Source organism: Cornus florida, unplaced genomic scaffold (genome assembly GCF_030987335.1).
Source record: "Cornus florida cultivar Cherokee Brave unplaced genomic scaffold, ASM3098733v1 CherokeeBrave_3.0.0_Hap2_Chr08, whole genome shotgun sequence".
In the NCBI taxonomy this organism is placed as follows: domain Eukaryota; kingdom Viridiplantae; phylum Streptophyta; class Magnoliopsida; order Cornales; family Cornaceae; genus Cornus; species Cornus florida.
Genome location: NW_026775578.1, coordinates 18,593,986 through 18,736,569, shown reverse-complemented (window position 1 = coordinate 18,736,569; position 142,584 = coordinate 18,593,986). Strand labels below are relative to the sequence as shown.

Below are 142,584 nucleotides of genomic sequence, written 5' to 3'. Positions count from 1 at the left end.
TGCATCTTGCAATATCTACAAAATAACCCCCTCCACAATAGACCTTTGTCATTTTCACACCTTTGGAGTTTGTACTTCGTCGCAGGTACTTTTCTTTTTCTGTTTTCTTTTCTCTCTTTTTATTTATTTTTTATTTTTTAAAATGACCCATGAGGAGTGTTCGGTTGCAAATCTTAAATTCTAGACATTTGATTTGAAGTTTAAATAACGTTTGTGATTTGCAATAATTACACGATTGATTTTTTGTCAACAAATAAGCAGAAATTTAGCCAAATTCTAGGCTCAAGTTATGCCAATTTCTTTAAATTTATTAAATTCTTTTTGCTACTTCTCTATTTATTTTGACGTAAAATGATATTAGCACCTTTTTTTGTGTTATACTAAATTTTTTTGTTGTCTCTTTTAAATTTTAATGACTAAAATATGCCTGATATTTGATTTTATCTTTAATACTCATAGAACACTAATATATTATTTCACTTTTTTCACAGTGTGTTACAACTTACAAGGAGTGTAACCTGTTCATATTTTTTTCTACGTTCTAAATAAAGGCAAATGGTTCTAGTCTCATTGGGGGTAAATTCGCTTGTGTGAATATTTTTATCTTTTTGACAAAATAAAAAGAAATATATATATATATATACACACACACAGTTGTGATTAAATACCAATTTTTGTTTAGTTCTTTTTGTTGTTATTAGAAAAAGTTGTCTACTACTTTTAGGATTCGCAATCAACGTACTAAAAACACTCATGCAAGTTGGCAAGAGTTTAGAAATAGTTTATCATTTTTAATTCAAAATATTATAGACCCACAGCAGGACCGGTACTAGAAGTGTGATAAAAAGGCCAAAATAATAATAATAATAATAATAACTATTTATTACCGTCCACATAAATGAGATGAGAAAAGTGTTACAAGAGAGCTCTAATTACGGAAAAATTGGTATAAATGGGTTGCGTGTTGGTTATATTTAATAATTTAAATTTTTAGGTTAAATCGGGAACCATTTGGCACATTACAATTTATATCAGAGTCAAAACTCAATTCTTAATCTGGTGTCATGTCAAGCACCTGATCAGAAGCATCCAAATATCGATTTTATATGTGAGTCAGTATTTTTTTAATTTTCCTTTTATATGTGAAGTTATTATCTTACACATAGCAATCCTTTATTTATTTATTTATTTATATATTTATTTGCTCTCCCTCTCTCTTTTTTCCAAACTACTAACAAAGATTATAAATGTAGGGGTAAGGTGCAAAAAAACTCCCTATGCTTGAATTTGAAAATAACTCTCTTAAACTATATTTTGTGCATAATATCTCCTAAACTATCACATTTTGTTACAAAATATTTCAATACCTAGACTATATTTCATTAAATGACCATAATGCCATTTCTAATTTAATTACACTTAATCTATTTTCTTATTGAAATAAATTATGAAAAAAATCATACTAATTTGATGAGATATTCCCCATTAAATTTGTAAATTTATCTTTAAAATTTTAAATTAATTTTTTAAATAAAAATATAAAGTAAAACTTTTTAAACATTTTAATTTTATTTCTTAAATTTTTTTTTTGAATATATTGCATGAAAAATAAGGTATTTTTATTTAAGTAATTTATTAATTTCTCATCACTATTTTTTTAATGAAAAATAAGGTATTTATCTACTATAGAAAAGGTATAATAAGTTTTATTATTAATAATAAAATTTTAATAATAAGTTAATTATTTTAGAAATTTTAGTTATAAATCTATTTCCTTTTCATTTTTATGATAAATTGATACTAATAATAAAATTAAGGCAAATAGTATAATTAATAGATAAGAGAAAATTTAATATAAATAATTTAATGAGAAATGACAAATTTAATGAGAAAGAATAAAATAATATTTTGTGATGAGTTTATTCGTAATTGCAACAAATCAATAATTCAGGACAATTTTGAGTTCGAAGATTATCTTTGCAAAAAGGCAATATTTCAAGTTTTTTTTTTTTTTTAACCCTAAATATCTAGGCACATGGGCAACTCAAATGTTTCAATACAGCATAAGTGACCCAGAGTTTCTAGAAATCTCCCTCCACGATGGCTATGTAACTAAATATACAAAAGAGTAGGAGTTTTCATGCAAATAATCCTTAAAGGGAGAGATCCAGAGGTAACATGGGGGTTATAAATTATTGCAGACCGTCCAATAGCTCCACTACACCCATCCAAATCAATCAATAGGGTGGAACATATATAGACAAGAAGTTTGAGGCCACGAGGTTGGGCCCCACTAACGGCTATGTGTTTCCGATTCCTTTGGATTTCATCGCTGTATTCTGGATTCACAAAATTCCATTAAACCACCAAAACATCAACATGAATTGGGCCCACGGCCCACCTCCACCCACTTCCACATACTCTCATCATCCATCACTCTGTACTTTAATTCTTCAACTAGTTTGAAGTAAATTCAATTTTATTTATGTACTAATAATGGAGTATATAATTAGTTAATGACATGGTATTATGAATGTTTAGTGCAAATCTAACCATTTTAGTTTCACTAATTTCCAAATTAAGATGTTGCCTTTAAATCGCGTTTAGTTCAGGTATGTAACCAATGGACTGTTAACACGTTAGCGAGTCTGTTGTCCTATCACTAGCAATTTCCATTTATTTATAATTCAAACTTATACAAATCTTAATTCGAAATAACTCTTCAAATTTACACAAGTCTTAATTTGAAGTAGCAAGAATTAAAAGTTATAAAACACATTTAGTTCAACTAGTGAGAGAATTGAGGGGGAAAAAAAGTACCATGGTTAACTTTAACACTTTAAAATAGTGCTCTTGAATTAAACTGAAACAACATTTCATTAAGATGCACCGGAGAGTTTAGGTCAGAGTCTTGTACCGGAGTAAGGATGAATTCAAAAACTGTCAATGGAATAGAATAATATTTTTTTTGAGTGTACTAATACTAGTAAATTTTTTTTTTTTTTTTTTTTTTTTTTTGACTCAATTAAAAAACACATTACATTTGTATACTTATTTAATGGATTAATCGTCTCCATTACTTTTTTTCTTACAAGAGGGCGCGGTGTTGACACAATATTGAGTTGTTATATGGTGAAAATAGAAGTCACGAGTTGAAAATGAATGTGATTTAAACTGTAGACATCCGATTGCCCGTAATGGTCAGAATTTTGTGTGTGCTGGTATACAAAGTTATGTTGTCATCTCACTTTAAATAAATTCTTTAAAAAATTGGTATTCAACTGTCGTATAAGTTATTTTGCTTTCACGATTATCAATATGTAAAAGTTAAGCACAGTCGACCACTGTCACGATTATGCAATCTCAACCATAACATTGTGATAACACAATTGTGGTCCCTATGGTCGATATTATTGTGACAGTTTGCAACAAGGTACGCTGATTTCTAAAGAAGGAAACAAAATAAAAAAAAAATTATTTATACATAAAAAAAACACTTACCACAATTTCTAAAGAAGGTAAGCTGATTTTTCTTTTTCTTTTTTTCCCGCAACAAATTGTACTTTCTATTACACTTTATTTATGCATAAAAAATAAAAATAATAATAATAAAAAAGCTTAGCACAATGGTCCATGAATTTTGGATTATTAATTTTGTACCTCTCTTCAAACCTAATATTACAAATTTATAAGGATTAATCGCAGCTTGTATTATCCATGCTCCATCTCAATTTTAGTTGGACCAAGTAATAATAACTAGGGGTGTCAAAATGGGTCATAACCCATTAACCCGTTCATATTTACTCGCTTTTTAATAGTTATGGGTGAATTATATTTAAGATGGATCAAAAATAGGTTAGGTAATTTTTAACCACTTAATTTGAGGATCAAGATGCGTTGAATATCACTTAATTTGAGAGTCAAGATAGGTTGAATATGGTTATTCAACCCACATTTCACCCATCACATAATAAACACACAACACACATCTATTCTATATGGCACTCAACTCATTTCTCTCTCTCTAAAATTCTCTCTCTCTAAAATTCTCTCTCTCATGAAGACTGCAAGTTGGGCTAGCCCAACCCAACCTCAACCCGAAATCGGGTTTGGTTGGGCCAACCTGAATTCTACCCAAAACGAGTTATGTCCATAACCCAGTCCGAATATTTTGGGCAAGTCTCAAGGGTCAATTTTTTTTATTTTTTTTTCAAATATATATTTTTTAAAATATCAATATTTTGGACGGGTCGGTCGGGTTTTACGAGTCAAAAAAAAAAAATTCCCCCAAATATGCAAATTACATTTTCCTTTTTTCATGTTTGTAAACATCGAAATTTTTAAGAAAATTTTATTTTTAAAACATCAATATTTTGGGTGGATTGTGCGAGTCAAATTATTATTATTATTATTTTTAACACATATTACATTTTCCTTTTCCATGTTTATAAACATCAAATTTTTTAAGAAAATTTTATTTTTTAAACTTTAATATTTTGGACGGGTTGGTCAGGTTTCACGAGTCAAATTTATATATATTTTTTCAAATATGTAAATTACATTTTCCTTTTCCATGTTTATAAAGATCAAAATTATTAAGAAAAATTTATTTTTGAAACATCAATATTTTGGGCGGGTTGTGTGGGTTTCACAAGTCAAATTTTTTTTTTTTTTTTTTTTAATACACATTACATTTTTCTTTTCCATGTTTGTAAATATCAAATTTTTAAGAAAAAATTATTTTTTAAACTTCAATATTTTGGGCAGGTCGGTCGGGTTTCAAGGGTCCTTTTTTTTTACTACAAATATGCAAATTACATTTTCTTTTTTCATGTTTGTAAACATTAAAATTTAAAATTTCTTTTTTTTTTTTTAAACATCAATATTTGGGACAGGTCGGTCGGGTTTCACGAGTTAATTTTTTTTTTTTACAAATATACAAATTATATTTTCCTTTTCCATGTTTGTAAATATCAAAATTTTTAAGAAAATTTTATTTTTTAAACATCAATATTTTGGGCAAGTCGATCGGGTTTCACGGGTCAATTTTTTATTTTTTATTATTGTTTTTTTTCAAATATGCAAAATACAATTTCTTTTTCCATATTTGTAAACATCAAAATTTTTAAGAAAAATTTATTTTGAAAACATCAATATTTTGGGCAGGTCGTGCGGGTTTCACATGTCATTTTTTTTTTTTTTTTATTACAAATATACAAATTCCATTTTCCTTTTCCATGTTTGTAAACATCAAAATTTTTAAGAAAATTTTATTTTTTAAACATCAATATTTTGGACAGGTCGGTCGGATTTCACAGGTCAAATTTTTTTTTTAAAACATCAATATGGGTCTTAACGGGTTGACCCTATACATTTTTAAAATATAATTTTTAAAAAATAATTAAATAATAATAATAATTAATAGATCCACTGGTCATAACGAGTTGACCCTATACAATTTTGACCCGTCCATTTTTAACCCATTCTGAGCGGATTGAATATGGATCTTGACCCATATTTGATCCGCCCATTTTTAGCCCACCACAAACCCAGCCCAACCCGCCCATTTGCCACCCCTAATAATAACACTACTCAACTTAGAAAATTGTTCAATAAATACTATATATTTAGAATTATTCACATTCCATTACAGGAATATCAACAATTTGTGATAAAATAAAATAAAAAAAAAATTTCTTACATGAATGATTTTATAGTTCCAACAATATCAGTCAAATTTGATTTCTTTAGCAAAAGTAGAAAGAATATTTCTTGTACTTTTTTTTTTTAGTTTTTTTTTTTTTGGTTGGGAAAATATGTTATTTCTTTTTCTTCATCAAGTGAAAAGAAACATAAGCACAGTTTGTTTTTGAGGTAAAGATTAGCAATATGGACACAAATGCAGAAGATGAGATACAATATTAGAGAACAAAGGAAGTCATAAGAAGACAGTTTTTCTTTGTAACAGGGATGAGAAAAGAAACAAAGCTGAGAATTGAAACTGAAAACAAAGTGTTTTATGATACATGGATAAAAAGATAAAGAGAGAGTATACTGTCTTTTGTCTTAGAAGTACTCCTCAGTCCTTCCCTTGAACCCAATTTGCCCAAAAGTAAGGCAGAGGAATAGCCCCACGTGCCATGTAACCAGCCACAACCTGTACATCCACATATCCAAGTCACCCACTTAAAGGAAATATATATATATATATAGATATGAAAATTTCATTTCGTGGTAAGAGGACACTACCAAGTTACCAACTATTAATAGGGTATATGTGAGTCTCATTGTGAGATGCCACTACACATATTCATGTGAGTAATCTAGTTATTGGGACATATATGAGTCTATATATAGAGAGAGAGTATACAGTATACGTACGTTAAATATGATACACTATGGCAAGTGAAATATGCTTTGGATCAAGAGCATTGTCAAATGATTGCACCCAAAAATCAAGAACTATAGATGATTATTCCATGTTTAAAGTGTAAGCTCAAATTTCCCAAATTGGGGATTCCCAATATGAATTTGAATTCCCACCTAAATGGAGTTGCCTCAAATTTTGAATATGGCCAAAAAAAATACTCTCTGTCCAAAAAAAAAAAAAATGTTATGCTTTTTTTTTTTTTTTTTTGTCCCAAAATACTTGTCACTTTCTTTTTTCGATCAATATATTTTACATATTTCTATATATATCTTTAAAGTTTAAAATTTCAAACTTAAATATTCAAAACTTAGAACGACAAATTAATAACTTTTCAAAAAAACAAGACATGTCCTACATATTCCCTTAAAAATTCTTACTGAGACAGAGGGAGTAGTAAGTAAAAAAACTGTGATGAAAAATTATATTATTCGGATAAGGAATGGCTGATTATGTGTGGACCGATAGTGGCGAACCTCACACTTACTGTCACACAAGCGGTGTTGGTTTTTTTCGCAATGAAAATTATTATTCTAACTTCTAACTATCATATGCATTGATCTCCTTGGCGTTAATCTGTAATTTGCAAGTGATCATGGGCATCACACTACAGGGAACATGCATCTACATGGTAGAGTTACTTATAAGTTGAAACTTGTCGGGCCAAATTACTTGAAAAATGATTCTTAAACCTAAGAGTCTAATTCAGAATGTATTTTTGACTGACATTATTGGTTTGAATTTCCGTTCTAAATAGCATTGGCCTATCATGCGATTCATGCGTGTTTATATAATATATTTGAAGCATTAAGCACACTGAGTGCCAAAAAAACAAAAACTAATTAAACAGACAAATGGGCGGGCTTTATGAGTCTGGGTCGCAATGGCCCAATTTACTACAATCCATTATATTACATGCAAAACTGTGTGGGCCTAACAGGCCAGAGATGCGCACATTAATAAAATTAATTAAGCCCAATCATTGTCAATTTTTTTTTTCAAACAATCATCGTCAATTAACCCATTGTAATGGCACTTGCTCTCCAAATAAGGGGCTAACAATATATATATACTATTGTGGTGATTGTGTGTGTTTATATATATATATGTATATTTATATATGTTTGGCTAAATGTACTCACCAAAACGGAGAAGTGAGTGCAGGACCGGTGGGGAAGTGTGAGAGCTCCTCTCCAATGCTCTGAAAGAAGAGACCAGTCAAACTGTTGCCGTTAATTGCCGGTATGCTTGATGGGGCAAGCCACCCGATTAACCCGAACCCGATCACATTCAGATCTCTCCTTAGCCAATCGCTTTGAAAGTTTCCACTTCACAACCAAAACAAAAAATAGGAAATGAGGCCCATCCACCATCATGATTAAATGCTAAGATTGGTATGTGTATAACTGTATATATAATTACCACGTAAATTTTCCTCCTGAAGCTTGAGCTTGTTTTAGAGGGTTTCTCGCGGTTAACGGAGATTTCAGAAAGCCTGTAATTAGACAATTTACAGAGAGAGAACAACTTCATTATTAAATTATTCTACATATATATATATATATATATATGGTAATGTTGATGTGGTAGTACCTGAAGTGAGGCCTGTTGGCTTTGTTGAGGAGACGCGAGAAGGGGATGAGAGGGAGGAAGTGCCCAAGCCTACAATGGTTGATGTGGTAGCAAAGCTTGTTGCCATTTTCGATTTCTAGGTGGTTTGAGCCAAAGCTTAGACTTAAGAGTGATTGGTTGCTGAGAAAATATTGGCAATTCAATTTCTTGGTGGTGGTTTGAGTTTGTTGCATTGGATTTTTGGAGCATATGGCGATGATTGGTGGGATTGTGTGACTCATAGATTGCGTGGATGGGTTGTTCTTCAATGGTTTCATGCCACGTGGACTTCTATGGATAAAATTGTATTTGCTTCGGATATGCTTCAACAAATTTAAGTAATGGGTAAAGGGCCCACTAAAAATGTTTACAAGCCCAGCTCTTGTAGCCACATTTATTTTTGGCACAAACAGCTTCATCAATTGGTCTGAATCAGAAATATCTTGATGTATACACACTTGATAACATAAAAATTAGAACCATTTGCAATCAATGTGACAATCAGGTTAATTTGGCGAGACTCTCACTGTCGCATAACATTACTTCTGCATGTAGAGATGTTTTCGATTTTGAACTCGGGACCTTTATATCATAGTATGATGATTAGGGAACTCCAGACCTCCTCTAAAACGGTTAAAGTGACTCCAATCATAGCTATTGGTTATATTTGGGTGCAAAGAATGAATCAACATCATATTTGTTTGATAGACTTCTCTTCATTTTCCATACTCATTTATGTGAGATAGTCTGCTAATGGTACTGCAACCGATTGGCAACTAGAAACCCAATACAATAAATGGGCTTTGGGGTTTAGATTCAATCTTCAAGTCTAGCCCACATACACTTGATCTAATCCAACACCACCGTTCCATCCGCTTGTTAGTCATTAGTATCACGATACACAACATCATTCAAGTCGGGAGTATGGTTCAAAAACGAGAGTTCAAAAACTTACCTCTCGAATTTCTGTCAATGCCGCTATGCCCCTGAGGACGTTAGTCTACCATTCATTAATTGCAGTGCCATTGTCATAATCAAGTTATAACTTGAAATGTTAATCAGTTTTATACTTAGGACGCAGTTTCATAAAATTTAAATATTTTATTTTTTTGGTTGGACACGATTGGGACACTAAGGACACTATCATGACATGGGGTGGTTTTGCAATTTTTTTGTTAAAAGATCAGAATTCTATGCATTTTAAAATATATTATGAATTAATAGAAAAAATTTATAAAATTAGTGCTTTCAGTTGTGATGACTTATCGGTTTCTTTTATTTACGGAGTATTTATTTATTTATTTATCATATCGCTTTATTCATATTGTATTATATACCTATATTCTATGTCCATATCCATACATCCTTGTTCCATATTAATCCATGAATTTAGTCATCCTAAACTTGGCCAACAAGCCATATCCTGTTCAACTCAGATTGTACGTTTTTCTCAAAGTACCTGAAAAATTAGTCAATTGTGATTGCTTTCACTCAGAATTTGGAGAATTAGTCAATTGTAATTGCTATCACTCATAATTTGGAGAACGTTTTTCTTATAAAGAGGAGAATCAACAATCATGAGCTCCCACTTTTCAACCCCAAAATCCTTGAACCCAATCCTGAAATCAGTTGATAAATTAATAAAAGTAGGAATTACATTTCCAAATGCACCATAATAACACATTCAGCCTTAATAAAAATAAAAAAAAGAAAAAAAAAATGGAAGTAACAAAAATGTGAGAGAGAGAGAGAAGAGAAAATTCCGAGCTAGCTTAATTGCAACCGGTAGCAAGTCTAACAATTTATTTTCTCGCATAAAAATTAAGGGAAGGTATTTGGTGCACTCGTGCACCAAGCTCATCGGAATCATATGTGTTGTGCACGCATAGGCACATGCTGTGCACATACGACGACTCGAATGAACCGATGCCCTATGCACCCGGCACAATGAATATTTATTCTAAAAATCAAACCCTTCAAATTACAATCAGTATCATTACATATTTGACAAAAAATCTGTTATATCTAACCAACAGTCCGATTTTTTTCCGATTACTCACAAAATATGTGTGGGCCCCACAATAATCGCATGCAGGTCCCCGTGACTGTGAGTAGTCGGGCATTGCATTGCGAATTCATAAATATCCTAAAATAAACAATATTGGAAATGGCATGAAATTACTCAACATTTTTGTCTGGTGAGAGCAGCATACCTAATAAAGGAATCTCATTATTAGACATTGAATAATTATCTGACCCAATGCCATTAACTTCACGTTGATCATAAGAATTATATTATGCTACCAAATCATTGAGGGTGAGACATGTTTAATTGTAAAGAAAAATGCAAGTTGTCTCAATAAACATTTACTCCTACCACACTATTGTACAAGAACCCACATTATAATATATATAAATTAATATGATTTACCAACAAGATCATTTGATTTTCAAGTTATTTCAATTAATAAACATTTAATTATATACACATGGTCGCTATATAATTTAAAATGGTCTTATGCATGACTTTTCGAACCATTTGACTGTTTTAAATTAGTATAAATCTCTTCGTATCTAGTATTAATTGATCTAGTTTAGATTCTATTAGACTCAAATACCGGTCTGAATGTCTAATATGACCTCCGAGGCTTATATCCAACTATTTGGTAGATCAGTGTGTCTTAAAACCCCGATATGGTGCTTAACGTGGCACTTTGTGATTGGCTATAGCATAATATTCCCTGTAGAGAGTCATAACATATTACTAGTAGTAGTAATATTAGGACAATTAAAAGCAACTTTGAAACAGCTCATGCAAGTGAGGCCAGGTCAATAAATTTAAAGCCAAATTTGTTGACCAGACCGTCCCAGCCGGCTTTTTCCAACTTCTCCTTCAAATAAGTGTGTACATTACAAATTTAAAAGAGTCAACGCCTGCCCCAACCATATATATATATATATATATATATATATTTGTAATCTTCCTTTCTATGTATCAGGAGACAAAAAATAATAATAATAAATAATAAAAATAATTCTATGTGTGTATCTATATATGTATAGCATGTGTTGAAATGAGTTAAGTTATATTATTTGGATATCACTTTCACGCTTCGAGCCTATTTTTGCTCTCACATTTTGCACGTACTTGCAGTTAAATTCTCATACTCATACTTTCGAATTCACTCTCTGTCATATCCCGAATTTTTTTTAGTCCTTTAGTTATTATTGTGAATTGATTTAATGGTTATTTGAGCTTAAATTTACTTATTTAATTGATTTAAAATTTTAAATGAAAGAAAAGAAATGAGGACTATGTGACACGCATTTTATTAAGTAATGCAGTGTGTGTGTACCTAAGGTAATTGGATGTGTGTTTATGAGGAGGTAATGTACAGTATATGTGTTATTATATTATTTTGATGATTAAAGCTTTCTCCCGAAGCTTTAGAGGTAGTATACTGTTAAGAACATATGTATATAATTATATATGCATGTAAAGAATGAAGTGGTAATAAGTTGGGGTGACACATGGCACACACAAGTTAATTGATAATCTCCATTTTCAGGAGACTAGATTTTTACAACTCATGTGATTACATGTACGCTCTCCGAGACTAAAAGTTCTGTGCTTTAATAAAACTCTTGAGGTGGTGGCTGCAATACATAGTTGCTGGTATATATTAGATATAATTGCAATTATTATGCTAATGGATGAGGATGAGTGTCAAGTGGCTGGCAGCACAAGAATGGACCGAACATAGACACGTATTTGTGTAGAAAATATATTTCGATATGTATAAGATTAAAGTTACCTTTACAGCTTGTTGGAACCGCCTTCGAAAACACTATTGTTTTGTTGGAAACACAACAAAATATACCACAAACAGTGCAATACAGTCAGAGTCGGAAGAGAGAACAAAAATAAGAAGAAAGGGAATAGAAAAGAAAAGGATTTTTCTCACTAAATTGTTGTTGAACTCAAATACAGGTGAGGGGTTTTATATTTTTATTCTATGTTGAAATTAAGTTTATTACTTAACTTGTAGTAATAGGTTATACAATTACCTGTTCTAGTTTGTATATCATCTATTTTATATTTTTTTTAATTTATTCAAAGGCTGTTTTGTGTAAAGTGATACCATGGTTATGGTTATTTCTTTGGAGTTTTCAAGCTGGAAATTTATATGAAGGTATGTGATTAGAATTTAGCCAAAAGTGTGTATAAAGTTTGAGAATTTTAATTGAGGTGATGATTGTGATTTAATTCTCTTTAAGAAATAAATATAACTTGATTATAATATTGTATAGGCAAGGAGAAGGAGATGGAAGGTACAACCATACGGAAGGACAATTAAATAATTTGAAAAGTAATCAAGGTGAGTGTACTCACTAGAAATTTATACTTGGATGAGTATGTTGAAGTATCGAAGATATTTATTTGATGTGGAATTGCTTATATATATTATATAAGGTCCATACTCTGACCTGGAAGGAGAGTAATATATTACAAAAGGTCCATACTCTGACCTAGAAGGAGAATACTACATTAAATAAGGTCCATACTCTGGCAAAAAAAGAGAGTACTATATTTAAATAAGGTCCATACCCTAGCCAAGAAGGAAAGTACTATATTTTAATGTCTGTAATATGTTAATGAAGTTTAATTGAAGTTATCAAATAATAATTGTTTATATTATTCTGATGTAGTAGTGTTGCATTCACTGGGCTTTAAGCTCACTCCTTCATATTTATATTTTTAGGTACAAGGTGGGGTCGCTACTGCCAGGTCTAGAATTTTGTGTGGGAATGGGAAAAAGAACAATGGAACGTCTGTTGTTTAAGATGTAAATATTGTAGTAGAATTTTAATAGTGTAACTTGTTGTTAACGTTTTAGTTTGTCAGAATTTGCATAACAGGCCTATACTTTGTTTTCAATTGTAAACTGTTAAGTAGGTACTCTGATGTATGATGATGTCATGTTAAATGAGGTTAATGTAAATGGTTAGATACATTTCAATTTATTCAATTTATTAAATAGTATAAATTGGGTTGGGGTGTGACACTCTCCCTCCGTCTGACTTAGCAAATGAGTCCAAATTCTCATGTATATACACACATGTTATATGTGTGTGAATGATAATATTCCCTATAATGGCTTTTTGAATAAGGCCCCAGAAGGTGCACGTCTGCTTGTGCATTTGTATGTTTCTATAGGTTACTTTTATGGCCGGACAGGATTTGATAATAAAAAAACAAAAACAAAGAATTAGTTATTTATTTATTTATTTTTAACTAAACAAAGAATTAGTTGAAAGAGCCAAATTAGTTAGTTGAAATTTAGCCCAAAACCGACTTATTTAGTCGCTTACACAAGATTGTACACAAAATTAAGTCAATCATATGAGCTTATGGATCAAAAGAAAAAAAGGAAAAGATTTTATGTTTGCATTACATTTTTTTTTTTTTTTTTTTTTAAGAAATGTTTGCATCACATAGAATGCAATAAACATCAAATTTATACCTTAAAAAAAAAAAAAAATCAAAGTCCATAAAGGTGGCATAGAAAGTTATCTTCTATGCGATTGAGACTTTCGGAAGTTAGAACGTTGAAGCATACATGCATACCAATTGCTACTGAAAAGTCAAGATTGAGCATTAAGATGGGCATGAACAATAATTTCATTAAATCAAGATTAGTAAATAATGTGGTAATTAATTAATTACACTCTCAATTATTACATTGTAAATCTCACCTTCCTCTATTTAATTATAAACATCCATCTTTTCCTTCATACTCTCAATCTATGAAACGATTTATAGATAATATATATATATGAATGTAATAATTAAATTATAGAAACTAAAAAACTAACTGTATTTTCTCATCTAAAGAGAATTAGTGCCCAGAAAGCTAGGAAAATGGTGACCCCAGTGGCTATGCACACCATGTCCAATGTCTTCTCTCTCCTCTGCTTTCTCTCCCTTCTCTCTCTCTTCAACTCCAAGTACTTCTCATACCTCTCTTTCCCTTCCCATCCCTTTCCCTTCTTTCTTCTCCCATTTCCCATGGCCTCCTGCAAAATTACCAAACACTCCTTCCCACTCAGTGTTTTCCCATCCATGTCCTCCACTGTCAGGCTCACCTCCTTCACGTGCAATTCCCCTCCCTCCTTCCCTCCGCACGTGACCACTATCGCGCACTGCACAAACTCCGACGACGTGCAACTCCGATCTGCGGCCATGATCGTCGCGTACCGCGCCTCTATATCACCCGTCAGCCAGTGCCGTTGCACCGAAACAGGCCTCAAGCTCGAAACATTTGCCGCCCGTTTTCGGGTCGGGTCGATTACGACCCAGCTGATAGTCAAGTTTTTCTCCATGTTCGACCGGCACGTGTCCTCTCCGCCTTCGAGTTTCACCGGAGTCGGCACCGACTCTTTCGGGTCGAGCAGGTCGAACCGGAACGGCGAGCACATGAACCACCCGCTCAGGGTCTCGCTCTCCTGCAGCTTCGAGAATATGAGCTTGTCCTGGTAATGAATATCAACGGCTGAGATGAGTTGGGATGTGGGTACCGGATGTTCGGTATTTGGCTGTGATGAACGGCGGTGGTCGAGGGTGGGGAAGGAGTCGGAGAAGAAGGAGCGGTGACCGGCGGGGAAGGTAGAGATGAGGCGGTGGACAAGTGGGTCGTTGGTGGAAGGCCACGTCTGGTTGCAGATGTCCGTCCAGAGTTTCTGTTCGGTGGAGAGCGCGTGCAGCGTGGACGATGCGCAGCCGGTGGAGGCCAGAGTCGGGCCGTCGAGTCTGGTCAAGATATGGGTTTGAAGGATGTCGAAATGGACGGCGGAGATCGAAGTGTCTCTGCCTTGATCAACGGTAGAAGCCATTAATTTCTCTTGCTCTGCTTTTCTTCTTTTTTTTTTTGGTTACTGAGTTTGGCGGTCTTTTTTTCTATCTCAAAGCACTTTGAGCTATGCGAGGTGGGTGAGTGGGTAGTGACAGAGGGAGAGGTCTTTGGAAGGTGTTTTATAGGGGGCTTTGTGCAATTCATAGTCAAGAGTGGCATGTACTGTAATATCGCGTACTCTGTGTATATATTAGTATCGTGGAAGGTTCAATGTGTGAATATATAAATGTCCGCGTGTGTGTATACCCTGTATATTTATGCATCTATGAGAACAGATTCTCGCGCGTATATATATATATATATATATTATATCCACTTGTTGTATTTTGACCAGTTTGAGACTACAACACCATTTACTTGGAAATTGATCCATTACTTCAAAAAAACAAAAAATTGTATTCGCAGAACATCAGTCATATTTGATTAACCACGACTGATTTTGCGAACTTCATGTTTCCGCCAAGACAGTGTGTAATTTCACTTCTTTTAATTTAAAGTTCAAAGTTCAATTTCACTTAAATTCAAGTTAATAATGTATGTTATTTGTATTTTCAAGTAAAAAATTTAGGTTTAAGGGTGTGTTTGGTAGGGTTGATTTGGAGGAATAGGAAGAGAAAAAAAAAAAGAGAGGATAATGTGAGGGTCTATTTGGGTAGGTTAAGTGGAGAAATAGGGAGGGATAGGGAGAGAAAGGGAGGGATATCCTTTCCTATGGCTTGTTGGCTTTCTCTGTCAATTTGAGAAGATAAGGAGAGAAAGAATAGTGGAATAAGTTATATATTGCTAATACCAAAAATATCCTATAAAAATTAACCTACTGATATGTAATTCCATTTATGTACCTTTAACTGTACCCTCATTTCTATCACTCTCTGTTGTTCAACACCATTTATGTAGTTTTAAGAATTCATAATTTTGTCTCAAAAGTGTACTCCATTAGCCGTACATAGGATGGGAAATGTGGAAGAGGTGAAATAAACAGCAAAACGTATATTAATATTCAGACCATTCTTCACATATATATATATATATAGTGTTCATTTGCCAATTTTTAGGTTCAGTTAACCACTAAACACCTCCCAGAAATTCTCAAGGTAGGGTTGACTAGCGAAACAGCATTGGCCTGATGGTTAACTGATTCCTGGATGATAGAATTTCATCACTGGTAAGTGACAACTAAAAAAACTGTTATCGAATGAATTGCAAAAATTTTCCTTTTGCATAAGCATATTATGCATTCTTAACGAGGATGTCTGGCTAGAAAAAAAAATGTTAATATTGCACCATTTGGTAGTTTCTTAGGGTGATGTGTAAGACAGAAATTTGGTTACTATCATTTCATTTCATTTCTTTTCTTTCCTATATCTTATCCAAATAAGAATAACTATCATTTCTTTTCTTTTTTTCTCTCCTATCTATCCAAACACAAATAGAAATTATTATTATCCTTTCTTTTCTTTTCTTTTCTCTCTCCTAACTAATACTATCCTTTCTTTTCTTTTCTCTCCTATTTATCCAAACGCACCCTAAGTATACTAAGAGAAGTCGGTAGTAATATTAAGGAGTTGGGAAGATTCAGTATAATAAAACCAGACTTGTGGCAAAATTTTTATTTTCCCATTTTAAATATGTGAAATCTTTAACCAAACTTATCAAAAGAAAAATAAAAAAAAAGTGTGATATCACCAGCTTGTATTATTTTATTGAAAACAAAGAAAAAGAAAAAGAAAAAAGAGTGTTATCATGAACCAGCTTGTCTTATTTTATTCTAAAATATTTTAAGTTGGTTTTTATAAAGTACAATAATTAAATATGGGTAAGAATGTAAGATAACTTATATGATTGATTATTTATTATTTTTATGCTGAAAATATATTAATTTGAAAGAAACGTACTTATGACAAAAAATTATATATATATACACCACAAACATGCTCACACACACACACACACATATATAAATATATAGGGGCAGAGCGAAATGGAAATTCGGGTTTTCCATTTTGGCTTTAAAAATCTACCTGAAGGCTAAACCCATCGGAGAGGTGTCTACTTAAATGCAGAATTCGTTTAATGCAAGCAATGCTGCTTCCAACTTCCAACTCTGGAAAATGATATAACCTAATTAATTTAACCAAAATACAAACTATGGATAATGATATATCCTCTAACTCCTCCTAACCACTCCTTTGAACTGAGTCGGCCAACCTAATTTAGTTTGTAACAAATATATATATATATAACTAATGCAAATATTAAAGACAATTTATTTGGATTTTAATATGATTGTATTATCTTGATAACACAATATTTAATTTTAAACTCATTTATCAAGGAAACTCTATAAGCCAAAGTAAAACTATGTTCATTTGATTTTCTTGGGCTAACCTTTTTTATATTAAATAAAAATAATAATAGTTCTTGTACTTCCATATTATTATATATATATATATATAAGCTGTTCCTTTTCAAATAAATATCAATTTAGTATTTGATTTTATACAATATTTCAAAAGTGTTAGTTAGTGATGATATTGCTAAACATCTTTGTCTAACACAGTTTCTTGTCCCAATGAAATGTGTGCCTATAGTCACTCTTTGCATCTCGATCTCTTGTTTCGTATCCTATCCCATCCAACCAGATATTAATGATAAGGAGGCATGACTTAAAAATTGAAGAATACTTTGAATTTGATCATAGTATTGAATAAATTACGTAATTTGAATCGTTACAATTCCCAGTATCATTACTAATTATCAATTCGATCAGTTAAGCGAGAGACGAAATCAGGATATAAATTAAGTGGGGCAAAAATGAATTTTGGAGGGGCAATAGTGTATTTTTTTATAATAATTTTAAGGGAAGCAAATGTAATATTTCGTAAGTATATTACTGAAAATGAACAAATTATAAGAGCATATTATTAAAAAAAATTATCCCCATTGACTTGAATGTAGCTTCGTCCCTAAGTTCAATATGTTCATAAAAACACAATCTCTTAGACTGATTGAGAGGTGATCTTTGTAGCTTTTGTGAGAGTAACTAGGCTTCAGGCATAGCAATGGTTGGTAAGTTTGATAAATATAATTGTAATATAATTAATTTCCTGGTTTAATGAAGCTTTTTTATTATTATTATCTCTACGTCATTGTTATATTTAATAGATGAACCACATTGATTGAATATTATGCTCTCAACAATGGCCCATGGGACTAGGGAGTTGTGTGACTTGTCCCTAGCGGTGGTCTGAGGTCCATTCTGGAAATAAGGCTGTGACATATATTTATATATATACACACACAAATACATAATACATTTATAAAGTACACACACTGAATATTATGTTTTTCACTTTTCAACAATGGCCAATGGTACTTATGCTTTTATAGGTGGTCTGAACCCTAAGCTTTCATTTAAAAAAAGATACTGGGTGTGTTCGTAATATCGTACTCTGAATTTATTTAAATCGTATATGCATAATACGTTTTTGCACATACACATACATAATACATATGAATTGAATAAGTCACAATGCACCTAATATTTATTCCCCATTCAGAAAATAATACTATAAGGCTGCGACATACTCTATATATAATGTATGTATGTATATATAAATATATAGTACGTACATGCACTGACTAAAGCTGAATTCACAGAAGTCAAAATTGGCTAACAAGAAATGCGTAGGCTATACATCATCTGTATTATCTTAATTATTTGAGTGATCTTATCCAAAATATTCAACGTCTTTGGAAGAAAGGTTACATCATCTATAATGCAAGTCATTAACAGAGCTCATTTATGGTGACCATATCAAGTTTTTTTGGGTTTTTTTTTTTTTTTTTTTTTGGATAGAAGGTGACCCTGTCATTTTTGCCCTCGTTTTCAATTCTTTTCTTTCATCCATTATATATATATATATATATCTCATATTTTTTAGGATAGTATTGATTTTTTCAAGGAGAAGACTAAAATGTCGTCTCATTTTCATGGCCATTACTGTGGTATGTCATTAATTAATTAATTAATTAATTCTTCATCTTAATTTGTCTCCAATCAATGAACCAGTTTTAGGTAGATTTAAGGAAAAGTGTAGCCGACCATGTAAAAACTAGCTAGCCTAGTAACAAGTTACAAACTACTCTGTCAACTAATACATTCAACAGCCGTTTCTTAATGCTTGGCCACATGGGTCATGGTCATTTGCTAAATACAAGGTTTTTCCATTAATTACATGGTAATGGTGGTGCCATAAGTCAATGTAATTATAATTAGAAAGTCGTTTTAATCGAAACCAGGATAAAGGACATTCAAGAATGAAAGATGTATAATTTATAATAATTTTTTGATTGTGTCCTAAATTTATTGATGTTATTGAATAATTAATTAGATCAACGATAAATTAGAGAAGTTTTATATATTTTTAAATTTAATTATGCATTCATAAGAGTGTGGGTGTTGACTTAATGGAGGAGTATTTTGTAGTACCTTAATCTTGCAATATATTAGTTGCCTTTAACAAAAAAAAAAAAACAGAAACTGAAAATCTAAGGTTGGGTCCCACTGCATTGGGGCCCACTTATATCACTCTTGTAATAATTAAGTTAGTAAATTGTGAAGAATTATTCAAATTGTCTCAAACTTTGGTAGCATCTCAGTTGGCTTTATTTTGTGTCTAACCTCCCTAATGATTTATTTATTTCACGATAACATGGTACAGAAAATTTTTATATTAAAAAAAAAAAGAAAAAAAGAAAAAAAAGAAGAGTAAAATAAAAAGAAGAAGAGTATGAGAAATGAATTCATTTTACCAAATTGGAACTCCAACAATACACCTCTAATGATTAGTCCTAGTGGGCAAAAATATCTAATTGTCAATAGTTTTGTGATTTGTTTTCAACAGCTTAGTTATGGAGAAAAAGGAATCAAATCCAAGCTTATTCGTTTTCTATAGGTGTAGTTGCATAGATAAAAATATCGTCATTTTCAAACCATCATCATTAAAAAATGAAAACAATTTGAAAATTATTGGTGTTATTGGTTCAATTTTTTTTTTTTAAAACTAAAAATAAAAAAATTGGACAACTACCGGCTTGTTGACAGATATCTGAATTTTGAAAACTAAGTTTAAAAAAATAAAAATAAAAATCTGGTTTTTTAGACAACTATCTTTTATAAATTTCTAAAAATGATTTTTTATATTTTGAATTCTTGAGAACTTTATTTTCAGTTACTACAGGCCGACAATTTTTAAGAACTTAAACAACATAAAACTGTTTTCAGATAAATATACAGGAAATAGTTTTCGAAAACTTAACCAAACATAATTTGTGTATAGTGTTATTATTTTAAATTTTCTAAAAACAGAAAATTATTTTTGAGTGACAAACTAAGCATAATATTTCCAACATTATAAAAATAAAAAAATAATATATATATATATATATATATATATATATATATATAAATTAAAACAACAAAAAAAAAAAAACAGAAATAAAAAAATTACCAAATATGCTAATTCCTTCTTTATGTTATAAGGAACACTAACTTCCAACGATTAGTAAGAGCATAAATTATGTTTAGCAGGCATGAAATTTTAATTTTTAAATTAAAATTAGTAGAATTAGAATCAAGTAACTCAAAAAAATTGAACTATTTTTTTTTTTCAATTTTACCCATTCATATTCCAAAACTCTAATTTCCTGCTGTCAAACACAGCATTACCATTCTCGAATAAACTGAAATTACACCATGTTGCTATTTTTCAGTTCCAAGTGTTCCTTTTCCCTAATCATTCAAAGTAGGCATGCTTGACTTGGCCTCCATTTATTCTCCATGGCCCATCAATATTTTATATAATATGACTTAAGAAATCCACCATTGACCTCTGATGGAAATTTAAACAGCTCTAAATTTTGAAATAAAGTTTGTACAAAAATATACATAAGCTATCATTAAGTCAAGTCATTGTACATAATAATATAAAAAAAAAAAAAAAAGGCATACATGTATAATCAATCATGTATTGATTTGTGATAGTTGACTGTAGAATTTTAAAATGTTTGAATCCAATTGGTGAATAGGTGTGGTGAAAATGAACGGAGTCCCACCACCATCTATTAATCAGTACAACTTTGAATTGATTAAAGTTGGTCAATATAAAAAATTCAAAAAGTGAATCCAGTAGCATTAATCGATATCTCACTTTCTCCTTCACGTTTGTTTGATCTCTCTAATTTTCAACATCTAACATATTTATTTCTTACCGAAATTTGACTTTTTTTTTTTTGGTATTCTAGGTTCATGGAGAAGATGTAATATCATGAAAAAGAAAGGAAAGTGAATTTGAGAATGATTTCTTTTATGTTACCATTTTTTCTTTCCGAAAAATATATACATATACATGGTATATAAATTAACCCTTTTTTATTTTTTAATTAAGAAAATGAATTGGAGAATGACAACATACTAGTATTTTCTGATCTTCCGTTGACTAAAATCCCAACATATTTCAATTGGTTTGGTGATTATCATTAAATTTAGTATTTTGAATGAAATTGTCCTTCAATCAAATTTGGGATTTTGAATGAGACCAAATGGTTATTTTTTCAAAAATTCAGAGTACAAAGATTGACCATATGGTTATTTTTTCAAAAATTCATAATACAAAGATTAATGTTCTATATATATATATATCAAAAATGAAGAATATATAATATTAGCTACGGTTTTACGGGTATGATGCATCAGGTCTCCTTTTGTAAATGAGCTCCTAGCTTTATACAGACTATCATCTCTAATGAACGATTAGAATGCACTATAATGAATGGTTAAGGTATATTCTCTTGAATACCTTCTTTTTTTTCTTTTTTTTTTATTAGATATTGGAAACTCAATTCTATACTCTTCTAAAATGTTTGTTTGTTTGTTTGTTTTTTTTTGCTTTACATACTATTACAATCCTTGTGAATCTTTCATCTGCAATTCTCTATAAATGCCTAAAATATGCTCGAACACATTCTTTACACATGTCAAGTAGACGTAGAATCTATTTAGGACTGGCACCTCCTTTGACAAGATGATACATCCTACTCTCATTAGGCCATCCACAGTAGCCTCTTGCTCTTTAAATTAACCACATCAACTTTTTTAAGAGGCATATTAGTTTTTCTAAGAGCCACGTAAGCAGGGACGGATTTACAGCCAAGGGTGTGGGGGCAATTGTCCCCACTAAATTTTTAATTTTTTACTATTTTACCTTTATAATTTAATCATTTTCAGTAATATACCTATGAAATATTACATTTGCCCCCACTAAAATTATGAAAAAAATATACTATTTCCCCCCAAAATTCATTTTTGCTCCTACTTACCTTATATCCTAGATCCGTCCCTGCACGTAGGTAGCTTTTATATATATATATATATATATTACCAACAACTATATTTATAACGGCTATATTTTTCATCCTATATAAAAATAATACATCATCACTACATTCATTTAAAAATAATACATTACATTATGGAATAAAATAACAAAAAAGAAAAATACATGCAATATCCATTATCATGGATTAAAAAATATATATATACAATATACAAGCTTGGATTAAGTAAATAAATAAGCTATGACAACCTTTGTCGCATAGATTCCAATATCTCCCTTTGTTGCATACGAACCCACTTTTGCCCTGGTGTTGGCATCAATTTTGGATCTATTATCATCATCTCCTTCTCTTTTTTGCAATAATTTATCCTGAATCTTCAGTTGTTTAGCTTTTCTTTCTCTGATTTTCTTGCCTCTTGCATCATTTTCGCATTCACAAGATTATATGAGTTCGTCTCAATACGGAATTTGAGATCATTAAAATTGTTAGTGAAATCCACACCGAATTTGAACTTGACCCTTTATCTTAGCACTGTTTCGCCACTTTTCTTCCGGGTGGTTGTTCAAGTGATTGACATTCCTCGACACCAGGTGAATCATTTTCGTCGATGTTTTGTGAAGATTCAACTGAAGTTGAAGTTGGTGGCATAGCTGTATGACTACATATAGTAGATGGTGTACCTGCATCATTGTCGAATGCGCTCTCTCTTCTGCTGTTGTTTTGGGTTGTTATTTCCTTTTTGTTCCACACAATGTAAATGCCATTTACTGATATTCTTCACAATATTTCAGCAGCTATCGAGAGTAAATTATTTGCGATATTATGCCTTAAAAAGATCTTTAGATGTTAGCATCTACTCAAAAATATAAAATTAAAGTAATTAGTTGTCGAATATTTAAAATATTTATGAGTTAAATTTAATCCAGTAAATAACTAACCTTATCTTCATTGATGTAGCCACAAGGGTGATTCTTATTGATTATAGCCATGCGTGCAGAAAATTTGGTCATCATTTTCCATATAATGATTCCTATTGATTGTAGCCATTCATCAGACCATTCGGAACTCTAGAAGATAGACGACCAAGTTAAAGCATATAATTTTCCTGCACTCGGAACCATTGCCTTACCTTACTTTAGTCTGCATCCATAATTGCATCACCGATGATGGCCAACCAAGCCTTGCATAGAGCCTCACTTTCATCCTCCCTATTCCAATTAAGCTGTTTATCAATTGATTGCCTTGAGGAAGGTTGGGCACTACTTGATTGTTGCATCTCAAGAACATAATATTAGGAAGGGATTTGGGATTCAGGTACACTACTCTCATGAGTATTACCAGGTTACGACTGTGAAAACAAATCGATATTATTTTCGTCAAATGAAAAAAATTCATTGGTCAGTTGGGAGTTGTAGTAAAATGGTGATCTAGGATCCATGGAATTGGAAGAATATATAAATAAAAGTTAAAATTGACAAAGAAATAAATAAAAGAAGCTTGGAGGAGAAGAGAATATAAATGTGTTGGATGTTGTTTGGATGATGATAGGAATGAAAGGGTATTTATAGAGTTGATTTTTTTAAAAAAAATATAGTCGTTAAGGCATTGTTTGTGTCAGCCAAATAGTGTCTTAATGGCTAGTTTGGCAAGTTTAAATAAAGGGGGGGAAAAGGGAAAATTTTGTTTTTTAGGTTTAAAAAAAAAAAAAGATTTTTAAAATTTTTGTAGGCCAATAGGCCCAATACTCCTTAGGCACTATTTGGGTCACCCAAACAGTGCCTAAGGACAATATTATTTATTTATTTTATTTAAAAAAAAAACATTCATATACCCAAAAAATGAGAAAAATGGATTTTTGGTGCAACTGGTTAGCTAAACTGGACCTTAGGACCGTTGCCCCCTTTTGTTTTTTTTACAAAAAAAGCAGTTGAACGAAAGTGTTTTAATTTTTTTTTTTTATTCCCCTCTTAAAACGACGTCATTTTGAGAAAGATTTTTGAAAAAAAAAAATTTGCGATCGCAGGCAGGTAAGCAGGCTCGTGAGCGCCTATGGGCCCGCTCACATTAAACGAGTCTATTATGGCCTATTTAGGCCATTTACTCGTTGGGCTCCCGCGAGCCCATTGCGGATGCTCTTACTGATCAAGTGTGTTGTGTGATCAGGGACGAGCCTAGAAAAGTATGTGAGAGGAGGCAACTTTTAACAAATATATATATATGTATATATTGTAGGAGACAATAATGAAGTTTTTCTCTAATTTCAGTGGGGCAAACTCAAATTTTTTTAGTATATAATTTTCAAAAAGTAAAATTAGTGAATAAAATAGCAAAAAGAAAAAAAATCAGTGCCACTAAGCCATCATAGATTCGTGCCCAATGTTACACACTCGATTCAATGAATGTGGGAGTGAGTTCATGGTAACTTTGTGAGATTCGTGTCCAATGTTACACACTTGATTCAATGAATGTGGGAGTGAGCTCGTGGTAACTTTGTGAAAGCACCTAGCCGATGAATGCAGAACACGATAAATGATTTTTAAAAATAAGTTTATTTGATAAAATTTTAGGATACCGCTTAACATAATAAGTACCGTTTAAAATAGGCCAAAATTTTAAGTGTGAGGAATGTTACTTATCGCTTATCGTAGAAAATGGTAAGTGGTTGGGTTTAAAAAATAACTTTTTAATGACTACTCTACCCTTATATAATCGCGTTATCTCTTTTAGAGTTTCTTTGTGCTATTTCTCTAGGGCCTCTCTACAATTTCTTTAGACTTCTCTCTATGATTTCTCTCTGCGTCTGAAAATAATATATATTTCGTTGGTTGTAATTTATTATTATTATTTTGTTACTTTTACATGATAAAACAAATTCGTGACCAACAGACCTGTGGTCTAGCGGTACAAGGCTCCTATTTTCCAAAGGGAGGTCAAGGGTTTGAACCTCAGTAGAGGCAGTGTGTGTGAGTCCCAACTAGGAAAAAAAAAAAAAAAAATCGTGAAAAATACAATTTTACCTACAATATTTTAAACACAACAGATAGCCTTTTGGTTATATTTAAATTGATTCATATGTATTTGGTTGCTTGTTGTTGTTAACGAAAATTAATTACATACAACAAATTTCAAAAAAAAAAAAAAAAAAAAAACATAATACTACCTAATATATTTTAAACACGAATATAGCCTTTTGGTTACCATTCATATTGATTCACTATTAAAAATAATTATTTATATAATAGATTTTTATTCAATTTCACGTACTTTTTTTAATATTTTTAACACCATTTTTTATACCCTACATAAATATTATGTAATTATTTATATAATACAATTCTATTCTCAGAGAAGAAATGTCTTTCACGTACTATTTTAACACTCTTTTCAATACCCTATAACAAAAGAAGAGCTATTTAACCATGCACATGTCAAGCTAAAGAATGTGATTGAACGAGCATTTGGAGTATTAAATGTCTGTTTCCTAATCTTGAAAAAGATGGCACCTTATACATTTGAAATGCAGAGGAATATTTTTATTGCTTGTGCAGCTATTCACAATTACCTTCGAAAACTATGGTCACGGATAACCTTTTTGAACAGTATGAGACTGAGAATTTGCGATTTGAGACTCCACCTATTACTATTGAAAATTTGACATCCTCTGAAATTCACACCACAAAAAGACAATCCGATCAAATTTTTAATGTTAATTTGCGTAACCAAATTGCAAATGACTTGTTTAGTTCTCGAATTTAAAATTTTATATGTTTAGTTTAATGTAACATTTTTTAGATATTCACATTTTTAATGAGTACTACTTGAATAATGTTAATTATTTAAGTTTGAATTTATATTTTTTTATGATTAGATTTTACATTAATATTCATTGTTGAATTGATATATTTCATTGAGTGAATGTGGTTGTTTTATTAATATTTTTGTGTTATAAATATAAAACTGTTATGAGTATCAGATATTGAGGGCAAAAATGTAATATGTATAACTTTTAAACTTCAGATTTTGTATATAACAAACAATCTTAATGAATTCAGCGCTTAAAATTAAAACGTTATCAAACAGATTTTTAAATTAATACATTCAACGCTTGAAGTTTCAGCACTTAAAATTCAGTACTTGAATTTTTCAATGCTTAATTTTCAATTTTATCAAACAGAACCTAAAACACTTTTATTTACATTTAATTTAGCTAAACCTTACATGTAGCCTTTTGTTTCTTGATGGGTTAGAAGAGTAAAGGAGCGACAATGGGCAGAGGTGGGAGAATATATATATATATATATATATATATATATATATATATATTGTAGCATCTTTCAAATTCATACTGTGCTCAATAGTTCTTTGATTAGAAGTGTTGTTTGATAATTCAATTCAGTGTTAATTCTGAATAGATTAAACGCTTATCTAATTAAGTGATTTGATAGCGTAATTTAAATATTACTGAAAATAGTAAGCGTCACTTAAAATGAGATTAAATTTTAAGTGACAGAAATATCACTTATTACTCAATATGAATGCTAAAATTTTAAAAAGATATAAAAAATAATTATTTTTTAATTATCACTTAAAAGCTTCAACACTTATAATTTAATACTTAAAATTTTCAGTACTTAATTTTTAATTTTACGAAGCACCACCTTGGCCCAATTTAACTTTAACGGAACAAACTCAATGCTATAGCATGATATGATTACCATAGAAATAGAGATAAAGATTGAGTATTTGATGTTTTTAGGATGGTCCGTACGAATATATCCATTTTATATTTTACTTGCGCTATGATACAACTTTTCTTAAATATCTAATACGAAAATTGTTTTCCTCTCAAATGATACTAGCCTAGGATTCTTCTTCTCGTCACCAATGTTGCACTGACATATTTTCGTTTTGAATTTAAAATTTTTATGATTATTTTTTTCTTTTCTTATATTTTGAAGTCAAAATGAAGAGGTGTCATTCGATGGTGAAAAGGAGAATCATACTTGAAGTATATAAATATTCTTCTTTTCTTGTGGGAATCAAGATTGATGAGGCAGTAATCGAGCATATTAAAAAGTCCAAGAAGAAAAAGAATTTTACTTATAATATGCAACATACCCTTTCTATTTTCCTTTATTTTTTTGTTTTTTTCAGCCTTTCTTTTTTCTTTTTCTTTTTTTCTTGTTAGAAGGTAATATGCTACATACTTTTCTTGTTAAAGCCATAGTGATGTAGTTACAACTTACAAGATCTCGACCAACTCGTAAACTCAATTGAGGGTGAGCAATAATGAATTTTTTCAATAATTTTAGTAGGACAATGGTAATATTTTATAAGTGTAAATATTAAAATGACAAAAATAGTATAGCATAACAATGAAAACAAAATTTCAGAAAGGGCAATTGCCCACCGAGTATACCATGGGGTCCGTCCTTGTTGACTTTAAACAAATCAATCTCCAACTATTCATCAGTGGTTTGGTTGAGCCCTCCACGACAAGGATCATACATTCTAATTATTAACATTAGATTGAAACATTTTTTTAGATTTGTAAAAAGTCAATTAAATCTTTTATAAATCCCTCAATGCAACAATTAATAAATTACGAATGTAACTTACTCCGTAAAAGATTATAACTGTTGAAAGCAGGAATTTGCAATTTTTTTAATGTTTTTTTGGGAAATTGCAATTATTTAAATGTGGAGACAACAACCGACCAAAAATAATAGAACAAAAATTAAAATCACTAAACACGATTTTTGTTTTGTTAAATCACTAACACGTTACTCAGATTACGTTGACATATGGGCCATGTGTGTGATAATGGCATGGCCTAATGGACCATTCCGTGTAGTTGCAGGTTTGCTTTCACACTATTGTCGAGGTCATGCTCAAATAATTGAAGTGAACAAATCCCAAAAACCAATCAAGAAATGTAATAGAAAAATAAAGAGAACAAGTTCCAAAATTGATTACATTTGATATCGGTATTATCATATAGTATATGTAAACAATGTTGGTACATTCAACGGAGTTATTGGCCTCTCTGATCAAGAACTCCTCAAAATTGGGAGGGTATGACATCCATGCATGAGGAAGGGGACACTGATAAAGACGGTATCTTCATGGCTTTACATCATCAACCCAGAATTTCTGAACCCAAGGAACAATGGGAGCGGTGTCATATGAATTTGTGAAGTCACAGAATTGGGAATGGTAATGTTCTCGAGATTCGCGAGCCACCCAATTATTTCATAACTTTGAGATCATAATGCAACCACCTTGTCAGAAAGTCATCCTTCCGTAGTATTAATGAGATTATATGATCTTTTACCCTCCTGATCCAAAATTATCCAAAATTAGCTTTTGGTTTGAATCTTCATATAACTAATACAGAATAGTAGAAAGCGTTAAAGCTTGCCCTTGAAAAATATGCAATAAAAAAATAAAAAATTTACAAAATTAGGGATTAAAAAATACAAGATATGTTAGTACCGTTTTTTTTTAAAAAAAATTTTATTTTCCATTCTTGTTTTTCATTTCCTTTCTGATAAATCATAGTAATGAATAAATTTTTGCATCAAATAGAAAAATTTCAAGAACCAACAGTCAGAAGTTCGAACCTCAATGGAGGCAGTGTGTGTGAATCCTAACTAGGAAAAAAAATAAATTCAAGACCATATTTTTTTGGTTTAAAAAATATTTTTAAGTTGGGGGTCACAGTGCAGCGGATTTTACTCAAATGCAATATTCAAAATTCCAGTGGAAATTCTATATGCATCTCTTTTTCTTTTTAATAAATTCATTTTCTGAACGAATTCTTCTAACAAATAAATAGGAAATTTTTATACCCCTTGAAAAAGTTTCAATTCTCTGCCAGAACTTCAAAATGATTTTATTAATGCATAACAAAAATACACTCTAAATATGCACAACAATCCACCATCTAGATACTGAAATATAAGAACAATTTAACCAAACCAGTCACAGTAGAAAAAAGATTCATCCCTTTCTAGTCAACAGTATAAATCAAAATTTCCTCTTCTTTTGTTTGCCATAAGTTTTTTTTTAAAGCAATTGAATCCTTGGAAAAAGAAGAGTTCAGATGGGGGCTTCTGCACTCCTTGAATGAAAATCAACTTGCACTCTCAGTCTGCATTTTCCGGTCGAAGGATAACGAACAAAACCACAGACTGCCCTGCCCCATCCATACAAACACTCTACTACCATTATATGGGTTTCAATCACAGCGAGAATTTGAGGTGTCTCACTGAAGCAGCCTAATCAAGAAGGCAAGCTATGCGAAAAGGTCCCAAAACAACAGTTACCAACCTTCAACTTAAAATGTGCCAAAGAGGCCCAGCCATACACACAGCAATCAATTGCCTCCAACGAGAATAATTTACTAATCATCCCATGTTGATGGTCCACCTAATCCAACTTCAGCAGCTGGAGACAGCAACTGGAGAGCAGAATGACCCTTGCCCCGGCTTTTGATTTTCTTTCTCTTTACAGGGAAGGTCACTAAGCCATCAACCATATTGACATCCTGAATAGCTTTATCATCTGTCTTGTTTGCGCCACTTCTTTGGACATTTTCAGTGGTATCAGCAGCAAAAAGATCCGTAAACGGAGTTTCTCCATCGTCAATGACATTAGCTTCATATTGTTGCACCTTTTTTGATTTCCTTTTTATTTTATTGTCATTCGTAACACTAACCTCCTTAGGATCCGAAGCTTTATCTTTCGGGAGGACATTTGTTTTCTGCTTCTTGCGCTTCAATTCCTTCATATCAGAATCTGTAACTGGAGTTTCTTCCTCATCAATATCATTGGCTTCCTTTTGTGGCACCTCCTTCACCTTCTTCTTTAATTCCTTCTCAGTAATGGCACTTTTGCCCTTGTGGTCAGGATCTTTTCCCTCAAAGAGTTCCTTTCTTTTCTGTTTCTTATGCTTCAATTCCTTCTTGTCAAGATCCATATTAAGTGAAGAATCATCGACTCTATCACCTTTCTCATTCTTCATGTTTTGATTTATCGGTCTGGCATTGAAAATCTGTAAGTTCGGCACCATTTTTTTTATCTGTAGGAACATTGTTTCCAGAATGATCATTTAAGAGTGCAAAAGCTCGAATTGAAAAATAGAAATCAGATGAAAATATGTGAAAAGAACTATCACCTTCTTGGCTAACTTATCTTTTTCGGCAACAGGATTCCCTTGCAGATTTAGATTTTTCAGGTTAACTAATGAAGAAATCACCTACCAGCAAACAATCAAGAGACACAAAAACAAACATTTTCAAACAACCATAGGCAAAAATGAGTATAGATAAAAAATTATTGCAAAAAAATGGCTAACCTTCAGATCTGACCAACTTGTGATCAAATTATTTCCCAAGTCCAAATTCTGAACTTTTGTATTACGAGCCAATTCAGCAGGGAGAGTCTAAGATATTAAAAGAAAGAGAGGAAAGAATAGTTTAGTGAGCAAAATAACTCTAGAAAGAAATAGAACTTTATACATTTATTTTTTTGGTGTGTGTGTGCGCACGCGCAGATTTGAACAACCGAAAAACACCATAAAGTGAAGAGCGAAAGCAGAAGCTAATAAATTATTCAGCTCATTTGCATTTGGATAGTGCTTGGCCTATAAAGAATGAAGATACACGTAGAACACATACCTTGATATCATTATGGGCAAGTCGGAGCTCTTTCAACTCAACACAGGACTTGAGTGAAGAGTCAATGGATTGAAGTTGACAGTTAGAAAGAGATAACTGGAATCACGAGAAATTTTAAGAATCCTAACATTTTCAGTAAATTGCTGCTGTTGATAGTCATTTAGCAAACAAATGCTTACCTTTGTGATTGATTTCATCTTAGCCAGAGACTCACCAATTTCACGGATTGGATTTCTAGAAAGAACTGTAGAGCAACAACAGAAGCCAAAAGTCACATTTGAAACTCAAATTATTATATGGCTAAAAAACCATGCTCACAAAAGTGTAAAAATTCATTACCAAATCAAAATCATGAACAACATTTTATTCACAAGAAGACATATAGATGCTAAAAACTTGACATGCTTTCATTGTATGGTTTCAAGTACACCTACCTAATAACCATATGATTATCACACAATGTAAATTCTCGAAACATTTCAGAAACGCGTCAGGCAAACATTACTGTTTCGAGGTAGCACTGACAAAAAATAAGAGCACTTGAGAAAGAGAATTGTTCAAAACTATCAGCGAGTTAAAAACAACTCAAACTATCGTGATAAAAATTAGTTCCATATTTATACTTTTGCCAGAGTTGTCCCAGACAACACATCAAATATTCCTCCAGGGGTGCATACGACATGCATATATATCATGTTGATGTCCAATTGGTCTGAGGATTTAGGACCAGCGACTTGAAATGAAGCTGGATCTTGCACTATAAATTTAATGATGGCAGATATAGTGTATGCTATTGTTTACAAGTAAATTATTAGGAGCCTCTGCAATTTGATGATTTATTTTAAGTTTTTCAATTAAATATGAGAAAGGGAAGGGGGGGGGGGGGGGGGGGGGGGTGGAGGAAAGAAAAAAAAACTTAAATCAAAATTCAACAGTTTAGATGAATGCCTGCTTGATTCGAAAAGAACTTGTTAAGACTTTTTTGAAGAAACAAATAATAGATCGCTATAACAGCATGTAACAGAAATATCTGCAACTGAATATATCCAACAGTTCATTTACATATACTATACTACAGATTGTCAAAAAGTTGATCAATGGTGGCTGTTGTAAAGAATTTGATAGGGAAGTCCAATGGAAGCAACGAGATTAAATAATATATTGCACAACACAGAGCATTGGACAAGAACATCATCCGCACATGATATGAGAAACTGAGAACTGGGAACTCATACCGAGAGTGTTTAATTCTTTCATATTATCAAGCCTGCAAATGGAAACAATCTCATTGTCTGCAGCAGGGAAGGAGGGATCAATTCAGTTAGTTAAATTATGAAAAACTCGGAAGGCAATACAGTTGGTTAGATTATGAACCTTACCATTCAAAATCAGAGCACGCAGGTTCACAAGCGACCTGACCTCTTCCATTGATCTAAGCTTATTTTTTCCAGCATTCAGTACCTGGTATGCAGAGGTTGAACAAAGCGAAATTTGGAAAACCAATCTAGTTTCAACAATTTAAGAATTAAATCATTAAAATAAGCAGTCTGGCTCAATCAAGCACGGTCCACCAACATTGCAAACGTTCTAAAAGATTAAAACTGCCTTAACAAGAAATACTATCAAAATCGACAGCAGCCAGTCATTATATTTAAACATGTTGTAAGGCATTCCTGATAAGAATCGATGGGATTGATAAGAATTAAGATTGTAATTTTCTTATATATGTGGGGATTATTCAATTAATTGAACTTAGGTTCAAAAGCAACCTGACCTCTTCCATTGATCTAAGCTTATTTTTTCCAGCATTCAGTACCTGGTATGCAGAGGTTGAACAAAGCGAAATTTGGAAAACCAATCTAGTTTCAACAATTTAAGAATTAAATCATTAAAATAAGCAGTCTGGCTCAATCAAGCACGGTCCACCAACATTGCAAATGTTCTAAAAGATTAAAACTGCCTTAACAAGAAATACTATCAAAATCGACATCAGCCAGTCATTATATTTAAACATGTTGTAAGGCATTCCTGATAAGAATCGAAGGGATTGATAAGAATTAAGATTGTAATTTTCTTATATATGTGGGGATTATTCAATTAATTGAACTTAGTCTTGTTTACTTAGTGTAGGTATTATATTAGGCGACGGGTCCATCCACCCGATGCCATGATACCTATCAAATAAATTCACTAAATCATCCACTGTCCTTATGTTTGCAGCAGGACATATCAAATGTAAAACAAAAGGAGACAAACCCGAATCCACTGATCCTTAATTTACCATAAATTAAAATCTGAACTCCAAATGAACCTGTATGTCTGGTAATACAAAGAAAATGATGCTCAGTGCTAAAATGAAAATAAAAATGATCGACTTATATTGGTAAAAAATTCACTGACATCCAAAACATGTCAAAACCCAGCAAAATTTGTGGAGAGTACATATATTTGTGGTGTGTATCACTCAAGGCTAGTCATCTCTTCAGCTTCAACAGCCTAGGCAAGCTGAAAGGGAAATGTAGAAACTGTGTGATTAACTTACAGTGAGTTTAGTAAGTCCTTCGACTCCTTTCAAGCTTTGAAGCTTGTTCTGCACAACTGATACCCACTTCAAATTGACACATGACCTCAGACCCTGAGTTAACAATTAAGAAACCAAAATTAAACCTCAAATTAATCGATTTCAGAAACTGACATTTCACTGTTCAATTGCAAAAGCATTAGACTACCTCGAGTGAAGATAAATTGTTGAAGCGCAGGTCGAGTCTCTCTAAGTTCTTGAATTCGCTCAAGCATGAAACCTAATAAGATTAAATTGATTGAATCCATGAGAGCACAATGATGAAGATTCGAAGTTTTAATAGAACAAATAGTAGGGTATTAGAGATGGATATAGAACAAATTGAGAGCGTACATCAGAAAGAGCTTTGTGGTTGAGTGCAAGAGCTGTAATGGCGTCTGGGTCGGTAGTCTTATTGTCCTGCAATATCTGCTTGGAGCTCAACACAGTCATTGTGTCCAGACCTCTCTGTTGCTCTGCAAAACCCTAATGAGTTGTTGCAACAGTTAAATGATGTACACGAGTGGAAATGAATTTTTTGTTTTTTCCCCTTCCTTATAGGTAGAGAGGAAATCTTTTTCTATTTTTTTTTTTTTTTTTTTTGTCTTTTAAAAATATAACATACGAGTATAGTATAAATTGTATAATATGGTAAAAAAAATAATAATAAACTATATTTTTATATATATATAATTAATTTTTTATCAATTTATAATATTATGATTTTAAAAATATATATTTCAAAATTATGAAAACATGTATGGGTTCATTGAGTTGTATGTCTGTCAACGCCAGCATTTCAAAAAATTTCTTTAAACACACATCTGGTACATTATAAATGTGACTATAATTCATAAATAGATTTTAGAAAATGAAAAAGAGTATAGAACCGTTCTGCTTAATTTTTTGAGTGAAAAATTATTTGATTTAAGAGGTTAGTTTGGTATTTTGAAATAAGTGTTTAGAGATTATTTTAGACTTAAATAATTATTTTTAATGCATACAGAGTATATAATAGTTTTGCTTAATTTAGTTAAAGTAATTTTTTTATTTTTCTAATTAATGCTCACACACAAACATGATATTTTTTTGAAACAGAGAGAATAATTATTACCATAAATCTATTGATTTTTTATTCCTTATGTCAATTTATATATATTATAGTTAAATAAACTATTTATATCAAATTTAGTATATAAAATATTTATATACATATAATTGGCTTAAAGAGTCAAATATCCGCTGTAGCCACTTTATTACCAAAAGTGAATGGTTTCAGCTCCCATATGGGAGTCCCGGCAGCGGAACGGCTTTTTTTGTCAAATTTTTGAGTGTGTGTACGAAAACCATTGTATGGCGTGACAAAGGAAGATATTTTCCATTCCTCTCCTTTTATTTTCCCAAACAACAGACGCTTATCTGAGGTGAGAAATTGAGATTGGGAAATGGATCATCGTCTATCCGGAATTGGATGTTGTACTACTTCAACGACTTGTACCAATTTTCCATTCACTTCAAATCACTCAACCCTTCCCCCAAGAAGAAGAATTTCTCCCATGCGTCGTAGTTCTTCGTCCCTTCCCGTGAAAACTCCAACAATTGTCTCCGTCTTAAGAAGTCCTCGTCCAGGTGAGTCCCAGACATTTTCCAAGAGTTTGTTTGGTTTCTAACAAACCCAGAAAAAATAAAATTATTTGAACTCTTCCATTGGCAGTTTAATCGATGTGGGTTCCAATTAAAAAAAAAATTGTGAAAGTGAAATTTTTGGGTGAGCATGGTGGCCAATTGGGGGGTTTTAGGGGATGTTTTTGTGATGGAATGGCTTCGAATTTGAGAGTTAATTAAACAAAAGATACTGAGAGTTTCATAAAAAAAAAATGGAGAAATGATTTAAATATGCAATTCAAATTTAGGTAGTTTCAATGGTAAAAATTGTGGCATTTCATTATGCTATTAGGTTTCATTGATTCTATTTGTTTGTGGAAAAAATGGGTTAAATAGGCAATTTAAATGCAGGTAGTTTCAATAGTAAAAACTGTGGTATTTTAAAATGTTGGTAGGTTTCATTGATGCTATTTGTTTGTGCACCTCTGTGGGAAATTTCGAGTGGATTGCTTGATTTTCAATGCGGTAATTATAATACAATGGAGCAACCTTACTATTTCAACGTGGTAAGTGATTGAGTATAATACAGTGTTTGTAGCGATTGGTGAGTGTCTACTAACAATAGCACTGAATGTTCATCAATGTTGGTACACTTGGTAGAGGAACCAGCTGATAGAATTTCTCCACTCTAGAGCACTTAATGTAGCAATAATCTACTTACAAAAGTTGGTAACTCTTTTGTAGTAATAGTCAAATTTGTTAGAGGAATAAATTTCTCAAGAGATGTCTCCTTTCTACAAGTGGCATGAGCTGTTTGATTCATTTTGAAGATATCAAGAGACTCTGAATACAGAGAATCTAGGAATGAAGAATATGTCTAGAATACTTGAAACGCAGTTGGTATCTGCAGGAATTATTGAAATGCATCAGCATAAAAAGAATTGGACATTTTACAAAAAAAAAAATCTTGCTATTCATCATCACTATCATTGTTGTTGAATTTGTGGAAAATTTAAAAATTCTGCACTTTTGTTAGGTTACTCTTAAAATACCCAGTTGGCTAATTGGTAATCGAAGTCTTGTTGGAAATGCCAGGATCTAATTCTTAAACGGATGAAATTCCATCACAGTTACGATTATCCAACAAATAAGCGTTTAGTGTATAACTTTTGCAGATTTACTTAAAAGTTGAAGCAGAAGAGTTAAAGTTGAAGCTGATGTTCTTCTATTCTTCTTCTTTGTCTCCAGTAAGTGAACTAGCAGAAGATGATGTTCTGCAAACATTTTTCGAGGAGAGAGAGCAGAATGGCGATATCATAGCAAAAGTTTCTGATATACTTTGGTTGCGTGATGCCATTAAATTTGTTGATGCAGAGACTGACATAGTGGCTGACACTACTCAACTACCAGAGGAGGTATGACTATTTCCAATTAATATAGATCACCCTTTTCCCTTCTTTCATCTTTTCTTTTAGCTAACATGATTTGAAGCAGAATGAATTTAATATAGAAATTCAAATTAGTGATATGAACATTATGCATTTGATTTGTAGTTTTGGAATGAATGATTAGGATTCCATTCCCGTCCCCCTTCCCCCAACAACAACCGGGAAAAAAAAAAGGATTTCCTTTCTTTGGAATAATTGTTCGAAATTAAATTTTGAAATCTAATGCGAGTTGCTTTTGGTTCCCTGAATCCCAACTTTGTGGATTTCACTTATATTAGCAATTCATGACGCCAATACTATAGAAATCACCACCTTACCACTATATCTAAGTATTCAGATGCACATCTGGAGTGTTGCAGAGAAGGATCTGACGGATTTCCATTTCTCTATTAGCAGCTAAAATAAATTATACAGTGTCATTTCCATCCGTTAAATAACTGTTATTTACTAATATCAGAGTACTTTCCAGCTATCATAGCACATACAATTGTTAACTTCTAAACAGACACACATGCATGACCATATATGTGCAACATTAATTTATTAATCAGGCACACAAATTAATTTTGAATTCCTTAAGGAATACCCTAATAATTTGACAATTTACACATGGCAATCCAAAGAATTTGATAAAACCTAATGTCCAAAATATGATTGTAAATTGAAATTTCAGACACTTGATCTGCTAGAAGAAACACATCAGCTATGGAATTTATCGTCTGCTCTGTTGGTGATTGTCATTAGAATTCCTTCTTCTTCTTCTTCTTCTTCTCTCTCTGACTTCTTGGGAAAACTAGAATTTCTAATTTAATAGCTCTCTCTTTTCACTGCAAAACTCGAATTCCTAATTTAAAAGCTGCTGTTCTGATATAGTTTTTGGGAGTGATCCCATATATCTTTTGGTGCTTGGGGACTTCAAACTTTTGGCATTAATCCTCTGTAACACTGTGAGATGAAACAGTAAAGCATGATTTTTCATATGGATGTTGGAACAGGGCTTATACATGTATATTCTTATGCAAGTCCTTGTGTGTGTGTGTTATTTGAACTTTAAATTCAACTCGAAAAAAGCCTTTTTCCAACTATTGGGGTTGGTTATACGAATTCTATTTCGTCATTCCACTCTATCTTAGACTGTAGTCTTAGTCAGACCACATGCTATGCTATCATATTATTCCTAATTATCTATATTCATGTTAGCCTTTCCCTTCCCCTAATTCTTCTATATTAAACAGATTTTACACATTTAAATACGCAATATGCTATACAATAGAATAACACATGATGCTCTTATTCATTGAAACATTCCCAGTATAATTGAAATTAAATGGAACATGGTGAAAAAAAAGAGGATTCCATCTTTCTTTTCTTCTTTCATCCCATGCAAGGGTCTTGTTGTTTGATTTTGTACATGTGTCAGACATATTTTGTATCTATACCCATTACAGGGTATGTTGAGGGGGATAGGACAGTCCATGTAACACAACTTGGAACCTTTGACCAGTTTCATACTTTTGTTCATTATCCTTGCGCAGTTGTTTGATACTTGAAACAGATGCCACCTTATGACAAAACAACTGATGTAGATAATTTGCCATTTGAGACTCAAGAGGTACATATGTATCTTGTGATGTTACAAATAGGGAGTCACTCTTATGTGATTTAAATACTGACAGGATAACAGTTTTAGACATCTAAGAGCTTGAAAGAAATTCAATCCTATGATATGTGTGTATTCTATTGCAAAGAACGCTTCTTCAACCTCATAAGAGAGAACCATATTTTTAATCATGTGCTTTGGAAGCTTAACGGTGCATTATTAGTGGAAATTGGAGGAATATAAGTTATACAACTAGAAAAACAGTAGAGAGAACTCACAATATTTGCAAGGTTTGGCCATAAAGGCCTGTGTCCATGATAGGAAGCCAATATTGTTATATTTCACAAGTTAATACAAAAGAGAGAACCATATTAATAGACACATCTACCACTGGAGATAGAGATAAAATTGCCTAAGCTTATATCTGATATGCAGTCATCGTACATAATATGACAATGTTCTTAATTCTATGGTTTTTTCAGACGTATAAAGCTAAAGGTAACAGGAATTAATCAATCAATCAGCAAATAGGATATTGAATTGAAGGAGGATCCCTAATGACTACCTGAAAATGTGCACTGAGTTATTTTCAAAACGTTTAGTAGCAGCTTTTTTATTTGCTATAGTTTCTATGTGGTCCTTGATAGATTCACATTTTAAGCGCCAAAATAGATGCTGGCACCATCTTCACTCTTCAGTGTTGAATTGCTTAACAACGCAAACTATTATCACAGAATAATAATAGTTTCAGTTTGTGCAGTTATTGTGAGGACTTCTGTCAGTCTCTTACTCTCTTCTTGAGATCTTGTTTGTTGTACTTCTTATTTTCTGTGACTATAAAAGACTGAAGATAATTTTAAAGCTTTATATTCATTATTTCTAATGGCCTATTAATGCAATCAGCTATGAAAGAGAGAATAAAATCTATAAGGATGGGAAACAGAGAGCTAGATCAAGCTAGAGAATAGGTTAAACACCCACAACTCAATCCCAAAGAAAGGGAGAGGTATAAAGGTGTTGTGGCGGGCTGAATATATTGATAATACCAAAAAGCTATTGAATACAACTTGGAACAATCCTTTTATAAGCCACAAGGGATGTCCTAGCAAAGATTCAATCGTAACCCTTGTATAAATAATCTAAGAGCCACCATTCTGTCCAGCAGAATAAAAGACACAAAAAAAAAAGAAGACAAAAAAGCCCTTAAATGGTCAAATGACTCACTTAAAAGGCATGACTTACAAAATAGAAGCAGAATGTCAAAAATATTATAACTAGAGCTTATGGTAAGCATTAAACTGGAAATAAAGACAGATTTACAACTTAATTTAATGACTCAAAACCCATAAACAATCACACAATCTGATCAAATCATCAGCTGCCCCTATTAATGCAATCTCAGTCTAGTCTTCTTAGGACAACTCTTTGAAGAAAGTCTTCTTCCGCTTGCTCTGCATCACCTATAGCCTTAGTCAACTAGATGATGCTTTCTGTTTTTCTTAGCCTTTACTCTCGTTACTGATAATCAATTAATTCATATTTCTACTTCTTCTTCTTCTTCTTCTTCTTTTATTTTTTTAATTCCCTTAAAATTTGTAGGCCTTGGGTGAAGAAATTGAGGGTGGGTTTTTGAAGCTGACAAGAACCCTAGAATGGGTAGCAGGTGATAACTCTGCACCAGTCAATAAGAAGATGACTGCTAAGGTATATGTTTGGTTAGTCATCCTAATTCCTTTTTTTTTTTAATATTATTGGTGCTCGGAGTTATATGCCACTCATGCCACTCTTAATTTGTTTATCTTTGGAAATAATAAGAATGAAGCTCTTAGAGAAAATAAACTTTTAACATGAATTTTACTTATTAATGCTTGTAATGACAGGAATTGAAGAATGAAAGTGAGAAAAGGAAGAGACTGAACCTTCTCAGATATGAAGCTGTATAGTATTTGTCTTAAACTCTTATTTACTTTATTATAACCGTCAGTCAGTTACTTTTCATTTGTTATAATTTCTCTTACAACATATGAAATATTAATGTCTTTGCTGAAAATTAAAATTTTTGTTGTCATGTACACAACTGAAATTTTGATTTTTTCATGGAAATTTTTGCTTTTAGATTGCCAGCAGATATTATTTTCTGAAAATTTGCTTTCTCGCATCAGCATTAATATTCTTGTTGAGTAATTTTGCTTTGGCATGATAAAAAAGAATGAAAAGGGTCCCAGAGAAAATAGAACCTTGTATTTTCAGCATATAGTATGTCATGAGAATGCGTCTTTGAGGATCAGTGATTCTGATTATCATGGCGTAGAACTTCTTTGAAGATCTTTGATTTCCTCATCTTTTTATTATTTGATACAGGAGCACAAGTGAAAAAAGAACGAACAAACATTAAGAAAAAAGTGGATTGTGTTGGGAGATGGATTCACTGAGACAATGACAGTGTTCATGGTGGAACAACTGGCATGAGTCTGTATCAGAGATAACTGGGTAACTTAAAGGGTTTAGAATATGAATAGTGGATTGTTCGTATCTCCATGTTTTTTTTTCCCTTTGGGGTTTTCCATGTAAAATTTATTGTTTATTATCCTCATCTTCTCTCTTGCTTTGTTTATCTACATGATTATTGGTTGGCTTGAATGGTTGATGGGTGTTATATGAGAACAGCATTTCTTATAATTTCTGCAAGTCAATTTAGACCTATTCACATCCCTCTAGGTCCTACTTAGGTTCAGAACTGAGAATATATCTTCTCCACTCTGAACAGTCGCACATCTTTTTCAATAAACACGTCAGTATCAAGGACATTTCTTGCCCGTTAAACGAAGCTGAAATAGAAGTGATTTTAGTATTTATCTCTTGCAAATTTATTTCTGCCTCAAAGAAACCGGTACTGAAGTATTGCAGTTATTGACGAAGATGCTCATTATTTATCCTTCTTTCTGTAGCTTAAGAGGGAACTGCTGCTTTTAACTGTGGGCATCGGAACTGCATGTAGTGGATACTGTTTGGTGGTTTTGTCATTCCAGGTAATACTACACAGCTATATCGCTTGTCATTTACGTTTTGTTACAGATCTTTCTCTTTTGGTACCAATTATTTTCTTAGCTTATGTATATATTTTTTATGCTTTACCTGCTTCCCTATGACACCAAGGAAAATAGATTATTTTTAACTTTTCATTTTAAAAATTTTCATTGCAAAGGGGAATAAGGACAAATAAAGGAGTATATATTCCTCCAAAAATCATGAAAAGAGAAGGCCGGAAGAAAATATAAGCAACAAAACCAAAGCAAACAACCTTAATCAGGGACATCCCCGAGGAAATAAAGGAATTTCTTAACTGAGTATTTGAAATTCCCAAATAATTTTTATATTCCAAAATTTGTCTTCTTTCCAGCCATCATCTCTGCAATTAAAAGGTGCAAGATTTCTTTGATTTCATAAAAATAAATTATTTATTCTTCTTAATCAGAAGATATTTTTATAAGAAAACTGAGTTAATGTGCTTACAAGTAACTAACGTACTTACTTATAAACTGCATAGGCTGCTATCAGTTACGCGGCAGGAGTTCTTTGCAGGTTAGTTCAAATATAACTTTCCTCATTGCTGAAGTTCCTTTATTGTTATAGTGCTTCTTAATATATCAAGGTTAGCATATACAAGATGGAAATGGTAAGTTTTTTTTATCGGTTGAAATATTGATGACTTAGATTAGTCATTATTAATTTTGATTATTTGCTTAGTATAATCTTGGGTACTTTATTAACTAAACTTGGTTGTTATCTTGTGTAGCAAAGAAAAAATGCATTGTTGCTTGTTCACATTTTAAGAAAATTTATGTTCTTGAAGTTGTAAAATATTTCCAAGTTCGTGTTTGATTCTTATGCTGATATTCAAGCTCTTGTCATTTTTCTTGTGCAGTTGCTTGTATCTTCAGCTCTTATTCAGACATGCAGACAATATTTCCCAGGAAATGGTTCCGCGGATTTTCATGCAAAAGAAGTCAAAAAAGTACTTGCAGAAAATTTTAACTTCATTTTTTGTATTTTAATACATAAACATCATTTCCTCCCTCCTTATGAAAACTGACCTGTGCCTTGCCTTTCTTTTTTTTTTTCCTCTTTTCAAATAAGAATTGGTATAAGAAGTGAGGACCTGAGGGATTTCTTTGAGAGAGTGGTTAAGGGCAGTGGTATTGCTCTGTCATCCCCAAGGATTTTGTTCCCTGCTGTGATATATGGAATTTGGGGGTTGTCTCTCACCAACGATTCGTTTGATTTTCAGGTGGTGCCTTAATTTTGTGGTGCTTAAAATTCCTATCTTGAAACTGCAGTATTTTTGGGCTATTCCTAAAAATAGATCAAAGCTTGAAAGATGACTTTCTGTTTTAATATATTTATATGTTACTCTTTCTTGTTCTTCACAGCTTGTGCCAGCTATGGTTGGGTTGTTTGCATATAAAGCTGCTGCTCTAGTTCAAGTTTACAGGGACAACGAAGATTTGCAGTTAGTTTTCCCAGGCAGTGAAGAAGGGGGCGATTGAAGCGCATTGTTAGATAAGACGTCTTCCCTTTTTTGTGCCCCTTCAAAGCAAGAGCTGGATGCATCCACAAATCTGCAGTTTGCAGGTCCGATATTTTTTACCTTCTTCTCTTTATGATGTTCTAAATCGAATTAGCGGGAAGTCAGTCGTCTTTTCTTTTTAAGAATATACTAAGAACTCATAAACCAGAAGAAAAAGATTTTGTAGTCATCTTATTTTTTGAAGTGCACTCAATCTTCTCCTGACCAAATCCGAACCAAATATTTTTTGAAAAATCCCAATGAGATGAAGGAAATGACAGCTCCGAAGCCACAACAGCCTACGAATTATCATATATAGAATAAGCTAAATAGTTGCCTGTGGCCGTATGTCTCCTTTCACTTTTACAGGCAAGAGGATTGAGTCTCCTCCCCATTGTGGGAGGTTATATTTGCCCCCCAAAAAAAAAAAAAAGTTCTCTGAAATGAAATTTCTTGTCTTGATTCTTCTTTTTGCAGGAATGGAGGAGAGAACAAAACTAAGATAAAAGTCAAATTTTGAAGGCATTGGATAAGGAGATCAAATTCAAGGCCATAATTTATTGCTCCGACGATCTTTTTTTAAAGCGCAATCAAGTCTATCTTCCTTGATCACACTGACATTGCCCCGTGTATAATATAGATGAATAAAAGCCCTTCACTATCTACCGAGGATTTTTTTTTTTTTTTTCTTAGTTGGTACTCTCGCACATAGTGCCTCCACTTAAAGCTCGAAACATTGACCTCCCTTTGAAGAGTAGGGATCTGATACCACTAGGCCATTGACCTGTTGGTTTCACTGTCTACAAGTTTGCTACATGAATTATAAGAGAAAGATGTACTTAATTCAATTCACAAGCAGTTTATTTGGCTTCAACTAGGTGACTTGTATGTTAAAAACTGACCAAACAGAAGTAACTCTGTTAATTTTTGTGGTTCAAACATTGATTTCAGAAATCCTCCACCAGCAAAACCCTATCATCCAGATAAATTTTGAAGGAAAAAAAAATTGTCAAAATCTTATCTCAGATTATAATGTCTTACAAAACACAAAAATGTATGATTCACAGTATCTGCCAGAATTAGATCCTCCGACTCATGACAATCAACTGGACTGCCAAATATATATAGTTCAAAATCCGTACACGACAGCTGACAAAATTGAAGATGAGGTACTCGGGAAAGTCGTTGGAACATCATGGATTGGAAGCATATCCTCCATACACAAACTCCACTAAGAACCACCAAATACCTGCAAAGGGCATATGGTATAGCTTGAATTAACATATCCAAAACCCAGATATAAGATGAGGTGATGCCTAAAAACAGAAAACACTCACTCCAGCAAGAATGTCTTTAGAAAGTCGACGTTTTCTTTCTCCAGCATTATCTGCAACTGGTTGTGTCTGTCGGAATTGGCGAATCACCTTTGGTGCCTGCTGGCCACTGGGGATCTCAGAAGTTGCTCCGGACTCTTCTTGCACTTTTCTCTTCTGGAGAATCAAAGAAAAGCAGATCATGTCGAATTTAAATTTGCTACTGGGAGAAACAATGCTTGTTATATGCCCCCAAAAAATCATCGAATACTTTCCGGATTGACACAAATTTTTGGTCTTATAATCATGAGCAGTAAACAAATCAATCAAAACATATTTGACTTCAAATTATGAAAGTAATACATCCAGAATGGTTATGAATGAAAAGTAAAAACCCCAAAGTTTGAGAAAGCCCTGATGATGCATTTTAACTATGGATTCATTATTACAAACATATGGCATGGCAGTGCTGTGCAGCAGTGCAGGTGAGGTAAAGTATTTTTTATTATTAAGAAAAAAAATAGATACGTAATTACATACTTTTTATACCATGAAGAATCTTTTTGTTTTTCTATTCTGGAAACAAGTTTGGATAAAAATATTTGCTAAAATATAATTACACAAGGACCATTCACACGTGTGTGCATATACACACCCCTTTCATTTTACTATGTGCACACATTTGTATGTGTTTTCAATTCTGTGATACTTTATGTTCAGTTCTTGAATCGTTTTTAAGTGACCTGGTTTTACAAGATTTGCAATTTCTTTTCCCATTTTAGTTATACAAAACATAAATGCACTAAAGCCACTAAGATTTATTAAATTTCAATCATGATCCTGATTAGTGCTTGGGAATATAATTGTCATATACCTGTCAATAATTTTAGTTGTATACCTGTCAATAATTTTCAATTCACAATTGATAGAGTTTTCCTGACAGCATTTAAGTTGGTTTTTAGCAGTTCAACCCAACCAAGCAGCTACATGAAATCTTACTAATCAAAGAACCATGTCAATCGAAATAGTGCAAACTTACTATGGTCAAATGCATTAGACGATGAATTAATATAAATTTAGGGATGATTACAATTGAAAGCCGGTTGTTTCCAATGAACAGCCAACCCATATTATCCAGAAAATATAGTCCGTACCTTCTTTAATCGTTCTTCTATAGAACTCAAAGCGAGGGACATATCAACTTTAGAGAGGTAGAAATCTCGCTCCCTCTTAGCAGCAGAAATTTCTAATGCTAGTTTCTGCTCTCGAACGGCATTCTTGTATGCTACAATATTACAAAAATCTCAATTAGGTAATGGGGCTGCTTACACACAAGATCATATAACATCACACAATTTGAAGAGTTTCATACCAATCTCTCCGGTAAGATCATCCCATTTGAATTTACTCAAGTACTTGATATTCCAAAGATCATAATAGAATGATGATCTCTTCCTCCCACCTAAAGATAAATTAAACATGAAATCGGAACTTCAATTACATAACTTACTGGCTACAATGAGAAAAAAGGAAGGCAGTTCAAGTTGTACAAGCTGATTGTTAGAAGGTGCATAAAAGAAAATGCAAATGACTGAATCATTTGACTTGAGTTATGAAGCATATGTAAGAACATGATATGGCCTCAGCGTTAAATTCGTTAATATACAATAGTCAGAACAAACTTCAAATCCACAAGCCATTAGACTGTTTGCCACTAGGATGTGTGGTATGAAGCACATAAAATAATTCAATGACATACAAAAAATCATACTCAATGTACCGAATCAATTTGGTCCACTGTCACAGGCCACTTATGCCATTTCTTCTTCTTTTTTCATAATTGCCACTTATGCCGTTTCAATAATTAAAGAGCAGAATGTTTAAATCATTCTCTGAGATGAAGGCATGAAATTCGGGGCAACAATATGCTAACACGGTTATGATAAAAAATAATAAATAAATAACTTTACAAGATAAAAGACAAAGGTTTGACAAAACATTCCGATAAAATATACATACCGATTTGTTCACCATTTAACATCTTAGCAACTCTCTTTGCAACATTCTTTTTGGTAAATTCTACCCACCTACATACACACCAAAAGCAGTCATATAATTACAGTAATAGCATGTAATGAATTAACATAATATTAAAGAAAATTTAAAGAAACTATGTATTCGACCTTTGGTTATAAAAAGTTGACAGACAATCTTTACTATGAGTAAATGAAACCTGTTATGAGTCCTGCAATACTTAATAAATAGAAGTTGTTCCAAGACATAAAGCATTCAGAATACTTGGTAATTACACATACCCTTCTGAAAATTGTTGACCTCGAAATCCACCAGCCCGTTTACGATGTACTTGAGCTGCAGGATCTGTGATGTAAATCAATAGAAGGCCATTAATTGACCCAAAAAAAGAGGGGGGAAAAAAGCATAATACACTTCGAGTCAAACACAAAAACAAGTGATTGCACAGAAAACATTGATCAATTGGTCTCCTGCAAAGAAGTGAATAGAGATAATTTGGACCAAAAAGAACAGAAGAAAAATCGCATAGGAAAACAAAAATGAAAAAGAACAGAACAGCAAAACAACTAAATAACCTTCAGGTGTAAGATAAATTCTTTGTATTTCTCCATACTGAGAGAGAATCTGACGAAGCTTTAAAGGATCCATGTGTGGGGGAATCCGACTCAAGTAGCAAACTCCACGCTTGTCAGCTTTTGCAGATTCCTCTAACAATCGCTTCTTCCTTTTATTTTGTCGACTTTCTACCCTTTCATCATTTGATTTTGGATTCCTTTCCTCTGGACTATTTTCTCTGGTTGTTTCTTGTTCTTCCTCAGCCATTCTGAATTCTACCCAATGAGAAGTGAGAACAGCACATATAAAACCAAAAAATAAGGTCATATTTAATCAATTCTTACATATTGGTATATCCTATCTCACACACAAAATGACATGCTTCAGACCCAATAACTCAGAACCACAATGCCCACATTAAAACACCAATGTATGTTCTACAGTACAAGTATGATAGGCAATTTGAGCTCATTTTGCTTTATAGAATGACTGAATGAACACCAATCAGCCAAAAAAAAAAACAGTAATTAGCAAACCCACACGTGATTATGCGTGAAGAGAAGCAAAAAACAATTCAACCACAGAATTAACAATTTCCGAAAGCAGTAAACCCTAAACAAGTGCACTTAATTAAAGAGGACAAAAAAAGGGAAAAGTGAAGGGAGGTACCTGCAGATGTGAAAACCCTAAGCAGAGAACTCAGACTTCGAATGCAAAGAACGCAAAGGAAAAGAGAGAGGCAGAGATCAGACGGTGTTAGATGCGGCTCAAAGGCACTCTTTTGTCCGTATATTTAATTAACGAGTTGAAAAGGCAGTGCAAGTTGTGTCGTAGGAATGAACCTCTAAGTATTCAGCGGCGGTGGCGGTATACCCTTTCGTTTTTTTCCTTGCGGCGAACCCTTCGCTGCTCTGGATATCTCAATCTCGGAGGACACTGTTTAGCAATGTTCATTCAATGCACCTCCCCTTCTTTCCTAAAAATTACATTAACCTCCCCTATATTAGAATCTTTTCACCAACTACGTCAACAAATGATGCATTTTACACATTTACCAAAATATATATATACGTAGTGTATATTTCCCCTTTTAACACATTTAATTTTTTTTTTTTTTTTTTGGGGAAGTTGTATTTATCATAAACTAAAATGTTTTGTACAATTAAAATAATTATTGCACCAAATAATTGCAGTGAATTTTCGATGTGAGTATAACTAATGTTTTTAAATTTTTTGAAAATATAAATTTATTTTTATAGTGAAAAATCAAGTGGTATCCCCTTTTCATTTTAAATTCTGATTAAACGTAGACATATTTATATAAATAAATAGAATCACTATATGTGTTTAGTATTTATTTAATACAAATAATGTAATTAATAAAACAATGTTACAATACAAAAATGAAATTTCTAAATTGTTTGTCTGTAAAATTCATTGTGTGGCGGATATGAATGGAAAATTTATTACAAGATCCATGAGAAGTTCATAAAAGGAAGATCTATGTTTTGATCAAAAATCAACAGTTAATTAACAAATAACCAAGCCTGTTTGGTTCACCAAACTCAAATAAATATATATATACACACACACATTGTATGTTTGAATGGACTTCCTTGTTGATTACTAAAATTAGGACATCTCATGTCACATATTTTGTTGAATACAAAAATCCTTTGACATCTTTTTTATTGATTGAAACCAAAAATAGCAAATCTAGCATTTTTTTTTTTTTCTATTTTATTGATGTAAGTATAATTCATCTTTAATATATATTAACTGTTTTATGCTGATGTTAACAAGGAAAATTTATAAAAAAAATTCACACTAAAAAATCAGTTTCATTTATTTAGTACATGAAACATAGTATCAGTACTAAAAGTTAGACAGTGGCACAAATTTTTTTGTTTTTCTAATTGATACTCACGCAATCAAAGAATTGTTTGCATAAAAATTTTTTTTTTTAAAAGAAAAAATTACAAACATCTACATGTTTATCTCTTTTATTAGCATAAATAAATACATGTACTATGTTGTATTTCCAAGAGAGGGGTTTATAATTTATCCATTTATATACACAATAATACAATGGTTTTAAAGTTTAATCTTCATAAGAACAGTAATGATTGATTGTTTGTTTTTGATTTAAGATGGCAACCGCACTAGAGAGAATCCCTACTTCATTAGTTCCACTGTGATCCCCTGACATAACAAACACCCACACTCCACAACTCAAGACACATTCTTTACTATTACTATTTCAGATCAATCAAACCTACGGCTAAAAAAACCCTAGAGATCAAAGTCAGTCTCCCTCTGTCCGTCAATGGCGACTCCGAGGAAAGCTTGCGGGCGCGATGTTTTCGAGTCAGTGTACTCCATGATCGCACTGGTCTTCATGCTAGTCGCCTGCGTAGAGGTCCTCGACGCCGCCGCCGTCGTCGACGTCTATCGCCTCATTCAGTACGATCTCGCCGGCGTCCCGTTCGGATCTCGCTTCGCCTCTCTCAATCACCACGCCGGCTCTTCGCTCTTCGCCCCTGGCACAGATCTCTCACGCACAGTTGTCATACTTCCTGTTCGTGAACTGAACCTCACTTTCATTAGAGGTATAATTCTCCCTATCCCATCAATATTACTTAGCTTTCTGTTCGTTTGTGTGAACAGTAGTACCTAATCCGTGTTTACTGGGATATAGTGGTGGTTCAAATTCATTGTACGTGGATTGATTTAATATGTTGTTCATTTGAATTAGATTCCAAATTTTTTTTTTTTTTGAGCTTCAAGTATGTGCAACTGTTAATTAGACCCTAGTTACCGTAGTTTGACACTCTTAGTATGCAAGGGTAATAGAAATTAATCATAATTCATCAATATGATATAGCAAAGATAAAAATTGTCAATAGCTTATTGGATTAAAGATATTCAAGCTATGTTTGGTAGCATGGAACTTAAAAACAATATTTTCTCCATTTCCAATTCCAAGTCACCAATTCCATGATACCAAACATAACATTGTAGTTTGAACTAATTTTTCTCCAATTCCAATTCCAATTATGAGGCACCAATTACATGTTATCAAACATAGCATGGTACCAAGGCACCAATTCCATGCTACCAAATGTAGCATCATAGTTTGAACTGATTTTTCTCCAATTCCAATTCCAATTCCAAAGCACCAACTTCATGCTACTGAACATAGCATCATAGAAATAGTTAACTTTTTGCATTTGTATACCTCTCACTTAAGCTGACAAGTCTCAGAATGTACAATGTGCCTTCCCCTTTCCTCCCGTCCTATAGAATTCAGGAAAAAGAAAAACAATGATTTGAAACTTTTACTACTGTCAGGATTTTCAAACGATGTGGAGCGCTTGTACTGTTTGATTTTTTTTTCCTTTTCCTTTTATTTTTTCTTTGGATTTCTTTATTAATATGGTATGAAAATGGATTTTAAGCAACTCTACTATTTTGAGACCTAATTGGCTTGTAGGCTTGTAGCACCATTATCTGTTCAGCCGATTTTTAAGATTTTTCTTTTTTTATTATCTGATCAGGATTGTTATCTTTTTGGCAACCGTATGGCAGAATACATTGGACAAAGACGGCCGTTAGGTGGTTTATTACTATTGCTGCCTCGGATGTTTAGCTCCGAAAACAGAGCCAATATGGATGGAGGTGATCAAGGACTTGGAAAAGAACTTATAAGGAACATATTGGTGGAATTGGAACGGTTACTTATACATGCCAACATCCCTGTGAGTGAAACAATCATTCTATTGCTTCTCTTTGTTTTGGTAATTATTGTTCCTGTTGTTTAAATCTCACTTAAAGTCTTCATTATTTGTTATCCTCTGCCCCTCATCCCACCGGCAAGAATAGACACCCAACTCACGTATCCTCTTCAGATGCTGTTCTTGCTCAACTGTGCTTCAATGGCTTTACAACGTGTCATATTTCATATATCAAATTTCCCATGGCTTAAGATTCTGCATTTGCTTTCTTTCCAGCTAACTGTCTAATGTTTGTAGCTTTACTTTTCCGCCTTCGTGTGTAAATGGAGTCTACTCAACCACCATTACCTATTTTAAGTTCGTATTCCAAATCAGTATATTTGTAATAATATTTCTGTATTTTTTTATGCGTTTTAGACTTGTAATTTGTTCTAGTTCTATTATCTGAAATTATTTGTTTATGCATATTGTTCAAGTCTTTTCCCCTCAATTTGTTAAATTTACGAATTCTTGGTCTGATTCTATAATCTGATGATATTATATAGGATCCTTATCTTTACAACCTTGATTTTTGCTGAATTAGTGTTTGGTGAAGTCCCCTCATCTTAATCCTTGCTGTCTCTTTAAAGGTTGCAGTTGATAGGCGATCTTTACAACTTGGTCGTGGACTTAGGAGATCCATGGAGAGTAGGTTGGCGTGGGATATTCTGTTTCATAGGCCTCTTTTGGATTGAAAGGTTGATAAAATTAGTGTACCCTTTGAGATATTGTATAATTAGGCTTTCAGTAAGGTGACAAGGATGAATTTCAGGTGGATGGTATCAAGGTGGGTTATTTGAGGTGAGAGCATACTACAAGTGCTCAATGGCGGGTTTTTTTGGTAGGGGGTTTCCTTGGGGGCTATTTGGCACGCAAAGACTCATTTGATAGTTGTGTTCTTTGGGTGGATGGTAGTTATCAGGAAGGTCTTGATCTTGGATAATTTATTGAAGGAACACAAGACTATTGTTAGGTGTGCTAGACGGATGAAGAATCAGTTTAGCCATTTTTATTGCATTTTCAGATGGTGAGATATTCGAGGGCTTTGCTTTTAGCCCTCTTTGGAGTTCAATGGGACATTCCTAGCTCGGTGGAGCGATGCTTACTGGTTGGGATGTCACGGCCCATCTCGTTGTGTAGATATTGTCCATTTTGCACTCTTTCCTTGGTCATGGTTTTCAAAACGTGTCTATGCAGTTAAGAGGCATCTTTCCGTGGTCATAGTTTCCAATGTCCTTGCTGGCCAGACCTTCATGGGCTTGTGCACACTCCCCTCATTTCAGGCTTGGGATTGGCTTTGATACCATTTGTCACAACCTGGCCCGCTATGTAGATATTGGCCGCTTTACACACTTTCAATACTCCCGGTTTTCAAAACGCATCTACACAGATAGGAGACATCCGCACATATAGGTGCCAACAAATTCTCTCCCCAGGTGACATGGGATGTCACATGGGAGGTGGTAGAGTGTAAAGAAGACCTAGAGAGATTTGATATGTAGCACCTCTTTGTCGTAGGTAAAGCATATGGTATGAGAGAAATAAGAGGGCTTTTGAAGGAGTGGAGTACCCTGTCTGGTTTCTATAGCATATTGCTCTGAGCTCTTTATATTTTTTATCATAAGGAGCTTCTTGGTCATTAATTCTTTTGTAGATCTTTTTGAAGAGATGAGAGTACAGTTTTTTTTTTTACTTTTTATATAGCCTAGTTATTGTGTGTGCATATTTCTGCCCCGTTTTTGTGCTTTTTAATGAAATTTCACTTATTAAAAAAGAGGAATTTTTTTTGGCTTTAAGTAATTTATGAAATACTAAATATTGATTTTCATAGTATATTTAAAGAAATTTGTTGCAAAATTTGTCAGCTGCAAATTTGGAATATTTGCTTTTTTACTTCCAAATGTTATCAGGAAAGAACTGGAATTGGCAACTGTAAATGCCATTCCTTGTGTAAGTCTGATTTCTTGTCATGTCCTACTAATTGATGGTTTAATGTGGAAATCAGAAATTGAAATTGTTGCACTTTACTTTTTATTTGCTTACTCTTTTTTTTCCCCTTATGTGATGTTATCAAAGTAGTTATTTTGATGAAGTTCTATCTTTTTACAGTATCCAGTGTATTTTGCTTTCGAGGATGACAATATTAAAGCTGTCTTAGCTGATGTCAAGATAAATGATGCTACTGGTCAGCCTGCTACTGCAACAACTGGAGGGTTAGTTGATAAATTTTGAATTAGCATTTCAAGTCATCTGAAATCATACATATCTGGATGTATCATAGATTACTAGTGTATTTATTATGATCAGATAAATTTGGTTCTATTGTTTGAATGTTGTGTCAACATGACTTCAAACTTGTTTGTCCAGAAATGTTTCGTGAATTTATTTTTATCAAACTTAATTTACTATTGGAGTTGGAAATTTCTTGTGTTATGTTATCACAGTAATGGTTTTAGTGAAAATAATAATTGACATCGTACTTGTTTATATATATATATATATATATATATATATAATAAGTATTTTTGCAACCGATTTGTCCGATTATTGGCTTTGATACATTTAGGGAGGGAGAGATGATGCCTTTCTTTTACATTTTTCTTAAAAAGAGGGATTTGTATAGTAAAATGAAAGACGAGGCAAAGGGAATATAGCCTAAATTATCAGTTGTTACTTTCAAAATTTAATAGGTCGAAGAAGCTTCTCGTTATACTCTATGTAGTTTTAATATTGAACATATCCTAAATAATCTGTCATCTCTGTTTATCCTCTTTATGGGACCTTGTAGCTCTATCCCAAGTGTGGACAATTATTTTGTATATTATTTAAACTCCCACCTTTTATAAATTGGATTTATTTATAAGGGTGATGAAATACTTGTCTTCTTATGAGGGATTATTTCTGTCCCAAATGTTTTTGGCACTCTATCGATTTAAATCTAGAATAAAATGTTAGTTCAAACAATTTACTATATCTTTTTCGTTTTTTTTACCTCGCTTTCGTATTTTTCTAGGTGACATAGACAATGATAAACACAAACAATGCATTAGAAATCAACACAAACAAGAAATGAGCATAATTGTGGCCTTCACATGCTCAAGATTATGCACTTTGATATAATGATTCCTGTGCCATCTTTTGTTCTTTTTCCTTTCCTTTTTTATAAAAGGAATAGTGCCAAAGGGAGCTTAACTGCAGGTACACTCAGCCACCTGGGCCTGCCCGTGCACAGGGGGTGCTCACACTGAAACGTCACTACCATCTCTTTTTAAAACTGGAGAATTAAAGGACTAAAATTTCATAAATTTTAAAATTTAAGCAAATTCAAAAATCTTACATGACTCTTATACTTTTGTTAACCAAGCTTAAATTTTAGTCTTGAACTCACTCCCATAGTTGACCGGATGATATTGAATGTGCCAATATTTACCAATATTCAAGCTGAGTCGAGTTGAGCGTCAAGAACAGCTCAGTTTATGTGTGATCCTTCTTACAAAGGCCTTTTTGGGTATTAATTATTTGTCTTACATTTGGAAAATTGCTCAATTGTATACTATATGCACTTCTTTCTTCTTCTTCCGATTTTTTCCCACATCCTCGCTGGTGGCAAACGGCAATGATGCTGCACAAGTGGTTAACAGAATCACACCTCCTTCTGAGTGTGCTGCATTGTGTTTCCATGTTATAAATCTGTTGAGATTTCGCTGTGCTATTGTTAAGGTCTTTTGTGCTTTGCTTGAAAAAAGAGAGGGAAGATTTGTAATATTTTAAGTGTCCAAGTGGGACCATAGGTTCTTGAATTTGTAGCTGTCTGTGTAGTTTGAGAATAATGCAAATTAGAAGAAAATGTTACTGGAGTAAATATTTTAAAGAACTTGTTTCAAGAGTGAAAAGAATTTGAACAGGAAAAAGGCAAGATACATATAAACTTTGGACGTATGGCTTTGTAATTTACTATAACCGGTTTTAAGGAGTTAAAATGCAGTAAAGAGGGCAACGTATAATCTTGCTTGCGTGTTAATGCCAAGAGCAGCTACTGCTTTTCCATGAACTCAAGAGTTTTTGCTTTTACAGTTGTTGCTAACCGTATTATTATTTGTCATATTATTTATCCTTTTATCCTGATAGCTGATTTTATAAGGGCTAGCCTAGTGCACGAGGCTCCCGTCATCATGGGTCTTGTTGGGTGTGGTGGTCAAATGTATGCAGCCTTACCTCCGCTTGCGGAGAGGTTATTTCCTTGTTTTGAACCCGCGACCTCCGGGCCACCGTGAAGCAACCTTACCGTTGCACCAAGGCTCGCCCTCTGGTAGCTGATTTTATATGTTTACAAAATAATCATTCATGACTTCATCTGTATTGACATGTTGTTGACAATTTGTAGATTGATTTTAACTCAATCTGTCTTTTAGTCATTGATAGTAATATAAATATGTTTCTACATGTAAATTATAATTAGCTTTGTAGAGGTTTTTAACATATTCTCAGTCGTATGCTTCTCCTAGTTGGATATTCTTTTGAGATGTTGATAAGGAATGTTGTTTTTGTCAGTGTGCTCATCTCATATTTGTTTTGAAATATTTCAGATATAAGCTTGTTGTCTCAGCACCAGAACCTAAGAAACTTGCATCTCCCACCATCACAAACATCCAGGTCCAGGATCAACTTTATTGTTTTTATTGAAGTGATTGGTCATCCTGAAAATTTTATGTTAGCATGCGGAACTATTTGTGATTGATTGTACTCTTGAATTACCTTATTGATTGCATATATTGATATGCAGTTATCTGTAAATCTGTTTTTTTCCTTTTTGCTGATGGTTTTACCCTTTTTATTGGGAGTGATTGGTCATACTGAAAAGTTTATGGTAGTATGAGGAAATATTTGTGATTGATTGTACTCTTGAATTACCTCGCAGTGTATAGAAGTTATATTTAAATACAATTATCTGTGAGTTGTCTTTTTCCTTTTCGCTGATGAAAGCAAAGTTGTTTACTTCTAAAAGATGTCCTTGAAGTTATAAGATACTTTTTTGAAGCAAGTATCCTTGAAGTTGATTTCGATTTTTTTTTTTTAGTTTTTTTTTCTTATAAAAAAATTTAAGGTAAAATGCATTAAACCCCCTTAAACTATTGGTCATTTGCAAGAAACCCCCCTGAACTACAAAAAACCCGCCTGAACTATGATTTTGTTGCAATTTACCCCCTTGAACTATTGGTCATTTGCAAGAAACCCCCCTGAACTACAAAAAACCCCCCTGAACTACGATTTTGTTGCAATTTACCCCCCTGAACTATGATTTTGTTGCAATTTACCCCCATGACATCAGCTTCCGGCACCGAAAATTTTGAAAGACCAGTTTACCCTTGTAACACACTGCGTCGTTTTAACTTATACACTTCTTACATTTTTTTTTTCTGCCAAAAGATGTTTTTCACTCAACACAACCCAAAACAGAGAGCTAGAGAGAGAGAGATAGAGAGAAGAGAACAAAGAAATCCGAGGTCGGCGGGATGGCTCGGTCTCGGATGATGGCGGCTTGTGCGCGGAGGACTCGGCTGTGATGAAAGCTCGGTTGACTCGGCGGTGAACTGTGGAGGCGGCGGCGAGCTCAAGGTGGGCTCGGAGGTGAACTGTGGGCAGCTGTGTGCTCGAAACACGAACGGCGTAGTGCTCGGCTATGGAGATGGAGGAATGTGCTGGCGAGCTTGGAATGGACAGTGGAATGGACCGGCGAGCAAGGTGAGCTGAACGGCGGGCAAGGCAGTTACGGCGATGGGCTAACGCAACGGTGCAAAGAAGTGCGATATATATGGCCGACGAATCTGGTGGGTGGTGCAACGGCTATGATGGAGCTATGACAGGAGACTCACCGATCCCAGCAACAGATTCCTTGGTTTATCCAAACACTCCTCAGACGACATCTACCACTCTGATCCCAGCCACAAATTCCTCGGCTTCATCGTCCCTTTCAGTCAATCAATTCGCACGTATGGAGTAAACTGCAAAAAGATATATAGTTCAGGGGGGTTTCTTGCACATACCCCAATAGTTCAGGGGGGTTTTTTGCAACTTTTATAGTTCAGGAGGGTTTCTTGCACATACCTCAATAATTCAGGGGGGTTTTTTGCAACTTTTATAGTTCAGGGGGGTTTCTTGCACATACCCCAATAGTTCAGGGGGGTTTAATACACTTTACCCAAAAATTTAAGGTAAGAAAGTCTTTTTTTTTTTTTTTTTTAATTTAAGGATATTACACTAAGATTTGTAATAAATCCGTTAACCAGACATGATTTCAGACTTATTTTTACACATAACATACTTATTTTTCCCAGTTTTAATATGATAGATTTTACAAAACTGTTTGCCTGAGTTTTTTATACACTATTTGTTACTGAATACTGTCTGCATGCCATCTAGTTAAGCTAATTTTTAAACACGGGCATAGGTGATCTGGACACCGCTGCATATATCTGGCAGATTCTAGTAATGGTGCTCATTCTTGGTTGAATTGATGGTTTCAATAGTTCATTTGGTTATGATAGGGATGGTTGCCGGGATCGAAAGCAGATGGAGATTCAAATCAACTACCAACAATTGCCATTGTGGCATCTTACGACACGTTTGGGGCTACACCGGTATCTAAATTTTATTAATTTGGTTGAATCAATTTCTATAATTTTTGTAGGTCTGATCTTTTTATTTTTTAATTTTAATATTTGTAGGCATTATCAGTTGGAAGTGATAGCAATGGAAGTGGCATTGTGGCACTTCTTGAAATAGCTAGGTTATTCTCTGTTTTGTATTCAAATCCTAATACTAGAGGAAGGTACAACTTACTCTTTGGGCTAACATCTGGTGGACCTTACAACTATAATGGAACTCACAAGGTTCTTAGCTCTGCTGGTGGACTTGTTACTTCTATTTTATTGTTCTTGTTATCTTCTTTCATTTACTTAGTTTGTATCTTACCTTGTGCAGTGGCTTCGAAATTTCGATCAACGTTTGCGTGAAAGTATTGATTATGCTATTTGCTTGAATACTATTGGCTCATGGGACAATGAATTATGGATTCATGTGTCTAAACCTCCAGAAAATGCCTACATAAAGCAAATTTATGAAGTAAGAAAATATTACTTCATTAAGAAAAAAATTAGAGCTATGTTACACCTCAAAAAATTGCATTGTGCTGGTTTATGGTTAACGGATGGATTTTTGTGCAGGGTTTCTCAAACGTAGCAGAAGAGTTAGGGCTCAAAGTTGGTCTTAAGCACAAGAAAATAAATATTTCTAATCCTCGAGTAAGTCGATAAGCCATCCGAAACCCCTGTGAGAATATGAACTCAAATTAAACCATGAACATGGTAATAACTTGAGAACATGAAACAGTTATGTCCTTTGGACTCCCATTAGCTCTAAGGTATCAAACACGAAATCAAGCATATTTACATTCATTGCCACCTTCAACAATTCAACATCATATTAATTCTTAAACAATAGTATTGCTCTCCATTACAAATCCTATTCTATCTGTCTGGCCTATTATGCACCAAGATCATTACCAAAAGAAGAAAAATTACGATGTGACTTATTGTTAGCATGAAGCTATTGAGTTTACCTTCTGCTTTATGCTTTTAACTAATTGATAACTTTTATTGTTCATCAGAATACTTCCTGTTCTGTTAAGCATGTAGTCATTTAACTATGCCTCTGCCTTACAATTCATCTGTTGAGATGAGTTTCTGAAGGTGTTAATATGCTGTAGGTCGCCTGGGAGCATGAACAATTTTCAAGGCTGAGAGTTACCGCAGCAACACTTTCTGAACTTCCCACTGCACCTGAATTGCTAGAAAGCACTGGAGGTCTGTCTGATAACAGGTAATTATTCGTAACCTAAACTCTCGTTTTCTTATTTTTCGGACTACTCTGTTTCAGTTGGCTGTTTGCTGAGACTTTGGTTTTCTCCGCAGAGACTTAGTGAACGAAGCTGCAATTATTAGAAGTGTCAATTTAGTTGCTGAGAGTCTGGCGGTAAGGATTTCTATGTGTATTATCTGAATTAGAAGTAATTCCTGTTGGCCATGGTGGAACAAAACATGAAGCATATGCTTAACTAGACGCTTCTCTAATTTAAAAGCCTCAATGATTATATGGAATGCTTCACCTTGTGGCAAACCTTGAATCAATTTTTAATAAAGCTTTTTAAAATTATGTATGGAAAGGGTGTATAATTCAAGAACCCTTAAAAATTGAAAAAGAAATCTCATTGTGGTCATGTAAATGGCTGACTGTCTGTGTCATTATCATTCTTTTGATTTGTCTTGGTATCTTATGGCCTTTGGTTGGAGATGGTTGTTTTAGTGTTTTTTCTTTAGCAAGTTCCCCGTAGATCTTAGACAAGATTGATTTTTAATGGCCCATTAGTAGCTTTATCTTTGTCATGCATGTATGTTAGTCCTGTTTATAACACCATAATTATGATGGATTGATTGGTAGCCATTTGAAGTCTAATACATTGGTGACTGGTGATACAAATGACTTTTGTCAAAATTAATACATAATAAGTTACTAGAGTATACATGTCCTGTTCAAACAGGCATTTCGCCAAAGTCCGAAGTCTGAACTGCATAAAGAAAAAGGACGTGTAAGGATGTACATATGTACTCATGTTGCAAGCATGAATTTATATTTTATTCAACTTTCTTTGTACTTTTGCAGACACATTAATGTGAATTTTTCGTTATTCTGCAATGTAACCTTTTGATGACACTTAACACGCATGAATTTTATTCTATCTTGCATATGGATTTAAATTTTACAGCCAAAGTAGATTTTAATATTATATTGGATCAGAAGATTAATTCTCTAATTTTCTCTCTGTGTCTCTCTCACACATATGCAGAGGCATATCTATGGCCACCAGGGAAAAAACGTCAAGATATTTACAGAAAATAGTAGCTTGGCTATCAACCCCTCTTATGTAAAATCGTGGTTGAATCTCTTGTCACAGACTCCTCGAGTGGCACCATTTCTATCAAAGAATGACCCGTTCATCATGGCTTTGAAAAAGGTTTTATTTTTTTATATAGTCCTACAATTTGCGTACTTGATGGCTTTATTTATTTATTTATTTTTTCCCTCTGTTGTTCTTGTTCATGGCAGTGGCACATATATTTAATATATTTTTATGGGTTTTCTGAGTTATGCGTGTTATGGTGCAGCATGGTTATTTAACTACTTGCATGTTCATATTTTTACATGTTTTCCAATTTAAGCAACAAATTGATGACTTGAAATTTATATTCCATAGGCACCTGACTTCTGCTCCTTTATCAACGCCTTCCACTAATGACCTCTAAATGGTCCAAGTTTTTGGATTTTTATACTCTATAATTACTCCATGTTCCATTAGTAACATTTCCTTAACTCTTAATGTATGTGTGTGTATGCATATTATACTAATTCCTTAGGAAGAAAATAAATAAATATGTGGAACTCATTGGATCATGTGTGAACTTGGAAAAATCTGTATTTTTCACTCAGTTTATATCTGATACACATGATTGGTGTGTTGGGTCTGACATGGACACAAAGTCCTTTTTAGTGTTTCCATGCTGCGTAAAGTTGCTAGTTGCAGCAAATTGTTTTTGTACCTAGTTTCTAGTATAAGTTTCCATTTTACTAAAACATCAATTATGTTTGTGAAGTTTTAGGCTTCTTAGTTGGTGAGAATGTCCTTATCCAAATATGATATCCCATAAAACTTCGAAAACTACGCAAAATAATATTTTCTTTCCTTCTTGGGCTAAAGTTCATCCTCTCAATGAAATATATGGATGATTAGGAGTAAATTGAGTAATAAGCTAGGCTTTGCTTGCAAATTGAATGTTGTAAAGGCATATGATCATGTGCCTTTACAACAATCAATAACTGCACATATCACCAGGCCACCCTGAGCCTCAAAGTCAGTACCTGAATTGTGAGATTATGCATGCCATCCTCTAAACTGAAAGGCAGAAATTCCTTCTAGTCCATAACAATTCCTTCTCTTGGGATGAAAAAAAACATGGAAAAAAGGAGGTAGGCATCTTTTGAAAAACTCATGCTCATGAAATAAGTTGAAAATGTCGAGCACATATGCTATTACAACATCCCAACACGAGTGAAATAATGTCATCATCAAACCATCCAAATCCAGGAGATTTATCATGTTACAACTCTTTGGAGTGGCTACCACTTCCTCCTCAGTGAATGGTCTTTCCTGCCTGAGTTCTATCTTTCTAAATAATTAATATTGCCAGAAAACTCCATCTGTTCAATGTTCCTCTCCACCAAGAAATCTTGGAATACAAGTGCTCATATATTGAACAGTGCTCCTCCCGATCTCATCCCATCAGTATGGTTCACTCCTCTCTACCTCCACTCTCTGCATTCCTCTGCATCCCTCCCTCCTAACCTTCTCGTCTTCACTTGAATCTTCAATTCCTTTCCCATCAAGCATTTGATCTCATCCATTGCCCTGGAATTCTTCGGTTCTAAATTATTAATATCCATATATACTATTTCTTCAAATCTGCTTTGAGCATCCTGAGTTTTTGTTCTATGGTGAAGCTCATAGTACCCGAATTCTGTAACTGTTTCTGACTCTATCCCTAAACTAATCATTCTTAAGCCACGTATTCTCAAATGCAAGAGACCCCATTTCCTCGTCTGGTACACCACTGCTTAACAGAATGGGAATATGTTACAAAATTTTTGTGGCCAAGGGCATCTGTGTCACACATGAGAACTACTGGTCCACCAATATCAAGAATCTATCCAACCTGGATAATGTTGGAAGATCTGAACCTGACCTCCTCTCAAAAGGAAGATTTATCAGGCAATGAAAGACAATGAAGTTAGAAAACCCTGTCATCACACCTGTCACTCACTCACTCGTAGACCACTCACTAGGGAATCTCACCACATTTAAGCCCTTCTTGAATGCACCAAAGGCATGTCCCCTCATCTGCAACCTACCAAATCTTCCCAAAGTGTACTATTGGTGCCCTCAACAGGCTCATAAACCCCCAATAAAACCTATCTGGATCCATTGTCCACAAATAAGTTTAGGAATGAAATAACTTAATTCCTTATCATCTCTACACCTAGATACTCTTCACCACTTCACTGGAAAAGGAATCCATCTTTGTTTCTTGAAGACTAACAACACAAGCACCCTTTTGGATCATTCAATCCAGGAATATACTACGAAAATGTTTGGATTTTCATTTATAAACAATGATACCCTACCCTTCTTCTTAGTGCTCTTTTTTTCTGCTTCCACCATTCCCTTCATAATTAACATAAAACATCAGATTGTTCAACTCTCTTCTCTTCCAATAGGTATCCTTTTCTCCTTGCTCTTCTTCCTCGCCTTTGTAATCTTCCAACTCGAGTCTATGGACTTAAACAGCCTTTGAGCCTCCTTCTATTGCCCTTCGTAGGATAATGCCAAGCCATTTATGCACCTCCTCTATATTGGCTAAAACCCAACCCAATTCTTCCCCTCCTACAGAGCCATTCTCAACCGTGCTGGATTCCACCCTCTGCTTATTCGAGGGGACAACCATGGCCAATGGGTGGCATATGATGGGCTTAGTCTCTTCTGCATCCACTTGCATTTCTTTGCCAATTCGGAACTGGTACTCACAGCTTCTTTATTTCCTGCATATGCCCTACTGCCAAATTCACAAACTCACTCCCATTCCCTGAGTCAAGTAATCAGCAGCCCCTGATTCATCAAAAAGGCATACACATCTGATTCATCGTCTCCAACCTCCTCCATTTCATTGGCATGCTTAACCCCTTCCTTTAACATTTTAATCCTATGCCACCGCCTCCTCTTGCATTAACTCAGCCTGCCAAATGTCTTGGCCATCCTTATTTGCTGCCGCTAAATTCTTAATTTTACAGGTGAAACTGTGTACATCATAGGCTATAAGGGTTACTAGGCAGTTCAATCTTCATCCTTCCTCCAAACAAACAAGCCACCTATCTATCTGCTGAGTGCCCTACAACTTTGAGACCCACCTCACTTTGTAATCTGTTAGCCCAATCTTCACTTTCTCAAAATCTTGCACATTAAGACATACCTGCATCTAAGCTCCTCCTCCTGCATCTCTGTCACGCAATGAACAGGCAGGCTGGCTGATCGTGTTCCTTCAATTCTCATGTATTCCTCCTATTTTGGTTTCAAGATTCATCCACCTCCTCGTGTTGCTGGCAGAAGAGAAGCAAAAATACCTAATTGCATTCTGTCTCTAGATGTGAGTGTGTATTATGCATATACAATTTTTTTTTTATGATAAGTAAGATATCATTAAAAGCCCTCAAAAAGGGGAGTGAACCCAGTATGCATATACAATATAAATCTTCTGTTTCCTTAACTTCATTGTTTGATTTTGACCAGTGTCACTTTCTATTGGATGGCAGGAATTAGCAGATCATACCGTTGAGGTGAATCTGCAACATGAAGTGCTTGATGAGATGTTCACTTTCTATGATTCAACAAGTGCCAAGCTTTACGTTTATCAGGTATCTCTCTCTCCCTGTGTGTGTGTATGTGTGTGTGTGGACAGAATTCTCTTTTTTGCCTCCCCTTTCATTCATTCTTTCTTTTTCTAAGTGTTTCAAGTCCTGCCAACCTCAGAAGTACTCATGCTTGACAAAACCCTTTTTTTTTTTTTTTTTTTTTTGATAAGTAACAAAACCCATATTTTGTAGGGGAAAACTTAATCCCAATTTTCCTTGCGCTTTTAAAACCATCTGATTAGAATTGTAATGAAGAGAAATTAAATACCTTATCTTTGACTTTTACTTCTAGCTCAATTGTGTGTCTAAACTTACCTGTGCATGGGTCTTCCAGCTAGCAACCTATATTGTTTTAATAGAATTGTAATAGAAATGGTCGTGTTTCTCGACCCAAGTTACTCTGAGCTGAGGTAGTTCATGTCTGCAATTATCGTTGTGGTTAATCCGTCCAAAATTTTTCCCTAGATGTACTAAGTTCCATTTCAACTCAGAACCAGGAAGGAAAAAGAAATTACAAGGAATTTTCATTTTACCTTGTTTGGTTGTGTTAGAATTTAGAAAGCTGAGGAATAAAACACCAAGGAAAGAAGAAATAATTTTCTTAAGAAATAGTGAGAAAACTTGGTGAATTCTGATGAATTTTTCTTTTATTTTATTAATGGATTCTTTTACTTTCTCTCACTGCTTTTGACAACCAAACAGAGCCTAAAGGCCTCACTCAACCACAAACAAAGAAGAAAGGGAAATTTGTCATGTGGGTCAAGACGTCATTTGAGTATAGTCTCGGAGAAAAAAAGTAGATGATTACTTAATAAAAGTCATTTGTCAGAGATGTAACAGTGTGGATGTGTTGTTACAGGTTGCCAGTGTGACATTCGACTTGCTCTTGCTACTAGTGTTGGGATCATACCTGATAATCCTTTTCAGTTTTCTTGTTATCACAACCAGGGTATAGTTTCTGATCTTATTATAATCTTGCACAAAATTTTCTTTCAATTAAAAATTTGTCGTATTTGTGGCTTTTTGTCTATTCTACTAACCTTCCTCACCGTGCTAAATATAAACACACTAATCATGTTGCTGAACAGGGTCTTGATGATCTCATCAGTCTGTTCCGTCGTCCTCCCTCTCGTAAAGTGAAAACAGCTTGATCTTGAAGAGGGATATATAGTGCCTTTTGCACTGTAGACCGTCCCATGCGCTTAAACTGAACCATCTTGGTCGAGTTAGGTTATGGTTCCTTTTGTAGGTTTATTCATTGACACGAGGTACCATTTGCATATGGTCCCCATGAAGATGTTCCATAATTTATTTTGCTTGATCGAGAATCATTGTACCAGAGAAAATTTTGTTGAGATATTTACGTTTTGATTCACAAAGTATATTCCCGAGTGTGTGCATGGGTCTAGACTTTCTAGTGTCCTTCAGATGTGTGGGGCTATTAGCAAACACATGTAGTTTGGCAAGTTTACTTTTTATAGAGGTTCATCTGCTATACATCTGAAACAGTATCCAACGAAATGAATTGATATTTGTCTTGTTTGGTTGATTTTTGACGCCAGTAGCTTTTGGATTTGGATAAGCAACTTTATGGAGTTTATATATTCTTTGTGTATACTGTGTGCTAGCGTCTAAAAAATTATAGCAATATTTCAACTGATAAGAGCGTCGATGGCTATTTGATTCTAATTTGAAACTGATGATGATAATTATAATTGGTGATGACACTTAACAATTAGATTTTAAGATTCATTTTCTCTATAAGGTTAGTCTGTGTTTCCTTCTGTGAGATTTTTTCTCCTCTCATATATATATATATCCTTCTGTGAGAAAAAATCTCACAGAAGGAAACACAGACTAACCTTATAGAGAAAATGAATCTTAAAATCTATATATATATATATGTATATATGTATATATATATATGTATATGTATGTATGTATCTAAAGTCAGAATGGGTACAGTTCAGTTTTAATTAATTTTTAGTTGCTCTCAGTTAATCAAGTTAGGACGAAACTAACAATGGCGCTTTCTGCAGAAAGCTTGGAAATGAAGCAAATTGAAAACATGAAACCCTCAAGTTAATATTGTTCGCATCGTAAACCATGAATGTTATGAAGCCCGTGAAGCTGAAGAAATCTGTTGCAAGTTTGAAATGAAATAATACTAATGTCACAATGTGTATTTGATATCCAGCAACCCTAATTTTCCACCAAGCCAAATAATCTTGACCAAGGTTCCAACGTTTGTTTCCTCTCTCTCTCCTCGGCAAAATTCATTCACAGAATGGTCTATTGTAAAAGAAAATTAGTTTTTGATTTTTTAGAGAATGGGATAAAAATACGTGAGAATAAATGCAAGGATGAGAATTGTTGGATTAATTGGCTCTATGTTAGAGAGAAAAAGTAAAGAGAAAAAAAAGCATAGAGGATTAACATAGGATGAAAAATCAAGTGACGTTCACGACCATTCGCTCATATCTCGATAGGGTCGAGAGTCGTTGAACTTCAAAAAAGTATTTTGAAGATCATGAAATTTTTAACTATCAAATTTGTGTGCCAGCAAACTTAAGGAACTTTAAACTTTTGAAGTATTTGAAGGGCACCATCCTCCTTGGACTCGATAAAATTTGAATACCTGAAAAAACCCAACACCCGTCTCAATTTGAATTGGCATGCCTACCATGGGAGATATTTTTGTGACCACAATTACAATGTTATATATCTCAATACATAAATTCATGTATTTCTATTTAGCTGGTGAAATATGTTGCTACACTTTATAGGTCTTCACACAATCTCGTAGTTTGCCAAAAAATCTACAAAATAGACAAAACTTCATTCTTCGCAGGACAATGGAAATTCCACGAAGCAGTGCTGGTTCTTCATATGCTCAGGAGTTGTGCGCGTTCACCAGCGCCCGATAAACCATGTCAATGAATTGATTGTCCTAACAAACAAATAGCCAATGACAGAAAATTAAGGAAAATAAACACACAAAAATAGAGTAGAGCACTAAATTTAGATATGTGCAGAACATACAATGGTAGCATCTCACTCATTCATGATATTCATAAAGGATGATAGCCTAAAGACAGCTATGACACCGATCGGATGAGGAAAGTTTTTCCATCCCTAACGGTAATGCATGGGCAAAGGAATCAAACAATTACCAGGTGCAATTAGATTTTTAATTTTATTGATCAAACACAACTATATGAAACACGCATCACTTAATCCAGTTTCCATCAATGAATGAATACTTATTAATTTCATATCACATCAAATCGTAGAAAGGATCACAACACTTATTCAGAGAGATGAATCAAAAGCTGCAGTTGTAGGAGAAATGAAGTCAATACAGAAGACAACTACAAAAAAAAACTGCACTGTCCTAAGAATTAAGTAATCATCCTCCACAGCACACTGCTATTATTCCTTTTTAGAGTAAAATCCAACCATTGTTTGGTGAAGGCTTTTTTCTAGCATTGAGAAGTTATGATTGCTAATACAAAATCCAACTTAGACATTCTTATTCCTAGCACATTGTGTGTATGTGTATATATATATATTTTTTGATAGGCAAGTCGCACATATCCAATCCAATTTACTTTCTTTTCCTTCACTTTTTTTCTGCAACTAATTTACTTTCTTCCATCACGAAAGATTTAAAGAAAAAGTCAGAAAAATTATAAGCTTTTTGGATTAGCCTACAGATGCTTGTTGTCAGGGCTAGTGCCAAAAATAAGAATACCATGCTAGGAGGGAGCAAAGACAAGAATTGAGCCCAGCCATCCCACCCCCAGATTCCATTTCAATACTATCCCCCGACTTTGGATACCTAAACTCCTTAAATGTGCACTCTTGATAAGATTTTGTCCACCTTGCAAACTTCACGTAAAAACCTTGGATAAGCAACCTGATTTTCCTAAGTTGATTGCAAATCAAACCATTTATAGTATGTGGATATTCCAAAGAGGCTAATAGGAAAAGTGAAACAAGACGTTGTAAAACAAGGAAGTATGATTTTCAACGGTACACTCTCATCAAATTTATTTACTTATCCAAATAAAAAAAACCTTATCAAAAAGGAATAAAATTAGAGACATGCAATAATTTCATTACTAATTATTAATAGCTTCAGGCGCTTGACAGTGCATACAAAACTAAATTTCCCAACCACAAGCATCCATTAATTCGATGGGCAAACCCAGTTGGAAACCAAGTGGACAAAAAGAATATACAGCTGAATGATTAGGAAGGTCAGAAGAAACATACCTGAACAAGCATCAAAAGTGATTCGCGGACTTTTTCTCTGGTAATAACTGGCCCATAGTTTGTGGTAGGAACAGGAGTTGGAGTAAGAGATGGTGGGGGGGTAGGTGGTGGAAAAGGTTGAAGCAATGGAGAACCATACGGACGTTGTAGATTCCCAATAGGATGAAGTGGAGGAGCAGTAGGCATGGATGGAGCAGGAGGCATCATAAGCGCAGAAGAGGATGGAGGACCAAAAAATATAGATGGCTTTACAAGATTAGTGGCCCGGTTGCTGCTGCTGCTGGGTTCAGGAGTATCATTGGGTGGCATTGGGGTAGATGTTGGCAGAGGCGGAGATATTACCTGGATGGTTGGAAGAGTGGGAGGAACAACACTGGGTGAATGGGAAGGAGGGATTGATGCAGAGGACTGGTAAGGCAGCCCAGTCATTGCTGCGTTTGAAGCACTCCCAATATTCATAGCTGCCTGTAAAAATATGGTTCGAGTATTCAGTCACGGTGACTACAAGATTACAGTTACTGTCCCTAAACATATTGAAAATAATGACTTTATAAAATTAATTCATGAAACGATGTATGCTTGTGCCGAAGAACATTCTGTATGAACAATAAGTCACTCACCCGCACACACACAAAAGAGAGAGAGAGAGAGAGAGATAGAGGATCATAAAAATATGATTTCAATCCAGAATAATTTGAGCTTGGAAATATGTGAAGCACTGCTTTAAATGAAGGTCCTTTTACCAGGTCATATAAGAGGTATCTTTATCAGCTTAAAATAGAAATACATATACATACACATGCATGGCCCTGAGTACAATGGAAATTGAAAACTCACATGTCACAATAAAAGGGAAACTTAATTACAGTGAAGAACTTTCGTTGAAATTAAATTCAGGGAAGCTAAATCACTACTTCATAGACTAGATGTCTAATTTTGAATGAGTCAATTAAATGGCTAGTAGAGTGCAAAGAGCTCAAACCTTCAAGATGGCAAATCAGGAAATCTGGGGCAACACCTCTTTGAGAAAAAATAAATAAATAATCAAATCAAATGTATATGGATACTCCTTAGAAAAATACGTACACTGAAAAAGTTCACAAATGAAGGGTCATCAGGAACATCTGTGACATTGGAGGCGGTCAATGATGATGGCTCCAGAGGACCTTCCATTACCGCCATAGTTGGGACTGCTTCAAGTTCTTCAAACTCACTGCAGTGAAGCAGAGATAGAATATATCTTTTTAAAAATTGATAGCAACTGATACTTAAGTTGTGTCACAGGTCTCAACTTTCTAGAAATAGCCAAAGCACACAATAGAGGGAATGACATTTAAAAACGGATTACAGCACAACGTGAAGATAATAAATAAAAAGCACACCAGTTTTATAATGAGAGCTGGAATTTATATTACATGGACTCTTCAAAGTAGGTGAAGGCACACAATACTCAGATTTGGTGTGGAATATGTGTCCGATATTTTTTGTTGGACATGCACCTAAAAAGCGTATCCAATTATTCAATTTTAATATATTATTGCTTCAAAACAAGTGAAAAGCCTATATTAATTACTATGTAACATAAAGAAACTATTTTATTCTTCGAACCCTCTTGGTGCAAACAATTCCTTGGGGGGGGGGGGGGGGGGGGGGGGGGGGGGGGGGGGGGTTGTATGAGTTAACAACTACGGAAAAAAAAAACTACTTTATTATATTTATAAAAGTATATGATAATATGATATGTAATAGTGTCCCTGTGTCCTTCTAGTTGGAAATTTGATATGTCTAATGCTTGGATATGTATCCGCATCTGACTCACATACTTGAGTTCAGGTAACATAGGACATGTAGATCTCTATCATCACCTTGATGCTTAAAGCAGCAGCAGAGACACTGAACTAGTGACACTGCATGTGTTCTAAACAAAGAGAAGCACACGTAACGGAAGCAAACATAATCACATCACCCAAATTAAGAAAATATTGACAGGAGAAAAGAGGAGGTATGAACATGTTCCAATCAGAAACCTCTTAAGCAAGAAAACTGAAGGTTGGAAGTCAAAATTGGAAAATAAAATGTTCCCAAGTCTCAGTAAAATTGGAACTTGGGTAAATTGGGACCTATTTTGTGCATCAAATGTGATTGAGTGCCCAAGATACTCAACAAATAGCAAATTTAAAGAAGAATGACATAGACTTTACGTAGGTTTAAGTAGATTTTACTAGTTATAGCTACAGCCAAAGAGCAACAACAAATAAAATCAAAGAAAGAGTATCTAACACCATATACAATAAGAGACGGCCATCTGAAGAGCCATTGGACAAAATTTATTGTGAGCTTAGCAATTGGAAGATCTTGGTTCTTAAAAATCCTATTTGATCCCTTCCTAATGCACCAAAGCAAACATATAGGGACCACTTTCCATTTAATCATGTCATTCAATCCACTTCGTTTTATATTTACCCAAGTAAGATCGCCAAAACCGATCTTGAAATCAACCACAAAATACAAAAACTAACAAATGAAACGACCTACACTTTTTTCACTGCAAAGAACATAACTTTATCTATTATCAAAGAGCATGAGTAAATTATTACCTTTTAGTAGATGATACCTGTGACTTTGGAGGCACCTTGGAGTATGCATTCAATATCCTGGTCATGCACAAAACATGAATAATGGAAGTACTTAAGTAACAAATCAATATTATTTTTATTATATAATCATGTTTGGCATTAATTCCATAAATTTAGAAGACACCGCTCCTCTAGCCACCGACTTAAGTCAATAGACAACATGAGCCCATCAAGTTCATTGTCGACCAAAGATATCAAGCAAGCACATTCTTAAGCTTCTATCTAATGAGTCGCAATGTGTGAATGTATTACCGAAGTAATATCTATATATAAGAATTAGAAAAAACCGAAGTTGTAGGAGAACAATAGTACCTGTTAAAGAGATTTGCAACCTCTTCACATTCGCGTGCATTGTAGAACCATATACCATTTACTTCTTGGGATGCATTTCTATATAATAGATACGGAACCTGGACTTCATATTCAAAATCTCCCAAGAGATTCTCCACTAAATTATCTGGCTCATGCAAACATATTGACACCTTTTAATGCAATTGAAGGAGCATGTTTATATGAAAAGCATCATATGAACTTCTAGGAAAATGTTAAATTTCCAAGGGCAATAAAAAAACTGTGCATGATTATTTCAACTTGTCTAAAGTCTCAAACCCCTGCACAACAGAGAGGTTAATGAGGCCCCTTTAAGTTACGCAATATCTTTAGACACTAGAGTCATATTGAGAACTAAATCTAAGGTTCTCTCTTTTCATTATAAAAGATGAGGATCTCGATCTTTTGATTCATTGATGTTAAACACGATGCATTCGATAAACTAAGTCAAGGGAAATATACTTACAGTATCTATCATGGTTGGACAAAAACAATGATCATTTGATTTTTGGGGCTGATTTTGAGAAGAGTTAAAGTACAAGGTTGTCTTCAATTATTTTGAGTTTGAAAGAACAAGAATATTCTGGTCAAATAAATCCTAAAGAGTGGAAATTAGCACGTATCGTGCTATGGGAACATACCCTCAACTCCTTTCGTTTAATATGGGAACATACCATTACTCATATCAAGTTCCATTTGAGGTCACCTGAAACATCGTTTCTAAATTTTTCAAATTTGAGAACAAATGATTGTTACGACAAACAAAGCCAAACGAAGCGCTACAACATGTAGCATCTATTTTGACTATGTCTGTAATGTATAGTGACTAAAGAAAGGTCATAGAAACATACTTAGAAATTAAATTTCCTTGTTCTTTTTTGGTGACTACCTCGCTCGTTCTCTGATTCAAGCTCGAGTGTCTAATATTTAGGCAATTTTCCTCTTATGTTTTGTACATTCCCAAATACAATGATTTGATGCATATCTAATGCCCATAATAATTTAAGTTTATTATTGACAGTAGAGGAAAAATAAACCAAAACATCTTTCTGTCAAACTACATTCACAAATCCACACTATTCTCTATATGGAGTACAACTATATAATATAAAAAGAATATAGATCAAAATGTGAAGTACTAACCTGTATTTCTCCGGTTCATTACAATAAACTGGAATCGGGGTTGTGTATTCCTGAGATAGCCACCAAAAAGAGCTTTATCTAAAAATTCACAATTTACACTACTCTACACAAGATAATCCAGTTAAATTGAATCCGAGTAAAAACATTGTGAATGCAAAACCAACACCAAATTCATCGAACCCTTTAAAATTAAACCCACAAACCCAACCTTTTGAAAACCCTTTTTTATTGAAAGATCGAATCTTTACCTCTTTACGACGAACAGAGATCCTTCAACATCCTTGCGACTCTGCAAATGCATGAATCGCATACATAAATAGAGCAATCACGGAACTTTTATATGAACATATACATTTATGTATCATAAGAGGTTTAGGGATTTGACTAACCCATTGGCTGAGCTCGATGTTGAATTGGTAGAAGGTGACATGAGCAGCAGTGATGAGAATCTCTTCGATGAATGGATCGATTCGCTGGAGAACGGTTAAGTTGAGGAGTTTGGTACTCTTTAGGTCTAGATTCGGCATCAATTTGCCGTTCTGAGACATTTTCTCTCTCTAGATTATATATATATATATATATATATATATATTTGTGTGTATATCGACAAAGCCTAGCTTCTCTCGATTCTTGGCTATGGTTTCTATTTCTGTTTCTATTTCTATTTCAGAGAGATAGGGAGGGGATGAACGAGGACACCTGGTAGAGAGGTTGATGAACGTTTGTTGGTAATACTTGATGAACAAAATACTCTGTATCTAATCGGTTGATTGTGTAAAAAACTACTATCCCTTTCCTTTTTTTACTCCGTTGCTGTTAATTACTATACTCAGGTGATTCTCACTTCCCCCGATTTTCCGGGCATCCAAACAGAGTCTTGTCTTGTTGCAATTGGTTGGGTACAATAGTCTCAATTTCTCAATTGTCTGCATTATTTCAAGGTGGTACTCTTGTCAGCATGTGAATTGGAATCTGGTCAAGTGAAATTTAAAAAATATACTCAAAAAGGAACAAAATATATATGATTTTAATAAGAAAAACAATTCTTTAATAGATTTCTTAAATTCACTTGGATCCTTTAAAAAAAAATTACACTTGAATTTATCTAATGTATTAAAAAAATAAAAATCATAATTAGCATTTTGTATTAAACTATTTAACCCATTTCATCGCGTCCCGTCCCGTTATCCTAATTTGATTGGAGGCCGAGTTTAGAAAATAGTTTAACACTTTGTTCCATATGAAAGAAGATAGAAAATTAGATGGAAGGGAAAGAATAAGGGATGGATAAAACATCTTAGGAAGAGATTGTGTATTTTCTTATTTTATTCAGTTAGATAAAAAAAGATAAGAAAATAAAGTCATAATTTACTATGTTAGTTAAGAGAGAAGAAAGGAGAAAGTTTTCATTATTTTTACCATTATTATATTCAATAATATTTATAATATTGTAATTTATAGAGTATGGTACTGTCATTTAAAAGTTGTATAATTTATGATACTATTTAATTTAAAACTTCTATAATAATGCACTTGTTTTCCCTTCTTTCTTCCCGTTTAGTTTTTGACGGATAAATATTTGTAAAAGAGGAAGGATGGGTATCATCTTTATCGAACTTCCTTTATTCCTATTTTGTCTCCACACCTCTTATTTTCTTCCTACCAAACATAGCACAAAATTCGCAAAAGCTCTTAATTAACCTAATTAATACTCCCTCGTCTCAAATTAAATGTCTACATTTTCATTTTTGTTGTCTCAAAATAAATATCACATTTGAAAAGTTAAAAGTACTATTTTTTATATTATTATTAATTTAACATTTTTACATTGAACTTATAAAAAGTAAGCCATCACATCATGTGGATCCACGATGAACATATTTAGTAATCCATTCACTACCAAAGTACCAATACAACAAAAAAAATATATATTAAATCCATCATATTAAAAAGTTAGATTCTCAAACATTTAATTTGAGACGGAAGGAGTAATTAATATATAAATAAATATTATTATATTAACTACAACTTTTTTCCTTTATTTTTTTTGATAATTTTAAAAATATATTCATTATTATGATTGTTAAATATTTGATTATCTTATAAAAAAAATTACAAATTTTATTTAAAATTGAATTGTTTATTTTAAATTACAAAATTTATTTTTAAAAAAGGTGACAAGGGGACACTTTTCTTTACTGGGTAAGAATGAAGGGAAATAGACTTAATGTATTTTTTAGGAAAAATTACACTTATCTTTCTTATAGTTAGGATTTATTATACTTAGCTCCCATGTATTTTGAATAATTATAGTTATCTCCCTTTTAGTTATATGTGTGTAATAAATTGACCCATCTCTCACTTCACTAACTATCATAGATGGTCAACGTTGTAATCTGAACCAAGACGTTTTTTTTTTTTGACTATTTTATTTTATATTGATTAAAGAAAAATTTTGAATTGAAATTATACTTGTGGATTTCCCATATGTTTATGTGAGTTTTGAAATTTTGATTGATTATATATATAAGGCATAATCTCAACTCCTTTAAGCAATAAGACATTAGCTGGTAATTTCAAATTCTCAAATGCATGATTTTTACATATAAACTGGGTAAGAAGGTCAGAAACACCGCTTAATATACAAGTAACATTATGATCATGACACGGTTATCATCAATTCTGAGACGCATAATATCTACATATAAACTGCGTAAGAAAGTCATAAACTAGTACGAGTAGGTCTTTTCTTTATTTATTTATTTAAAAATTGTTGATGGTAGTTCGTGAGTAGGATGAGGATTATATTCCACGTGAGCCGGGAGTGCTGAGATCAGTATCCAAGTGCGGACCCAAGCAACACAAAGGATTCCCTGGAACCCAGGGATTGAGAAAGGGAAGGCAATGTATGGCGATACCCAGTAAGTTCGAGCTCGGCGGTGATTGGTTGTTGAGAACCTCTTAACTCTGCTTTTAAGGTTAATTAACTTCTCCTATTTATAATGCTTCCGAACGGTCAATATCCGTCAGTTATAGAGGTGAATTCCTTCTTGTCCGAGGGGTCGAGGACCCCTCCTTCTGACAGATGGGACATTGCTCATCGGGTGGAGGTACCTTCCCCCTTCAGTCCAGAGGAGAAAAGCTATTTTGCCCCCCAGTCTAAAGGGAAAATGGCGCTCCCTCATTAATACAGGTCATGTCAGCTGTCTTTCATAATTAATAGCCTCTTTTAGTCCCATCTAGAGCTCGACCTTGGGTATCGTTGGCCTGCGAAAGGCGAACCCTTGAATCCCAGCCACCTGTCCACACTTCCTCATACTCCCGAATTTGAAAGTAAAGAATGGATCTCCTCAAGGTATTGCCTTCTCGACCTCGCGAGATCCAGTTCAAATTATGGTCCCCCGAGACTCCTATTAGTTCAGAGTGGGAAGAGCTCGGGGTGATCAGACATTGGTCCTCGAATTTCCTTCAGATCCCAGATCGGGAATTCGAGGTGGTCAGACTTCGAGGTCCTCTCAAATTCAGGACGAGGGTGGCTCGAGGTAACAGAGGTAATCATGCGCCCGAGGTCCTGTCTGCAGGAAGGGACCTTGAGCTGTAATAATATAACGAGGAGGGACCCATCCGATTGGAGAGGGGTACGTCCTTAAAGGAGTGAAGGGTAGCGACCCCTTCCTTGCCAGTATTTCCAGTTATGGGATGAGCAGCCCAGAACTACTGTTCCCTTTTTCTCAATGACACGCCAGACAGATTCTGCCCAGGTGTGCCTATTGAGAGAGGTGGTGCCACATAAGCAGGTGATACGGAGAATCTGTCAAGGAGATGCCACATAAACAGGTGATGTGGCGATTTCGTCAACAAAAATTTGGGCTAGTTTTGTCTAAAATTGGTATAATCCGTCTCGTACCCATCCCGCCGTTAAAAGAGATAATGGGACGGAACCGGTACTCCATTTAACCCATCGAGGCGAAGATATTATACCAATTTAAAACCCGTCCCGAAATAAGAGTGGAGTTAGTATGGATGATTTTTAATAAGGCGGAATAAGGTTTAGCAAACTCCGTTCCAAACTTGCCCCGTTGCCATCCCTACTTAAGAAGCACCATCGCATGTCCTCCAGTTTCTAACAACAATTTGATTATGTGTAATTTATCCATTAACAATTTGATCATGTGTAATTTATCCATTATTTTATTAGTATAACTTCATTATATAAACTAATACATCGTAAATATTTATGCTTCATTTGGTTGGAGGGATGAAAGGGAGAAGGAAGAGATGGATGAGATATTCTTAGTAGAGGGAATGTGTCTCTCTCACTTTTTGTTTGGTTGAATTGAATGGATAATAAAAATGATGGTTGAGATGTCCTTTTTTTTTTTTAATCGGAAGGAAAAGAAACATAAGTTTTATATTATTTGTACTAATATACCCTTATTATTTTTAAAAATTCTAAAAATTCTATATATATTCCAATTTTTTAGGAAGGTTAGAAATAGAACAGTTATTACTTTTTTCCATATCCTCTTCGTCCCAATTTTGGACAGACAGAAAAATACAAAGGAGCCTCTTTGCATCCTCCATCTTTTCCAACATTCCAATCAAACACGGAAAAGTTATTTTATCCCATCTCTCATCCTTAATTCCTCCCTCCAACCAAACATAACACTAATACTACGTTTGGTGTGCAGGAATAGAATAAAATGTAATGCCCATTCCAACCATTCATTTGTTTAGTATGCAATTTAAAGTGAGAATGGTCATTTCCATTGGAATGAAAATTCATTCCACAACTAAACTTATGGAATGACCATTCCATTTACAAGTAATTTTTTTTTAAAAAAATCAACTTCCCAAAAGACATTCATGTTCCAAGTCTAAAAACCACTACTTTCTACCACAACCACCAACGCCTTTCACCACCACCACCACTACCACCGCCTTCTACCACCACCACCGCCACTGACTTTTACCATCGTCCACCACTTACCACCACCACCACCACTACCACCTCCTTTCACCACCGACACTTCCTTCATTTGCCCCAACCACCACTACCACCACCGCCATCGCCTTTCACAATGCTTTTCACCACAACCACCACCTTTCACCACCGTTGCTGCCACCGACTTTCACCATTGCTACCGTCTCCCACCGCCACCACCTTCCATCACTGTCGCCACCTTTCACCACCATCGCCACCATCTTTCACCACCACCATTGCCTTCCACCACCGCTACCGTCTTCCATCACTTCCACCACCACTACCGTCTTCCACCACTTCCACCATCACCAGCGCCATCACCTTCCACCACTTCCACCACCACCAATGCTACCGCCACCGCTTTCCACTGTTGTCACCACCTTCCACTACCACCACCACCAGCTCCACCGCCTTCCATCACTGCAGCCACCTTCCACCACCGTCGCCGTCACCACTGTCACCACCTTTCACCACCACCATATCCATCGCTTTCCACCACCGCCACCACCTTCCACCATCACAAGTGCCATCGCCTTCCACTACTGTCACCACCTTCCACCAGCACCACCGCCACCACTGCCACCACCTTTCACCACCACCATATCCATCACTTTCCACCACCTTCCACCACCTTCCACCATCACAAGTGCCATCTCCTTCCACTACTGTCACCACCTTCCACCAGCACCACCGCCTTTAACCACCACCACCTTCTTCCACCAACACCACCATCACCATTTTCCACCACCACCACCGTTACTGTCTTCCACTACCACCACTACCTTTCACCACTACCGTCACCACCTTCCAACACCATCACCATCTTCCACCACCGTTAACTCCACTACATTCCACCACCACCACATTACTGCCACCACCTTCCACCAGCATCACTGCCACCTTCCAACAATACCGTCGGTGTCGCCTTCCACCATTGCCACCACTGCCGCATTCTAACACCACCACCTACACCGCTACTGCTTTCCACCACCACACCATCGTGACCACCACTGCCACTGCCACCATTTATTTTTAAAAAATTATAAAATAATGTCATTTTGTTAATTTAATTTATTTGTTATTAAGAGGGATATTTTGGAGAACTCAATTTGAAATTTATTCCATTTAAAATATTAAATTGGTCCAACCAAACACTATAATGGTTATTATCATTCAATTCTTACACATTTCATATTTACAACCAAACAATATAATGAGAATGATATTCCATTTCATTCTCATTCTCATTCCATTCATGTACACTAAAGACAGCATAAGGTCCAGGGGCAGAGCCAGCATATGCCTAGGGAGCACATGGCCCCTGGCCTGGACCGCCCTATATAATATATATGAATTTTTAAAATTATTTTTACATATATATAGAAACAATGGTGTTCAATTGCTCCCTGGTGAACAGAGACTAGCATACTCACTTTTAATCCTAATCGTATGATTTAATCCGACAAACATTATTTAATTAACTTTATTTTAATAGTAATGATACTATGTTCGATCAAATTGGCCTATTACTAGTCCGAATCCAACGTTTAATTGCCACATAATTACCTAAATCGTTAATATTTCTAAAGATACGAAAAATAAGGTTTTGACTATCCCCCTTTGATTTCTCCATAGTGGTATATTCGTTTTCATTCTTTCTCTATTTGACTCACAGTTCCCTTTTCTACTTTGCAAAATTGAAGGGAAAACAAAGGATTGAGAAGTCTCTATTGTATTCTCGGCTGGAGTCATCTTCTTATTGGCAAACAAATAACTGCTTTTAAGTTAAATTGGAAATCTAATGTATAAATGAAAGATGAAAAATTCCATTAAGGCTTAGATTTAGATACAGTATTTATGTTATTTTATGACGGCAAACGGTTGAACTTTTATGATTGAATTATTGGTGTTTGGAAAATTTTTTTTTTTTTTTTTTTTCAAATCTCTTTTTGGTGAAAAATACAAATAAATGGATCAATATGATTTATGTTAAAAAATTAATGTTTTCATTGTCTTCAACTTTTCCTTATATATTGGTAAATACTACATATAATGGAAATAGAATTAATGAATGATTTGGGGATGCAAACAATTATATCCTCTGATAAATGTGAGTTGTGTTCATCCAAGTGATTCCATTCAACATTACTTTTTGCTTATATATGATCTGCTAAAAGAGTAGCCCATATATGATCCATTTCGTAATGAACTTTTGAAGTTTATTATTATTATTTTTTTTTCCTAATCAAATCCCCAAAACTAATACAATATACATAACCCAAAATATATTTTGAAAAAAAAAAAAAAACACATGAATACATATATACCTTCAATCTTATTAGGATTTATTTTTTTCTGTTCAAGCCAACATATACGTTTATATGTATTTTCCCCTTTGACTTTATGAACCAATAAAGACTTCTCAATTCTTATCTTCCCTTCAATTTTGCAAAGTGGAAAAGAGTACCATGAGTCAGAAAGAGAAAGAATGAAAAGAAAGATACCATTGTGGAGAAATCAAAGAGGAATCATCGAAACCTCTTCAGCTTCTTTCCATTTTTATTTTTTTTATTTATTTTTGGTATCTTTAATGTGCAAATAAATATTAATGATTTAGGTAATTATGTGACAATTACACATAGGATTCGGACTAGGAGTAGGCCAATTTGATCGGACAGAGTATCATTACTATTCTTTTAATTATTTTAGGAAATTTACTTATTTCTCTATTAAGACTCGATACTTTTAAAATAAAATGACTAAAGTAGATATTTAACAAAAAATTAACAATATACTTTCCTAAAAATAAAAATTAACAATTTCGTTACTCCCAATAGGCTATTGATTCCTGATAGTTCATGATTGTTGCGAAGAAGGGATGGAAAGATGGCCATCGGAATAAGCTGAGACCTACAACTAGAAGATGCAATAGGCTACTGTGGAGGGAAAAATCTCCCTCCAATAAGAGCAATCCACGTCATCATAAATATAACTTTATTTTCAATAAAGGTTAAAACCCATTTCTTCAGAAGCCTAAGTTGAGTTGTTCATAAGCCCAAAACTCCCGCTATCTAACTACGGGCTTTACTAAAGCTCGAATCAAGACGCCAGCAGGCATGTGTACCAAGTTAGATGCGGCCCAAATCCATTTAAAGAAGGAACCGGTCCTATAAGGAAAAAGAGTCATCAAATGAAGTAAGTTCTGTGTAAGGAAAATCCGGAAAGGGAATAATTATAAAGAGGAAAGAATTCTATTTGTAAAGAAATTGATATATGGAAAGAATTAGAAGACAAGTAATGCGAGTCCTACCACAATTCTTCTAACTTTTGTATATAAATAGAGGCCCAGACCTCCAATAAAGGGATCCAAGCAATTCTACGCTTCTCTAGATACTATTCTTATTTATTTTTACTGTTCTTGAGTGTGTTGTATTATTTTTCTCAATTGTTATTGGTTGAGTAGAATTTTGCACTTACACTTTGGCGCCGTCTGTGGGAATCGTGTGCAAATATATTCCCATTCTTGTTTTTGTTTCACAAGTGAATCCTGCAGCTAACCGTCCAGAATGTCGAACGGAGGATCTTCAACAGATTAACAGACGGAGTTGATGCAAAAGATGCGTGAAGAGTTTCTGCATCAATTTAACGTACTTCGTCAGGCAAACGAAGCAAGCATAGCTCAGATCGCCTTGCTTTAACGGCAGAATAACGCTCTGCAAACGACGCTGGCCCAGTTGGCACCACCGCCACCAGTGGGTGACACAGCAGCTCCCCCTAGTCAGAATATTCCTCCGATTACTGGACTTCCGCCTGATGGGGTTCCACTTAATGGGGCACGACCCAATGAGGTTCAGCCGAATGAGGTTCAGCAGCAACGGAAGGCAAGATCCGAGGCTGTGGCTTCAGATAATGTCCCTCGTCGCACGCAGGATGAGCAAGTCGAATCCAGCCATAAGCTTACGGTGTGGTCCAATGGAATCCTAAATGGTGCAGGTGTTCAGGATGCCTTTGACGAGAAGAGACTCCTGAAGATTCAAACACCTGCCGAGATGGCTAGAGAACACAAAAATTCTTTAATCAAAACTCCTTTCACTCACGATGTGTATCTGGTAGAGAGGCCCAAGAAATTCACCATGCCTTCTTTCACCCAGTCTGATGGAACAGAGGATCCTTCTCGGCACTTAGATCATTATGCTCAAAAGATGGCTTTGGATGATCGTAATGACCCTTGGATGTGCAGAGTTTTTCCTACCAGTTTGACAGGAGCAGCACTAGAGTGGTTCAGGAATAGACCGCATAAATCCATCCCGGATTACGTAACTCTATGCACCATGTTCCTGGCACAGTATTGCGGAAATAAAAAGCAAAAGAAGAATATTGCCAGCCTCTTCACCGTAAGGCAGAAAAGGGGGGAAACATTGCAGGATTTCTTATCAAGATTTAACATGGAGGCATCAGAAATAGCGGATTATCATCCCGCAACTGCTATAGAGACATTTAAACTTGCAATGATTCAGGGGACGAAGTTCCACACTTCCCTAGTCAAATATTCTTCTTCTGACATGCAGACTCTAAATGCCAGAGCCCAGATTTACATTCGGCTTGAGGAAAATATAGCCCACCGAGCGCAGCACGCTACCCTCGTGACAGTGGAAAACAAGCCTCGAGAAAGAATCCCAACTCCAAAGATTCAAAAAAACCAAGTTCCTCAACGCCAGTCACCCAGGCACCAGAAAAAAGGCAAAGGGTAGAGGAAGGATTTACACCTCTCCGAACTACCTTGGCTCGGCTCTTCCAAAAGAATAAGACGAAGTTTACAACTCCGCAGCCAATAAAGCAACCCCTGGAATAAAGGGACAAAAGCAAACATTGCACTCATCATCGAGATTATGGGCATTCAACCAACGATTGCCGATCCTTCAGGCGACAGGTGGAGAATATGATCGCCAGAGGTGAGTTGACGAATTACCTCATGACAAAGGAGCATGCAAAACCCCGCGAGGTCTATCCCCGCAAGGTAGAGGGTACGCAAGTAAAAGTTATCCATGCAATACATGGTAGGTCTGAAGATGATCAAGAGTCCGAGGAGGTGTACAGGTCCAGATTGAGGGCAACCCACAAGCTCAGGAAGATATCCTCGGTCAATGCTATCAATTCTGGTAGCATTAGTATTGGATTCGGAGATGGCGACCTATCCAGAGTGCAACTCCCCCACGAGGATCCATTGGTCATCAGTCTTTTAGTGGCCAATTGTATGATCAGGAGGGTTTTGGTAGATCCAGGAAGTAGCGCAAACATAATCATAAAGACGGTCTTTGATCAGTTAGAGATCACGCCATCATCTATTCGACCTACCTCCAGCCCGTTGATGGGATTCGATGGCACAAGAGTAGATCCCCTTGGAGTAATAGATTTGTCCGTAACCGTGGCGAAGAGGACTCTGAAGGAGAACTTTGTTTTAACAGAGATCCATCATTCTTACAATCTCATCATGGGAAGAGGTTCGATACATCGGATGAAAGGAGTTCCGTCCACCCTCCACCAGGTGATGCGGTGCTTATCTCCGGACGGGAAAGAAGTAATTAATCTGTGGGGCGATCAAGTCGCAGCGAAGGAATGCTATATGCTGACACAAGTTGAGGCGAAGAGGATGTCGACTCAACAGCAACTAGGTGAGGCTTCTAAAACTGGACCCAAATAGCAATTACAAAGCCCATTGCCCAAGTATCTTAAGGGAAAGGAGGAAGAGGAAATTGCGAAACCCACCAAGGAGACCCTCGAAGCCGTGGAAGTTATCTTCGGCAACCCTCAGAAGGTTACTTATCTAGGCTCTTTTTCCACGTCAGAAGAAAAGGAGGCATTAAATGATGTCATCCGGAGCAATGCAGATGCCTTTGCATGGGATCACTCGGACATGGTAGGGATCGATCCCACAGTTTCCTGCCATAGCCTAAAGGTGGATTCGGAGTTCAAACCAGTCAAGCAGAAACACCAAAGGTTTGCCCCTAAACGCAATCACATTACAGTTGAAGAAGTAAACAAATTATTGCAAACGGGTTTCATTCAAGAAGTACAATATCCGCAGTGGTTGTTGAACGTGGTAGTCGTACAAAAGAAGAATGGAAAGTGGAGGGTTTGTGTAAATTATACCAACCTAAACAAAGCCAGCCCTAAAGATAGCTACCCTTTGCCCAAGATAGACCAGATGGTTGATGCTACCACCGGCTATGAGAGGTTGACATTCCTAGATGCATACTCGGGATACAATCAGATTCCTATGGACCCCGAAAATGAAGAAAAAACTGTTTTTATTACAGAAAAGGGGACTTATTGTTACAGGGTCATGCCCTTCGGACTGAAGAATGCTGGAGCTACTTATCAACGACTTGTCAACAAGATATTCGATAATCTGTTGGGAAAGACAGTTGAAGCATATATAGATGACATGGTGGTTAAAAGTGTGAAGAAAGAAGATCATCCGAAGTACCTACAGGAAGTTTTCAATACTTTGAAGAAGTACAACATGAAGTTGAATCCATCAAAGTGCTCCTTTGCAGTATCATCAGGTCAATTCCTCGACCACATAGTGAATAAAAAAGGGATAGAGGTAAGTCCGGCTTAGGCTAAAGCCCTCATCCAGAATCAAGAACCAAAAAATCGCAAGGAGGTGCAGGTACTTACTGGTCGGATCGCAACACTCAGCCGATTTATATCCCAATTGTCAGATAAGTGCAAACCATTCTTCGATGCTATACGATCCAAGAATAAAGATATATGGGGACCTCAGCAGCAGGAGGCTCTCAGTCGGTTGAAAGGTTACATGGCTGAGCCACCAATTCTATCCGCTCCAAAACCCGAGAAGGTTCTTATTATGTACTTGGCAATTTCTAATACATCGACAAGTGCAGCATTGATTAGAAACGAAGGAAAGAGGCAATATCCAATCTTCTACACAAGTAAGACCATAACAGATGCGGAGACGCGATATAGTAAAGCAGAAAAAGTTATTTTAGCTTTGATCTACGCCAAGAGGAAGCTTCGGCATTATTTTGAATCTCATAGCATTATGGTACTCACCAACTATCCTATACGGGGTATACTCTCTAAGCCTGATTTATCTGGGAGAATTACCAAGTGGGCTATCGAGCTTAGTTCCTTCGACATAACCTATGAGCCAAAGGTGTCGCATAAAGGACAAGCCGTAGCGGATTTCCTTCTTGAGTATGAAGATACTCCAGAAGAGCCGGCACACCCAGAACCACAGTGGGAACTTCGAGTCGATGGTTCCTCGAATCAAGCAAGTGCAGGAGTAGGCGTTGTAATGTCAACTCCCGAAGGCACCAAGCTGCAGCAATCTATCTGTTTGAAGTTCCCAGCTACGAACAATGAGGCCGAGTACGAGGCATTACTTGCTGGTCTTCGGTTGGCTAGCAGTCTCCAGGTACGTTGCTTAAAGGTTTTTAGTGACTCACAACTTGTTATAAATCAAGTGACAGGTCAGTATCATCCCAAATAGGAAAGAATGAAAGCATATAAAGAAACTGTAGAGAACATTGCACGGGGATTCGATCAGATCGAATTCTATCAGGTACCTCGTGTTGAGAATGCCGAAGCAGATCAATTGGCCACATCAGCGTCATCTTCAAATGAAGATATAATTCGGATTGTGCCGATTGACGTTCTGGACGAGCCCAGCATTAATCCACCGCAGGAAGTAATGGTAATTCCAGTTATTCCTCGAGAACCATGCTGGATTGATCAATTGGAAGCTTACCTCAAACATGGGGTTCTTCCAGACCAGAAGTCCGAAGCACGGAAGCTCCGTATCACCGCAGCTAAATATGCCATCATTAACAATCAGTTATACCGAAAATCATTTTTGGGTCCTTACCTGAAATGTTTAAGCCCTATTGAGGCTCTTGTAGTGTTAAGACAAATCCATGACGGAGATTATGGTAACCATTCCGGGGGCAGATCCCTCGCGCATAAAGTCCTGACTCAAGGTTACTTCTGGCCGTACTTGTCCCGGAATGTAGAAGAGTATACACAAAGGTGTGACAAATGTCAACGTCACGGTCCTATGAAGCATCAGCCTGCCGAAGATTTGCACGTAATGGCGAATCCATGGCCATTCGCATAATGGGGCATTGATATGGTGGGCCCATTACCCAAGACTGTGGAACAAAAGGAGTACGTGCTACTAGCTACAGATTATTTCACTAAATGGGTAGAAGCCGAGGCCTACTCAGGTGTGACCCATGAGCAGGTAAAAAGTTTCCTTTGGAACAACATCATTTGCCGGTTTGGGGTCCCAAAAGTCATTATGATGGACAATGGTAAGAACCTCGATAATAGAAGTACAAGAAAATTCTTTGCTGAGCATGGAATTGTACAAAAGTTAGCTACGGTTAGTCATCCACAAGGGAATGGACAGGCTGAAATAACTAATCGGACAATTTTCAGTTGTTTAAAGAAGAAATTGAAGAAACTCAAAATGAAATGGTACGAGAATCTCCCTCAGGTGCTTTGGGCATACCGAACCACACTGCGGCGGCCTACGGGAGAGAGTCCCTTTGCCATGGCTTATGGATCTGAAGCTGTGATCCCAACCGAAGCGGCAGTTCCGACCCTTCGGACATTCTTATTGCTTGAAGGAAACAATAGTCAGCAGCTTGAACATAGTCTCGATCTCCTTGACGAAAAAAGGGATGCTGCAGCAATTAGGCTTGCTTCATATCAGCAACAGCTGCGCAACAGTTATAACAAACGCGTCAGATTCAGGAACTTTGTGGTAGGCAATTGGGTTTTGAAGCAAGAAATAGCTCATGTAAAGAAACTGGAACCTAATTGGACCGAACCCTACCGGGTTACCGAAGTAGTGGGGAAAGGAGCATATCGTTTGGCTGAAGCTGACGGGCGTCCCATTGCGCGTCCTTGGAACGCAATACACCTTAAAAGGTATTTCCATTAGATAAGTTTGTCAATTTTGCTACAAATTCTTCACAAATAAGGCTAAGTATGTCCATAGTCAGCCAAACTTTTCTTTATTTTTACTTCTATCATATTCAGTACAATTTTACTCTATTTATTTCTTTCCATAAAAATGGGGGCCATACTACTCTATGATTTTGCAACTTTTATGCATGCCAAGTCGCACGGCCATACTACTCTATGATTTTGCAACTTCTATGCATGCCAAGTCGCACTATGCAATTTTTATGCAAAGCAATGTTAGAAGCATGCTGTTAAAAAAGGCATTCGTCACAATGATTTTTAAGAAAAAAACAAAACATGAGTTATGGCCTATGTTTAAAACTTTCTATCCCACATCGATAAAAAAGTATGTGTTACATTCTTTTATATATGGGAATATTCAAATAGTTAATTGCAGTGTAAGGAGGGCCCACTGGTATTTAAGGCTGTCAAGCTCAATACCAGAGGCATTCCTTACACCGACCTTTTTGACAAAATTTAGTCTATGTCCCACATCGGATAGAAATAGAAAATAAATGCGATTAATATATGCGTAGTCCATTACATTTGGATGCCAATAAAGGAGTATCAATGGAGGAGAAAAGTCTCCAAAGTCAACAAATAGGAAACTTCACAGCCATTGTTACTCGCTTTCTTGGCCTATTATCATTTTTGAATCCTCGGCCTCATGATAAGTTGTTTGAGAAAAAATATAAACAAAACCTCTCCTCAGGCTCAGCGCCGGGGAGTAATCCATTCGCCTCGGACCCTAAACGTTCGGCTCGGCAAACCAACCTCCCCTCAGGCTCAGCGCCGGGGAGTAATTCATTCGCCTCGGACCCTAAGCATCCGGCTTGGCAAACCTCCCCTCAGACTCAGCGCCGGGGAGTAATTCATTCGCCTCGGACCCTAAGCGTTCGGCTCGGCAAACCTCCCCTTAGGCTCAGTGCCGGGGAGTAATCCATTCGCCTCGGACCCTAAGCGTCCGGCTTGGCAAACCTCCCCTTAGGCTCAGCGCCGGGGAGTAATTCATTTGCCTCGGACCCTAAGCATCCGGCTTGGCAAACCTCCCCTCAGACTCAGCGCCAGGGAGTAATTCATTCGCCTCGGACCCTAAGCGTCCGGCTTGGCAAACTTAACTCTTAAGCTCATATTCACTGATTCTAAGTTCGATAATATAAGCCACGAGATTGTCCCATATTGAAAAATTACAAGAAGAAACAAGTATAAATATACTTGCTTCACACAAATCCGTTTCAAGAAGAGTTCTCTTAACGGTTAAATCACCAAAGGGAAAAACAGTCCTCTATTATCAGATAAACCATTAGAGGAGATCTCTTCTTCACATCTTATTTATTTTGCTTCGGAAGGGAACAGATAAGGAACTCTCAGGCAGGGTACTTTCCTTAGAAATAACCTCATCTGACAAAGTGTGTGCAATATTAAAAGCATACAAGCATACTCAGTCAAAGTAGAATAAAAATGACACAACTTAAAGAAACATGGATATATCATTCATTCCCAATGTTGTTTCATTAATATATATATATATATATATATATATATATATATATATATATTACTCGATCCTACTTCCTCTTCGGATCAAACGGGGTAGATTCAAAAGCATCTACCACAGCTGGACTTGCAGGTGGAGGATTTGATGGGCCAGTTGCAAAAGTAAAGACACTTGGAGCTGTAGGGACCTCAGGATGAGCTTTCACCATCTCGGCAAAAAGAACTTCAGCTTCTTGAGCTTTTGGACCCTCATCATAATGGAACGACACTCCCATTTGGGCATCAAAAGCTTCGGGATCTGTTGTATTTTCCCCTGAACCCTGATTGAAGCCGGACCTGAATGCCTTGGCGCTAGATAAGCGTACCAAACTGGTGTAACGACCCTGCATCTGCCTCCCTGCAATGATGCAGGTACTAAGGGCATCACTCAAACGCTGGACTTCAGCCTCCAGCGACTCAACTTTGGCATCAGAGGCAACTAAATGCTTCTTGTAAACATCCCAAGCCTCGTATGCAATTTGTGCATTAGCAATGGCATGGGATGCCTTCTTCTCAGAATTACTGAGGTCCTTCTCCAGCTTCTTAAGGGAAAGAGACTGAGCCTCAGCAGTAGCACAGAGGGCCATAGTATGATACAAGCCCTGCATTGTGAGATAATAACAATGTAAGAAAGTGTGTAAGGCAATTATGACAATGGAAATGAAAGACGGGACAAACCTCTATGGCTCGAACAGGGGCAGATGGGAGTAGCTGTTCCGGCCCCATTCTGTCGATAATTTCTTCATCCTTGGGGAGCCACATTCCCTAAGCAACGGCCAGTGCTGTAGATGGGTCATTGATCATAGAATCACCAACATGGAGGATGGACTTGTCAGCCCTCAAGAAGGAAGGAGTCCAAGGTGTTCCAGCCTCGGCAAGGACGTAAGTGCTGACCTCATCCTCAGGGTTAACCTCTTTGGCTTTCTTCCCTTTGCTTTTTGGGTTGGAAGCACCCTTGTTTTTCGCGGCTGAAAAGGAGTTCAGCCTTGCCCTTTTGTTCAAAGGGACTTCGTCAATCTCCTTTTCTTGCTCATTTGTGCGCAGTATAGTTAACGGAGCATTCTCTGCAACTTTCCTCTTCAAGGCTTCAGCCCTCTGTTTTTCTTCCTCAGTTATGGGGAAGCTGTCAAAAGATAGAAGTGAGAGGTCCATCAGATCAGCGGCTACAGCTCTGGAAGCAACTGCTTTAAGACTCGCAGAAGTGAGTAAGCTCTCGATCGAGGGAGGGTTGCTCTAGACCCGGTTTTTCCAGGAAGAAAAGCCTCTTCTTAGCAGCTGAAAAAGGAAATGTTGCTGAAAAAACACCAAGAAACTCGTAAATATATCGAAATAGTAAGACTCGACATGGGAAACAGCCCGAGCACTCTTCATGAAGAAAAAGGGGATATTCTATACCTAATTTTCCGAACTTGCGAGAGATTGGGAGTTTGCTTGATTGAGGCACGGCCCATTTCCCTCGAACAACTATCATCATCTCTTTCCACTTCTTTTCAGAAGTAGGAAGGTCTGTGCATATCCTTTGGTGCAAGGGGGAAGTGAAAAAGAAACGACAAGGCTCGATTCCATGCTTAGAAATAGAATAAGTAATCAGCAAGTCAGCCAGAGTCAAGTCAAGACTCTCTTGCCACCAGCGAATGAGGAGTGCTGAGATTACTTGAAGGAAGTTAGGGTTTACTTGCAGGTGTGCAATCCCCAATTTGTTGAAGACTAAATGATAGAAGGGATGAAGGGAGAACCTAAGAGCGTTGAGATGCCCGACAGAGAGGAGCAACTCGTCTTCTCCGATACCCTCGCCGGCGCAAAAATCAACACCTTTGGGGTACTCTGCAATTTCTATCCCCTCAGGAATCTCAAATTTTTCTATTACGGATTCAACGGAGAACGGGATGCGGTGAATAGATAGAATTGCACTCTTCTCTTCCTTAGTGAGGATATTGTCCGACCCAGAAGTGAATGTTCCAGCCTGGATCGGAGAAGCACCTAGCTGATTAGCCGAGTCACTTACGGGTTTAGGAAAGTTCGAAACCCTAGGTAAGGGAACCCTAATGAGATTAGGGGAAGACGAGGGAGTGGACTCAGAATCTATGATATCTATACGTTCATGAATAGTCGAAGTACTCATAATGCAAGATCGAAGAGAAAAAGATGGAGAACTAACCTGATAAGACGACGGAGTGAATAATGCAAGAAACGTAGTGAGAGAAAAAGTAACCCTTATAGAATCTCTTAAAGCAGAATGGCAATGGGTAATTTTCGAAACGTTTTTTTGGTAAAAAAGACAACCGTGCAACTTCAATTCCCTTTTTAATAGGAGCCGCAATCCAATTAAAAAGGGAATTGGGGGCAAAGTGTGAAGGGAAAAATCTCCCTCCAATAAGAGCAATCCACGTCATTATAAATATAACTTTATCTTCAATAAAGGTCAAAGCCCATTTCGTCAGAAGCCCAAGTTGAGTTGGTCATAAGCCCAAAACTCCCATTATCTAACTACGGGCTTTACTAAAACTCGAATCAAGACGCCAGCAGGCATGTGTACCAAGTTAGATGCGGCCCAAATCCATTTAAAGAAGGAACCGGTCCTATAAGGAAAAGGAGTCATCAAATGAAGTAAGTTCTGTGTAAGGAAAATCCGGAAAGGGAAGAATTATAAAGAGGAAAGAATTCTATTTGTAAAGAAATTGATATATGGAAAGAATTAGAGGACAAGCAATGCGAGTCCTACCATAATTCTTCTAACTTTTGTATATAAATAGAGGCCCAGACCTCCAATAAAGGGATCCAAGCAATTCTACGCTTCTCTAGATACTGTTCTTATTTATTTTTACTGTTCTTAAGTGTGTTGTATTATTTTTCTCAATTGTTATTGGTTGAGTAGAATTTTGCACTTACAACTATTGATTGTTAAAACTACAATATAAATGCTACACTTTCAAGCGAATTAATTTGCAGATTCTTATTTGAGTTTTACTACTAACAAATTTGGTTTAGGGTATACTAATCTTTAAATAATACTTTACTAAACTAATCTGATTAAAGTGTAAAGGATTTGGTTTATTCGGATGTTATGCTTAAGATTGAAAATCACTTTGATCATATTTGCAATGAAGCTTCTCTCTATGCACCCGTTGAGCTTCACTTTTAAATCAAATTGATGCAAGTTCTATGAAGCAACAGGAAAAGGAGATAAGGTAATGGCAGAGCATCTCAAATATGAGAATCAAGAAACCATCTAAATTTTTATGAAAAAAATTTATTTTCTTCTCATTGGGTATAAAATAACACATGATTAAATATCTAGTTTTACTTATTGGAAGAAGAGACCTATAATTTTTTATTCACTTCCAAGAAAATCTGTGGTCTTACTTTGCGAGAAGAAGAGGAATTTTTATTTAATTCCCTAATTCTAATTCAATCAACGAAAAGAGTAAGACAATTGTTAAATTTTTGTTAAATGTCTAATTTTGTCATTTCATTTTAATTGTATTGAATTTTAACAAGAAACATAAGTTTCTTTCAAAAAATAGTTATAAGAAAGCTAATTAAATAATGTCCATTGGATTAGATTATGCGATTAGAATTAAAAGTGAGTATACTACCCTCTGCTCACTAGGGAACTCTCTGCTCACCAGGGAGCAGTTGAACACTACTTTCAAAATTCTGTCATTTTTCTTTTCCTATTCTTCTTCTTTGTTTTTTTTGGTACTGTGCCCTCTGAATTTAAATCTTGACTCCGACCCTCCTAAGGTCTAACAAAGTTCATATTCATATTTATGCAACGATTTTTCTTCTTTTCCTTTCCTATTTTCATCTAATTTTTTTTTTTGGTATTGTGCCCCCCGAATTCTTTCCTTTTCCTCCCTCCCTTTCCTTCCTACCTCCCAAACAATAAAAACGTCTTCCATCCTTTCTATTACTTACCTCTCAACCAACCAAATAAAAATAAGAAAATATAAATATATATAAAAAAAAAGAAAAAAAAAAAAAAAAATGGGTTAAGGGATCGGGAAGGGCAAGAGGCAGGAGACGTGCACCGCCTGTGCAGTAGCTTGAGACATCAACCCGGTATTCCAAGAAAAGAAACTTTGTTACTTTAACCATCCGTCTAACCGATACCCAAACGCGACGCTGCCTTTTCTTCCTCATCTCCAACTAGTGATCTTCTAGTGTAGTCCATACTGCAACAAATCTGTTCATAGAAAGCCTCGGAACCATACACACGCATGTATATGGATGTGTGTGTATATATATGTTCTTATTGAATCGAAATCGATTTGAAATTCGTAGGGTTTAGGTTTTATATATACATCTCAGATGAAGCCGATCAGGCTGCCTGAACCGCCCGCCGGTCCCGGTCCCATGGGCGTGCCGGACATATTCGAAGGCGGTGTCTACGGCGTCATCAGGCGGGCTGTTATCATTGGCAACGGTTTTCCGGCTTCCGAGAATCAAAGCATCGGATTGGTTCGAGCACTGGGCCTTTCTGAGAAGCAAATTTTATATGTGAGTTATTTTCATTTGCTCACTTCAGTTATCTTTATACGTTCCGTGTTGTTGTTGCTCTCAGAAATGAACAAAATAAATCAAACTTGAAATCAGTTATATTCAAATGTTTTCATGTTCTTAGAAATGAAGAAGAAAATAGAAAAAAAAAAGAGAAAATTGCCTGAACTAAGATATATGGTTGAATCTGGTTCGGTTGAGTGGAAAATAGTAATGAAAAGCCTACTATTTTTTAAAATTTCCTTAGCTAGTGGAACTAACAATTATTTGGTGGTTACTTTTTTGATGATTAAGTTATAGGTATTTTAAGATGTTGAAATTAAATACCCTTTTGGGAGAATTGGTACTATGTTGATGTGCTCGTATTTTCTCATTGGAATCTGTAAAACCCAGCTGCTGTGCATGTGCTCATTGTAATGGACGACTCAGTCACATGGTTAAATGTGTGTTACTGTAGGGGTTTATGTTACAGAGTTGAACCAATTGAATTATCATTCTTCTGTCAGTGTGTGGTTGGAAACACAAATTTTGTATCACAATTTAATAGTGTCTGAACCAAGTTTTCATCTGGTTAATAGTAATCTAGTCATTTGAGAATAGTCCACTAATGGTCTACTAACCTCATCAACTGCTTTTGACTTTTGATATCTCCTTGTGCCTTTAACTTGGCACTGCTAGCTTGGTATATATCTTCTTTCCACATGGTCTGAATTGTTCCATTTTCATGTCTAGTGCTGTATTCCTGATCCACTAGAATTTTTGGAACATGAAATATCTATGTTGTGCTTCTCAGCATCTCACGCTTTTTAAAGCATCTTTCAACTGTTAGTATATGTGTCAAATCCCTTGAATTACGGTTTTATTTTGAAAGTTGGTGCATCAATCTATAACATCTTCATTTGTCTTCTTTGCATCCACTGAATTTCAAAATTCCAGTCATAATATTTCCGTTTGTAGTAGGTTGCTTACCTGATGCTGTAACGACCCTAAACTGATACTATTTATATAAAAAAAAAATTTCGACATGACCTCTGCTAAACAGGGGCCTACAATAACTTGCTTAATTAAAAAAAAAATTGCAATGGCCTTTCTTGGCCTTTCAAGACTAATCTAACCTGTCCTAACACACAATACAAAAAAAATATAATACATTCTCTAATACTACCACATCAACAACCTGCTCAAGTTGGCCCATCATCGTCATCCCATTAAACATAAGCATTTACATAGTCTCAATTTACATCCAAAAATAGTCAAGTACCTTAGTTATGTTACATGGCCATGATAAAATAAAATTAATACTCTTTTTCATAATTTGAGACTTTACAAAAATTAACCAAAACACAAAAGGTATCAAAATAGATCTTTAGTTCTCTTCATGCTTGAGAGGGATCGGCATCCACTATTTCCTTTCCCGGCCCTGCAAAATATTAAATAATGGGGTGAGCGTAAAACTCAGTAGGTAGTGCCTAAGCCGCACCTCTTGAAACCCCGTGAATCCAAATAGAGAATAGGACAATAGGAATTGGGGTCATGCAAAGCCGGGAAAACACAATATCAATTCCAAGTTCAAGGCAAATAAATCTCGAGCCATGAATGCAATATTATGCATGTTACTCCTCATTTTCAGAAAACATTCATCACTTCACAAACTGTTAATATAACCCGCCCTTTGGTGACTCCGTAGCGACACGAAAGAAGGATTGACCAATGTCCCTGACCTTTGGTACTTCCGCAGCGTCATTTGGGGCTCAGATAACTCAACCACGCTAGGGCAATCTCCCTAGTTCCCTCTAGGCTATATTAACACACCGGCCCTTTGGTGACTCCGCGGCGACCGGGTTTTCCTCAGAACCTTTTTCTCAAATTTCTCTCCAAAATCTCCTTTTTATTTATTCAAAATCATTTCCCATCCTTCATGTCCCATGATATGCATGTATGTCTCATGTATTCAATGCTAGGGCAATAAGAAATTTCCATAATACTTCCATAATTAAACAAGCTTTACAATAATTCTAAGAAAATTTCCATAAGCTTCCATGTATTATTTCTAGCAATTTTGTCAACACAATAACATAAAGAAATTACAATAATTCTAAGAAAATTTCCATAAGCTTCCATGTATCATTTCTACCAATTTTGTCAACACAATAACATAAAGAAATTAATAATGAAGCATGCTTTTTATACAAATCAACAATTACACATATAATCATGAACTTTACACCCACAAGAAAATCATTCTAGAGGTAATTAATTTCAATTAAGCATGTTGGCATCAAATAACAAGAATTGATTCACAAAGGAACAAGAAAATGTAAATTAGAGACCCCTACCTCAATTTTATGCAAAATCCCCAATTTTTTCACCTCAAACCCTAGGATTTCGAATTTCCTATGGTGCACCAACCAAGGAATTGCTTCTATCAACTTGTAGGCCTCGCCGTGAGCTTTAATTTGCCGCAAACGGCACTTAAAAATACCAAGAATTGAGAGAGGAATCAAGAATGGAAGCTTTGAAGTGAAAAAAAAGAAAAAAAAAAACAGAAAGCTGAGAGGAAGATAGAGCAGCGGGAGAGAGAGGATGAGAGAACAGAAAGCAAATGCGGTCTCATGACCAATTAAAACATTTGTGGGTCCCACCCATTTTCTTTTTATTTTTCCTTTTACTTTTGTTTTTAATTTACACCACATACATATACATAACTATATAAAATTCACATAAGGCACATTAAATAAAATGCATGGAATGCAAATGGACCCAACTAAAATTCTCGTGTGCAACAATTCCGGTAGCGGGTCCCACACGGGACCGTCCGGCCTGAAAAACCGAAAAATGCAAAAATGATCACCCTTGCATTTCAAAGAGTTCCGGACTTAATGAAATGCTTCAAACAACTCTCAGACACAACCGGCACACTCCTCAGTGTCCGGTTCGCACAACGTGAAAAGACAAAAAATGCCCTCGCATCAATGAAATTCCGGAAAAATGAAAAATGGAGAAAATTGGAAACATCACAGATGCAATGCTATCTCCAACTAGCAAGCATCATGAAACCTTATCTAAAATAAAAATGAACTGCTTTATTCTTCTATCCCACTAGCTTCATGTTTTGCTATGGTTATTTTTTTTTTTTTGATAAGTAAGATTTTATTAAAAACGCTCAAAAAGGGGAGCGAAACCCAAAGAAACAAAAGGAACACAAGGGCCAGAGGGCGCCTTAGACCTTCAAAGAGGCCAAAAAAACAATAATTTCCTCCATAGATCTATAATCTCTCCCTGAAACCCAACAAAAAAGAGTAGAAATAACAGAGAACTTAAGCATAGAAACAGGCTTCTTTTTCCCGTTAAAATATCTCCAATTTCTCTCAAGCCAAATACACCACCAGAAATAAAGCGGCGTAGCCTTCCAAGCATCCCTAATGCCAACCCCAACAGAGACGCCTCTCCAAGCCTCAATCAACCCTTTAGAGGAGAAAGGCATTGCCCAATGAACCCCAAATAAACGAAGCATCAAATCTCAACAATCTCTGGCCATGCTGCAATGTAAAAGGAGGTGATCAACAGACTCTTCATGACACAAGCACATGTAACAGTGATTGACCACCACCTGATTCCTCCTCCTCAGATTATCCTGGATTCCTGGGTTAAAATCTTACCCAGAACAGAGGTCCAAGCAAAAAAGGCGACCTTGCGGGGAGCCTTGGACCGCCAAATAGACTTCCAAGGGAAGGGATCTCCATGACCAAACGAAAGGCATCTGAAAAAGGACCTAACCTCAAAACAGCCATGCGTGGTAGCCCAACTTGTATTTTTAGCTACACACACGCGCACACAAACACACACAAATGAGTTTTAGAATTTCTTGTTGTCAATATTGCCTTTGGATATGAAATGAGGGAAAATCAATTAAGATGTTTGGCACTTTCGATTTTTGGAGTGTAAGTTCAATCATTGAACCAGTGTGCAAGTGTGACATGGTTCTTGTCAATCCAAAATAATTGGAACAATTTTTTGTTGAGTTGAGTTGGATTATAAATTTCAAATGCGTTGTTGATCACAACACATTTGAAAAGTTCACTTATAGAAAATCTTGTTGCACAGAGCAGTAAGCAATGCTTATTTTTCTTGTCCTTGTTTATTGTTTCCTTTACATGGTATTACACCAGCTGGTCCAGCTCCTTAATCCTGAAGCCTTCTGTGTTTCTGTGCAGACCACAGAATGCAGGCAAATAATAAATTTTCTCATTTGCTGGCTGTAGTGATGTAGGCATGCATAGAGTTGTCATATACTTGGCACCTAGAAATACTATTGTTAAAAGATGCTTCTGGGAAACTTCTGTACGTGTATGGGCATGTGAGACAACGCCTCGTTGACTAAATAAGAAATTCTTTTTTTTTTATGGATTATTTATAGGCATATACTGTTACATGTTGGAAAAGGAGAAAAGGAATCATGAATGTGAACATTCTTGTGCCGTTGGTGTTTTAAAAGATTAAAAAGAAATAAGTTGTGTGTTAGCAGCAAAAAGAAGAAATGTCAAGAACTTATCATTGTTCTTTTTATAATGTGTTAACCTATGATTAATTATTTTTCCTCCTGATCTCCAGAACACTTCTGTAAATCTAATTAATTTTGTTTACTTTAATTATATATGTTGTTCAGAAACAAAGAAATCATTATAAATTCTGTAAATTAATATGAGTTGCTTTTGTTTAATTGCCCAAGTACGAGGAGGCTCATGGGGGATTGTCTCACTACATTCACTTTATGCGGCTCTAACTGGATCACTTGCCATTATGGAGTGAATTATTGGCATAGTACCTAGGCATAACATTTTTGCTTGGTTGGCCACATTGGTAATGTTGACACCTTGTGTGGTCTTTCTTCTGATATTGAAAACCTTTGACTTGAAACAAAATGTCAAGTTGGCATTTCAAATATATATATTTTCCTTCCCAGTTTGAGGCCACAAATTAAAAAATGAAAAAACAGAGACAAAAAGATTGGTCTTTGTAGCCCCAAGTGTGGCAAAATGGCTGTCTGTGTTGCTTACTTGACCTATATATGTATAATAACATATAATATATGAAAGATAGGTCTGAGTTGAATTTTTTATATTATTATGACATCTATATTTGTAACTTCTAATCACATGTTCATTTGTATGTCTCTTGCCATTATAGCATGCATTACAATGTTTCTTTCTTAATCACATTATTGTCTTACCGTCTATATGGGTCTTTTGTCATACCCATATGAATTTGAATGCCTTGTGTCAAGCAGTATGACAAAACAAGATTTATTTATCCAAACTCCAAAATAATTGAGTGTTGGAAAGATGTTTATTGAGTTGAGTTACGTAAATTTTATATATATATATATATATTTGGATGACATGGATAACTATTCTCCCCTCCCTCTTTGTCTGGTCGTGTGAAACATGACCAGACAGTTTTTGGGTATGCTCTCTTTTTTTTTTTTTTCCTTTTATTTTTTATTTTGGAAGGTGTAGTGGAGCTTATTTTTTTGCAGTTATCATGAAACGAAGCTAGTTTTCTGTATTGTTGTGATTGTACCAATTTCAGTTTTGAGTTAAAAACATGTCTTCCAAAATGTTTTTCGGGAAAATCCTTTTGAGAGCTGTAGTTTTAGTCCTATATTGTTTCTACTGAGCTCGTGTCACATACTCATCCCGACAACACATGCAGCGGGTTACGAGGCCAATGGGAGGAATTAATGAGTGGCTTCATTGGCTTCCAGTTTCTCTCCACAAAATGTTGGATTACATCATTTGGCAGATCTGTGGTTATTCACATATTCTATTGACTGCCAGGAGGAAGAATGTTCCATTTATGCCTACTGAAAATGGTGGCAGTGCAGGTTTATCATCTATTTTAGAAGCAGATGTGAAGAAGATTGTAACAATGACGAGGGAGACTTTTGAGAGGTACGTTCTTTCCTCTTTAAATCTGCTGCACTAAAAAGTATTCTTTACCCTGTTCTAAATTTTTTTGTAAGGATATTTGGTAAAAAAAATCCACTTAATGCCCAACAGCCTGAAAGAGTGAAAAAAATAAGTTATTAACAGTTTGAGATGGTTTCTATATTGGGACGACAAATTATAAAATGTAACTTGCTTATGCATAATGATCTGACCAATTGATTGGCAATACATTTCAGTGGAATTGTTGGAATGCAAGTCATGCTGTCATTATTTTGTAATGCATGAAAATGTAAATTAAACAGAAACTCAACATATGTAGATGAAGGCTTATAAATCCACCCTACCCGTTTTAGCAGAGACCATTATGGAACCTTAGAGACGGTGCTACTGTATGCTAAAACGTCCAAATATTGTTTTTTTTCTTCTTCTCAAAAACTGAAAATATCATTAAAACGAATATTTTAAGAATTAGTAGTGCTCAAATTTCATGAATCATAGTGTTAACGCATATTATTGCATCTGTTCATCAAACTTTCTGATTGAACTGTCCAACTTTTACAATATAAAAATTCTTCGTGTGACATATATTATGCCATATAGCTTATTAATTTGGAGTAAAATATATAAATTTAATATGACATAATACAATGTAAATAACTCCCAAAAAGAAAATTAAATAAGTTAAGTAGAGTTATTTGAGTTTTAGAGGTACATTATTGTTTCTTCAAAAAAGATATGGCCTCTAACATGCAATCAAAAGTTCACCGACTTCACTATGTCTCTGTTTCAATTAGGCTCAGATTTCCATCTTATAGTCCAAGAGATAGTGATTGATTGAAGAGGGGCTGGTGGGACAATGGTCCCCTAGACCTTTTAATTTCTAAATTTGTTACTTTATTTGGAAGGATCTCCTTTACTTCCAATAGAACACACAAGGTAAACAACTTCCCTAGAATGATAATAAACCTATTTCAAAAAGAAAATTAAATAAGTTAATTAGAATAACTTGGGTTTTAGAGGCACATTCTTGTTTCTTCAAAAAAGATATGGCCTCTAATGTGCAATCGAAAATTTGCGGACTTCGCTATCGCTGTGATTCAATTATTTAGGCTCAGATTTCCAACTTATAGTCCAAGAGATGGGGATTGATTCAAGAAGGGCTGGTGGGAGAATGGTCCCCTAGACCTTTTAATTTCTAATTTTTTATTTTTATTTTTATGTTATTTGGAAGGATATCCTGTACTTCCAATTGAACACACAAGGAAACTTTAAAACAATTAATTTTATTTATGAATTCCAAAAGTTGCATTTTGTAATTTATTTATGAATTATTTTAATGACGTACATAATATGGTTTAAATCCAAAGTTATATACAATTTTCAATTTGTATATGTGTACTTTTTTACAAGAATCCGTGGGAGTTATTGTAATTTGAAGTTTTGGTTTATAAAAATTCTTATACAAATACCAATTACGGATAGGGCTGCAAATGAGCCCAGCCGAGCCGAGGTTTGGCATGTTGGGGCTCGGCTCGCCACAATCAGGGAGGTGCTCGGGCTCGGCTCGGGCTCGGGCGAGCCTAGAATAGCCAAGCTCGAGCTCGGCTCGTCAGAAAATCGACAAGCTCGGGCTCGGCTTGGTTCGGCTCGTCTGCGCACATATTGGGGAGGCTCTCAGCTCTCAAGCTTGCCCAAATAGCCGAACAAAAATATCAGAATAAATGAAAAACCACTAAAAAAGAGCAGTTTTTTTTTGGAAGGTAAAAAGAGCAACACAGATTCGTGTAGATAGATGGAAGTCATCAAAGTAGCCCTTGAAAGTGAAATCAACCTTTAGAATAGCTAGCTGGTTTGCTACTTGTTTCTTTAATTAGATACACAGCACACACACATATATAGCGCACACAGAACACAACACCTATATATACACAGCACACATATATACAAGTATATATAATACAAAGCAGGTTAGTGTATATATATAACACAAATATATCATATATATATATATATATATATCAAAGTTATAGATCTATATATATATATATATATATATGCACATACATACCTTCAGAATCGTTGCAGAGAAGGAAAGAAAAGATGGAAGGGCTGCCGCTGCTTCATTTGTGAATTGTGGTAGAGAATGAAAGTAGAATAGGGTTTGTTTGTAAACTTAAATGGGTTGGGTCTTTAAAATGAATATGGGCCATTATTTTTTGGGCTTTGTTATTTAGATTGTAGTTGGTTTTCAAATGGGCTTATCACATATAATTGTAATGGACTCACACATATGGGCTGGATCAAGAATTTATAAATGGCTAATAAACGAGCCCTATACGAGCCTTGTTCACGAACTTAAACAAGCCTTATACGAGCCTTGTTCACGAGCCCATACGAGCCGAGCCTAATGTTGTTCGGGCTTGGCTCGTTTACTAAACGAGCCTAGAAATTAGGCTCGAGCTCGGCTCGTTTGCTTAATGAACGAGCCTGAGCCGAGCCCTTAGCGAGCCGAGCCCGAGCTGTTCATGAACAGTTCGGTTCATTTGCAGCCCTAATTACGGATTAGTTATTTAACCCTCCTCCCCCACAAAAAAAAGAAAAAGAAAAAGAAAAAAGAAAATAAAAGAAAAAGAAAAAGAAAACAATTACAAATCAGTTAACTTTCTCATAACTACTCCATGTCTGTTCTGGTACTGATAGCTGATATTATTCTTGCTTCTGGTGGAACATGACTTAAGCAAGAATTGGAATTAACCATCTGAGAAGGCATTTAAAATTCAGTTTAGTTGTGAAGAAGTATTAAAATTTTCTGCAATAGTCGATGCAACATTGCAGCTTGAATATGGCTAAATAGCCTAAATTAAATGCAAAGAATAATAAAAAATGACTATTTTGTTATCATATTCTCTTGTAGGACACCGTCCCCCCCCCCCCCCCCCCCTCTTCCTTTTTTTCCTTCCCCTGCAGTTTAATGCCATATACCAATCTTGCTCGGTCTAAAATGGAGCTGCATTTAACCGTCTGTGTTAAGAACTTTCTGGATGGTTTCATGGCTATATAGCCTATATTTGTTTTACAGCTCTCTTTGGATTTTTTCCGCATGTTCTTCTCATGAAGTGTCTGATGTGCATCTTTTAATCCAATGCAACTATGCAACATATAACTTCAGATTTTGAGATATATTTGTTTAGTGCCACATTTCATTGCTGTCATTATTGTAGCTCAAGAATACTGTTTTTTTCCCCTTTCTTAATTTAATTTGACTACATAAGAAAGTAATTCGGGAAGTTCTTTCAGGGACGGCCCATTATTGGTGGTCGCATCTGGCAGAGATACCATTTCAATTGCAAGCTCTATAAAAAGATTAGCATCTGACAAGGTGTTTGTTGTTCAGGTTTGTTACCGAGATCTTATTGGTGCATAATAATTATTATTGTTACTTCTTTTTTTGTGTGCGCGCGCGTGCATATACTTGAAGATGAAACAACTTTTTGTTGTGTAAAAAATTCTGGACTTCTCATTTCAACTCATGGTAAGTTATCTTCCATCATCTTATTATTACTGGTATTTCTGCTGCTTTTGTTGCCAGCTATATCCACCCTCTGTTAGCAATTCGACAAATTTAAGTACCATCACTGGAAGATGTCTGCTAATTTTGTTTTGGCGCCCTGTATCTTATTGAAGTTAACATGATCTTAAACATTAGCACAAAACTTAGGCGTGCTTTTACAAACAATGCACCTTACCATTTTGCTTTCTGTTATTAGATGATTTACTGTTTCATCATGATCCTTGGACTGTTTGATTGTTGCCCAAGTTTAGACTTTAACCCTGATCAGATAGATTTCCCATTCTTTTTGGCCCCCATCGTCTGCTTTCTGTGACCATAAAACCATTTGATTCTATTAGTGGAAGATTGACGTCTCTACTATTTTTATCACATATGGTGGAAGGAAGAAGGCATCAAACATTTTTTTTTTTATTCTATAACTTAAATTCCTACTCTGTCAACTCTTAAAAGATAGGTTTTATATATAGAACAGATGCACCGACAAATTGCCAAACATTTTCATATATAATGTATAATTTAAATTTTATACATAGGTTTTATTATTCTCCTGCTATTACTACTATAAGTCTATAGCACCCTATATTTTCTCTTATTTGGGCACTTCTTGACAACTTTAGATGGTTTAAAATTGGCCGCTAGCTATCTTTGATGACTTTATGATTCGGGGGAAGTAGTGTTTAGATATGTTCGAAGAAAGAAAGAAGGGGACGAGAATGAGAAGTTGAGATGAGACTAGACGAAAGAGGTGAGAAGACTGACGAAGGGGGTGAGAAAACTGATTGAAGGGGGGGTAGGCTGGAGAGACTGAGGGATCGAGAAAAGCGAGAACACGAGGGAGACATGGAGGGAGAGTTTGCAAACTCACAATATTATTCAATAATTCAAAGCTACTTGTCTGATTACATATGAGCCTTTATATGGGAAAAGTATTAACCAAACTCATAAGCCCTAAAACATGAAAATACCCTAATAACCTTAAAATCAAACATTACTAAAAATAACAAAAACATCTGGTTATGTGAAAAGCCCCCTAATGTCACCAGGCTGCGTGGCCATTGGTGGAGTTCTCATTGTATTACACTTCTAGTTTATAGAATGGGCCAAGTTATAGCTTCTATAAATGCCTTTATTAATCTATTTCTATTTTCCTTTGCTTTTATGTGTATTTTTTATTTTCTAAAAATTACAACTGTTTCATGAATTGTCCACTGGATGTCTGATGCATTTTGTCTGTCTGTTTTCCATGATTCTAAACATTGGCAATCCTTTTGCAGTTCTGGACACTGTTGGCATATCTGATGTTTGACATGTCTACCATAGTGTCAAATGCAGAGACAAGGCCCTCTTAGAAGTTTCTCTGCCACTTGTCTTAAAGTGAAGCTAGAGGTCTCAGCTCTTTTTTTATTTTTTGATAAGTAATAATTGAATTAAAAAGGTGTTCAATAGGGGAATGCATCCCTTATACAAAAGTGGAACCGGGGTTTAAGGCCCCAAAGAAGCCAAAAAAATAATTAAATCTTTGGAAGAGGAACAGGACTTCCTTTTCACATAACTGAAAAGAGAGCGTATGATATGAAGTTTCAGAATCGCCGTGGACGATTCTTTCCCTTTGAACATTCTACTATACCCCTCCTTCCAAATGCACCACCAGACACAATGTGGTACAACTCTCCAATAATTGCGAACAGCACTACACACGGGACATCCTCTCCAAATACGAATCAAATCCTTAGGATAAGAGGTCTCAGCTCTTCTTGCTGATTGTACTACAGCAATTTTAACAAAAATATTAATGAAGTCTTTGACAAGGTAGGGACTTGTTGGGAAATGAAAATTTGAAATTCCAAAGTTCTGTTTTCCTTGCTTGTGTACATTTATATTGAATTTTGAAATAATTTTGTGGAAAATACGATTCATTTGTTTTTAGCAACTTAGCAGGCTATTGTTTATCAATCTAAGTTACATGTGTATATACGAACTGTTGCATGCTTTTTTTTTTTTTCCCTAGTTGGTACTCACACCAACCCCCACCCCCCCTCCCAAGGAGTCTGCTGCATGCTTTTCTTTTAACTCCAAGAAATTTTATTGTAATATTAAGTTACCTGACCTTTTGCTCTTCTTTTTCACATTGTGGTTCCAGATTCAGCATCCAAGGTCCCATTTAAATAGGTTTGACATGGTGATTACCCCTCAACATGATTACTACCCCTTGACTTCACACGCACAGGAGCAGGTTCCTTGGTTTCTACGGAGTTGGATAACTCCACGTGAACCTCCTGAAAAACATGTGGTATATATCTTGACAAAAAATTACTTCCTTAATTGGGGTTTTTCTACATGGAAATCTGTGCCCTTAATGGATGTATTTTACATCTAATACTGAATGTTGTATGTTTCTCAGGTCCTCACCATAGGAGCTCTTCATCCAATTGATTCTGCCGCACTCAGGACTGCAGCAAGCACCTGGCATGATGAGTTTGCACCTTTGCCAAAGCCAATACTTGTGGTTAACATCGGAGGGCCTACAAGTAAATTTGATATTGGGAATTTGGTTTCAACATTAGTATTTGCTTACCATTTTTTGTATGCTTTATTTTAGTGTTGGTTCCATGTTGAATTCATTACATCTCCTTGACATACTAGTTCTTGGGTTTTGGTGCTTCGTTCCCTTGAGTTTTCTACAGTGACTTTTTTTGTATTTTAGGGTTGGCAAAATTTCTATTGTCACAGCGTCATTTAATGTATAACAGTCTTGCTGTAATCTAATATATGGGAATCTTTTTGATGGACTTTTTAATGGTATGATAATCAATAAATAGTAGTTTAGGCTTGGGCCTGGTTTTCTTAGAAGGGTCTTTGAAGCTTGTGCAGCTGCATTAGGGGTGGAAATTCGTGTTCGTGGGTCATAATCGTGTCTTGTCGACGTAAGGGTATTCTACTAAACAACTCAACCTGAACACTTGTTTAATAATCGTGTCAGGAACTCTCAATACTAACCCGACCTATTTATTAAACAGGTTACACGTGTAACCGGTTTAATGACCTATTAAAAAAAAAAAAATTATATTATTTTTATTTTATTAATAATACTCAATAAAACAATAAATACTAAAAAAATATAAGTTTTATTCCAACCAAATTACTAAATAGTCTCTAGTTTAGAAAAGAATAAATTATTAGACACAATTTTATATAGTAATTTTGGAACTCAAATAGAAATTTATTTTTGACACGTATAATTAAACTAGCATAAACGGGTTACACGGGTTGAACCCCTCAACCCAAACACGACACGATTAATTAAACGAGTTAATCGTGTCGACCCGTTTACGACCCAAACTCATTTAAGGTCAACCCAAACCCTTTTAACTCGTGTCGTGTCAAAGTTTGCCACCCCTAAGCTGCATGGAAATGAGTTAGGAATTTTATGTTTTATTTCAGTTTTTTTGAATTCTGTGCACTTGGTTATACTTGTAACCTTTGCTTGACTCAACTAGACAAGGCTTATCCTAATTATATGGGGCGCGTGAGAGTGTTTTTCTTTTCTCATTATCTTAGTTGCTTAGTCACTTTGAAATGTTTGGAGACTTAAAATTGCACTTGATGAAGAATTCCCTTTGAAATAACGTTCACTTTCTTTTATAACTACCTGAGCATAGTCATGGCTAGTGAACCTCTCTGTTTTTCTTTTCTTTTCAATTATTAAAAAATAGAAAATAGTGTCTATAGTGTGGACGCAAAGAGACAAAGAGAGAGAGAGAGAGAGATTTACTCAGGACCTTGCCTGCCCTCATACCATGCTATCCATCATTTTCTTTAAAAGCTTAAGCTGTTAGGGAAGGTGTAAATTATTTGTATTCTTTAGCACATTATGTCTTACAATTTAATTATCAATTATACTTATCTACAACATTAATATTTTGTTTTACTCGGATGTATTAATCTAGTGATAACAACAAACACAGTATAAACCAAACAACATAAAAGAACCTTGGATAATTACTTCAAAACAACAATATATATATATATAGACACGGGGCATATGCCCAATGAGTTGAGGCTTTAGAAAGCATGAAAGATGCTTTCTGATAGAGCAGCGACTTGAGGGCATATGCATGGAACTCAACTCAACAGATCCTTGCTTCTAAGTAATAAAAACATGGTCATGATATAGAAGTACAAAATAGATGCACCAACATAGTAAATCCTAAAAAATTAGTTAGCAGACATTGTGAAAACAGGCCAATTTATAATATAAATATAACAGTAATGAATAAATTCGATTATATATCTAAATTTCTACAAAAAAAATTGCATAATATAGAAGATGAAACTTGATAAGTGCCATAGATATCATATATTTTATTACTCTCTTACGACATATTTGTCTTCTGCAATTATATTGTTGTCACATAATAAAGTCTTTGTTGCATGCCTAACTTCTAGTTACGTTGTTCTATAATTAAAAAAAAAAAAAAAAAAAATCTTAAAGAGGTAGAAAGAGAGCAACTTGAAAAAAAAAAAAAAGACTGGATGTAGAGAGGTAGTTACCATGTTCTATATGCATGTAAATCAACTCAACAGATCCTTGCTTCTAAGTAATAAAAACATGGTCATGATATAGAAGTACAAAACAGATGCACCAACATAGTAAATCCTAAAAAAGTAGTAAGCAGACATGGTGAAAACAGGCCAATTTATAATATTAATATAACAGTAATGTATAAATTCGACTATATATCTAAATTTCTACAATAAAAATTGCATAATATAGAAGATGAAACTTGATAAGTGCTGTACATATCATATATTGTATTATTGTTGTCACATAATAAAGTCTTTGTTGCATGCCTAACTTCTAGTTACCATGTTCTATAATAAAAATAAAAGAAAAATTTCTTAAAGAGGTAGAAAGAGAGAAACTGGAACTGGAAAAAAAAAAGACTGGATGCTTTGAGGCCTGCCCTCTGTCCATCTTGTTTCCATAAGCATCTGAAATAGTTCCTATAAAATGTTGTGTGGTTATAAGTCATGTTTTATAGAATGCTGGAGATGTATTGTTCAAGTTTCTAAAATACTATGAGTTTTTTGAATTATGGACGTATCCGCAAGGTGTTTAAGAGTGTCCTTTAAGTGTCGCTATCCTCAGTGTGTTCCCACTTCGTGCTACCATATCATTTCTTAGTACTTGATTTCACGTTAATATTGTCCTTTCCTACCTTGGTAACACGCTGGAGTAGTTTTTGACCTTCACTACACATGACTAGTTCATCTTAGTCATTTATGTCAGTTTACCTCAATTGCTGATACTTCTACATTCCCATGAACGTGTTTATTTCTAAATTGTCATCGTTTCTTGTCTTACAACCTTACTATATATCATCTCAACATTTGCATTTGGACCATGCACTTTCTATAAACATGTTATTTCTTAGCTGCTCGGTATCCTCTTTCATAAAGCATAGCATTGCTAATCTAATGGTTGTTCTACAGAATTATCCTTTTAGCCTCATAAGATATACCAATCACACAAATACGCTAAAGTACTCTTTGCTTAATCAATCCTTCTTTAATTCTATGAGCAACATTTTTCCTGATTTCTCCCTATTAATAATGGAGCCACTTAAAGGCATGCCCACAGGGATGAATTACCAAAATATTAAGCTTTAAGCCTCAAGATGTCTTGTAACTATCTCAAGTCATCGATGCAAGGTGTAGGATATAGCTTAGTTAGGTAGAGGCATAAAGCACAAGGTTTACACGCGTGCCAATGTTTTTCAGGGTGTCCAGAATTGACATTATTGAGAAACTGATATCGATGTCATATCTTAACTTTGAGGAACAGGAGATCAATAGCCTGACAAATGGTTTGGGATCTGATTCAGGTGCCCATTTAGTTGCCAAGCAGATTCTTTATAATTTTCTTCTATGGAAAGTTTGAATCAAGAAAATTTTGTATGTTTAAGAGGAGTTTTGAAATTTATTCAACTCTTAGCTAATATAAATCAATTATTTGTATTGATTCTTTGTCTTATTATGTGCATTTTATGTTGTATCTCCTACCAAAAGATCTAATCTATCTTATTGGTGGACTGAGTAAAATTTTATTATGTCACCATATGTTTTTACTGCGGTTTACTGCGGAAAGTCTTAATTTTGGGCATAGCTTTGGTCCTGAAAGTGTTCAAAGATCTTGAAAGATGTCTTTACTTATTTTTCTTTTTTCCTATGCCATGGTTCTGTTGTAAAAAATTAATTTCTGATTTTCTAGAACACATTTCATGCTTAAAATTTTCAATTTGGATTTTCATGCAATTTGTGGACATCTATGTTGTATATTCTTAGTGAAATTTAAATTACCCGTCTTATTACATTTTTGTTTGATGTTTCACTATATAATATTGTTTATGTCCAATATTTTCTATCCAATTTTGTTGTAGGCCGCTGTAGATATGGTGCAGACCTTGCAAAGCAGTTAACAGCTTCTTTACACAATGTCCTCGAGAGCTGTGGGAGTGTAAGAATTTCTTTCTCAAGGAGGACTCCTGAAAAGGTACTTAATGTACTAATTTTCTTAAATATTTTCCACTATGTACTTAGATTTTCCCATATATATATGTGTGTGTGTGTGTATCAGTGTATGTATTTTGTAATTCTTGGCTTTTGAACAGGTTCGCAACGTAGTGTTGAAAGAACTTGGAGATCATCCAAAGATTTACATATGGGATGGTGAAGGTAATCTCAGTTGATTGAATTTTAAGCAATCACTAATATTTTTTATTATTATTATTATTTTTTGGGGGGTTAAGTATTAAGCAGTCACTATTTTATTACTAAATCAGGGCAATGAGTTGATGGGTACTTTTGTCATCATTTGTAGAGCCAAATCCACACATGGGACATCTAGCTTGGGCTGATGCTTTCGTCATCACAGCTGATTCAGTCAGTATGTTGAGTGAGGCTTGTGGCACAGGGTACGCTTGAGGAGAATTACCTTATTTCAAATTGGATTTTGTTCCGAGCTATTGTGTACTAATTATTTACATTGTTTTTTTTCTTGTAGGAAGCCTGTATATGTCATTGGAGCTGAACGTTGTACGTGGAAGTTCGTAGAGTTCCATAAGGCTATGACGCAACGAGGTCTAGTTCGGCCTTTCACTGGGCTTGAGGATGTAAGTTTAAGTACTATCATAATTTCTATGAAATTTTGATAATGGGACTAGTAAAAAAAGAAGGATGGGGTTAGTGTTTTGATTCTTTTGTTTGATAGAAAAAGAATGACTTATATACAAAATCAAATAACTGAAACCATGACATACTGATGACCTGCATGTCTTCTGTGAGGGAAAAGGATTACCCAAAACCATTGATTTACTAGAACAATCTTCATGTTACTGCTACTTATGCTATATTTCTTGATATTCACTAGAAATAAACTTCCTCAATTTGGATGTTGGACTAACTTTTTGCCACCAGTTGCCTTAATACCATCCCAAACCATTGCTTCTCCTGCCAATTTTCAATTTCACAGTCCTTTCCTTTCCCAGGAAAAATTGAGTCACCGAAAGACTCCACTGTTTGGTAATAAGGTTATCCCTCAAAATTATCAAAAAAAAAAAAAAAAAGGTTTTCCCTCAAAAAGAGTTTTTCTTTTTGCAATTTGGTTTCTCAATATGTAGCATGGTTACAAGATAATTTTCCATGTCCACTTGCAGAAGTCTGTACCTTTTGTGTTGATCTTCTTCACAGTTTTAGAATGAGACTAAACCTTAAATATTTTTTTTCAGTAACTAGAAGAAGAAAAAGAAAAAGAAAAAAGTCCTGTCTGTACATCAAATAACAGCAATTGTAATTTTTGAAATTTAATATTTCTCATCACTGTTTGGTTGAAAATTGTTTATAACAATGCTGTGGGGACCTTGTGTGTATAACGGAATGCTTCATCCTTCAACAAATTGTTTGTCACCTTTGTTGAGGGGAACTGATTTGTCATTAACATGCCAGATGGTAATTAGGTAAAGATTATGCTGACCTCTTGATGAGGATTTGTTGTAGACTACTCATATTGAAGTCTCCTCTTCCCCTTCCACCCCATACAAACACCCCAAATGGAAACCATTATTCATGAAATATTGACATTTCTCTTTTCCTATTATTTATTAGTATTCCTCTGTTTCAAATGTTCAGATGTCAGAAATCTGGAGTTATCCTCCTCTAAATGACACTGCAGAAGCAGCCAATCGGGTGCATGTGGCACTTGCTGAGCGGGGATGGAGGTTGCGACCATAGGGGATTATATACTGTATTAGTAGTGTGTTTAAAGCTGCTGTCGTTCGAGAACCAGGTTTCTTATTGATGAACACATGGGTAAATTGATATATTTATCTTCCCACTTGGGATTTTTGAGATATGTAAAATAAGTATCAGCTGCACGGGCGGCTTGTAAAATAGAAGAGGCAGGCTTGTTTGTATACAACGATTCTCACACAAATCTTGCATAGGTGGTTTGGTTTTTAAGATTACTTTTTAGGGTCAAGATAAATTTTTTACTCGTGCTCTAGGAAACCCTAAGACCAGCAAGTTTGATGCAAATCAATGTCGGACTTGGGTTTGATGCCAATCAATGATTCATTTTGATCATCTCTATCATTGATGTTCGTTTTTCTTTCCATTTGCTGAACAGCAGCTTTGTGAAGTTCTAGACTGACAATGGGCCATGTTTCTGAGAAGCTTGTCATGAGAAATGATATCATTTTCATTACTAAAAGTCGTCGTTGGACTGGTGATTGAAGTCGTCCAACTAATCCATCTCATCGTCAATTGTAGCATCACTCTCTCTCTCTCTATATGTATTTTAAATGAAGACAATAAGTGAAACAAAGATGAATGTTTGCTGTTTTTTTTGTTGAAAGGTTAGGCCAACATCACTGAGTCTTGAACTCCAAACCTTTATTTAGAAGAGGTGGGTTTGTACTCCGCACCTCTACTTTGAAGAGGTGGGTTTGTACGAGTTGGTTATCTTGTTATTATAGAATAAACATCTAACTTGTATGGTTGCTTCTAGCGCCATTCGAGTGTCTAATGAGGTGCCTTTTCGACAAGTTTTCGTAGCAGCGATGGAATCAAATTTAAATGTATGTGCTGCAATTATTTAATGAAAATAATTGTTACATCTGTTATAATTGCTAACATATTTCATAGAAAAATGAGAAAAATTGAGCCAATCTAACCAACAAGCTATTGGTGAAAATAAAAATAAAAATAATACATATGCTATTGTGTGATAATGAAAGAAAATGAGTGGTTGTTGATTTAATGACCACATGTGGTGAGGCAAATGTCCCATGTTACTTTTACTTATTTTTATCCATTTTTTAGCTTTATCAATAAAGAAGTATGTCACTAACAAATACTCCATAACATACTTTATAGATTTATATATATTTTATTATATTTATTTATTTTATTTAACTAGCCTTTCGGTTATAAACTTTAATTCTTTTAGACCAATTATTGTCTTAAAACTATTGGTTATTCATCATTAACTAAGAACACATTAATTAGGGGTTTAATACTTGAGAATGTATTTTTAACCTCCACTCAGATTTTTTCCAATCTAATTTACCATGTGTCGCGCACGTGCAACCAGTGCTCCACACGTGTATATTTGATTCTGCAGTAAGCCGACGTCACTATAAATCCACGTCACGTGGCCGCCTCTCCCACCACGGTAAAACGCAGCCTCCCATTTTTGTACCAAGTATTTCACATCAACTCATTTTCTCTCTCTCTCTCTAACTCATTTTCTCTCTCTCTACACACATAGATACACACACTCCTTTACCCTAAAGTTATCTCCTTCTTGTGTTAAGCGAAAACCCTAGACAGACGTTTATTCTGATCCATTTCTTGCTCAAAATAACGCGTTCTAACTGATTCGGCGTCTCGGATTTTGCAGATATTCGAGTTTCTTGATTTCTCTCCGGTGAGTCCCGTAACTCAACCGAGTCAACTCTAGGTTTTTCAATTTCTTGGAATCTCAATTATTGACGTCTGAATTTCGATTGGGTTTTCGGGGTTTAATTGAATGTCATATTGTTGAATTGCGATTCTTTGGGGGTAAAGTCTTGATTTTTGTTGTTGTTATTCACGGATTTGATGATTTCGATTGCAGTTGGAGCTTGTGGAGGTGAATTTTCAGGCTTTCTCTTTCGGGTAAATTCGACAACTTTAAAGAGGGTTTTGTTGTTTAAATCTTGGAGGTCAAGGTCTCATGAGAATTGTTAGGGGAATGCAGAGATCGGTTCACGAGGAGCAGAGGGCAGTGGTCTGGAACAAATCATTCGGCCGAGGGATCGGCGTGACTGCGCCCAAGGCTAGGACGCGCGGCAAATTGAAAATTAGCGTTTCTTTTCTCTAATTTTGGGTTATCTTGGAGGAAGAATTAGAGCGAAGCTTTCAGGTTGAAGAATAAAGATGACTCGGATTTTGATTCAGCGGGGTTCTGCGGGCTCGTCGTCCAACCCAAACAGGTCTTCATCTTTGCCTGGTTCTTCTTCGGCTACGCCTCAGCATCAGGTTACTTCTACTCAGGTTGCCTCAACAGTGAAAGACGATGAAGTGGGAGAGGAAGTGCTAGAACAGGTTGTTGCGGATGATCTTTCGGAATGTTCTGGTAGTGATGACAATAAGGCATCAAAGAGTGATGATCTTTCACCGGAGAGCGTTCACTGTGATCGGAATGATGAAGAAGTTGTTGATAGCGATAAAGTTGGGAAATTTGATGTTGCGGTTTCAGGGGATTTAAGGAATGAGTTAGGTGGGTTGCGAATAACAGAGCGATTCAGCGATTCAGGGATGGTTACTGGCAGTTCGTATCCACCACCACCTCCTGTTCCACCCCCGAAACCTTCCTCTACTAATTCAAATTCAAGGAGATTCGTGTCGGGTAGTTCAAATGCTGTTAGGATTGGATCATCCAGAAGAGCAGCTGCATGGCCTGTCGTTCCGGCTAGAACTTCAACTGGGTCTCGGCCTTCTTCTCCCAGGTCTCATTGTGAAAGTGAGGGTTACAATAGCGCTGATGAGCAGAGCCCTTGCTTTGGGGCCTCTTTTGATGATGCAGTAAGTCCTGTTCTCTGTTAACCCCCTTTTCTCAATCTCTAAATATAATCCTTTTGTCGCCTGTCAATTACAGTGTTTGTCTCCAAATTGTTGTTGTTGTGGGATATTTATTGTTCATGTGCTTAACCATCAACCTACATGGGGATATGCTGAAACTGTTCTGTATGTCTTTTATAGAATGATTTTTCACTAGCTTGCAAAATACTATGTAATTTCTCATACTTACAGCAAGGTGAAATATATTTTTTATTTTTGTTGTTTTTCTTAACTACATTATTTGGTTAGTTACTTTAGCACGTCTAATTTGCTTAGTCACTATGTTTTGGACATAACCTTCAGTTGATTTACATCAGTAGTGATGTAATTGCATCTGCAATTTGAAAACCCTGACTATTTTAGCCACAACGGAAGTTCCTCTCCATGATATGATCAAAGCTTTTCTTCAAGCTGGCTGCAATAAAGATATCAGACGAGCTTCTTGTTGATGCTCATTTTGTTTGACATTATGTGAAGCCTCATAAGTTCTCTCATGTTTGAAAGTGGTGACCTCAACTTGGTATTGTTATTTTGTTTTATTTTTCCCATCAAATTCAGTGTTGTAACAAGGTGTTTTGCATTTGTTTCAGGAGAGAGAACGCCAGTTTGAGATTGATATACGACGTGCAAAAGGTTTAGAAGTGAAAAGAATGTTGGAGGATGGGAATTGCCTCTTTCGTGCTGTTGCGGATCAAGTTTATGGGGACTCCGACGTTTATGATTTGGTTAGACAAATGTGCATAGATTATATGGTATGCATATTCTTCCGTAAACACTCACAGAGTTTACATTGTTTGTAGGTTGTTAAGTAGCATATGATTTTTGTTTTTAATGAAAAGGAGCATGTAGTTTGTTTTACCACCTAAAAGGATATCCAGAGCAGAATGGCTTGTTATTATCTTAGGGGATGTCTGAAATGGCCTTGTGAGAAAACATTCTCTAGTTTTGTTCTTTGATGACTGTGCTTCATCAAGAGTTAGAATAATTAGCGTAGCAGTTGAATTATTGCTGTTTTACTGTTTGGATTGGTTGATCAAATTATAATGGTAATTTCTAACATGAATATGACACTTGTACCTGACATGTTTTGTTAAATGGGTCTAATCGGGTTATAAATGGATTGATGGAACACGACACTTTTAATTAGCGTGTCAATTTGGGTCAACAAGATTACCATCCGAATAGGATTAAGCCAAACCCAAACCCACTTATCCCATGTCGTGATCAAGTCGTGTTAGCGTACCGTGTCTAGTATTGCCACCCCTATCTTGCACCTTCAGCTTCCCTGAATTCTTTTGGCTCTCTCTCTCTACACACACACACGCGCGCATATAACTATCTATCTATCTATGAAAGTTACAGTGGATTTTGTTTGTTTGTAATTAGTTTCTCATAGAGCTGCAGTAATATTTTATGTATTTCATAAGGTATAACTTGGAAATTCTGGTGGTGCTCAAGTCCGACAAGTTTCAGTTTAGAATCCGGTCAACGGTCCTGTTGCTAAGAAAAAAGGTTTCTGCATCCGTCCCTTATTTTGAAAGACAGAAGGGAATCTCCTCGTTTTCTTTTTCTTTTTGCGAAACGGCATACGAAATATGTCATTTTGATTTGCGATTAGTGTTGAAATTCCAATTACGATCGAGTGCATCTATACTTGCTTTTTTCTACAATTGATACTCTTCATTTTCAAGCATAGAATAATATCTTTTAGCTTTTTTTCCATTCAGGAGAGGGACAGAGATCACTTCTCTCAATTTATAACGGAAGGTTTCACATCTTATTGCAAGAGGAAAAGAAGAGATAAGGTAAGTGATATTGTAATTAAGGTTTTTGTTCATTCCTTCTATCTATTCTAAAATGCAAATACAATTTGGAATATTTGGCACTTTTTTTTATATTATTTTTTCGACTTAAATGGGGGTGATTTTCTTTACCATGATGGCAGTAGTCCCCCCCCCCCCCCCCCAACAAACAAAATTTTTTAAAAAAAGTTAAATGGTTAGAATTTTTAGAAGTTTATGAGAAATGTGAGGTAAATAACAATAAAGAAAGCTATGCTCAGAGTAAAAATTGTAGACGGTTTTACAATTGGATTAAAAAAAAAAAGTGGTGTATTATGCAGTTGAACTGTGAAACTTTAGATCTGCGAACTAGGATGGGTTGCCTCATTTTCATAGCTTTAAGTTGCATGGAATTAAGTGCTGTTATGCAATAGCAATGGTTGGTTCCATTACCTATGTGCTCCATGTCCGTATTTAATTTATGAATATGAGAAGACATAACAAAGTCGTAATGAATACGTGCAACTTTTGGCATTTTGTTGGGGAGGGAAAAAAATGTTCCTTTTTAAATTTTCGAGAAAGTCGAATAAGGATGTGTAGATTATGTGCATAGATATTTATGCTTATTTAACGACTTTTCTGTTCTCTCCTCCTCCGGTGCTCACACTAACAATCCCTTTACATTTTCTGTATCTTTAATTTGATTTCTTCTTCTTCTTCTTTTTCTTCTTCTTCTTCTTATTATTATTATTATTAACATGTTTAAGGAAAGTCTTATCCGATGTATAATGTGCATTAGTCACATATTGCAAGTGTTGGCCAGGTGTCTGAAAGTTAATAAATTTATGTTTAGACTATAGACAAGTCCAAAATATGTCGGACATGTGTTTGGAAGTGTCCGAGACGGACACGCCTTTGGTACTGTAACTATTGTTTTCTCTTAATGTATGATGACACTAGATGATATTGATATCAGTATGAAGTAGGTGTCCGATACTTGAATTCAAATTGGAGATCTTAACACTCTGCATGTGAGGGTAGAAGAAAAAGGAAAAGTTCAAATTTGATAGCAGAAAAAGTTTCCTACTGCTGTATATGAGAAATTTTTTTTTTTTTTTTTCCCAGTAACATCAGATTTAATTTTAATTCTAATTGAATATTTTTTTTTTAATGAATAATGAGATCATATATTATCCTATTGTATAACATATAATGGATCTAGATGTGCAGGATGGATCTACATATCTATATCTAATCTTTGGACATATTTGAAGTAAAGTCCATGCATCCTACGATTACCATGCTTCTGAGGCCCATCTATTCATTGGGTTCCTCCCCTTTAATTGTATATATATTGATCTGGTTCCTTTCTTCTTAATGAATCTTCTGGTATTGATTGGGATCCCTTAACTTCAGTTTTTGTTGTAAAGTACGTGATTTTTGCCATATTACTTGTACTGATAGCCATAAATAATCTGAATTAGGATGTGTGTGTGTTAACATCATTGTTATTTTTATGATGATATGTTTATTTTCTTCTTGGTGACAGGTTTATGGAAACAATGTGGAGATTCAAGCCATGTCCGAAATGTATAACCGGCCCATCCATATTTATTCGTATAGCACAGGTGCTACTCTTGTCTTAGATTTTAGATGAGAGTGACAAACATTTCAAAGAAGTTCGGTATTTTCAACATTCTACCTTTCTTATTTAATGAAATTGTGAATGCAGAACCTATCAACATTTTTCATCAAAGCTACAACACTGAAACTCCTCCCATTCGACTAAGTTATTATCACGGGAATCATTACAACTCACTTGTTGATCCGCGACGATTAACTATTGGTGCAGGACTAGGATTTAGTTGTCTGCAGGGGGTGAGTCGATGCCCAATTATTTTGTTTTTGTCGGTTCAGGTTTTCTTTTACGTGGTAATTAGGTTCACCATCGTAGTTATATTCTGAGGCTGAACGAAGTGGTACAAGGCTCAACTTTTACCCTAGATTAACTTTTTCTTTTTGGTCTCTTCACCCGCTTGCTGGAAAGATGTGGCCTCTCCATGAATCTGGGTGGACAAGTCTCACTTTAGAGGGGGATATTCCCACTCTTCCCAGAGAAACAAATTCTCTTTTTCGTATTAGTGGGTTGATGGGGGTAGGATTACAGGAAGCAAGACGTGATTCACTTGCAAATGGAATGTCTTGTGAGTTATTCATGTTTCATTTTGGATGTAAATGTAGCCCTAATTGTGATTCTATTTCTCCTTTTTGATTATTTCTTGACAAAAAAAACATGGTAGAACAATCAAAATTGACCTCATAATTCCTTTTGAGAAAGCCCATCAGCGTTGATCTGATTTCAACCAAACCGAGCAGTTGTATTCCAAACTGCTCCCGAAAGACTGGGACAGTGGACAGGATTTGTTGAACACTTACTTTTAGAACTACAACTGTTGTATATATAATATATTAGTATTTTTGTCCTCCATAGTCTATAGTGGACTCACAAGAGTTTGATACTTTTGGTCTACAGACAAACGTTGATAAAGATCAGGTCAAGGCTGCTATCAGAGCTCAACAAGACCAACAGATTGACAATGTAAGTATCTTGATGGTTATAGAGAAGCACGATGTGCTTGAATCTATGTCTTAACAAACCCATGAAGTGATGTCTAAATTTTTCCAACATTTTTTTGATGACAGGCACTTCTAGCCGAGGGGCGGCTTTACTCTGATGTGGAACTTACTGAGAAGGAAATTGAACGCATGGTGATGGAAGTTTCACGGGCTGAGTATCTTGCTGGCGACAAGTTTAAGCAGCAGTTTCATGGGAAAGAATATACTGCGTCTGATGCTGAACCGTCATCCTCTGGAGCTAGTGAGTATTCTCTTATTTTATTCAGGGTTGCAATCTAACCCTAAATTAAAGCTAATGATTTTTTTGCTCTTTGATGTTGAGTGCATATCAATAAATTGGCTGCTTTAGGTTTTGTGTCAGCATCGAATCAGTTTGGTTCTAAAACTGGGCGTGTTTCTGAACTTGAAAAACAGGGTCCTCTGTCAGTGAAACTAAGCTCGAAAGTGGGAGGGAGCATAGCTTGCCGGATACTGTCCTTAGCAGCAGCATGCAGATGGTTCTGTCAATGGGGTTCAGCTATCTGCAGGTGATTGAAGCTTATAGCCTATTTGGGGATGATGTTGATTCTGTGGTTTGTTACCTGTTGGAGACTGGCAGTAGACGCAAAGGCAAGGCAACTGAATGATTTAAACGCAGTGGTAAATGTGGAGTGATTAGAGCATATCTGATTCTAGCCTATAATTGTAAGAAAAACATATCTTTAGAACATAATGCTTTTGTAACTTTAAATATATAGTACTTATTTCCAATTTAATAAGATGGATATGGTAGTTTATGTTTTAAGAGCGCAATTGGTAAGTGTTGATTCTTTGTTATTCAATCACAGAATCCTAGAATGCTTGCTGAGGTTTGAGGCTTTGAACCACCTCTTCTAAACTGAACTCCATTTTAATGGGTGGTGCTTGACTTTTGTAGATCTGAAATTGGCTCGACTTTGAAGTAGTTGGGCGGTTCTGGTTCATGGGTTTAGTAACCCTTCGAATTTTATAGATTCATGCTATCTATGGAATTAATTAACCTCAATCTCATGATGCTAGATCGATTGATTGATTGGTACATGGAATGGGAATAATGGAATGGCATCGGATTGAGCAATGCAATTGGATGGAAAACTTAAGGGTTTTTTTTTTTTTTTTGTTGGATAACATCTGTTACTTCTGGTTCTTGTACCTCGATATCCCCAATCAAAAACAAAAACAATTTCTTTTTATTTTTTTATTTTCAATTTTTAATGTCAACATTAGAGAAAATGATGGATTGAATTATGCACGCTTTTCTTATTCAAAAACAAATGACAAGACCTATCCCTTTTCTGCATCCAAATTTGAGTATTTATGTTTATTTATTTAAACAAAAAGAAAACTGTTACACTACTCTTTTAGTTTTGTGAGGTATAAATATCACATTTATTTTAATTATGCTCTTTGTATTTATAAATTTTAATCACTTTTTAATTACCAAAAACAGCCTCAACTATATTTGCGTTAGGCACACGGTTGAATAAAACAAGCTCATAATTAAAAGTGAGATGTACGTGTCATTAAATATGATGATATCATAATAACGGTCATTCTTTCCTTATATAAATTTAGTTGGAAATTCTGTATCATTATTCATCACTCATGAAAACAAATCTAGAGAACAACTTGTTAGTTTGAAAACTTTATACGGTTTTGAACTTTTTATAGGCAAGATTTTACTTCCAGAGATACTTCGATTGAAAACGGTTAAATTCATCAACCAACCTGGTGATTCCCGGTAATTATTATTGGAAGGTTTCGATGATACAAACAAGAGAAATCACTAACAAATACGCTAGAAATTAATACACACAGAGTTATGGATGGAGGGCGTTTGGGAGGCTCAATCTGACACTCGTCCACCAATCTTCTGCTGCTTCTTACACGAGGATGAACACCAGGCAGAAGTTCCAATATCACTACTCGCTATTGTTGACACGAATTGCAACCGACTTCTCAAAAGCTGCCATTTGAAACACCCATAAATTTAGGTCTTAGGTTGAAACTGATCTCCAGTTCAAACCAGCCTCGACATGGCCAATTATTGAAGCATCCAATCCAATTTCTACGCTATGATAATCAAGAGTCCTGCAGTGTGTGAATTCTTGGTGTCCATTAGTTTTCCTTATATCAGTGTTTTTACTGTCGAGTGTCATAGTCCATAATTCTGTCACTGCCATTGAGATAAAAATATGGCGGCAGCAGCAACCACTGGAAGCTCTGGGACTATGGTCCGTCCCCTCCACCAGTATATGGAACACCAGCGCCAACTTACCGACCACCGCCTGTGAAAAAGCCATCTCCACCTGTTCATCGCCCTCCCCATTTGCCCAAGCCAACTCACAAACCACCTTCATTTCCACCAAAGCATAGGCCTCGTGCACCTATTTACTCACCACCACCAGTTTACAGGCCTCCAAGTAGTCCACCACCAACTCCGACCTACCAATCACCACCTTCACCACCACCAGCATATAGGCCTCCAAGTAGCCCCCCACCAATTCAAAGACCACCAACTCCAACTTATCAACCACCACCAATTTATAGGCCTCCAAGAAGTCCCCCGCCAGTTCAAAGACCATTAACTCCCAACTTATCAACCGCCAGTTGAAAGACCTCCATCACCAACTCATCAACCTCCACCAATCCGAAGACCACCACTCTATAGGCCTCCAAGTAGTCCTCACCCAGTTCATAGACCACCAACTCCAACTTATAAACCACCAGTTCAAAGGCCACCAACACCAACTTATCAACCACCACGAGTTCAAAGACAACCAACACCAACTTATCAAACACCAACACTTTATAGGCCTCCAAGTAGTCCCCCGCCAGTTCAAAGGCCACCAGCACCAACTCATCGACCAACATCGCCAACTCATCGACCACCAGTTTATAGGCCTCCAAGTAGTCCTCATCCAGTTCATCATAGGCCACCAACTCCAACTTATAAACCACCAGTTCAAAGGCCACCAACACCAACTTATCAACCACCAACTGTTTATAGGCCTCCAAGTAGTCCCCCACCAGTTCAAGGACCATCAACTCCTAACTTATCGACCGCCAGTTCAGACACTACCATCACAAACTCATCAACCACCAATCCGAAGACCACCAGTCTATAGGCCTCCAAGTAGTCCTCACGCAGTTCAAAGACCACCAACTCCAACTTATAACCCACCAGTTCAAAGGCCACCAACACCAACCTATCAACCACCACGAGTTCAAAGACCACCAACACCAACTTATCAACCACAACCAATCCAAACACCACCAGTCTATAGGCCTCCAAGTAGTCCTCACCCAGTTCAAAGACCACCAGCACCAAAAGACCTCCAACTCCAACTTATCAACCACCAGTTCAAAGGCCACCAACACCAACTTATCAACCACCACCAGTTTATAGGTCTCCAAATCCTCCACCAGTTCAAAGACCACCAACCCCAACTTATCACCCACCAGTTCAAAGACAACCAACTCCAGCTTATCAACCACCACCAGTTTATAGGCTTCCAAGTAGTCCTCCACCACTTCAGAGCCCACCAACTCCAACTCATCAACCACCACCAGTTCAAAGACCGCCAACTACAACTCATCAACCACCGCTAGTTTATAGGCCTCCAAATAGTCCCCCACCAATTCACAAACCACCAAGTCCAATTTATCAACCACAACCAGTCCAAAGACCACCGAAACTTATCAACCACCACTGTTTTATAAGCCTCCAAGTAGACCCCTACCGGTTCAAAGACCACCAATACCAACGTATCCACCAACATCAGTTCAAAGACCACCAACTCCAACTTACCAACCACCGCCAGTGGCTAGGCCATCTCCACCAGTTTATCACCCCCCACGCCCACCAGTGTTTAATCCCCCTTTGCCTGTTTATCAGCTCCACACTCCCCTCCTCCAGTTCACACCCCCCCAAAAAGCCCACCACCAATGTATGGATTCCCTCCACGAGCAGATATGTACAATTAATGCTTGGATCCCATCATGCTCATCACCTACAATCCATTTCAACTCTGTATCATGGTTTGCCTGTTGAACAAGCTCACGCCAAAAGACAGTTAACCTATGATTGTGTTTGAGAGTTTCAGAATAAAATAAATTCAAGCTTTGGGGTTTAACATAGCAATTGTTTTCAAGTAAGTTCATCTAACCACCCTTGCGGTCACTACTTTCAATTAGGGTTGCTGGAAATTTGTCTCAACACAACTTCATTCGGTCCTCAAAGCATGCCATAAATTGTCTTCTTGTATGTAGGAGGCATCCCTTATTTGCAGCATATAAAAAGCCATGCACATTCCAATTTTGAAGTTGTACAACCCGTAAGAATTCACGAATCAATATAAATTATATTTTTTAAATGTGAACATGACCGTAGGAGTCAGAAAATGTGCGGGTATCAAAGGGTTATGGTCTAGAAGTCTATATTAACCAGAATTCCTCCAATCAGTATCTACATGCATTAATTATCGTGTATTCAGCAAATTTACAAGCTATAGTAACAATATTCTAAAATATACTCTGCAAAATAGTGGTGCAAACTAACTGAGAGGCCGTAAAGTAAAGCTATGTAAAATTAGTGCACATATAGCAATTGCTGATCACGCAGAGACTACAACCTGGAATGAGTTTGAAATGTCTGAAGTTTTTCATTTGCGAGATCAGATGTATCACTGCTTGAGAAATTCCAGGTGATCAGCTCGTCTTTTGCCATTACTTTGCGGAGGAGTCTCCTCTTTATTTGTTCCTTTTGCTTGAAAAGAAGAGGGAAAAAACACAAGAAAAGAAAAATGGGGCTTTTCACAAGGAAGAAGGGAAAACAAAACAAAAAATGTTAGACACCTTTCAACTATTCCAGCCTAAATAATTGACAAAACAAAAATCTATTACTGAGGGCACTCCAGCTCAACTTGCTCCAATGACTAAGGATGCAACTCCACATGACAGCATTACTCATTGCCAAACCCCTTTCTCGTATAGGATTCTTTTCCATTTTCTTATTCATATTATCATTATTATTATTATTATTTTTTTCCTGGAGGGGGGTTGTTACTCATCACAAATAATATAAGCACATAGATTGGAGAGGACAAATTTCACGAGTTTTCAGAACAAGGGCTAAACGAAGAGTTAATTTTCAGAGTAAAATGAAATTTCTATCCTCCCCCTTTTTTTGTTGTTTACTTGTTTGTTGATGAATTCAAATGAGTGGATCCATTCTAATCCATTCCAAGAAAAAAAACAGGGGAAGGGAATCCCCTCCAACCTTCCATTGAATCCACCAAGTTCTTCACAGTCATTCATTACTTTCTCTATTTCATTTTCTTTGTTCTTTATTAATTTTCAGAGATTTCTTCTATGCACAAATTTAAACAGCAACCCTAATGTTGTCTACCCCATTCTCTAGTCTAAGGCTCTAAGTACATGCATCATCCTTCCAGTGGAATCTCAATGCAAATATTTTCATTTTGCCAAAAAAAAAAAAAAAAAAGGCGAGCGACATCAACCATTCCACTCGCTCATCATAGTTAGTACTTAATACACACTATAGTCATGAATAAAAAAATATATATATATATGGTCACACATTGAATAAGTTCAGTTAATCTTGCTGAATAAACTATGTTCAGAAACAGAAGATGCCATGACATCACAAGCAGCAGTTTGAAGATAAATGGTAGAATACTACACAAAAATTCTCAGCATTTACAAATATAGAGAAACAACAATACAATACTCATCATGCCTTTCACACTAAATCACACAAAGTGCAACAACAATGAGAGGATCATCGGGATTATTTCCGTAACCTTCAAGATATAGGCAATTTTTTTCAATCAAACATTGAAAACCTGGGCCGTGAGACAGTTGAGACCCCAATTCAATATACTGAGAGATGCATCATCAACTGGAAAGTCGTCATTCGCATACCTCAGCTGAAACTCACTATGACAAAAGTGCAAGTCATGATCTGCAGGATGGTAGAGTGAGGCCTCCACAACAAGCAGCTATTATTATGTACAGTAACACAACAATCAAGCATGTCAACAAGGCCCTGTCATGAATCAGAAGATTAATTTATTGCATGAAATTAGTAAAGCATATGTAAAATTTTACGTGCTAACGACTTGAAAGCTTTAAAATGGGCTGTTTAAACAGCTTCTAACAGTTGTCTGATTAGAAGTCTGAATGTTTATTTTATATTATTTTATTTTATTTATAAATAAAAATCATATTCTTCAATTTTTTTTTTTTTTAAAAAAAGGATTATGATGTGATATATCTGTAGCAATCACAAGCTAATAACTCTTAGTTACAGCGTAGAGAAGAACTACATTCATGTGGCAGAGATTGAAATCTAGGTTACAAGCTTGTCACACTAAAAAGATATGATTCAACATTCCGACACACACGGTGGTGGAGCCACTTGAGGACCAGTTGAAGCAGCTGCCCCACTCAAATTTGCTTTTATTTCAATTTTGAATGTATATTTTTCTGTAATATTGAATATTTACACTAAAATTGAAATGTACTCTTTGGTCTTAAAAGCCCAAAATCCAAAAGCTTTATCTATTTTATTTCTTTTTTAATGGAAAAAAAATTATATTTGCAACTCTAATGGCTGTATTTGATGTCTCTATAGCTTTGCGGTTGATGCAAGTTTTTCAAGTTGTTGTTCTAGCACTAACCTTTTATTTAGTTTGGCACCCTCAATGAATAGTAAATAGCCAAAAAAAAAAAAAAAATGAACGAAATAATAAATAAAAACTTATTATCTTTTACTATTATTATGAATTACAACTGCCACAATAAAGATAGCACTCTCTACTATAATTATCGTGAAAACAATCAATTGCGCAATTGGATGGGAGATAAATGGATGAGTATATGCTTTGTTGTGTATATTTAGAAAGATGTATTTAATGACACATTGATAATGAGGTTATTATGCAACACTTTCAAAACAAGAACTATAAAAGAAATGTATTAAATGGATGACGACAAATATAAATGGAAATATTATTGATATATATTTAAGTTTTATCGTCTCTTAGTTTGATTCAATTTTTTATTTTTATTATTCTGTTGTTCAAGGTTGCCCCAACTAGAGTGAATTCCTTGCTCCGCAGCCGCACACAGAGAAGATAAAAAAGGAATATTGATAACTCATGAGCTGATCAGATTCATCTAAACCTTATTTTTTAAGGTAGCTTCAGGATAAGTTTTTTTCTTTTTCTTTTTCTTTTTTTTTTTGGGTGATTGTAACATTCTTCAATTCATAGTATATGCTAAAAATTGACTCCTGGAAACATAAAAAAGATAATAATAAATAAATAGTAACTTACAAGAGCTTGGCATTTTTCATCCAAAGAGCTCGACGAAGGCGCTTAGACTGTTTTTTAAAGTGAAATGCACCGTCTTGCATGGTTGCAGTTTTGTCAACGAGAAGCTCAATCTTATCACCTCTTTCCAATATCTTCTCAATGTTATCCACCATGATAGTGCGTATCTGAATATCATATGTCAGAAGATGTGAGTATAACACAAACATAAAGACTACTATGAATAAGAAAATGAAAACAAAAATCAAAGGCAGCTTAAAAATAGAAAAATATACAACTACAATTCTTTAGAACCCTAAAACAGTTAAAATGCTGAGCAAACTAGAAGAAACTTTTTTTTACAGGTATTCAGCAAATAACAATTTTAATTTAAAGTATAAGCCTATGGAAAATTAGAGAGAAAAGAAAAGAAAAGAAAAGAAAAGCAAATCAAATAACATCTTGAAGGATTCTTCATCATCATCATCCTTGCCTTTGTTCCCATATGGATAGGCCGATCACATGAATTCTCATTTTCCATTCTTTTTATTATAGCACATATCTCCTACTATACTTATTTTCGTACAATCATTTCTAATCACTTCCTCTCATGCAAGTCTTGGCCGGCCACTTTGCCTCGATGTCTTAAAAAATTAGAGCAAATTGCAGTAAACCCCTTGAACTATTGACTTTAGGTATAAAACCCCCCTAATCTATGACAAAAAATGCACCTTGCCCTTTGCCTTCAGATTGACTGTTAAAAGGAGATGGAACTATGGTCATGTGAAATATTAAGTTCTGAAATATGATCGTGCCTCTCAAAGTGAAGGTAAGGATACGTACATTTGACCCTCCCAAGACCTCGCAATAGTGAGAACCTCGTGCACTAGGCAAACTTTTTTTATAAAAATATATGATAGTGCCCTTTTTATTGACAAAAAATGCCCTTGCATCAATTCCATATAGCAACCCGTTTGCAAATGGGTACAGAAAATGGATTTTTTTGTTTGATCCATTTTGTCAACTTTAAGTTCTGAAAATAATCCCAAATAGCCAAACGTTTGTTCCTGGACTGAAGGGTCCCCATTTGAGAAAAAATTTGGTTCTGGCCAAACAACAGCTGCAGCAAAAACGATGTTGGTAACGAATTAAAGATTAATCCTCCTCTACCACTGTTCTTGGCGTCTCCACAGGCATTGCAAGCAACCATTCTCTGAAACCTCCCAATCTCCCTCAGATGGTGCTCAAACTAGCCACCAGACCCGTCGAATCCCAGTTGGTTGGTGGTTTTAGAGAAAAGGGCTTGCTCATTTTGGTGATCCTAATGTTGAGATGCTTGGTTTTGGTGGCGTTGGAAACGAATTAGGTCTTGAAAAGAAGTTCTGAAACTGCATCGTTGATGAATCCGTCTCGGCTGAAGCATCCATTGGGAAGAAATACTTGATTCCTCTTGATGGTCATCGTTGTTGGCGCAATGACACAAACCACCGCCACCGCCACCGCCACCGCCACCGCCACCGCCACCGCCATGCCGTCATGAGTAGCTCGCTCTAGAGAGAGGAAGAGAAAAGGCAATAAAGACTAGAGGCCGAAGCCGACGGTAAGATCTGGAGGCAACGCCAGTGTGAGCATTTTGGTCGTCGGCCATGGTGGTCTCATCGGTGAGGGGGCAGCCTTTAATCTATAGTACAAGGTAAATTTTTTTTTTTTAATAAAGGAATGTCAATGTGTAATTTCACATTCATCTTAACAGCAATCAAACGCCATGCAAGGTTTTGGGGGAGTTTGCCAATTTTCCATAGTTAGGGGAGTTTTATGCATCACAAAAGGGTAATATGCAATTGAGGCATAGTTTAAGGGGGTTTGAGCAATTTGGCCAAAAGATTATTGTGGCAATAGATTGTGCAACTATGTCTGTGTGTATTTACCTATATTACAAGAAAATGACAATTTTTTATTAAGAAATAACTGATTATATCTGTGGCAGACTTTTGACACAATATCAATTTTCTAGGATAAAGAACACGCACAGTGCTAGAAGCAACCACTTAATAAAAGAATACATAGTAAATAAAGATCCAGAGCAATGGAACACTTGCCTCACCAACTTCACCTCTAACACGATTGAGAGTATCCGCACTAGGATTGCTGGAAAAAAATTCCATTTGCTGATGCAAGACCCTTGAGAATTCATCATTCATTGCATAAGCAGGTGCATATGGAGCCACTCTACCATAGTTTTTCATGAACCTCATGTGAATATCCTCCAAGTATGAAAAAGGAATTCTCCCTGGACGAAAGCACAAATGAATTCAATGTCAACTCATGAAGACAATAAGAAAAGAACGAATATATGTGGCAAGGAGAGAAAAGCTTTTAAAAAGTGCAAAAGAAGTAAAATGATATTGAACAAAAGTATAGATAAAATGATATTGAACAAAATACAACCAAACCTCATTGAAGCATTACAAAAGAAAACAAAACGGTATGACAAGCTCAAACAAGGTAAGAGTTGAAGGAAAGAGAGTTTCATACAATCAAAAGTTAAAAAATATAAAATCAGATTCAAATGAATAACCTTCCATCCATCTTTTCAAAAACATTGAGGGGCTGAGATGCTGAAACAAAAATGGAGCTCAAAGTGATAGGAAGGCAAATCTAGTCAATCATCAGGACAGGCTGATCAGGTTGATTGGATATGCTGAGAGTCAAAATCAAAGATTACAGTCATTCTAAATGCACTGCCAGACAGAAAAGAGGTTCATCCTCCCCACAGTCCCACACCTCTGCATTCCAACAAGAAAACAAATCACTCATGCTTCTCAAGATATAGATCAGGCTTGCGGGCAAGGTAGACAGCTCAGCACCAGTACAGAGATCTTATATGGGTTAAGAATAACAGTTTAAGAAATTCAGTAAGGTTTGAGGTAGCACAGGCTTTTTAACTACGAAGCCACTCCATCCAGATTAATGTCATCAAAATGAGAGAGTATGCATAAGTTTGCTCTAATATGATCCCTGGGCAATCAATTAAGTTTTTATTTCAAATAACCTTCTTCTGATACTTGCAATCTCACTGTTTTTTTTTTTTTTTTTTTTTTTTTTGGTAGTTATGTCATAATGGTTGCTCAAGTGATTTGGAATAGAGTACTAATAGTAATATGTTCCATGTAAAACCTGAAGAAGCATATTAGTAAAATGTATAGTAAAAAACATGAACATTTAATAGCGAATCACATCAAAGATAACTAATGAGGTCTTTGTCCCACCATGCCCCACAGTCCCACCTCACCCCAATCTGCATCATAATGGCCCGAAAACCTCAAATCTCTCGGGAAGGACATGAATATAAGAAGATTCCTGCAATTGGACAGTGATGGAGTAATTCTTCTCCATATAGAGTCCACCTCACCCCAAACCCAACAAAGGATCCAATTTTGTTCATAACTGATCACTAAGTTGACATTACAAACAAAAAGTGCAGCTATCTGGAACATACCCACAATCAAACTAAGCCACTACTTTATGCAAAAGAAGGTGATCTTGCCCTCTTCCTTTTGCACGTCACAAATTTTATGGGAGAAGACACCTCCTAGAGATTAGGTGGTCAAACATGAGAACATGATCTACTAATACAAAGGGAGGTGCGCAACTGAAGAATGCCAATTAGCAAAAAAGTATTAAGTCCCTGAAATTTTGAGATAAGAGCACCGGCAAGAAATGAGGAATCGTATCATAATGACGCGCGCTGAAACACTATAAAGTGAAAAATGTGGATATGTGAACCTCAGGGTACATGCGGCATCCAAATAAATGGTAAAAATATAATGAGCAGAACTACCCCATCATCAACCTGTTTATTTTCCCAAGGCTACCAGACTGTAAATCAAGCCAATGATTGGCACTTATATCATTAAGAGCATTGCTATTCGGGCCAAAATCAGCCCAAACTGATACTCAAATGGTGGTGTAGGGCCCACCACTGTTGTGGTGGGTCCCACGCCACTGTGCAAGTATCGGCTTGCGCTGATTTCAGCACAAAACAATTTTTCCTGTCATTAAACCTTGAAGGCTCATCTATTTATATCATTTATGCCAATCAAACATCACTATCAATATCTATGGTGGAAGCTTGGCTATGTTCTATGATAATCAGGTAGACTTATTGATAATGAGTCAAGATGACAAAACTGCTTTCTCAGAGAAATATCCTGAAGTTGTCTTTTCAAAGCAACACCTTGTCTTCCAGTATAGGTCTGGCAACAAACAAACCTTAACGTTGATTCTCCGTGTGCAAAGTGTCTCAAACCTCTTCATCGCAACTAAGCCTTATCCTCACCAGAATATATTTAAAAATTCGGAAGACTGTATAAAGACATCCTAATGTCCATCATATACAACCTAAAGTCATGCTCTTGACTTAAGGTGGCATACACCAGTTGAAATGCGGCTGATTCATCGTAGCCCACATCCAAGTACGCGATATGGCACAACTCAAGGTTATGTGGTTGACTTATCACAGCCCGTCCAAGGCATTTAGATGTTGCACAACCTATTGGGACAATATGGGGTTTCAAAGGCTTAGTGGAAGTACAACATACTTTTAGCCGACACTAGGAGAGACACTACTTTACTCAGATATGAAGATTGCCGCCATGACATGGCAACCCTAATGACAAACCATATCAATTATACAAAGTCACCGCTATGAGGGTGGCCCCTGTAATAGATGGAGGCGCCCACATGAATGCACCAATAAAATTAACCTTCCATATAGATCATCATGGGACCTATTACACCATGGTGAGACTTACACGGAAATTTTGGGATTGCAGCTAACTCAAAAGCTGAAATTGCTGACCCTATAGCTGAAACGGCTTTCCTACTTTGACACCTATACAACCCCCATTGCAAGAGGAGGAATCTTGTTGGTTCGAGCAAAGGGCAAGCCACCTTGCTCATGTAGAAATGTGCAAGGTCTCGACTATCTTTGACTATATATAGTCTTTCACTTCACACAAAAAAGGAGTTTAGAGATTGACCCAAAGCACAAGTCTCGGAACTATGAATTATTCTCTCTATTGACTTCACTTGAAGAACCCTCATGTTTCAGTAGAATTTTTCTCCTTATGAGGCTCTAACCCTGTTAATCTTTAGTGACTCATGCTGCCATTCTCTCCCTTCCCCCTTTCCTCTCTCTGTTAAATCAGCATTAATCTCCAAGTTAACTACCATACCTTATTTTCCTGCTCAAGTGTAATACCGTCTCTCTCATAATCATCAGCAAGGACCCACACCCAACTTCTCAGATTTTTTCAGAATCCCCCACGAAGTATTTTTTTTCATGCCTTCTTTTGATAAAACAATGCCTACGAGTTCTTAGAGCATGGATCCGTGGAAAATATGGATCACTGCCAAAGCTACCGTAGGTCCACATTACATCCTTTGTCAAATTCTGAAGTACATTCTAATTTAAGTACTTAGCTCACTGATTTATTAAAATCTCCTAGTCAAGTAGTCTCTTAATCAGTATATCATCCATGTAGTTTTAAGAGCACAAGTTATAGGTTAGTTCTGCTCACAAAGGAATACAATTTCTCTACCGAATAAAAAATGCGCGATTTACGTCGGCTAAGAGAGAGAGTGAGAATGCATATACAATAGTTATACAACATTATTCCTGCTCATTTAGCATATTGATGATGAGGATGATTATGACAGAATCACATAATCAAGTCAAACCAAAATGAAAATGCAACTGACACTTCCTCCTGGACCTAAAGAACTGAAAATTAGGGCTTCCAGGCTTCATTTAAATCAAATTGATTCATAAAGTCAAAGTTAAATAGTTAAAATTTCCATGGAAAAAAAAAAAACTTTCACCCATAGACTTGAAAAGGCACTAAATATACTTCCAACTTCCAATCTATTACTCTAAAAACAGTAGATCGCTTATTTCAAACCCTATGTTCAATTTATAAGTGAATTCTCTAATAAGTATAAAAACAATAGCGGCAAACATATCAGATCATAAATACCACGAATACAAAGAAAGTATATGAAATTCATATATATAGACACAAAGTGAGAGAGAGAGAGAGAGAAGTACGGACTTCCAAAGGTGTCGTTGGCCATGCAAAGAAAGCTGAGACCGTCCGATCTAAGTATGTGGAATATGTATCGATCCTGAGAGAAACAGAGCCTCGAATCGGCCTCCGATGGCAGCTTCTCCAGAATCCGGCGGGCCACAGCGCCGGTGTTGCCGGTGACAGCGCTGAACTCCGCTAGCACCGTCGTGCCCCTAGCAACCACCGCGTAAAGAATCGCCATTTGTGTATCGAAGTTGTTGCAGAGATGTTATAGATTACTCTGCCTTTCTCTCTCTACTTCGATCGATGGATCGATGTCGAACTGTCATGAACGTAATTGTATTGTACAGGTTGGGTAGAGAGAGAAACGATGAACGGGTGTTAAAATGATTTTTAGAGAGAGAAAGAGACGGGGAAGAAAGGAGGTTGAATCGTTTGGTAAACTCCAGAGAGTAACAATGAATGCCGCGGTGTCACCGGTTAGTCCACGGCCCACAGCCGTTTTTTTTAAATATTTCGTTTTTTTATCTGCTATTTTCGGTAAAAAATAATAATAAATAACTTTTTACAATTACCCCATTCTCCTGACAAAAAAATAAAATTATTCATTGGGTCATTAAAAACACAGGGTAAAATACAGCTTATATATAAACTCACAAAAATTTTAGAGTAGTCAAAATTATAGAGAAACTGTTGGCTTCAGTTTTTAAAAATAATTATAAAAAATTCAGAAAATAAAAAAAAATGTTCCGAAAAAACTATAAAATAATTTTTTAACAAATTTCTTTATTTTTAATTGTTAAAAATATAATTTTATTTTTTTTAAAAATGAACCAAAGGACTTTTTTTTTCCATTCTAATAAGAAACTCACACACTAAAATGTCATTTTAAGAACTTCAACCCTTAATCATTTATTCTCAAATGTAAATAAAAGTACTATTGCCTCACCTAACCAAACACAAAATTAGAAAGATTAAAATCATAAAACCTTACTATTCCAATTTGATTGCAGAACCTCTGATTCTAACATGTGAAATGGCAAAATTGACCTCAATGGTTTAATGTTAATTTAAAGGGTTAATTTCACTCAGACCCCTTGAGGTTAGGTCATATCTCACCTAGATGAAGATTTGGTTTTTAATTTGCACTCATAGTTGAATTAGTGGCTTAACATTTCACTTACACCCCAAATGTTAATTTTTGGTGGGGTCATAATACTTTTGAGGTGTTAAATGACTATGTTACCCTTTGACCTCATGTTGACTATTTTTGTAACTAAATTACCCCCAACACACCTTTTCTCTTTTTTTTTTTCTACTCCTCCTCTGCCCACCATCATCTCGCCGCACACAGCTGTATATGTATAGATATACAAACACAGCTGTATATGTATAGATATACACACACACACAAACACAGCCACACATACATATATATACACACACACACACACATACAAACACAACCATATATATATATATATATACACATACAAACACAGCCATATATATATACACACACACACATAAACACACCTCCACCTTAGCAGCTGCTACTACCTATAACGCTCACATGTACAGCTGCTGCTATTTTATTTTTATTTTTTCTTTTGTAGAGGGCCGGAATTGGGGGATTTGTGGTTAGTTGTTGTAGTCTTTTGCTTACAAGGCTGATTTGAGTTTCAATTGAATGTAGTCTAAGGATAAATGTTGATGAATTTATTATAATCCAATTAGATTACGTAGTGAAGAGATTAGAGATAGAGACAACAATTAATGACTCAGCGGGAAGAAATTAATTAGGTAGTGGCAGTAAAGATATGATTGGGATTGATGAAGAGAGAAGCTTCTTCTAAATAGTTTTACCTCAAATATCCTCCAAAAGCTTCAATTTTTTGCACATTTGGAGAAAACAACATATTGATTATTGAACTTTAACACCATGGTTAAACAGTCTAGTCCAAAATTGTCTGGTTATACGAAATGGATTAAGGAATGGATGGAGATTCAGAAGCGTGAGCGGATCTACGAGCTCGGGTCTCTGCCGCCTTTTCTTCTGGTCTTCGCAGGGCACGTGGCGCCGATTGAGCACTGTTGGAACCAACATGGATTGGGACCTGCCGGAATCTCCATCCTGGTGTGGTGAGCCTCCTCCATTGGAGTGGCAGTGGCAAGCCATGGCTCAGTGTAATACCCCTAAATTTTAAAAGGATAATCTCGGCATTTTAAGTTTTATTTTATTGCATTTTTATTTGTTTATGTGTTTAGTTGCCTGTTTATTTTAATTAATTGATTGGTTGTTGTTTTAATTGAATTGTTTGTTTAATTGTTAATTTAATTATATTTTTATTTTCTTTAATTGGATTAAAGTTTAATTGTTAATTTAATTGTATTTTTATTTTTTTTAATTGGATTAAATTAGTTTTAATTGTTTAAAGGGTTTATTAGTTTATTTAAATGAATTAATTGGATTTAATAAGTGTTATTATTTATAATGTGAAATTAGGGTTTTATGTTTTATGATATCGTGGGTTAGCCGACTTAGAGAAAGGGTTTTACTATTTTAATTTTTAGTTTCGGCTTCCTTCTCTAAGTATAATTAAATATTAGGTTATGAGGGAAGCCTATATATATATATCGTTTTGTGTCTACAAGGGTTTTAGAACCCTTTTTCCATAACTGGAGGTAGAGAGAAACAGAGGGCTTGATGAACGGGTGTTAAAATGATTTTTAGAGAGAGAAAGAGACGGGGAAGAAAAGTGGTTGAATCGTTTGGTAAACTCGAAAGAGTAACAATGAATGCCGCGGTGTCACCGGTTAGTCCATGGCCCACAGCCGTTTTTTTTATAAATATTTTGTTTTTTTATCTGCTATTTTCGGTAAAAAATAATAATAAATAACTTTTTACAATTACCCCCTTCTCCTGACCAAAAAAATAAAAATATTCATTGGGTCATTAAAAACACAGGGTAAAATACAGCTTATATATAAACTCACAAAAATTTTAGAGTAATCAAAATTATAGAGAAACTATTGGCTTCAGTTTTTAAAAATAATTATAAAAAATTCAGAAAATAAAAAAAATTGTTGTGAAAAAACTATAAAATAATTTTTTAACAAATTTCTTTATTTTTAATTGTTAAAAATATAATTTTATTTTTTTTAAAAATGAACCAAACGCTTTTTTTTTTTTTCCATTCTAATAAGAAACTCACACACTAACATGTCATTTTAAGAACTTCAACCCTCAATCATTTATTCTCAAATGTAAATAAAAGTACTATTGCCTCACCTAACCAAACACAAAATTAGAAGGATTAAAATCATAAAACCTTACTATTCCAATTTGATTGCATAACCTTCGATTCTAATATGTGAAATGGCAAAGTTGACCTCAATGGTTTAATATTAATTTAAAGGGTTAATTTCACTCAGACCCCTTGAGGTTAGGTCATATCTCACCTAGATAAAGATTTGGTTTTTAATTTGCACTCATAGTTGAATTAGTGGCTTAACATTTCACTTACACCCCAAATGTTAATTTTTGGTGGGGTCATAATACTTTTGAGGTGTTAAATGACTATGTTACCCTTTGACCTCATGTTGACTATTTTTGTAACTAAACTACTCCCAACACACCTTTTCTCTTTTTTTTCTCCTCCTCCTCTGCCCACCATCATCCTGCTGCACACATACAAACACAGCTGTATATATATAGATATACACACACACATAAACACAACCACACACACATATATATACACACACACACACACACATACAAACACAACCATATATATATATATATATATATATATATATATATATATATATATATACACATACAAACACAGCCATATATACACACACACACACACATAAACACACCTCCACCTTAGCCGCTGCTACTACCTATAACGCTCACATGTACCGCTGCTGCTATTTTATTTTTATTTTTTCTTTTGTAGAGGGCCGGAATTGGGGGATCTGTGGTTAGTTGTTGAAGTCTTTTGCTTACAAGGCTGATTTTAGTTTCAATTGAATGTAGTCTAAGGATAAATGTTGATGAATTTATTATAATCCAATTAGATTACGTGGTGAAGAGATTAGAGATAGAGACAACAATTAATGCCTTAGTGGGAAGAAATTAATTAGGTAGTGGCAGTAAAGATATGATTGGGATTGATGAAGAGATAAGCTTCTTTTAAATAGTTTTACCTCAAATATCCTCCAAAAGCTTCAATTTTTTGCACATTTGGAGAAAACAACATATTGATTATTGACCTTTAACACCATGATTAAACAGTCTGGTCCAAAATTGTCTAGTTATACGAAACGGATTAAGGAATGGATGGAGATTCAGAAGCATGGGCGAATTTACGAGCTCGGGTCTCTGCCGCCTTTTCTTCTGGTCTTCGCAGGGCACGTGACGCCAATTGAGCACTGTTGGAACCAACACGGATTGGGAGCTGCCGGAATCTCCATCCTGGTGTGGTGAGCCTCCTCCATTGGAATGGCAGTGGTAAGCCATGGCTCAGTATAATATCCCTAAATTTTAAAAGGATAGTATCTGTATTTTAAGTTTTATTATATTGCATTTTTATTTGTTTATGTGTTTAGTTGCCTATTTATTTTAATTAATTGATTGATTGTTGTTTTAATTGAATTGTTTGTTTAATTGTTAATTTAATTATATTTTTATTTTCTTTAATTGGATTAAAGTTTAATTGTTAATTTAATTGTATTTTTATTTTCTTTAATTAGATTAAATTAGTTTTAATTGTTTAAAGGATTTATTAGTTTATTTAAATGAATTAATTGGATTTAATAAGTATTATTATTTATAATGTGAAATTAGGGTTTTATGTTTTATGACATCGTGGGTTAGCTGACTTAGAGAAAGGGTTTTACTATTTTAATTTTTAGTTTCGATTTCCTTCTCTAAGTATAATTAAATATTAGGTTATGAGAGAAGCCTATATATATATATTGTTTTGTGTCTACAAGGGTTTTAGAACCCTTTTTCCGTAACTGGAGGTAGAGAGAAACAGAGTGGGCTTGAGAGGAAAAACAGAGAGAAAGAGTTGGGGGTTTTTGCCACGAACAAAGACTGAACCAAGGAGAGATAGTTGACGCTTGCTCGTGGGTTGAACTAGGAGCAACAGAGGTCTGTGAAAGCAATTAAGGTCGCTGGAGTTACTAGAGCAGACGGTTTAAGGTTTTGAACTGAAACCTAAAGACAAGTTCCTATTCTAACTCCTTCCCTTAAACCTGTGTTCTGTGCATGTCTAGGTAGACTCCAGGGTTTGAATTAATGTTAAAACATATCTTATATGCATGTTAATTCAGACTGTAAACAGTTTTATTAAGTTGATTAACTGAATTTGATTTAATGAACAAATTGTTTCAGTTTGTGTTTAATTCTTGTTAACGATGCGTACTGGTTGTTAACGAGTTTTTGGATAATCTGGGACATTAACTGAACCCTAGAAAACTTAATAAAAACATTACAGAGGCTCTGAACATCGCCGGAGGCGTAAAAAAAGAACAAAAATCGGATTATGGCTCTTAAGGGAAAGAGAGCCGACTCCCTAAAAGAGGGAGCCAGCTCCCTCAATGTCAGATTCAGCTCCCACATGGAGGGAGCCAGCTCCCAAGGGTGGGGAGCCGGCTCCCATGTGTTTGGAGCAAGCTCTCAACTTTTGATAGCCTGCTCTCGCCTGGAAACGCCCAGAAATTGATTTTAGGGCTCTATTTGGGCTGTATGGGGTTTTCTTAAGTTGTTTAAATTGCACTAACTGATTTAAATAACTACTATGGACTTATAAAAATACTGGGAAGCTTTATTACATTAATGTATTAAGGGATAAAGTAACATGAAGTTACAGAAAAGCCTGCATGTTGTATATGGTTTTGTTAATTTATTTGCTTACTGAAATTTAGCAAATCTCTTTTATATGATTTAATGGTGTTTAATCATATTTCAATCATGTTATAAGTGTAGTGGATTATCTGCAATTAACTATACTTGGATTGGATTAAATTGATATTTAATTTGTTGTAAACTGTATCAATTTATGGACTGTTTGGAGGATTTAAATGTTTAGCTTTATTTTAGCAATTTAAAGGATTGGAACATGATTTTTAGGTCTTATAATGAATGCCTAATCTGGTCATATATGTATTAAACTTTATTTATGTATATCTTGGAGTATGGTTGATGAGTACTTATTATTGTTTTATTAATTATACTATTTAAAGGATTGCATGCATCGGTATGGGACGGTAACATATTAGGGATGGATTAGTCTAAACACTAAGTCCTACCTATTCTCGATTGAGGTATGGATTGACCATAAAGGTTAAGTCCTACTCATATCGGTGTCAGGTCAATAAATAATTGAATGACATACTTTGGTTTCTGAATGAATTTTTATACATATGTCAGGTCACTGTATCAGATGGATGATATTTTGTATTGGGCTTATACGAACTTTATATATTATAATTATGGTGTCGTGATATGAGATTGAGTCTCAGGATCATGGTTAAGGTGCGTATATCGCCTAGGATGGATAACTGGATATAGTTGCTGTTCCCTGGTAGGTTTAGGTACACATGACCACGTTATGTGCGATTTGCATGGTATTTCTACTCAAGCTGAGACAGACCTATTGGGCTAGTGAACGTCCTATAGTGTGTATTTATACATATATGGATTAGTTTAGTTATTGTTGAGCTATATAGGATGTATTTGCGTATCGAGTTTCTATATGGATTGTAGTAGGATAGAACTTGCATGTGGACCTGATTCACTCTTATATTTTTCCAGGTGTTCGTCAGTTACAGGCTTAGAGCTTGATCGTGCTGAGTAGATACAGTCACTCATTCCTCCGACTACGTAGGACTGCTTTCCATGTTTAACTTTAGATTTTGTTTCAGTTGTTTCCTTTTCAATTTGGGATTTTAAGAGCGATCCACAAGATGGATTCCCGAGTTGTTTAATTAATGGAGATTTTGGATTATTAGATTTCAATTATATAATTTTGAGGATTTTTAATTTAGAATTCTTTCAGCTTTATTATTTTATTCTTATTTCATTTTTGTATTCCGTGTTTATTTACATATTAATTGTTTGGTATTCCTCGGATCTGTGCTCGGATTTGATCACTCGTGACTCTAGAATTGAGGGGTATCACACTCTGGAAAGAGATAAAGTCAAAATTGTAGAGGGGCATTTATGTCATTTAAGATTTAAGATATTTTGTATTAAAAAAATGAGGGTAAAATGGTCAATTCGCATGTGTTTGAGGTTGAAAAGTAAATTGAGGTGTAAGTGAAAATTAAAAATTAAATCTTTATCTAGGTGAAATATAACATAACCTCAAGGAGTCTGAGTGAAATTAACCCTAATTAAAAAGATGAGTGAGTTATTTTAAAATGACAATTTTGCCTTTCGTGGAGTCATATGCTAATCTATGACTGTTATTTGTAATAATAGTGATACTTTTGAATTTTGAACTGAATGACATATATCATCTAAGCAAATTAGGGTAATTTGGGACTTTAAATGAAGATTACATTAAGTGGTCAAAAGGGCATTTTGGTCCTATAATATTTTAAGAACTTAGCACATGACGAGTACATGATATTGTCTCGTTACTTTGTATGACCCAAAAAAAAAAAACAAATTGTGGGTCATATAATGAATTTTTAAAAGGGCAAAGTGCAATGAACTTCCCTCTGCTATTCACATTTTGCGATAAACCCCCTTTGACTAATTTTTTGTCAAAAAACCTCCTTCAACTATTTAGGGGGTAACATATTAGATGGGAGTGGCTCTACTTTGAATTTTTTGCAAGAAACTTTCGTGAAGACACAAGTGCACATAGAACACCATAACTATCCAATTTGTTAAAGTGATGTTATAATGACTAAAGTGCCCCTTAATATAAGTTTAATAAAATGGTATTCCTTAATATTAAATTAAAATTAATACAAACTCATTTGGCATAGTGTTGTTATAAATTTATTTATTTATTTTATTTATTTTTTTTAAATGGTGGGTCTATAAGAAAATGAAAATATCTTGAAACGGTTTTCAAAATTTTCTTAATTTTTTATTTTTAAAAAGAAAAAGAAAAAGAAAAGCTAAATAAAAATAAAATTTTTGAAAATTGCTTTAAGGTTTTTTCATTTTAAATCATAAAAATAAAAGAAAAGCTAAATAAAGGTATTTTCTTTTTTATTTTTAAAAATAAAAATTTAAGAATATTTTAAAAATTGTTCAAGGTATTTTCTTTTTTATTTTTGAAAATAAAATTTAAGAAAATTTTGAAAATTAGTTCTAGGTATTTTCATTTTCTTATAGATTCACCATTTAAAAAAAAAAATCAATTTTTTTATAACAACACTAAGTAAAATGAGTTTGTATTAATTTTAATTTAATATTAAGGAGCACCATTTTATTAAACTTATATTAAGGGTCACTTTAGTCATTATAACATCACTTTGCAACAAATTGGATAGTTAAGGAGATTTTATGTGAACTTTTTTGTTCAAGGACGTTTCTCGCAAAAAATTCAAAGTAGAGTTGGGTTTCGTGCAATTTTCTCTATATAATAGGAATAGGGGCATTTTCATCTCATTTTTTTTTTTTTCCAATCCACTCCTATCCACTATGTTACCCCTCGGATAGTTGGAGGGGGATTTTTTGACAAAAAATTAGTCAAAAGGGTTTATTGTAAAATACGAATAATTGAGGGGGGTTTTATTGCACTTTGCCTTTTTTAAAATGTAATGAAGTTTGTAAAAAGTTTTTTTTCATGTACACAGAGTTATATGAACGATTATGAATGGTATGGGATTTTATGATTTTAATAATTAAAAAACTATTATTTATATACTTATTTATGTCTCTTTCAACTTTTCTTTGTATTCATGTGTTGGAATGTCCAACCCTTGCTATCACATGTTCTTTGGACTTATAGTTTTCGAAGTAAACTCCACACCTACCCTTTGGAAGAGCAGAGCACATGTTCTTTGGACTTACAATTTCTTTGTATTCATGTGTTGGAATGTCCAACCCTTGCCGCCAAGATTGGAGCTGTTTAAAATCGGATCCGCACCTACCTAAATATGAAATATGAAGCACGAAGTTCTCGTTATTATAGGATCAAAAAAGAATTAGGTGTACGAAATTTTGTATTGGCACGGAAATTATAGTTTTTAAAATTTGACCATTGGATTGCTTTTGTATGACCAATTCTTTTTTGCTTCATAAGTCCACAAAAGTCCATTGAATGTTCCACGCTTCCACCTCTTATACTATATATATATATATATATATATATATATATGTTATGGTATGCTAATATGAGCTATTAATTGATCTTTCAATTGAAGTATCTGTTTCCTGAAAGATATAATCATATCACTGCAATCGTACTTGCATACGTAATTGCAAGTCATACTTCGTGTCAAAAAAAATAAATAAAAAAAAATGTCATACTTCAAATAGCTTAGTTTAATTGTTGACTAAAAAAAGAGATTATTAATGTATAAAAGTCAATATAGTGTTTATTATATTCTATATCAATTATAATTAAAGTGCTCTGTTTCTTCCAATTATAATTTCCAAGTTTAGCTCTTAAATTAATAGATCTTTCAATTGAAGAATCTGTTTTCTAATAGATATAATCATATCATTGCAATCGTAATTGCAAGTCATACTTCGTGTCAAAAAAAAAAAAGAAAAAAAAAAAAAAAAAAGTCATACTTCAAATAGCTTAGTTTAATTGTTGACTTATAAAAGAGATTATTAGTGTACAAAAGTCAATATAGTGTTTATTATATTCCGTATCAATTATAATTAAAGTGCTCTGTTTCTTCCAATTATAATTTCCAAGTTTAGCTCTTAAATTAACCTGTATGGTGATCATACGGCGACCCAGGGGATAATGGGCAGACGAATCCTACGGTGATTCAGTGAATAGTGGGTCGGAGGAATAGTAAATTCAGTCATATTGAATTTGATAAATACAAAAATATTCGAACTTAAATATTATGTGTAATTTGTAAATGATTCTACAAATATGGAGTTTGCAAGTCATTTGAGAATTCAAAGTATCTGCTTTAATTCTTCCCCCCAAAAAAAAAAGTTATTAAATTTCATAAAATGGTTTGGTGGGAAGAGGAGGAAAAGAGGGATATAGAAATTTTTTTTTTTGCCTTCCATGGCAAGAATGTTGGATTATAAATTAGAGGTGTAAAAATTCGAAATCGGATTGATAGGGGAGAGCAACCCAACCGCTGAATTAAGAAGATGGTCAAGAGAAACACATTTGACCAAAGTCAAGAAACTTCAACAAGCAGTATATTCTCCCAAATATTAATAAAACTATGTTATTATTTCACAATATAAAAGTCATCAATTTTACATCTTGACAAGTTTGACATTTCCCTAGTTAAACATGGTCTTGTCCCACCTCAAAATCACTTGCCAAAAAAAAAAAAAAAAAATGACTTTGTCTAGTTCTGGAGATAAGCTCTGGTTATGCTTGCTTACTCATATTTATTTACAAAATGTATACAAATTTGACTGAACTGCAATATGTGACAGTTTCTAATTAGAACCAAAATTGTTCCCACTCCCATAAAGGTTCTTGTTCATTAACCATGTCGCAATTGGTTATCTCTCTGGGTTCTACATGGTCTTCTTTCGAGTATGAAGTATCAGGTGAGCTTGTTTTCTCCGTCATTGGATTATCCCGAGAAGATGTCGCATCCCCTTCTTCATGGACCACATATTGGGTTATTGTCTCTCTCCTTTCTGCCCCTAATGGATGTCGATCAAAAGCTCGAAAACTTCCCGACACCACGTACACTCGACACAAAGTCAGCTCAACCCTCATCTGCACACAAAAAAGTAAATGATTAGTTGATTAAAACTTTGAAAAATAATGAACAAACTTTGAAAACAATGTAATCAATCTTCATCCTCCTAATACAAGTCAATATATGTGACCAAAGGATGAAATGGCTCAGCGACATCACTCCTTTCTTTCCAAAGGGAGGTCGGAAATTCGAACCTCGGTAGAAGTAAGGTGTGTATGTAATTGCTTTAACTTTAAAAAAAAAAAAGGAAAAAAAAAAAGAAGTCAATATATGTGTATTGGCCCTATTGGGTAATGAACTTTCTTTTTTGTTATAACTATGCTCATTTGGAACCAATAGGCATGAGCCATATGGGCTGAACTCACTCGCAACGTTCTGAACCTAGCTTACAGAATGCTTGCAAATGATTCGGTGTTCAAGTCTTGCTAGGACAATATTGTAATTATGTATGCGTTAGGACAATATTGTAATTGTGTATGCATTTATTTGAACTTTGGTAATAAAGAAAAGAAAATAAATGAAAAAAAGAGTATGTACCTTTGGAACAGCAAAGCCAGATGAAGTAGTAGCTTCTTGTTCAATGGCTCTATACTCGTTCATCTTCCATTTGGTTTTTCTTCCCGTAGGAGCTTTCCCTTTGTAGAAAACCATTGTTTTCTTCACTCCAATCACTCGATTATCGGAAGAATAAACATGGCTAGGAGAGCCAGTGGCCTTCCAGTACCCTGTAGCTGTAATTCTATTAGGCTTGCCTCCTCTGGCCTCCCTCTCTTGTCTCGGCGTAAAGAAAAACCACTGCTCTGTATCTCCACGGCACAACTCTCCCGCGAGCTCTGCGAAAAAAAAAATCGCAAAATCAAAATCAATACATCGAGAAGATTGAGAGGGAAAGATGCTGACTTGGAAGATGCCATGGTTCGAGTTCGTAAATGTCGATGACGGGGATGACTCTGTTGATTTCATTTCTCTTCCCTTGGAGCATGTTGTGCAGATAGAATGAAATCAGTTCTTCTTCAGTTGGGTAGAATCGAAAGCCTGGTGGGCGTTCTTCCATTCTTCTTCTTACACAAAGTATGTATTTGAATTTTTACTCGGTCACGACAAAGAAGAGCTACTGAATTTTGTTCTGGGGTTGTGTTTTGTTATTGTCTTCGAGTTTAGTATGAACCACATATTTATAGTGCGTTTTTGTGCGTGTGTGTGTGAGAGAGAGAGCAAGAAGGTTGATGCCGAGTGAAAGGAGAAAAGTTGGGTTAGGGTTTGGGAGTAGGGAACTTCCACACGGTTGTGCAAAGAAAAAAATTGTTATTTTGTCCCCTACACAGATAATGTTTTTACTTTTAGTTCTCTCAGGTCAGTATATTTATTTGTAGTGCTATATATATATGTATGTATATATATATATATATATGTATATATTGGTATATAATATTTTATATAGTGTGGGACATGTACAAGCTATTATCATATATCTTTATTATTATTATTATTTTCTCTCTCTATTGTTGTTGTAGGAATATGGAGTCCTCAATGACATTAAGAAACTCTGTTAATTTATCACATCATGGTAAATATAATAATTTGCATTGCTATTGTGAATTGAAATTGCCTTTGATAACAACAACACATGAAAATTTAGGAGATGTGAAAGTTATCCTACGAGATGTTGTGAATTTTTGAGATGGAT

At 35.1% G+C, this 142,584-nt stretch overlaps 12 protein-coding genes across 17 annotated transcripts; 5 read left to right on the top strand and 7 right to left on the bottom strand.

The window, feature by feature from the left end:
* Positions 1–5,890: 5,890 nt before the first annotated feature.
* LOC132270579 (photosystem I subunit O) lies at positions 5,891–8,232 on the bottom strand. Its single transcript, XM_059771757.1, has 4 exons — positions 8,021–8,232; positions 7,850–7,922; positions 7,570–7,755; positions 5,891–6,157 (listed from the first exon to the last, which is right to left on the bottom strand). Exons 1-4 carry the CDS (start codon positions 8,124–8,126, stop codon positions 6,067–6,069), a joined length of 456 nt encoding a protein of 151 aa, XP_059627740.1. The 5' UTR covers positions 8,127–8,232; the 3' UTR covers positions 5,891–6,066.
* A 5,473-nt stretch (positions 8,233–13,705) lies between these two features.
* Positions 13,706–15,142, bottom strand: LOC132270572 (F-box protein At2g27310-like). The gene has a single exon (XM_059771751.1). It carries the CDS (start codon positions 14,930–14,932, stop codon positions 13,925–13,927), a length of 1,008 nt encoding a protein of 335 aa, XP_059627734.1. The 5' UTR covers positions 14,933–15,142; the 3' UTR covers positions 13,706–13,924.
* Positions 15,143–29,340: 14,198 nt separating this feature from the next.
* On the bottom strand, positions 29,341–34,134 carry LOC132270563 (protein phosphatase 1 regulatory subunit SDS22). The gene is made up of 10 exons (XM_059771743.1): positions 33,946–34,134; positions 33,761–33,832; positions 33,574–33,666; positions 32,411–32,492; positions 32,267–32,323; positions 31,211–31,275; positions 31,032–31,127; positions 30,710–30,796; positions 30,530–30,610; positions 29,341–30,433 (listed from the first exon to the last, which is right to left on the bottom strand). The coding sequence occupies exons 1-10, from the start codon at positions 34,042–34,044 to the stop codon at positions 29,756–29,758; spliced, it is 1,410 nt and encodes a 469-aa protein (XP_059627726.1). The 5' UTR covers positions 34,045–34,134; the 3' UTR covers positions 29,341–29,755.
* Positions 34,135–34,851: 717 nt separating this feature from the next.
* On the top strand, positions 34,852–43,499 carry LOC132270560 (uncharacterized). Its single transcript, XM_059771738.1, has 10 exons — positions 34,852–35,220; positions 36,445–36,611; positions 39,844–39,948; positions 40,125–40,181; positions 41,193–41,273; positions 41,792–41,826; positions 42,170–42,259; positions 42,382–42,532; positions 42,675–42,876; positions 43,289–43,499. The coding sequence occupies exons 1-9, from the start codon at positions 35,037–35,039 to the stop codon at positions 42,789–42,791; spliced, it is 987 nt and encodes a 328-aa protein (XP_059627721.1). The 5' UTR covers positions 34,852–35,036; the 3' UTR covers positions 42,792–42,876; positions 43,289–43,499.
* A 300-nt stretch (positions 43,500–43,799) lies between these two features.
* Positions 43,800–47,698, bottom strand: LOC132270561 (pre-rRNA-processing protein ESF2). Of its 3 annotated transcripts, none has more exons than XM_059771740.1 (9): positions 47,556–47,698; positions 47,383–47,417; positions 46,734–46,988; positions 46,440–46,503; positions 46,144–46,211; positions 45,497–45,586; positions 45,279–45,409; positions 44,149–44,301; positions 43,800–44,060 (listed from the first exon to the last, which is right to left on the bottom strand). In XM_059771740.1, the coding sequence occupies exons 3-9, from the start codon at positions 46,978–46,980 to the stop codon at positions 44,043–44,045; spliced, it is 771 nt and encodes a 256-aa protein (XP_059627723.1). In that variant the 5' UTR covers positions 46,981–46,988; positions 47,383–47,417; positions 47,556–47,698; the 3' UTR covers positions 43,800–44,042. The 3 variants fall into 3 exon arrangements, with proteins under 3 accessions (XP_059627723.1, XP_059627724.1, XP_059627722.1); XM_059771741.1 differs by having other exon boundaries at positions 46,734–46,981; XM_059771739.1 differs by having other exon boundaries at positions 47,383–47,698.
* Positions 47,699–48,834: 1,136 nt separating this feature from the next.
* On the top strand, positions 48,835–64,608 carry LOC132270556 (uncharacterized). Of its 2 annotated transcripts, none has more exons than XM_059771735.1 (14): positions 48,835–49,322; positions 50,302–50,471; positions 52,596–52,699; positions 55,073–55,139; positions 57,032–57,124; positions 57,212–57,376; positions 57,468–57,608; positions 57,710–57,787; positions 58,252–58,364; positions 58,457–58,517; positions 59,389–59,556; positions 62,961–63,062; positions 63,919–64,008; positions 64,148–64,608. In XM_059771735.1, exons 1-14 carry the CDS (start codon positions 49,040–49,042, stop codon positions 64,208–64,210), a joined length of 1,698 nt encoding a protein of 565 aa, XP_059627718.1. In that variant the 5' UTR covers positions 48,835–49,039; the 3' UTR covers positions 64,211–64,608. The 2 variants fall into 2 exon arrangements, with proteins under 2 accessions (XP_059627718.1, XP_059627719.1); XM_059771736.1 differs by having other exon boundaries at positions 49,186–49,322; positions 50,271–50,471.
* A 1,080-nt stretch (positions 64,609–65,688) lies between these two features.
* On the bottom strand, positions 65,689–72,346 carry LOC132270555 (mRNA-decapping enzyme-like protein). The gene is made up of 8 exons (XM_059771734.1): positions 71,836–72,346; positions 71,695–71,735; positions 71,447–71,496; positions 70,286–70,430; positions 69,935–69,991; positions 68,424–68,550; positions 67,338–67,802; positions 65,689–66,009 (listed from the first exon to the last, which is right to left on the bottom strand). Exons 1-8 carry the CDS (start codon positions 71,992–71,994, stop codon positions 65,953–65,955), a joined length of 1,101 nt encoding a protein of 366 aa, XP_059627717.1. The 5' UTR covers positions 71,995–72,346; the 3' UTR covers positions 65,689–65,952.
* A 9,023-nt stretch (positions 72,347–81,369) lies between these two features.
* Positions 81,370–82,131, top strand: LOC132269811 (uncharacterized). Its single transcript, XM_059771053.1, has one exon. It carries the CDS (start codon positions 81,370–81,372, stop codon positions 82,129–82,131), a length of 762 nt encoding a protein of 253 aa, XP_059627036.1.
* An 8,798-nt stretch (positions 82,132–90,929) lies between these two features.
* LOC132270546 (mitochondrial fission protein ELM1) lies at positions 90,930–109,648 on the top strand. Its single transcript, XM_059771725.1, has 10 exons — positions 90,930–91,460; positions 97,173–97,411; positions 100,706–100,802; positions 103,120–103,269; positions 103,381–103,507; positions 107,420–107,532; positions 107,651–107,714; positions 107,860–107,953; positions 108,043–108,151; positions 109,167–109,648. The coding sequence occupies exons 1-10, from the start codon at positions 91,272–91,274 to the stop codon at positions 109,266–109,268; spliced, it is 1,284 nt and encodes a 427-aa protein (XP_059627708.1). The 5' UTR covers positions 90,930–91,271; the 3' UTR covers positions 109,269–109,648.
* A 1,094-nt stretch (positions 109,649–110,742) lies between these two features.
* LOC132270543 (OVARIAN TUMOR DOMAIN-containing deubiquitinating enzyme 6-like) lies at positions 110,743–117,341 on the top strand. Of its 3 annotated transcripts, XM_059771721.1 has the most exons (10): positions 110,743–110,964; positions 111,154–111,194; positions 111,277–112,103; positions 112,730–112,891; positions 113,867–113,944; positions 115,470–115,548; positions 115,653–115,798; positions 116,454–116,519; positions 116,624–116,798; positions 116,972–117,341. In XM_059771721.1, exons 3-10 carry the CDS (start codon positions 111,456–111,458, stop codon positions 117,181–117,183), a joined length of 1,566 nt encoding a protein of 521 aa, XP_059627704.1. In that variant the 5' UTR covers positions 110,743–110,964; positions 111,154–111,194; positions 111,277–111,455; the 3' UTR covers positions 117,184–117,341. The 3 variants fall into 3 exon arrangements, with proteins under 3 accessions (XP_059627704.1, XP_059627703.1, XP_059627705.1); XM_059771720.1 differs by having other exon boundaries at positions 111,154–112,103; XM_059771722.1 differs by lacking the exon at positions 110,743–110,964 and having other exon boundaries at positions 110,971–111,194.
* Positions 117,342–122,144: 4,803 nt separating this feature from the next.
* LOC132270542 (vesicle-associated membrane protein 714) lies at positions 122,145–130,468 on the bottom strand. The gene is made up of 4 exons (XM_059771719.1): positions 130,026–130,468; positions 126,012–126,202; positions 123,937–124,100; positions 122,145–122,645 (listed from the first exon to the last, which is right to left on the bottom strand). Exons 1-4 carry the CDS (start codon positions 130,240–130,242, stop codon positions 122,555–122,557), a joined length of 663 nt encoding a protein of 220 aa, XP_059627702.1. The 5' UTR covers positions 130,243–130,468; the 3' UTR covers positions 122,145–122,554.
* A 9,919-nt stretch (positions 130,469–140,387) lies between these two features.
* LOC132268465 (NAC domain-containing protein 90-like) lies at positions 140,388–142,166 on the bottom strand. Its single transcript, XM_059769307.1, has 3 exons — positions 141,798–142,166; positions 141,435–141,730; positions 140,388–140,914 (listed from the first exon to the last, which is right to left on the bottom strand). Exons 1-3 carry the CDS (start codon positions 141,949–141,951, stop codon positions 140,630–140,632), a joined length of 735 nt encoding a protein of 244 aa, XP_059625290.1. The 5' UTR covers positions 141,952–142,166; the 3' UTR covers positions 140,388–140,629.
* Positions 142,167–142,584: the final 418 nt, after the last annotated feature.

What these genes read in the sequence shown, in the direction of transcription:
- LOC132270579 (XM_059771757.1), bottom strand. Translation starts at nt 8,126, where the DNA reads ATGGCAACAAGCTTTGCTACCACATCAACCATTGTAGGCTTGGGCACT. An exon ending in GCCAACAGGCCTCACTTCAG is followed by an intron (nt 7,923 to 8,020) that starts GTACTACCACAT and finishes GTCTAATTACAG; the next exon opens with GCTTTCTGAAATCTCCGTTA. An exon ending in TCAGGAGGAAAATTTACGTG is followed by an intron (nt 7,756 to 7,849) that starts GTAATTATATAT and finishes TTGGTTGTGAAG; the next exon opens with TGGAAACTTTCAAAGCGATT.
- LOC132270572 (XM_059771751.1), bottom strand. Translation starts at nt 14,932, where the DNA reads ATGGCTTCTACCGTTGATCAAGGCAGAGACACTTCGATCTCCGCCGTC.
- LOC132270563 (XM_059771743.1), bottom strand. Translation starts at nt 34,044, where the DNA reads ATGACTGTGTTGAGCTCCAAGCAGATATTGCAGGACAATAAGACTACC. An exon ending in AAGGACTTACTAAACTCACT is followed by an intron (nt 32,493 to 33,573) that starts GTAAGTTAATCA and finishes TCTGCATACCAG; the next exon opens with GTACTGAATGCTGGAAAAAA. An exon ending in GCGTGCTCTGATTTTGAATG is followed by an intron (nt 32,324 to 32,410) that starts GTAAGGTTCATA and finishes TCCCTGCTGCAG; the next exon opens with ACAATGAGATTGTTTCCATT.
- LOC132270560 (XM_059771738.1), top strand. Translation starts at nt 35,037, where the DNA reads ATGGATCATCGTCTATCCGGAATTGGATGTTGTACTACTTCAACGACT. An exon ending in CTACTCAACTACCAGAGGAG is followed by an intron (nt 36,612 to 39,843) that starts GTATGACTATTT and finishes TAAAATTTGTAG; the next exon opens with GCCTTGGGTGAAGAAATTGA. An exon ending in TGGTGGTTTTGTCATTCCAG is followed by an intron (nt 41,274 to 41,791) that starts GTAATACTACAC and finishes TAAACTGCATAG; the next exon opens with GCTGCTATCAGTTACGCGGC.
- LOC132270561 (XM_059771739.1), bottom strand. Translation starts at nt 46,980, where the DNA reads ATGGCTGAGGAAGAACAAGAAACAACCAGAGAAAATAGTCCAGAGGAA. An exon ending in GTTAAATGGTGAACAAATCG is followed by an intron (nt 45,587 to 46,143) that starts GTATGTATATTT and finishes ATTTATCTTTAG; the next exon opens with GTGGGAGGAAGAGATCATCA. An exon ending in TAGAAGAACGATTAAAGAAG is followed by an intron (nt 44,302 to 45,278) that starts GTACGGACTATA and finishes TTGATTCTCCAG; the next exon opens with AAGAGAAAAGTGCAAGAAGA.
- LOC132270556 (XM_059771735.1), top strand. Translation starts at nt 49,040, where the DNA reads ATGGCGACTCCGAGGAAAGCTTGCGGGCGCGATGTTTTCGAGTCAGTG. An exon ending in TTATACATGCCAACATCCCT is followed by an intron (nt 50,472 to 52,595) that starts GTGAGTGAAACA and finishes ATCTTTTTACAG; the next exon opens with TATCCAGTGTATTTTGCTTT. An exon ending in GCTACTGCAACAACTGGAGG is followed by an intron (nt 52,700 to 55,072) that starts GTTAGTTGATAA and finishes GAAATATTTCAG; the next exon opens with ATATAAGCTTGTTGTCTCAG.
- LOC132270555 (XM_059771734.1), bottom strand. Translation starts at nt 71,994, where the DNA reads ATGTCTCAGAACGGCAAATTGATGCCGAATCTAGACCTAAAGAGTACC. An exon ending in TCTCTGTTCGTCGTAAAGAG is followed by an intron (nt 71,497 to 71,694) that starts GTAAAGATTCGA and finishes TGGCTATCTCAG; the next exon opens with GAATACACAACCCCGATTCC. An exon ending in CAGGTATCATCTACTAAAAG is followed by an intron (nt 68,551 to 69,934) that starts GTAATAATTTAC and finishes GCTTCACTGCAG; the next exon opens with TGAGTTTGAAGAACTTGAAG.
- LOC132269811 (XM_059771053.1), top strand. Translation starts at nt 81,370, where the DNA reads ATGATCGCCAGAGGTGAGTTGACGAATTACCTCATGACAAAGGAGCAT.
- LOC132270546 (XM_059771725.1), top strand. Translation starts at nt 91,272, where the DNA reads ATGAAGCCGATCAGGCTGCCTGAACCGCCCGCCGGTCCCGGTCCCATG. An exon ending in AACCTCCTGAAAAACATGTG is followed by an intron (nt 103,270 to 103,380) that starts GTATATATCTTG and finishes TATGTTTCTCAG; the next exon opens with GTCCTCACCATAGGAGCTCT. An exon ending in TAACATCGGAGGGCCTACAA is followed by an intron (nt 103,508 to 107,419) that starts GTAAATTTGATA and finishes ATTTTGTTGTAG; the next exon opens with GCCGCTGTAGATATGGTGCA.
- LOC132270543 (XM_059771721.1), top strand. Translation starts at nt 111,456, where the DNA reads ATGACTCGGATTTTGATTCAGCGGGGTTCTGCGGGCTCGTCGTCCAAC. An exon ending in AAATGTGCATAGATTATATG is followed by an intron (nt 112,892 to 113,866) that starts GTATGCATATTC and finishes TTTTCCATTCAG; the next exon opens with GAGAGGGACAGAGATCACTT. An exon ending in ACCGTCATCCTCTGGAGCTA is followed by an intron (nt 116,799 to 116,971) that starts GTGAGTATTCTC and finishes CTTGAAAAACAG; the next exon opens with GGTCCTCTGTCAGTGAAACT.
- LOC132270542 (XM_059771719.1), bottom strand. Translation starts at nt 130,242, where the DNA reads ATGGCGATTCTTTACGCGGTGGTTGCTAGGGGCACGACGGTGCTAGCG. An exon ending in GGCCAACGACACCTTTGGAA is followed by an intron (nt 126,203 to 130,025) that starts GTCCGTACTTCT and finishes GCTTTCGTCCAG; the next exon opens with GGAGAATTCCTTTTTCATAC. An exon ending in TTAGAGGTGAAGTTGGTGAG is followed by an intron (nt 124,101 to 126,011) that starts GCAAGTGTTCCA and finishes TATGATATTCAG; the next exon opens with ATACGCACTATCATGGTGGA.
- LOC132268465 (XM_059769307.1), bottom strand. Translation starts at nt 141,951, where the DNA reads ATGGAAGAACGCCCACCAGGCTTTCGATTCTACCCAACTGAAGAAGAA. An exon ending in CGAACCATGGCATCTTCCAA is followed by an intron (nt 141,731 to 141,797) that starts GTCAGCATCTTT and finishes TTTTTTTCGCAG; the next exon opens with AGCTCGCGGGAGAGTTGTGC. An exon ending in CTGGCTTTGCTGTTCCAAAG is followed by an intron (nt 140,915 to 141,434) that starts GTACATACTCTT and finishes TTTTGTGTGCAG; the next exon opens with ATGAGGGTTGAGCTGACTTT.